The sequence below is a fragment of the Dipodomys spectabilis genome, unplaced genomic scaffold (assembly GCF_019054845.1).
Source record: "Dipodomys spectabilis isolate Male_0828 unplaced genomic scaffold, ASM1905484v1 ptg000051l, whole genome shotgun sequence".
NCBI lineage: Eukaryota > Metazoa > Chordata > Mammalia > Rodentia > Heteromyidae > Dipodomys > Dipodomys spectabilis.
In genome coordinates, this window is record NW_024870728.1 from 2,658,478 (window position 1) to 2,780,373 (window position 121,896).

The window sequence follows — 121,896 nt, forward strand, 5'->3', positions numbered from 1 at the left end:
TCTAACTAAATCCATGAAACTGACACAAAATCCCCTCAAAATAGCGTGAGAATAGAAAGCTCGCTGTCAGCACCAGTCATAGATGATAAGTAGCAGCCAGCCATGAGCCATGGGAAAAGCAAAGGAACCTAAAGTGGAGGATGAGATCACACAGTCTCCAAGACAAAATACTGTGATTAAGTCGTCCCAGCTCAAGGTGACCTTGGCCCGGTAGACCCGACCTGGGACATAAGTTCCTCACAGGTAATCTCAATACATAGTCAAGTCCCAAAGGTGAATGGTGCTCTGCTCACCCTAGAGACGGGCGGCTCTTGTCTATTGAAAGTGTATCTGTAGCAGGTGCTGGAACTGTATGTGCTGCCACGACTGAAGTCAAAGCAGGAGAAAAGCTGCCAGCTCTGCCTCTGTGTATCCGTCATCGTTCCAGGCCATTCTCGCCAGTCGCTTTGCAGTCGCCTCCAGTTCCAGGAATGATAGAAGTGACCCATACCTTTGTGACATGGGACTGAAAGGACCCCTCAGAACAGCAGAGCCTTGCAGGACAGGACACCTCCAAATGCGACAATGACCTACATGATCAGTCTGCACCTTGAGCTAGAAACCAATTAGTGGTGACCAGATGATGATAGTGATCATCAGATCAGATGATGATAGTGATAACAACTTCTCTAGAGACTCCGAACTAACAACCAGCCAAGCCACACTATAACTGCGACTCAAACTAGTCATGCCTTTGTCTCCTGCCCCTAATTCTTTTTACTAAGCCTAACACTCAGGTCTGTGCCCCAAAGACGGCTGGAGATTAAAAGATAAAGTGCCATCTTCCTGTGGCTTCATGCCACATAATGATCTTTCTTAGCTGGGTGCTGGTGGTTCATGCCCATAATCTCAGGAGGCTGAGATCTGAGGATCACAGTTCGAAGCCAGCTCAGGCAGGAAAGTCTGAGAGACTCTTATCTCCAATTAGCCAGAAAAAGAAGGAAAGTAGAGATGTGGTTCCAGTGGAGAGTACCAGCCTTGAGTGGTAAAAGCTAAGGATTAGCCCCAACGCCCTGAGTTCAAGCCCCAGTACACAGCAGTGCACGCCTGCGTGTGTGCACCCCCCCAAATCTCTGCCATTTCCCCCGTTTCCCTTTCCTCATGTATGTTTCCTATACCGGGATTCTTTTCTCACTGGACAGCAGCTCTAACTCTCGGGTGATAATAGATACATCCCTAAGACTAAGAAAACATTGGCAAATGGAATCAGTGCAGAAATAAGAGAAATATATAATAGCCCAAGTCAGGTATAAGTATCATTTGTCACATTAATAGATTAAGTCGCATGAAGCTCACTTTGTGAGACTCTCCTATTTGTGAGACAACTCGAAATGCTTCGTGTGAGTGGATCTCAGGGACCTGTGTGGGAGCTGAGGGAAGTCCTCATCTACCCTCTGGTGACACTGCCATGTCCAGCTTATTGATTGAGCTGGGTCTCACAATCTGCCCAAGCTGTCCTCAAACTGCAGTGCTTCAGATTTCTGTCTGCCGAGTAGCTGAGATTGCAGGCATGAGTCACATGCCTGGCCGCACACAACCTTTTTAGAATAAGACAGCTTTGTAAATTTTCCAGGTTAATACTCATGACACAAATTAATTTTTACCCACTAGCAACAAAGAGTTATGTGCTAATTGTGTGTGTGTGTGTGTATGTGTGTGGTGGTTGTGGGGCTTGAACTCTGGGCCTGGGTGCTGTCCCTCAGCTCTTTGGCTCAAGGCTAGCGCTCTACCACTTGAGCCACAGTGCCACTTTCAGTTTTCTGGTTAAGAGTCTCACGGACTTTCCTGAATGGGCTGGCTTTGAACTGCGATCCTCAGATTTCAGCTTCTTGAGGAGCTAGGATTACAGGCATGAGCCACCAGCGCCTAGCATGTGCTAATTTTTGATAGTAATAAATGTAAGGAACTTAGGAATCCATTTAATGAGAAAAAAAGGATAAAACTATTAGAAAATATTGGAGGTCCAAATAAAAATGTAGCTAGGAATGTGGCTTAGTGGTAGAGTGCTTGCCTAGCATGCATGAAGCCCTGGGTCCGATTCCTCAGTACCACATAAACGGAAAAGGCCAGAAGTTGCACTGTGGCTCAAATGGTAGAGTGCTAGCCTTGAGCAAAAGCAGCTCAGAGTGCCCTGGCTTTGAGTTCAAGTCCCAGGACTGGCAAAGCAAAAACCAAAAGCACCATGTTTATCAGACTGGAGTACACAGTATCATGATACTGATTTTTCTCAGGTAGAATTATAGATTTAATCAAAACTAGTAAAAACCTTGACAGACTTTAATGAAACTTGATAATCACTTCTAAAATGTATACAGAGCATAAAAGCATGAAGCAGGCATGGCACTGCTAGAGAAATCAAGGGAGAACACTTGCGCTAGCAGGTGGCCAGGCTTATTTTCAGTGTGGTTGTAACTCAGTGATAGACACTTTAGGACAGAGTGGAGCGTCAAGAAACGGACTTTCCAGTGTAGTTTCCCTCCCTCCCTTCCTCCTTCCTCAATACAGGGTCTCACTTACTATGTAGTTCATGATCCTCCTACCTCTACAGCCTTCTCTGTGCTGGGATTACAAGTTTGCACCACCATGCCCAGCTTAGTGTTTTTCTTTTCTTTTCTTGGTGCCAGTACTGGGGCTTGAACTTAGGGCCTTGCATCCTCCCTCGGCCTTTCTGCTCAATGCTGGCATCCTATCACTTGTGGCACAGCTTCAGCTTTTTTCCTGGTTAACTGGAGATAAGAGTCTTTTAGATTTGTTTGCCTGAGCTGGCTTTGAACCTTGATCTTCAAAGCTGAGCCTCCTGAGTAGCCAGACTCTCAGGGGTTAGCCATCAGCCTCCACTGTCATCATTTTCTCACTCGGAAGCGTTAATCCATGCACATGTCTCACTGGGTAAATTGCCTGTTTAAATTCTTTGGTCTTCTTTATCATGCATTCTTCATGATTTATAACTTTGCGTATTTAGGGAAATTACCCTTTTTATGTCCTATGGGCCAGTGGTAGTCGTTCAATTTTTGTTAATAAATTCTCAATTGGGGGCTATCAGGCCTAGAGGGCTTTCCCTCTTCTAAGACTGATTATGTAAATCCTCTTCAAATACTTTAATCATTTTATTTCATGTTTACAAGTTGATTTGTTCAGAATCCCTATCACCCAAGGAAGCAGGATTCAGCTTATCCAAGTGGCCACCCAAGGATTTCATTAAGAACAGGCCACAAGTCGCCGCTAACCTGGACTGCCACTGTAACTGTATTACCTTTCTCTGTAATTTGTCACCTGCTGGGCTCCCCACGGTAGTTTTAAGGCTGGGTCTGTGAAGGCAGCTCCTCATGCTTTGCTGGAGTTACCTGCTCTTCTCTACAGAACTCATTGTCAAGTTCAAAAACAAACTTGATTGGCATTTTTCTTTGGGTGCCAGTACAAGGGCTGAAACTCAGGGCATGGGCACTATTCCTTAAGCCTTTTCTGCTCAAGGCTGGTGTTCTACTACGTGAGCCACCGTTCCACTTCCAACTTTTTGCTGATTAATCGGGGATTAGAGTCTCATACTCTCCAGGCTGGCTTGGAACCACAATCCTCAGATCTCAGCCTCGTGAGTGGGCAGGGTCACCGGTGTGGGCATGGGGGCTGGCGTGGCTGGCGTTGGAACCGACTGCATTTAGATGCAGGAGTGAGCAGGACCTCTCTTGGCAAGCTGCCTTTGGGCCCCACTCAAAGGCTCACTGGAGTCTTTGTGGCCCCAGAAAGGTGGCGAGATGGTGAGCAACACCAGGTATGGGTTCCCACCGGCTTCACCGCGGGGCAGGACAGAGGCCGGCTCCCGGGGCCACCTAACCAAGGCTCTGGCCAGCTCCCCACACTCCGCTGAGAATGCGACCTTCTGGCTATTATAGATGCAGCAGAATGGTGGATGTAATTGGCCGGACATGGTGGGGAATATGATCGCGTCCTTGTGCTTAGCGTAAGGACATGCAATGACATCACCAGCACAAGAACATGCAATGACATCATCAGTGTAAGGACGAACATGCAATGACATCATCGGCTGCGCAGAACAGGGCGGGGGTTTGGCAGCGTGACCTTGAGTGGTCCTCCCCCTGGCTCCACAGCGGCGCTGGAGGTCAGGGGAGGGAAGGAGGGGAGAGTCTTCACGGAACCAGGGAGCCAGTCTCACCCCAGGGCCACCAGCCACGGTGTGCGGCTGCCCCCTGCCCTGTCCCCCAACATCCGCCCTGCCGCGGCCTCCAGAGCCCCCCAGCCCTACCTGGCACCCAGTCCATCTACCACGCTAGACCCCACGTCAGAAGTAGGTTTTTTTTTTAATTTTCTGTAGACACTTCTGAAAAGAGATCTATTAGAGAAAATATACAAAGCATTTAAGAGTCTCCTCTCCAGAGAGCAACCCAGTCTAACTGGGGGCGTCGGAGCCTCTCCAAGGCTTGGGGTTCAGGACAGTTAGCATATCAGACATCAATAAAACCATGCAAAAAGTGAGAAGGTAAAGGAAAAGCATCACCCCAGAACGAGGGGGCAGGAGGCACAAGTACCAGGCACCCCCATGGCTTCCACCGGCACCGCGCACTGCCCAGGCCCTCAGCTGACACCTCCGCCCCCCCCTCTGCACCCCCTGCTGCTCCCGGCTCAGTGGTAGGGTCCCACATGTGCTCCCGTGCCAGGTCGGGGCCCGGGCTCAACTCTTTGGTTCCACTCAGAGAACAATTGTGCTTGGCCACCTCTCCCAGCCTGTGCCCCAGGCTCCTGCCAGGGGCCCTGGTCGGCCACCCCCCTTTGTGCTGTGGCAGGCCCGTTCCTGGCCACACCCCTCTGTCCCCACAACTCTGGACAGTGGGGGACGTGTGCTTGCAAGGTCTAAGCATTTCTGGGCCTTCCCAACCGTACAGAACCGACCCCTGGCGACCCCCGCCATCCCCCCTGCCCTGCCCAGGCCTCCCGTGCCTGCTCCTCCCTCTAGCTCCTCCCCTCGGCCCAGATACTGGGGAGCTGACTTTAAGATGACAGGCCACAGAAAACCATTCTGGATGTCCCCTCTGACCCCGCCCTCTGGGAGGCCAGCTAAGGCTCGGCCTCGGAGGTCCTGGTCCTGGCACAGGGAGACGGGCAGGGCCGGGAGAAAGGGCGGGACTTGTCAGTCTATGCAGAGGTGCCCACGGTGCAAGCTAAGCGAAGGGAGGGAGGGGGACCAGAGAGAGTTGGGGGGGAGAAAGGACGGGGCAGGGGCGGGCCCGGAAGGAGGTGGCCTCACACCACCCCACAGATGAGCGTCTCCACCACGAAGGTGTTCTCAAAATGGCGGATGGCGTTGCAGTTCTTGGCTCCACGCTTGTTGATCCCTAGGAGGAAAAAGAAAGTTTCTAAGAAGTCCAGTGAGGTCTGTGTCCAGGCGCAGGGGGTGGCCAGCCTCTAAGCCACCAGAGACTGTAGGCCCCGGGCGATGGACTGGGGGGGAGGGGGGGAAGGGGGACCCAAGATGCAACAGTGATTCACCCAAAGCAGCACCATGAAGCCATCTCCCAGCTGTGTGACCTTTGGGTGTTACCTAACCTCTCTGCTTCACTTGCCTTGTGTTTGAAAGGGATAATCAGAATAAAATGATGGTGGCAGGCGTGAGTGCAGAGCAACACCTGGCACATGGCAAGTGCTTCATGGTGTTCCCTCGCAGCTGTTCTTGGAGCCCTGGCACAGCTGCGTTAGGCACAGCCAGAGACTGTCTGGGGTGCTGGAGGCGGGGCTGGGGTCGGGGGCGGGGTCGGGGGCGGAGCCGGGGCGGGGCCGGGGCACTCACGCCTGCGTGTGACCCGGCGGCGCAGCCGGTAGGTGTCCTTCCCATTGCACAGGTGGAAGATGAAGGAGCCCAGGGCCTCCTTGTCGCTGACGTGCTCCGTCACCACCATCTCCTCCTGGATGATGTATGTCTGCGGGAGATAGGTCCCTCTCTGCAGAGGGACACAGCTGGGGTCAGCGGCCAGGACGAACCCTCCACCCCCCAGGGTCCCACACAGGCCTTGCTGCCATGCACGAGAAGCCAATGTGCACACGTGCGCATGTACACACACACACACACACACGCACGCACGTGTGCGCGCGCGCGCACACACACACACACATACACACGCACGTGCATGCGCGCGCGCACACATACATACACACGCACGTGCATGCGCGCGCGCGCACACACACACACACACACACACAAACACTGTCGGCCAGAGGCCTCGTGCTGGCCCTGATGTTTGTGGTCAGTCCCTGTCCTCCATCGTGGGACTGAAACACACGACGGGCTCTCGGGCAGCCTGTCCTCTCTGGAACTGCCGGCCGGGACATGAACCGTCCGACTGTGGGGAGGAGGGGGAGGGGAGAGGTGGCTCTGATGAGTGGGGGGGAGGGGGAGGGGAGAGGTGGCTGATGAGTGGGGAGGAGGGGGAGGGGAGAGGTGGCTCTGATGAGTGGGGGGGAGGGGGAGGGGAGAGGTGGCTGATGAGTGGGGGGGAGGGGAGGGGAGAGGTGGCTCTGATGAGTGGGGGGAGGGGAGGGGAGAGGTGGCTGATGAGTGGGGGGGAGGGGGAGGGGAGAAGTGGCTCTGATGAGTGGGGGGGAGGGGGAGGGGAGAGGTGGCTCTGATGAGGGGGGGAGGGGAGGGGAGAGGTGGCTCTGATGAGTGGGGGGGGAGGGGAGGGGAGAGGTGGCTGATGAGTGGGGGGGAGGGGAGAGGTGGCTCTGATGAGTGGGGGGGAGGGGAGGGGAGAGGTGGCTGATGAGTGGGGGGGAGGGGAGAGGTGGCTCTGATGAGTGGGGGGGCAGGACCAGGGTGTGAGGGAGGCGCGAGCAGCCTCCCTGGGCCCAGCCTCCCTGGGCCGCCCACCCTCACAGCAGCCTTCCTTCCCCTGGGCCTGGCCTCCGCACAGGGGTGTGGAGGCGGGAGGAGAGGCTGTAGGGGCCGCTCACCTTCACGTTCATGAGGAGCTCCCAGAAGTTCCGGGGGGGCAGCACGATGGTGGTGTTGAGCTCAATGACGTAGCACTTGTCCAGGGAGATGTCGTGGTAGGCGGTGAGGCCCTGTGCCAGGGAAGGGGTGGGGACACGTCAAGTCTGGGTGCGAGGAGAGGCCTCAGCCCCCCAGGGCCACCGAGCCCTTGGCCTCCAGGGGTGCAGGCTTGAACGCGGGCCGGGCACCGCCTCCTCCTGATCCTCTACGATGATGGGGGGCGACGGGGGAGCCGCTTCCCAGACAGAACAGCACTGGTCTGTGCAATGAGCGCCTGGCTTCTGAGGAAGGCTCCTCCTGGGGCGTGCAAGCGGGAAGGGACAGGGCGGCACTGCTTCCCACCCCTCATCTCACGCACTGGCGAGGCGGGCCAGCCCCAGCACAGCGGGGTTTCAGTGAGCGAGCCAGCAGCGGCGCTCTACCCAGGCTCGCAGGCCTCCACGGCAGAGGGCGAGGGTCGACAGAAACCCTGCAAGGCACTGCACTGGCCGTGACTCACGCCTGCCTGCCATCCCAGCTACCCGGGACAGACTGAGATCTGAGGATGGAGGTTTGACGCAGCCCAGGCAGCCACCTCCATGACTCTTATCTCTCAATAATCACCAAAAAAGTAGGAAGCAGTGCTGTGGTTCAAGTGCCAACCTTGAGCGGAAAAAAGCAGATGGAGAGAGAGGGAGGAAGGGAGGGAGAGAGGGAGGGAGGGAGGGAGGGAGGGAGGGAGGGAGGGAGGGAGAGAGAGAGAAAAGGGATGGGGAAGCCTGGACCTCACTGGCTGACTTCAAAAACAGCCACAGAAGATGCTTATTTAACTAACTAGGAAGGGTATGAGGGAACTTTCTAGAATGCTAGCACATGCCAGTGGAAACCAGTCAGGTGCACATCAGCCGTGGTGATATGCATGTGGGAGCGGGCAGGAGGACCGCAGCGTCGGTGACAGCCAGTGTCCACACGTGTCAGTGGCCAGCACAGGTCCCCAGGGGACCACACTAAGCGAGAAGGGGCAGCAGGGCCCTGGTGCTGTGGTCAGCAAATGCTCCAAGGATTCCTCTTGCTCTGGGTCCTGGGGATGCTCCTCTACTAGGCACCCCAGTTCCCCCGCCAAGAGCTAGCCTCACCCGCTGGAAGTCGTGGATGATGTCTGCAGGGTCCCCCCCGCCGAACTGGGGCACAGGGACATTGATGCGCTCATAGTTCTCCTCGAGGTAGATCTTCACGTCCTCCTCCAGCTCCCTGCGCGTCCGGATCTGGGCGGACAGCGAGTCCTCATACAGCACGCCGCAGTGGAAGAAGTTGTCTCGGGCCAGCTGCACAGGCAGGGAGAGGCGGGCGGTCATGGGTGACGGGTTTGACCACCACTGCCTACTTGTCCCCATCAGGTGTGGGGAGGAGGGAAGGGTGGGTCCCAGGAGCCCAGTTCACTCCCAGGGGATGTGAGATTGTGAGGAAGCCAGCAACCATGGCTCATGCCTGTAATCCTAGCTCCTCAGGAGGCTAAGATTTGAGGACTGCAATTCCAAGTCAGCCTGGGTGGGAAAGTCTGAGACACTTATCTCCAATAAATGGCCAAAAAAGCCTGAAGTGGCGCTTTGGCACAAGTGGTAGAGTGCTAGCCTTGAGCAAAAGAAGCTCAGGGACAGTGCCCAGGCCCTAAGTTCAAGCCCCAGGACTGACAAAATTAAAAAAGAATTGTGAGGACTCAGGTCAAGTGTGGGGCTGGGCGCTGGAGGGGAGGTGTCTAGGCTGTCTAGGTGGAAGACCTCAGTGCCTTGTGTCCCAGTCTGTGAAATATGATGTCTCTCTGGCCTCAAAGTAACAGGGAGGGGAGGGGATGACGTCAGGTGCTTGGGTGGTGGGTGGGTGCTCTGGACAAACCAGAGTTGGACAGGCTGGGGCTGGGTTGGGGAGAGAGACCTGCAGGGAGGGCTGAGGAACTTCTAGGCTATTCCAATGCCTCCTCCATGTCTCCAAGACCTTTCCTAGCCCAGAGACCCTGAGATCCTCAATCACAATGTCTGCCACCCCCATTAAGTGGGTGGAAAGACCACGCTGTCAGTGGGGGGAGGGGGTGTGTGCCATGATTTCTCAGGGAAGCCCCTGATCATAATTCTCTGTCTTGGTGCAAGCTCTCCCTTGGCCATGCAGGGGCCCTGGGGAGCTGTGTGAAGAGCCAGGGGAGGTGGGGGACAGGGCTGGGCCCCACTGTGCTTGCCAGGGGCTGCTCTGAGATGCCGTGCTGCCTTGGAATTGGAGTGGGGAACCCCAGGACTGTGTGAGTGAGGACGGGGTCACCGTGGGCAAAGGCTGGAGAGGAGGGGAGGAGCTGCTAGTCAGGACGGGAGGCTGGAAGGTTTGGGAAGCCGGCTTTCTAGGGACACCCCAAGGTGAAAGTAGTATGGGAACTGAGCTTTCTGGGAGAGTGCCCCAGGACACAAACTCTCCAGTAATTTCCACTGGAAAAACCCGAGTGACAAGAAAATCACAGGCCTAGGGGCGAGAGGTCACCTGAAGCCCTTGCAATACTCGTTTACACGTTTGAGCAACTTTGGATTTCACTACTTGCCGGTCCCACAGGTGGTGACACCCCTTCCTCCTCAGATTGGGGTGACACTGCTTTATGGGTGCAGGGCCCTAGGGGTATGGCTGAGGGTCAGGGCCCAACACTGGCCATGATAAATCTTCTCCTACCCTACCCTCCTATCTAGAGCCCAAATCTTCCCTCCCAGGGTAGAATGAGGCCATCCATACTGCACAACCCCCTCCTTGCATGTGGAGGCTGAGCTGGGGGGAGAGCTCTGACTTCCTTTTCTGCTGGCCTCAAGCTTCTGTTGCTAGTGCCGCAGGTGACACTGCCGGATGAACGCTGCTGCAGTGTTTGGCTCCCAGGACAAAGAGCTCTGGCTGGGGCTGGCATAGGCACCATGGAAGAAGAGCCAGGCAGGAGGGAGGACCCTGTCCTCTGGGTGTACCTGGGCACTGCCCCTCTTCCTGAGCCCTCAGTACTTGGCTCTCCCCTGCTTTTCCCCCTCCCCGTACCCTGCCCGGCTCTCCCTCCCATCCTGGGGCTGCCTCTCTCTACCACCGCCTGCTCCTCACCTGGGCAAGGAAGAAGTATCTGTAGATGTAGACGGAGGCGAAGATGAGGCCCATGAGCAGCACGACCATGCCCATGGACAGGTAGCACACTCCACCCACCGAGCCCCCTTTCTTGGGACGGTGGTGAGAAGGCCGCTCCTCCTGTGAAAAGCAGTGCCGGGTCAGAGGTCAGTCAGGTGTCTAGACTGTCCCTCTGGCCAGGCCCAGAGACCTGGGGGACATGAGAGGATGGCACATGTCTGCCCTGGGGTTGCTGGGTCTCCCCCCAGCTAGAGATACTGAGACCTACCAGGAAGCCAGCTTGAATCACCTCAGCGCTGAGCTCCCCTGTTGTACTGTGTGTATATGTGTGTGTGTGTGTGTGTGTGTGTGTGTGTGTGTGTGTGACCACCACCCAGTTTTTCAACCATAAATCAGGGATGCACCAATATTACCTTCATGATTGAGGAATTTACAGGAATGAGGTGCATCTGGCTGGTTGTGAACCATTGCGCTGGGCAATGGAGTCACGGAAAGCTTTAGAACCAGGGGTGTCAAAACCCCCCTAGAACCGGACCACACAGGGTGCCTGGGAGAGAGCAGCGGGAGATGGGGAGATGGGGAGACGTGGAGTGGGTTCTGATTGCTGGGAGCAGTCGGGCTCAGCGTTGTGGGCAGCGATGGGCACTTGTCCTTGGCTTGGCAGTCATGGACCTGCAGTCTACTGTGCTCAACTCCTCCTCCCTGCTATCCAGCAGTGTCAGGCCAGCTGTCAGAAGCAGCATCTACCAGGGGATGTTTGGAAGCATCTGGAAGCCAGGGAGCTCCCGCCAAGAGGGAACTATGGCTATCAGGATAGGCCAGGCCAGGAGGCTCCAGGAAAAATCCTGTTCTGGGAGCCATATACTTGGGCTCAAAATGGCAGCTGCAGCGTTACCCAACACCAGGCCACGTTATTTCTGGGCTGGAGCACTGAGTGTATGAATAGAAAACTCAAGAAAACTGCTCCACCTGGAGCACTGGACTGCAAGCCAGCTGGATCCAGCTTGGTCATGCCTTCCTGTCCTCTGTCCCTCCCCCGCTAACCGGGCATGGTCCTCACACGTCCTGGGAGACCCCCACAAAGACCCCAAACCTGCCTCTGTCTCCCGCGACTACGGCCAGCCCCTCCCCCACGGGCACAGACACCGCCCCGCGTGAGGCTAGAGGTCAGTCAAGACGAGGCAGGCTGCGAGGAACCCAAGGGGGTCCAGCCAGAAGCCTGGAGCCCATCACTCTGGCTCTGTCAATAGGGGCTGCTCAGTGCTCTCCTGGCCTCAGTTTCCCCATCTGCAAAATGAGCAAGGCAGACTCCACCTGTTTCTTCCGCCCCTTAGCATGGGGAAGGTTGTGTTGGGGACATGGTTCGTGCTGGAAGTTACTCAGGACGAGTGCTTATCTCTCAGGGGAGCACAGGGGGGTCCTGGGCCTGAACTTGAGGGTATAGATGGAGTACCCCAAGGGGTCTGATTCCTTGCTGCTCCGTACCCTCTCTGTTCCCATCTCTAGGCAAAAGCCGGGAGGCATCTGAGAGTCCTGCAAGGTGCATTCCTCAGCGGGCAGCCAGCTCCCAGGCATTGCCCCAGCCCCTGCCCTGCCAGCCCCTTCCCATCTGGCACCTGGCCACACTTAGCTCCGCCCCCTGGAGTGGGGCGGGGACTGCGATGGCTTTGAGTTTCCAGGGGGCAAGCATGAGCGTCTCCAGCCACCCAGGGGCTGCTGCAAATGAGGTGGCAGACTTCTCAGCCTTCTGTTGGTTTTTTTTTTTTGGTGTCCATACTAGGGCTTGAACTTAGGACCTGGGTGCTGCCCCTTAGCTTCTTCACTCAAGGCTGGCGCTCTATTCCTTGAGCCACAGCTCCACTTCCCTTCTGCTTCCAATGGTCGGCAGCGGATCTAGGAAAGGAGTCTGAGCAGGAAACAGGCCAGGCTGCCGGTGCCATCTGTGACTCTTGCCTGGGGCACAATGCACAGCAAAGCCAGATTGTCTCTAGGGGACTGGTGGGTTTGGGGCTGGTGGGGACCAGTGTCAGGAAGGGTTCCGAGCCCCAGCAAGATGCCACAACCTCCCCTAGTCAGGTCTGCCGTGTAAACTGTGACATAGGTTTTGCTGGGATTAAAAGAGACAAAGAGCCCCAGAGCCCTTTGTAGAAGATAAAGCACTCGATAAAAATAGCAGATCTATGGGGCCAGCCCTTCCTTTTTGGTACTGGGCCGCAGACAGCTGTTGAGGCTGCACCATGGCCGCGCTTTTTGCTTCCGAGTTCTGATCATTCAGAGGCACTAGTTTAGGAGAATTGCCCTAAAAAGATAAAATATCCTCACTGGATGGCAAGCTGGAACCTGGGGGCCTGCTCTATGAATCAGGTCACCTGCCCGTGAGGCTAGACCTTCCAGTGAGCCTAGACCTTCCAGTCTCTCTCTGCCTTTCTGCTGCATTGGGCTGGCCCAGCGTCCAGATATGAGGTGAAGGGCTGCGCCCCACACAGGAAGCGGGGCGGGAGATGAGGGAGCACAGGGCAGGGAGCAGGTCAGTGGCCCAGGCTGCGGGAGAATGACCCGATGTGGTCCAGAAGGAGAGAATTCCAGCCGGGACCAGTCACTGGGGATCCTTCACCTAGCTGGGTTGGTGACCAAATCCATTTTGTAGCTAAGGACGATAAAGCAGATCTAAGCCCAGCACCAGTGGCTCACTCCTGCAATCAAGCTACTCAGGAGGCTGAGATCTGAGGATCAAGGTTCAAAACCAGCCTGACCAGGAAAGTGTGTGACTCGTATGTCCAATTAACCAGAAAAAAAAAAAAAAAAAAAGCTGGAAATGAAGCTCTGACTCAAGTGGTTAAGTGTGTCAGCCTTGAGCAAGACAGCCAAGTGAGACCACGCAGGCCCAGAGTTCAAGCCCCAGTAAGTACCTGCACACACAGAAAAAGACCAAGCTTTTTCTATTCTCAATACATTTGGGGGGCATACTTCCTGGAGCTCACCACAGGTCAGGGGTAGGGGAGACTGTCTCTGCAGGAGAAGAAAACCTTTGTGCTCCATGGCCCCTACACCCTCTGCAGCTTTTGTGGGTGCCCCCCCTCTTCAGATCCTCAGCCCAGCAGCCTGGAGCCCCTATTTCTTTCTATAGCTCATAATACTTGGTAAGCATCCACCATCTGGCTCTTCTTTCCAATCTTTTTGTTTTGTTTTTTTTTTCTGGTCCTGGAATTTGAACTCAGGGCCAGGGCGCTGTTCTTGAGCTGCTTTTGCTCAAGGCTAGTGCTCTACAACTTGAGCCACAGCACCACTCTGGCATTTTCTGTATATGTGGTGCTGAGGAATTGAACCCAGGGCCTCATCTGTTCGAGGCAAGCAATCTACCACTGAGCCACATTCCCAGCCCCTCTTCTTTCCAGTCTTATACTTTGTATGTGGTTCCCAGGTCTGTGCATGGAGTAAGTTTTGTTTTTCTATCTACTGTCAGTTCATTTCTTTTTTTGGGGGGGCCCGGTCGTGGGGCCTGAACTCTGGGCCTGGGCACTGTCCCTCAGCTCTTCAGCTCAAGGCTAGCGCTCTACCACTTGAGCCACAGTGCCACTTCCGGCTTTGTTTTTCTTTTTGCTTATGTGGTGCTGAGGAATCGAACCCAGGGCCTCAGGCATGCAAGGCAAGCGCTGTACCACTGAGCCACTTTCCCAGCCCTGTCAGTTCATTTCATAGACTAAAATGATCAGATCCTTCAGCGGGAAGAAAGAAAATGGAACACTTCCCTCCCTCTCCCCTCCCCCCCCCGCCCTGCTCCTGCTCCCCCACACTGAAATGATGGCTCCCTTGTTTGCCTCTACTGACATCTCCTATATACACATGGGTCTCAGCCACTCTGCCACCTTCCTGATGCCATTCCTACCTGCAGAAGCAGGACCCCTCAGCCATGTCAGGACTGGAGGGCTGCGGTGAGCAGGCCAGACTGGAATTCTACCATGTTCCTGCTTATGGACAAAAGTACCAGAGCTGCCTTTGCTAGCAGGACACAACCAAGGCCAAGGTCAAAACCCCAAAGCCTGGAACCCTGCCGGCCCCACGCCCTGGCAGGTGTGATCTCCGGGTCTGAGGATGATGAGGCAGCAGGGAAGGTGCTGGAGTGACCAGTCTTCCTGATGTCTCCACAGCTGCTTCACTGTCAGGCTGGGGACGCAGACCCTGGCAGGTGGGGGGGCTTCTGTTTATAAGTGGGAAAACACTGCATATGGTTCCCAGGCAACGGGCTCTGCGAGCAAAGTATACACAGGCACTTGTGTGGGGCACGTGAGGGGCCTGCAGCCGGGTCTGCGGGCTTCACGGGGCTGTGGCGCTGCTCGTGCGACGCCAGGCACCACTGGCTCACGCCTGTAATGTTAGCTACTCAGGCGGCTGAGATCCCAGGATCACAGAATCAAAGCCAGCCTGGGTAGCAAAGTACGTGGAACTCTTGTTTCCAATTAACCACCAGAAAGCTGCAAGTGGAGCTGCGGCTCAGATGGTAGAGTTCCGGGCTTGAGTGAAAAAGACAGTACCCAGGCCCTGAGTTCAAGCCCCAGGACAGACAGACAGACAGACAGACACACAGACACACAGACACACACAGACACACAGACACACACACACACACACACACACACACACACACGAAATGATTTGACAAAGTCAGGGGCAAATGGGACCCTAAACCCTGCATGTGCCAGCTCCCAGGGAGGGGTCTCCACCATGGTCCCTCAGAGTGTGCCCACATTAACTACAAGCTGATGAATTTACAATCTGTTCTGCTGGGGGAGAGGGGGGCGGAGCAGCCAGACCCACAGACCTCGGCCAGCACAGGCGGAAGGCTGGGGGGCTGGGGTGGCCTCCTCTCACAGCGACTCTATTCCCATCCTTAGCTTTTTATTTCTTCTCCCTGGGCTGCAGACTCGCAGAGGCAAATATGCCACAGGGTTTGTGTGTGGGGAGGGAAGGGGGAGCCTAACTGGGAGCAGGAGGAGGGCTCCTGACCACGGCACAGTGGGCCCAAAGCCTCCTGGGTACACGCCATGTGCTGTGAGGCTCAGGGCCCGCCGCTGGTGGTCTCGCGCCCCTGCTCCGCTCCGGCCTCTGTGCACATCAGGCTCTGCTTGGCTGGCCAGCACATCCTTTCCTGGCCTCTTCCCTGACAGTCTCGGCATCTTCAGAGAACAAAGGCTCAGGAAGGCTGCTGAGCAGCTGGGGAGAAACCTGGGGAGACTGGAGGGAGAAGGGGCGGGGGGAGCCAGGATGTACAATTGGGACTTTTATCAGATCCATTCTTTTTTCTCATTGGAAGTTGACTGACAGCCTGGAATTGTGCAAGGACGGAGGAGAGAACAGATAAGAGAGGGAAGTGGGAAGAGAGGCAAAGCAGAAAAGCCAGTGCATCCGCCCAAACGCGAACATTCCCTGGGTCGGCCAGGAAACCTGAAAGTCCCGGGGATGGACAGGGTTCCTGCTGCCCTTTCTCCAAGGACCTTCTAGACTGGCCCAACCAGCCAACAGGCCTCAGGAGCCCAAAGTGGGCCTCCATGCTGGCCAGATCTGCCCTCCAAGAGTCAGGGGACCCTCCCCCTACCTCTTCTCCTGCCAAGAGCCAGCAGCCAGCCAGCAGCCCAGGGAAAGAATAATCAGGTCCTCAGGTATGCAGGCTGGGGGAGGGGCGACACAAGGGCCTTGAATCCAAGGCAAAAGTCAAGGGGAAAATGACAGAGCTGAGAAGATGGCTGAATCGGGCATAGTTTGACATTCATCTCCCTTTGAAGTTCTCCTGCCTGTGAGCCTGTCTATGTGTGTCCATTCAAGGGGGCATGCATGCCAATGTGTACACACAGCAGTCAAAGGGAAGAGCAAGCCAGCTGCGTGGGGCGTGCAACCAGTGGGCCTCCAGTCTTCCCATTATCTCGGGGTAAATACCTCCTGGGGAAGCTGGGCAGCTGCAGGCCAGTGGGCCTGCCTTGACCCTTCCTCGGCTCACCCAGGCACTTCCTTCCAGCCTCAGGTCTGGGGACAAAATCCTCCTTGTTTCAGTGTTTGCTCAGAAGCCAGGGCGGTCCTTCCTGGGACAGGGCAGTGCTGTAGCCGTCCCTGATTGCTGTCCCCACCCTCTCTGTCCAGCCCAGGCTAGACACAGGTCAAGCAGAGCCCAAAGACCCTGGGTCTCAAATCTGTTCCTTGTATGGTCCTTCCACGTGATTGCCTGTTGATCCTTCTTCCTTTTGAGACCAACTCAGACACCAAGGAGGGTTCTAGGATCACCTCCAGCCCCAGAGACACCGTCTAATAAGCTGCTCTGTGCACTGGCATAAGTACAGGACAAAATCCAGGTGTCCTGTCCTGATAAAGCAGCTTCCGGTCTTCTCACCCTCCTTTTAGCTTCTTGGCCCATCTCTCAGTGCCCTGACAATGGCTGATGGTTTGTCCTGAGCTACAGCTTGGAAATGGGCCTCTGGCCTGCTCTCTCTGCCAGGCCAGGCAGTGGGCAAGGGGAGATGTGCCTGTTGGCCAGCTGGAGCAAGAAGGGGCCTGCAGGAGTGGACTGTCTTGCAAAGTTCCCTATCAAGCCATGACAGGCATAGCCAACACACAGCCCCCAAAGGCTCACTGCACCAGCTCACCGCCTGGACAAAACCCTGTAAGATCACCAATAGACAGCTCTGTCCTCCAAGTGGCAGGATTTGAATTCCTCCCCTGATTTCTAGTGTCTCAAACTTCGCCCTGCCAGGGGAGCGGGGGAGGGGGCATTCAATTCAGCAGGCTCTGAGCCATGACTAACAGCCAGCAGGACAGGACAAGGCTGATATTTCCATCTCATGCTGGGAACAGCGTGAAGAGGGACCATTCAACCTCAAGGGCCTGGTAAAAACCAGAAGCTAGATGTCAGTTACTACCCAAGCCCTGCTGATAGGGGAGATCAAAATAAGCTACCCCAAAATGTGCTGCTTGAGCTTATTTGGAAACGGCTATTCGGAGGGGCTGCAGACAGGGGACCAGCTATGAAAAGCTGTTCTTTTGTCAGAGAGATTTGAGCCCATAGAGAAAATGAAATGAACAGCTGATGCATGATGCGCACAGGCTTTCTCTGAGGTCCCCTTCTTATCTGTCTAGGTAAGATCTTTTCACAGCAGGAAGAGACACCAGGTCTAAGGCCTAGCCCACACTAATGACCACAGGTGGTCTTCAGAAGGCTGTCACCTGGGAAGCTCAAGACCAATTTTAGGTTCTCTCTGTCCCCTATCCCCAAGTATCTGTTCCTGTACACTAGATAGTGTGTGTATGGTGTTTCATAGACAGAAAATTACCAAGTCTCCCCAGGTTCTCAAGAGAATCTGAAACTTCCCACATGGCCATCCTGTCCCACACCATCCGCAGCAGGCTGCCACTCCAGAATGTGCCACTCCTGCCACCCTCAGGGGACCTCTTGGTGGAGGTGGAATCCTATCCTCCCACCTCTGGCTTGATCCATTTCCCCCATTTCCCCTCCCCCCAATCCTGTGGCTCCCCGCTGCGCGGTTCTGGTTCCAGGTTTTAGGCTGCCTGTTCCTGGGAGAAGCAGCTGGGAAGATAAGAAGCCGCTGAGGGGAGGGGAGGAGGCTCGGCCCCTGGCACGCTTTTCAAACGGCAGACCAAAGTCAAGTATGAGATGCTCTGGTCCCTCTGAACTTCAGATACAGGCGGGGCTCCTCTCACGGTGGTACCGGGTGTCAGGAATTCGTGTCATCGCGGCCCCCCACCCCCATGCTGGAGCCCCGGCACCCCTCACTCTGGGTCTCTAATCAGGCTGACACCCACCTCTGAAGTCCCTCTCCAGACACCCCTGGGGGGGGCATCCTTCTCCCCCGACCCCGTAATCCCACAAACTTGCCTTGGGGAGGAGGGTGTGGCCTGGCACTTCCGATGGGAGGGTTGGGGCTTTGGTGCGCCCCCAAATCGCTGGTGTGTGTATGGGGGGGGGGTGTGCGGGGAAGAGCGGCAGCCAAGACACCGCTGCCCAGGCACAAGGGCGCCGGTCGGGCCAGCGCCCCCGGGGACCCGGACTCTGCCCCGACTCACTCCGCGCAGCGCCGACAGGTCTCCTGGGTGGGGAGGGACGCCCACCCCCAGGCCGGGGCTGGGGGGGGGGGGGGACAGCGCCAGCGCCCAGGGCGGCGGGGGGAGTGGAGGGAGGCAGACCGGAGGGGAGGGCGCAGGGGCGGGGAGGAGAGGGGGGCCCGGGCCCCGCGGGGTGCGGGGGGGGGCGGCCCGCACCCCAGGGCCCCGGCTCAGCGGTTCGGTTTATTTCCATTTAATCCCTAAAGTCCACGGCGCGGACGGGCGGCGGGGCTCCGCGGCATCTCCGAGGCGCGAGACCCAGGCCCGCTACCCCGCACCGGCCGGGTCCCGCAGCCCGCCCAGCGCCGGGGAGAACGCCCTCCGGCCGCCCGCCCCGGCCCGCGCTGGGGACCCGACGCCCCCGGCACCCCCACACACTTCGGGACGAGCTTGAGCGCGTCCCACCGGAGGACCCGCCCTCGCGGCGGACCCGGCCTCGCGCCTCGTCCCGGAGCGCTCGGGGCGCCGGAGCGGGGTCCGCGGGGCGCGCCGCGGCTCCTCGCCCGCCTCGCTTACCCGGGCCGGCGTCAGCAGGATCTCGGCGGCCGAAGCCGGCGCCGCGGCCGCGGCCGCCGCCTTGTCGGCCTTGTCGGCCTTGACACCGGCCACCGCCGGCTGGAAGCTGATCTTCACCATGGCTGCGCGAGCCGCGGTCCGCCCGCAGCCTCTGCCCTCGCCGCGGTCCGCGCCGCGGATCCCGGAGCTGCACGCACCGGAAGTCTGGCTCCCGGCCCCGCCCCGCCCTCGGCCCCGCCCCTCCAGACCCCGCCCCGACCCGTCGGCGGCCCCGCCCTCCGCGGGAGGACCGCGTCGCGCCTGCGCCCCGAGGGCAGCCGCGGGTTCGCGCCACACTCAGCTCTTTCAGTCATTGTCATCGCGCGTGGACACATCCCTCTCCCTCGCCGATCGAGCGTCCCTTGGAGCACCCATGTCCTGCCCCATCCCCTTCACTCTGCACCTCGCTTCTGCCCCCCCCCCCCCAGCACCCTTGGGGTGTGCGCCGAAGCCTCCGAGAGAAGCAGGGGCCGCCCTGGTTCTTTCGCTCCCAGTTAGCAGCCACCGGTGGCGGTGAGCGGCTCTGCCCCGCCCGCTGGAGGAGGAGGGGGAGGGGGAGGGGAGGGGGAGGGGAGGGGGAGGGGAGGGGGAGGGGCACCTAGGTGAGGGTGGGATCAGAGGCTTGGGTTCCCATCAGGGGCCCCGCAAAGCCTCGGGGGTGCTGGGAGACCAGGGCTCACGCACCTGGGCAGCGATGGCCACAGGGCCCTGCTCTTTCCCCAGTCCCGGCCAGGCAGTACACAGCACCCAGCAACCCACAGGCGGCCTTGGCTCTGCTGTTGGGTGGGCGGTGGGAGGAAGGAGTCTGCCAGCAGGCTGAGGCCGGGCCACTGCCCTCTCCCTATCGGTCGGGTCCTGGGCAGCTGCCTCGGCCCTAGATCTGGACACACTGGCTCAGATCTTGAACGTGGCCAGCAGCTTTGCCGACAAACAGGTCGAGGAGGAAGACAAATCTCATTGCTCCTAAAGCCACCACTGTCTGGTAGGACCTGGAGGGATGGGAGGGGGAAGGGCAGGGTTTGAGGAAGATGACTGAATTTGGAGAGGAAGGTGGCGGGACTGAAAAACCCCCGACTTCGGGTATCTCCCAAATCAGGACCTCCCTGCCCCAAGCACCAGTCAGACGGCACCAGATGCAAAGGCAAGAGGATTTTATTTGGGCATGCCCAGGCTCCCAGGTGCACGTGACCTCGAGATCCGCAAGGTTCGGGTCAGTGGCTGGGAGCCCCGAGCAGTCTCGGGGCTGGTCCTTTTATAGGACCCCTCAGTCCGTTACAGTAGAGCCCGCGCTTTTTCAGCCAGTAAATTTAAAGTATTACAACCAGGTCTGCACGCAGGCAGCCAGTCCTTTTAAAAATAAATCTTACACCTTGACCAATTATTGTTTAGGTGGGGTTCAACAGGGCGAACGTGCCGAGTTGCATACCTCCGGCCCTTGGTATGAGGAAATGACCTCCATCCGAGTCAGCACCTGGGGTTTGTTTCTGCCAGCTGCAGGGTCGGCTAGCAGGATGTGAGCTTATCGATTAACTTGGGTGGTTACTACTTAATTTACCAAAGGGAGAGTATGGGGTAATATAATTTTCTTAGCAAAGCATGTTACAGAAGCCAGAAATTGCTTGGTTAGACATAAAACTCTGTTCCCTTACAAAGGGACTCAGGGCCTGGTTGGTTGGGGAGGGGGTCTTTCAGACTACCACGAATCAGGAGCTCAAGACCCAAGGGAACCTGGGGATCTGGAAAACCCCAGCTCCCAGGCCCTGTTCAGCTCAGCAACAGCATCCCTCAACGCTCACTCCTCCACCCAGTGTTTTCCCAACCACCCTGCTTTAGGAGCATCGTTTTAAATTCTGCAACAGAAGAACAGAAATGCCCAAGATACAACCAGCAGTTGAGAGCTGATTCTGTGAAACCTTCTGTCTGCTCAATTCGGTCAGGTCTGCAGTCACATGATCTTCATCACCTAGCTAGACCTTCACTTCATGTGACAGGAACTAAATGGACTAAAGGTAGGGTCCCTGAGCTAGTGTAGGGGCAGACCGCTAGTCAGCCGGTCAGGAACATCTGGCTACATCCCCTGTGGCCTAAGGATGTTCAAGTATGCACCCCACTTCCTCTAAAAGACTTTGCTGACCCACCTGGATAAATCCCTTTGCCTGTGAGCTCTCAGCTTTGTATTCCTCCCCCTCCTGCCTCTCCTTATCTTTAACATTCTAATATACCACTGCTCAGTTGTAGATTTCTGGTCAAACAGTTTTCCAGGTAAAGAATGAGTTCAGGGCTGGGAAGGTGGCTCAGTGGTAGAGCGCTTGCCTTGTATGCATGAGGCCCTGAGTTCGATTCCTCAGCACCACATAAGCAAAAGGAAAAAAGCACTGTGGCTCAAGTGCTAGAGTGCTAGCCTTGAGCTGAAGAATGAGTTCAAATCCATGAACATGGTCTATATCTCATTCCTTTAATTCCTCTTGTAGTTTTCCATCTGGAGATGTTATACATCTCTGCAAGGTCCGCTCCTGGATGGCAAGCAGACTCCACCCTCCTCGCAGCAAAGGGTCTGCCCAGTACCTGCGTTACCTAGGCAACTGGCACACCTGGAAGAGGTCACATCTGCATCTGGACTCGATGTGGCCACACCTTTCCCCACAACTACCCTAGATAAGGCCTAGCCCAGGGCCAGATGCTTTCTTTCCCAGCCATGTAGAGGACCAACATGGCCTGGTGCCAGGTGGAACGATGCATAAATCTACCCCTTACCTGAATACCGCATGCGCGGTGTGCTTCTTACTCAACCTCCTCTTTACAAACCTAACATAAATGGTTCCGTTTGAACCAGGGAAGGCCTTAAAGTCAGGATAGATGGGATTCCTCTCTGTTGTTTTTTTTCCCCCCGCTTTTTTTGCTCTGAGGAATACCCACAGTTCTGTCAGCCTTTTTGTGAACTGGTCTGTCTTCTGCGGACACAGCGCATCTACCATTTTTCTTAAGTGTGTGCTTAAATGTATCATTTTTTTTAACATTCTCATTCTTCTCACTTTTCACCTCTTTTCTGGTACCATATGGCCTCACTATGGAGTCTAGACAATTGACCTTGGGCGTTAGTTCACTGAACATTGCCGTATCCTAACTCCCTGAGTCAGGTAAGCTCCACCAGCCAGGACCCAAAGCAGGCAACATCTGGGTCTGTTGCCTGTCACCTGGTGAGAACATGACATGTTCTTCCTTGGCTTCCACTCTCGTATTCTCTCAATGGCTTCATCACAAACCACAAGATCAGGCCACAAGGCCAGATGATTACGGAGTAGGAGCCCCTAGGTCAAGAGCAGCTAAAACTGCTGGGGTTCAAGATGGCCATAAAAATGGTTTCTATTAAACCCAAGTCCCTCAAGACGAAGACACAAACAAAACCAAGGGGTACAGTATAAGGAGAAGAAGGCATGAGGCTATCAGGGTAAAGAAAGGGCAGAAAGTGAACTTAACAGACCAACAGACTCCCCCCGCCCCCCCCCCCCCCCCCCCAGGGAACAGCCTGAGAGGGACGCCAGAATCCTCCAGACAGACTGGGAGACAGTGACATGCTCTCTTACAATAAGTCGCAGAAGCAAGTCAGATGTCCAAAGTCTGTCAGAATCGTGTACTTGAGCTGACTTACAACTCATTAATTTTGGAGGTTACAGCTAGCCATACGTTGCTGCTGTAGATGACACTCTGACAATCAGCATTGAGTTTCTCTACAGAAACTTGAGGGCTTCTTTTTCTAAAACACTGACTCTTCACTGAGGCCTGTTGTGTGCACATGAGCATGTGCGTGCGTGCACGCGTGCTCACCCCCACCCCCATATTGTATTATCTCGGTTGTGGTAACCTTTGGCTCAGATTTTATTCAACTGCAAGACACGTTGAGTGTTTGCAAACCCGTTTGTCCAAAACTATATACTACAGGGTTCACCTGGCCGCTGGCCCAAGGCAGCGGGCATGTGTTTCTTCTACCACTCCCTTGTGCTTTTGGTCAGCAGCTCTAGCACTGGAAGTCCCTCAGCCTTATCATAAAGCCGGGCCACTTATCAAGACCGTGACGTCAGCCGCAGAAGGAATTCAGCGGTTTCTGGATTAAGTTGGTTACCACATTAGCCTGCAGACCTCAAGACCAAGGTCAAGATGTTAAAAAAAAAAAAAAAAAAAACCTTTTGAAACCGGTCCATGACCAATGAACGGACAATTACAGGTCACCCAGCCCAGCACATCAATAAAAGTTGTCCTCTGTCGTGGAGAGGGCGGCCTGGCTACCTCTGGTGGGAGCTAGCTCCTTTGTGCCCTCACTCTGACATCTCAAGAAAGCCTGGCTCGCCTCCTTCTCAATGTGTGGCCCAATCTCCTTTCTTCTGTGTCTATGCCACAAGGTCCCATCTGGACAGGGACGGTAGGAAGGAGTGAGTCTGTTCACCTCTGGGTTCGGTGTTGTAGGGCAGGGTGTGGACAGGGCTCAGCTCTGAGGCGGGCTGTGTGCTGCGCAGCGTCCTGCTGGGGGAAGAGATTGTGTGAGGCACAAACGAGACACGGAGCGTCCAGGCTGGATCTTTGAAGGCAACCTGCCTCCTACTAGTCCCCCTTCTGTTTCTGGAAGGTTCTATCATATTGGCATGGGAACAAACCGCATCTAACTCAGAACACCTGGTATCCTAATCATGTTTTAAAAAACAGATTTCCTTGGGTTTTCTGCATACCTTCTCTTGTCATTTGAGAGTAAAGACTCTGTGTGTGTGTGTGTGTGTGTGTGTGTGTGTGTGTGTGTGTGTGTGTGCGTGTATTGGGGCTTGGACTCAGGGCCTGTTGCTCTTGCTTGGGCTTTTTCACTCAACTCAAAGCTGAGACGATATCACTTGAACCACAACTCCATTTCTGGTGTCGGGGGGTGGTTGCTTGGAGATAAGAGTCTCATGGGGACTTTTCTGCATGAGTTGGCTTCAAACCACAATCCTCTGTTCTCTGGCTCCCGAGTAGCTAGCATCACAGGCGTGAGCCACCTGTGCCCAGCTTCTTAGTCTTTATGCCTTTTACTTCAATATTCTCGCTCACAACAGGGGCTCCAGTGCGATGCTGACCAGGGGCCTATCATGCTGACATCCTCACCTTGTTCGCGCTCTAAAAGAAAGAGTGTAATCACTGTCCTAATGCACATAATTTAGCTATCGGCTTTTTTGCAGACGCTATTTACATGGTCATGTACCATGTGATGCCACTTCAGTCAATGACAGGCCAAAGCTGATATTACCTAGCAATGTTATAACTGCCCAGGTTTGCTCCAGAACACACGCTGATGATTACTCACAGGTGAAACTTCCACATGATGTGTTTTACAGACTGTAAAACATGATTGTATATCTTTTCTACAGTTGACATGACAAAGCTCATGGATCAAAAGAAAGAACAGCTGGGCACAGTGTCTCAAGCCTGTAATCCAAGCTACTCAGGAGGCTGAGGATTGTGGTTCAAAGCCAGCCCAGGCAGGAAAGTCTGTAAGATTCTTAGCTCCAATTAACACCAGAAAACCAGAAATAGCACTGTGGTTAAAGTGGTAGAGTGCTAGCCTTGAGCAAAAGAGCTCAGGGACTGTACCCAGGTCTTGAGTTTGAGCCTTGTGATCTATTTAAAAAAAAAAAAAAAGATAAATGGTGGCCTTCATTTCCCTTCCAGTCATCAGTTCTGCCCCAGAGTAACTACTGTGCTCATTCCTTCCATGTTGACGGGTATTTTTATATACATGGACGAACTCAGGGCTCAAAGATTGCAAGGCAGGTGCTCTACCACCTGAGCCACACCACTTCATGCTTTGTGCTGCCTTTTCTCTGGAGTCACCCACGTGGTGTGATTGGTAGTTGGTCCGTTCCCGGGGTCGTGTTCCATTCTCTTGAGCACCATTGAACCACTGATAGGTAGTTGATTGTTCTCAGTTTGAGTCAGTCCCAGATGATTCTACCACACACATTCTCGCCAATGTCTTCAGCCTGGCCCAGCTGGGTTCATCCTCTACCTAGGAATGGAGTCTGATTTTGCACCATGTCCATGGTGTGGCAGGAGGTGGTTCTCAGAGGAGTCGTCCTGGGTGGTAAGGTGTGGGCTGGTGGGAAGGGGTGAGGAACAGAGCCTGGCATTAACTCAGAATCTTCTGCCAGACTTTCTCCTGATTGCCTTGTGCGGTATCAGGTGTGCTCCACAGAGCTGGACTGGTGGTTGAACTACTTGGTGAGGTGCCTCGTGGGACCATGTGGGATGGTAACTGGTGGTGATTGGCTCTGGAGCTGTGCCCCCTAGGGATTAAAACTGCACCCCTTATCTGGGCGCCAGTGGCTCAGGCCTGTCATCCTAGCTACTCAGGAAGCTGAGATCTGAGGATCTCGGTTCAAAGCCAGCCCGTGCAGAAAAGTCCGTGAGACTCTTATCTCCAATAAGCCACCAGAAAACTGGAAGTGGCGCTGTGGCTCGAGTGGTAGAGTGCTCACCTTGAGCTGAAGAGCTCAGGGACAGCCCCAGGTCCAAAGTTCAAGCCCCATGACTGACAAAAACAAAACTGCACCCCTTTCCACTTCCTAACTCAGGGGTCTCTTCAAACAAGCTTCTCGCTATCCCCACGTACTACACTGCAGGAGAAGGAGGCTGGTCCGCAGCCTGGCTACCAAGAAATCTCCTGGGGGCCATCACCCCAACCCCAGCTGCTTGACAAATGCCATCATCACACGGAACTGGCAATCGCCCCACGCCAGGCACAAAGTAACATTCCTAGGAATTCATTTTATAACCTAAGGACAGAAAGGCACGAAAGTCCTCTGAGAGTTTCAAGCATCTGCGGATGGAGAGACAAATTGCATTCCTGGAAGGGAAGGCTGTGTAAATGTCAATTCTCTCCCAAATTAAAGCACATCCAATTAAAACCCAAATTGGGGTTTTGTAGATTAGAAGGGAAAAAAAATTGTAAAATTTGTCTTGAAATGCCAACATTGTGATTGCCAAGAACTGTGAAAGCAAAGGCACGGGAGTGACAGAGCCTGGAGGAGATGTGCGTTAGCACAGAGAGGCCTCAGGATGGAAAATGCCATGAGAGAAGAAAGGGGCCCTGGCCAAGTGGGAGAAAGTGCTGGCAATTTCTGCAGGGCAGGCTACGAGATGCAGTGTTTTAAACTTGGCACCGATGGCTCAGTTGAAAGGACTTCTATCACTACAGCAGAGAAAGAAAATGGATGAGGGGCCAGGTGGTCTTACAGCATGGTCAGACTGGCCTCGATTCACTCTCCTCCTGCCTCTGCCTCCCCACGGCTGGAATGAAAGGCATGTACAACCAGACCTGCAAGAACCTGTAATTATTTTTTTAATAAGAATTTTTAGTTTTTTGTTTTTTTTTTGTCAGTCATGGGGTTTGAACTCTGGACCTGGGCACTGTCCCTGAGCCCTTCAGCTCAAGGCTAGCACTCTACCACTTGAGCCACAGAACCACTTCCGGTTTTCTGGTGGTTTATTGAAGAGTCTCACGTACTTTCCTGCCTGGGCTGGCTTTGAACCGCGATCCTCAGATCTCAGCCTCCTGAGAAGCAAGGATGACAGGCATGAGCTACTGATGCCCAGCAAACTTTTAGTTTTTTAACTTATATTTTTGTTATCTTTAAGGACCTGCAAAAAGGAGTTACCACTCAACAAGGCAGTTTATAAGTACAGTGCCTCTTGATCAATGTTATCCCTTTTTTCATTCAGGAATTAAAGTTTTTCATAAATGCTATTTATTTCTGTTTTGTTTTATATATGTTTATATTTTAGATCTAAGTTCCATAGGGGAGAGAAAATATGCCCCCTATGTCTCTCTGAGCCTGACTTATTTTCACTTGATATGATTTTTCCTACCCAGGTGCTTACATTTATTACAAATGACATAATAGTATTCTTCCTGATGAATGAGTACCCAGATGCGAAGGCAGCCTGGGCAGACAAATCCAAAACACTCTTACCTCCAATGAACCAGCAAAAATCCAAAAGTGGAGCTATGGCTCAAGTGGGAGAGCGCCAAGAAAGCTGACTTTGGTTTCCATCATGGAGCGAGATGAGCTTTGTAAAAGTCACCGCGTGGACAGCATCTCCTCATTGTTTGGTAGTCCTTAGTCAGAGCACTATATAAGTTCTTGGGTTCAGAACCAGGAAATGTTTCCAGATTAAAGCTTCTGCTTCACCACTTCCTGAATATTTACCTTAAGAAAACCCACTTCTCTTTTGCATTTTCTCACACTTCTGGGTATTTCAACTCGTGGTCCCTTGACTCCATTCTTCTGGGCCTGTAAATGGTGAGGCAGAGCACCATGGCGGTGAGGACGTGGTGGAGGAGGCAGAGACAAGAACTGGCAATTTTTTTAAATGAATAATTCTGACATCAAGAATAGGTCGACAGAACCCCAGAACAAATCTAAAGAAAACAGAAGAAAGGAAAGTAATGAGAAAATGGATCTGATTGCTTGGACATGGCTTAAGTGTCTGCCCCAACCCCCAAATTTTCATGTATTGGAGATCTGGTTCCCAGTATGGAACATTGGGAGGTGTGTCCTTTAAGAGGTGGGGCCTAAGAGGAGGTCTTTAGGTCATTGGGACTCTGTCCTCAGAAGTCATTAAGGTATTACTCACGAGATCCTGGTCAGTTGGCATAAGAAAAATGTTATAAAGCCTCTACCCAGCCTCTCTAGTTTCTGGTTGGTTGGTTTGTTTTACTAATTTATTTGGCAGTGAAAGTCTCACAGACTTTCCTGCCCAGGCTGGCTTCAAACCATGATGTTCAGATCTTAGCCTCCTAAGTAGCTAAGATTACAGCCAGGAGTCACTGGCAGCTGGCTGGCTTCTGGTTTTGCAAGGTGATGATGTGAGCTGGGCCAAGTCAGTGCCAAACCCTTAAACTTCCAAACCTGTGAGATGAATCGGCCTCCTTTGTTTTCAAAGTTAGCCTGCCTCAGAGATTTCATGATCATAATTTAAAACGCCAGACTAGGCGGGTGCTCATGGCCCACACCAGTAATCCTAACTACTCAGGAGGCTGAGATCTGAAGGGTCATGGGTCAAAGCCAGTTCAGGCAAGAAATTCTGTGAGACTCTTATTTCCAATTAACCACCAGGAAACCAGAAGTGGCGCTGTGGCTCCAAATGGAAAAGCCTTGAGTGGAAAAGCTCAGGGGCAGCACCCAGGCCCTGAGTTCAAACCCCATGACTGGGGAAAAAAAAAAACCTCAGACTAACACAACCAAAAATCAGAAAAACGGACAAGTGTATTGAAGACATAAAAAGAGACAATCTCTGCTCTGCAAAATACAATTCCTGAATAAGGTGGGAAATATTAATATAATATAAGACACAGTATAAGACACAATGGATAAAACAGATTATAAACTTTTTACCCATAATCCTATCTAGTAAAGGTAAGTATTTTGCCGTAGATGATTTTCAGAGATGGATCAGAGAGAAACGAGAAAAATCATAATGGCCTACAGTCAAGGAAACTATTGAAGAAAGTTCTCAGGCAATTATCTCCACAAAATGGCTATGAGCAGCCCGGTCACTTCACTGGTTGGTGTTGTGAGATCAAAGACACAGCTAACTGTGTTGATGCTTCAATTAATGCTAGGTGAAGATAACACATTCTGACACCAGAGTGTGACAAATAAAAGAGGAAAAACATCATTTTAGCTATGAATAGAGAGGCGCAGAAATTCAACAGCCCCTCTGAAGAGCAATGAAGTCCTTCCAGCACAAGTCTCAGAAAGCAGACATTTCATGCCTGAACATCTATTTGGGGAGAAACGCCTTTAATGTGAAAAAATGCTTAAAAAATAATAGCTGTTCAACTTGAAAGGCACAAGAGTATAAAGAAAAAAAAACAGAGCCAAAAGGAAGTAAGAACCCCTTTGTAGATCACCTTTAGAATAACAATAAAAAATTAAATCAAAATAATTAAAAAATGAACAAAAGAAAAAGCCACTAGAACCTGAATTCACTAGATCTTTAATGCTGTATTATTTTTCTTCCAGTGTTGCTGTGTATTTTGCACAATTGGAACTACCACAATGTGTGTGTGTGTGTGTGTACTGGGACTTGAACCCAGGGCCTGAGCATTGTCTCTTAGCTTTTTTGCTCAAGGCTTAACCACTTGAGCCACAACTCAGCTTCTTGCTTTGATGGGTGGTTAATTAGTGATAAGAATCTCCTGGGCTTTCCTGCCCAGACTGTTTTTGAACCACAAGCCTCAGGTTTCAATAACTAGGATTTTAGGAGTGGGCCATGGACACCTGACTGGGGATAATTCTGCTCTCTTCTAGTGGGGCATCTGACAACTTGCCTCTGCACTTCCAGTTGTCACAATGTGCCCGAGGACACATGTGTGTGTGTGTGTGTGTGTGTGTGTGTGTGTGTGTGTGTGTGTGTGTGTGTGTGTGTGTGGTGCATCACTGGCCTCTCTAGAGTAGAGGCCAAGGGTAATGCTGAACACTGAGCGATGCCCAGGACAGTCCTCACAGCAAAGAATTCTGAATACATAGTGGTATATGCTGCCATTTCCAGCTACTCCGGAGACAGAAGGAGGAGGATCAAGGTTTGAGGCAGTCCTGGGCAAGGACCCTATCTGAAAATAAATCAAAGCGAAAAGACTAGGGCATGATTCAAGTGGTGGAACGCTGACAGGAGGAAGAGAAGGAAGGGGAGGAGGGAAAAAGGAAAGAAGGAAGGAGGGAAGGAAGGAAGGAGGGAAGGAAGGAAGGAAGGAAAGAAGGACTATAGGTCAAAGCTGCGAGGCCCTGATCAATACCCAGCCTCCTTCCCCTGTGTGGGGTGGGCAGAGGCTCCTGCCTCTCTGGAGGATGTCCATCCGGGTCTCTGGTCCCTTACATGGCGAAGGCCTGGAGAGGTTTCAGCAGGAGAGCTGGTCTCTCAGATCCGCTGTAGATCGCACACCCCCTGGAGGTGCAGGAGGAAAAACCAGTGCCGGGAGTTAAGAGGCCAGCAGGGAAGGTCACCTGAGGTTACTGGCTTGAGGAGCAAGCCCACAAGGAAAGAAGGATCACAGGTGTCCTTCAGGACCCGGCTGAGACTCCTAGCTGACAACCTGAATGAGACCAGGGCAGATTTTGCCCCACAGACAACACACAGGAGACTGGCCAACACATTTATTTATTTATTTATTGTTGGTCGTGGGGTCTGAACTCTGGGCCTGGGCGCTGTCCCTGAGTTCTTCCATTTGAGCCACAGCACCACTTCTGGTTTTCTAGTGGTTAATGGGAGATTAGAGTCTCATGGACTTTTCTGCTTGGACTAGCTCTGAACCGTGATCCTCAGATATCAGCCTCCTGAGTAGCTAGGATTAGAGGCGTGAGCCACCAGGTGCCTAGCCTAGATTCCTTTTTATACATTCATGCCCAAGAACTCTGCATCATAGTTACTGATGTGAAAGCAGCGCTTCTTCTTGGGGCACCAGAGTAAGCTGGCCTTCTCTGGGGGATGTGGACTTCGAGTGACAGGGGCAGCAGGAGGCCCCTCCAGCCTTGGTGCAGGCCTTGGGTCTCTGGACTGCGGCCAGTGGGAGGATTTGATGGTGCGCCCCTGGTGGCGTCATTGGGTAGCGCCTCTGCTAAAGTCCATCTCTCTGCTCTGAGTTCTTTCCTTGCTAGACGTTTGAGTCACCTTCTATGAACAATTTGCAGCATTTTAGATTCAGAACAAGGCAAATCCAGCAGCTGGCATTCTACCACTTGATCCACGCCTCCAGTTGAAGAAAGATGAATATTTAAAAGAGTCACTTTCAAGCCAAATCTATTCTTAAAAAGGTAGCCACTTTTGGTTCATTCATTTCACACCCATCAGCTGGGGGTGGGCGGGGCTGTGGGATTCAGGACTGAGACCGAGAGGAAGGGCCTTCAGTGCTCCCAGGATATGAACCAGTACATATCTCCCCTGTGGTCAAACCATGAAACAGAGGCACTGGGCGGGGGGAGGGGGAGATCTGAGCCAGAAGCCAGCCATGGAAGAGAGTTCCACGCATGTCCTGAGCTTGTCAAACACAGGCACAACACCCCACAGCAGTGGCACTCAGCGGGGCCGGATCCAGGCCCCGTCTATTCTTTTAGATGGCGCTTTCACAACACAGATTTTGCCCACAAGTGAAGGCCAGAGCTTGGATTCGTCCTCAGAGAGGAGGGTCTGCCGGCCCACCCAGCAATCACACTTGTTCATCTGGCTGTGGGAGGCCAGATGTTATTTACTTGGTGCTGATACAAGGGCTTGAATTCTGGGCCTGGTCGCTGTCTCTTAGCTGTTCTGCTCAAGGCTAGTACTCTACCACTTGAACCACAGCTCCACTTCTGGCTTTTGGGTAGTTCATTGGAGATAAAAGTCTCACAGGCTTTTCCTGCCTAGGTTAGCTCCCAAACTGCGATCCTCAGATCTCAACCTCCTGAGTAGCTGGGATGACAGGTGTGAGCCATGGGTGCCTGGCTTCCTCTAGTTCCATCAAGGTTTCCACAGAGCTCTCAGCCCTTTGCACACAGCGAGCAAGCAGACTCCATAGCGGCTGGTTCTTTTGCCTTTTCCTGACAGAATGTTGGTCTGCATGATTTAAGTGCCCAGCGCAGCTCATCTTGCCATCTGCTTTGGGAATGTCTCCTCTTCTCTTGAAAGAGTAAATTCCCTCTAGATTGGTCGTTTGGCGAACATTCTTGTCCTTTTCTTGCTGTTATTCTGGAAGGACGCGAAGTTCTCGGTGGAGTGCTCACCCACCTCCAGCCCCCTTTCTGGGCTTGACTGACTCCTGCGTGGGAAGACACAAGTTATTTCTTCTCCCTCAGCTAATTCTTCTGCATTTGGTTTCTTGTAAATGGCTTCAGAGGCTCTCTTTAAGTTGCATGTTACGTCAAAACTCCCTTTGAGCTGCCCTTTGATGGTTCACACCTGTAACCCTCGTGACTCAGGGGGCTGAGATTTGGGGATTGTGGTTCAAAAACCAGGCTGGGCAGACAAATCTGAGAGACTCTTGTCGCTAATGAATCACCAAAAAGTAGAAGTATGACTCAAGTGATAGAACACCAACCTTGAGTGAAAAAGCTAAGGGACAGTGCCCAGACCCTGAGTTTAAGTCCCAGTACAAAAATCAACAAAAATCAACCAAACCAAAACTAAAGCTCTCTTTGATTTCTCCCTGGAGACACGGGGTTTGGAATTCTATTCATCCGGAGCACCAGCATCACGCAACTACTCCCAAGAAAGCCACCTGGCCCTCCTCTTCCTGCCAGCCTCCCCCAGGATCCCCCTTCCCCCCTGGCTTTCCAGAGCTTTCTTCTGGTGCTGTCCCAGGCTCTGGCCTGTGGTTGCTCTGAATGCTGCATGTGTTTAGATACATCTTCTAAAGATGACTTCTAAATGCCAGCCACAGCCCAACTTATTCCAAATGCCATTTATTTAATTGATTCTATCTATCTATCTATCATTGTGCTGGTACTGAGGCTTGAACTCAGGGCCTAGAGATGCTGTCCCTCAGCTTTTCAGCTCAAGGCTAGCACTCTACTACTTGAGCCACTACTTGCCGGCTTTGAGGTGGTTAATTAGAGATAAGACTCTAGCTGACTTTCCTGTCTGGGCTGGCTTTGGACCGTGATCCTCAGATCTCAGCCTCCTAAGATGACAGGTGTGAGCCACTGGCTTCCAGCTTCCATTTTTTAAAATGTGTTTTCCTAAAGCTTCTATCTGATTCCCCCCACCCCCACCCCCACCCAGCCCATGCCAAATAAAGAGCTGGTGATTTCCAGCTTTCTATTAATGATCTCCCGTTTTCACATTTCCAGTTGTTTTCCTGCCCAAGCATGCGCAGTTGAGCAGCATCCCGGCCCTCAATCATTTGCTGTGGAGTCTGGTTTTCATTAATGTCCACGCAAGGGGTCTTAGTCATTTTTCCATGAGGTTGAATTTTCCAAATCTTTATGTCTTTTTCCCTAACAGGGCTGAAATTCGAGTGGCCGGTTTGCCTGTGCAAGGACTGGTTCCCCTCACCCCCCACTCCTACACACCCCTATCCCTCCCCATCCTCCCCTCCCCCCCCCCAGGAAGAAGAAGAGCTGGGCAGGAAGACCAGAGGTTCTGCCCCGCCTTGCTTCTGGCTCCCTTGGCTCCATTGGCGCTGATTTGATTCCATCTGCTTGCTTCTATCCCGTTTGCATTTAGTCTTTTCATTGTACCTTGCTCATATTTTAAAAGTGATTCCTCTGTAAACAGAATATAGTGTGTTTCCCCTCCCTTCCCCTCCCCTACTTCCCTCCCACCTTCCCTTCCTTTTCTTCCTGCCTCCCTCCCTCCCTCTAGGATTTGAACTCAAGGCCTTGAGCTCTCTAGGCATTCTGCCATTCGTACCACACTCCTATCCCTTTTTTGCTTCTTATTTTTTTCCTGGAATCTTTTTTTCCTCTTGAATCTTTACTCTCCGCCCCCTCCTCCATGCTAGGATCTTGTGTTGTTGCCCTGGGGCTGACTTTGGACTATGATCCTCCTATCCAAGTAGCTTAGGTGTGCAGGGTCACAGCTTGCTGGTTGAGATGAGGTCTTGCTAACTTTTCGCTCAGAATGGTCTCAAATTGAAATCCTCCCACTCTCTGTCTCCCAAGTAGCTGGGATTCAAGTATATACCACCATGCCCGGCTCTCCTTTTGCTTTTTCGGTGGAGTCTTCACCCCGTTGACATATGATGTAAATGTTGGCACGGTGGAGCGAGGGCAAGCCCAGCCTGTCATTTTTTTGGTTATGTTTTCTATTTCTCCCATGTGTTCTTTAGCTATGGTCACTCTTTTCTTTCTTGGGATTAATCGTGTATGTTGCAGTCTCCTATTTTATATTCTCTGATGTTTTTTTCAGCTATACATTACATCTTTGTCTTCTTGTATTTGCTTTTTTTCCCTCTCCTTTTTGAGTAATTCTTTTGGTAGTTCAATAAAGCAAGCATTCTCTTTTGAAAGTGTCACAGCAAGGAAAGAGGAAAGAAGGGAGGGAAGAAGGGAAGGAGAAAGAGGCGGGTGGGGGGGAGATCGATCTGTTCCGCATTAAGGAAACGAGTTGAAGAGTGGAAAGCAGGTGTGGGTAATTTGCTGGTATTAAACACTTCTGAGCAGCACAGGCCCTGCGCAGTGTGGGCGTGGTGCCGTTCTTTCTTGTCTTTGCTCTGACCCTTGTAAACTTTGTTTCCTCTTGGCTTAGACCCCTGCCATCTGCTGATTAGCTTTGCTCTGAACAGTCCATGGCCTTCTGAAGAAAAGAGTGAGACTCGCAGCTCTGGATTTTCTCAGCAGTAATGGGTGCAGAGCGACGGCTCTCATCTTCATTAAGAAAATTGCTATGATGGAAATTAAAGTCTTCTTTCCATATTGCAATATTTTATCACCACTCTGGACTGGAAAAAAACCCCCACATGCTCAAGTATTACTTGACTTCTCTATGGATTCTATTTCCTCAAGGAGGGAAAAGCCTTCTTTTTTTTTTTTTAACATTAAAGTGTTCCCACACTTTACAACCCATGGATAGAAGCGAATGGTTTTTGTCAAAGTCCATTCATGTTCGATGAAAGGGACTCTTTTCAAGTCAGTGCGTTTAGCTAATGTGTGGAAATGAACCACCGTTTTCACCATTTGGCCTTAGAACTTTTCCATCGCCCCAAATGTCCCCGCAGGACGTCATTCCTCACGGCTCCCCAGCCTCACCTGCTCCTCCGAGCTCCTCCGGCTGTGGCCCTGGGGCCCAAGGCACCCTGGGAGCTCAGGACTCCCGCTGGGCCCAGGGCAGGCACTGGGCCATTTCCCCTTGAGCTCTGCAGAGCAGGTGCTAGCTGGCCAGGGCTGCTCTGAGCCCCGCCTCCTAGGGGCTCAGCTCTCACCCCTGGCATTTATTAAATCCCAGCGTGGGATTCGAGCCATCGATGTCTTTGTTCACTGGGCCTTGGAAGAGGGCAGAGCATGCCGGATTCAAGCAAAATGAAGCCACGTAGCTCTATCTATGGGTCTGCTCCCTACTGCTGTGTGGCCTTGGTTGAGTGGGTGAGCCTCTCTGTGCCTATGTTTCCTCATCTGTGCATCTGAATGGCGTGAAGGCTGAGCAAGTGGTCCTGTATTCAGTACTTGGCAATGAATCAGCATGCATCAACGGAGATTGTTGGGCACGAGTGAGATGCGCAGGCTCTGTGCTCTGGACAATATGGGGGCCTTCTGAGTCACACTCAGCCTCTTCTGGGGTGTGTGCTAAGCCCCTTGGTCATTTCCATCATTTATGTATTTATGTTTGATCTTTCTCTTGCTCTCTTCTCTCTCCTTCTCTTTCTCTCCCCCTTCCTCCCTTCTTCTCCCTTCCTCCCTTCCTTCATCTTCCTTCCTTATCTTCCTTCCTTTTCTTTTCTTTTCTTTCTTTCCTTCCTTCCTTCCTTTCATTCATTCTTTCTCTTCCTTTTCTCTCTCTCTTTCCTTCCTTTCAACATCTTTTTATTGTCATTATAAAGGTGTTGTACAGGGGGATTATATTACATAGGCCAGGTAAAGAGTGCATTTCTCTTTGGCCAATGCCACTCCATCCCTCGCTCTTTCCTGCCCCTTCTGTCCCCACCCACACGTTGTATAATTTTCTTTTTCCTTTTCCTTGTCCTGGTACTTGGGCTTGAACTCAGGGCCTGGGCATTCATTATCTCTTAGCTTTTTCATTCAGAGCTGGAACTCTACCACTTGAGCCACAGCTCCACTTCCAGTTTTTTGGTGGTTAGTTGGAAATAGGAGTCTCTGGATTTTCCTGACTGGGCTGGCTTTGAACCGTGACACTCAGATCTCAGCCTCCTGAGATCGGCTAGGATAGCAGGATCCTATCATCAGTCATGATTACAGCCACCTGAGCCATGGACTTTTCTTCTGGATTTGACCAACTGCCTGACAGAATTTGGTGAGGAGGCTTTAGTTTGGCTCACAGTTTTAGGGTTCTGTCTGTGGTCACGTGGCCCTGTATCAGGCTTGACAGAGCATGCTGGTGGTGGGAATGTGTGTGGGGGAGGCTGCTCACCTCTCATGGACACGGAGTGGGGAGGGCAAACGCGGGAGCCAGGGTGCTCCCCTCCCACACAGTGGCTACTTCCTCTAACTGGACCCCACCTTCTAAAGCTTCTACCACCTCCCAAAGGGTACTACCAGTATTCCACACACCAGCCTGTGAGGAACATTCCACAATTACACCATCATGGCTTATTTAGTTTCTTCATCATGAGACATTTCAAGGCTACAGAAAATTGATCGCTGAGCACATGCACCTGTCATCCGGCTACTTAGGATGCATACTTGGGAGGATCACTGTCCAGGCCAATCTAGGCCACAGCAAGACTCGATTTAAAAAATGAAAGTGAATAGGGCTGGTGACATGGCTCAGATGATAGCGAGTCTGCCTGGCAAACACAAGGCCCTGATTCAAAATCCCAGTAGTGTCAAGTAAAAGAGAGACAAAAGAAGAGCTAGAGGCACACACGGTAGCACATCAGCCCCGTGTGAAAGGAAGAAAATCATCATTTTACAGGGAAAACCCACAGAGTGGGTGACTAGACAGTTGGGCAGTGGCTCCATTTTCCTGACTCGCTGCGGTGCGAGTTGTGCACAGGGGTGCTGTCAGCAGAACCCCGTGTGGGCACCGTGCACCTGGCTGGGCTGTGAGGGTAAAGGCGCCAGGATTGCCCGGCCTTCCGCACCTGCCATCCTCATCCTCATCGTGAGAAAACCAGTCAGATCTCCGGCGAGGGAGAACGCCCAACTATCCTGGTCAAATCTGCCATGAAGAATCAGGGAAGGGCAGGCCAGCTCGAGGTGCCTCGGGAGGCAGATCCGAAGAGAATGGACCAGTTAGTGCCTGTGTGGTGACATCGGTCCACCAGCTGCACTGCGCGAAGCACCAAGGTACGACGACGCCAAGGGAACATTCTAGAGGAAGCCGAGTGGGAAGTCCAGGGATTGCTCTCTACCAGCTGCCCCCTCAACTCTTCCCAAGTTTATTCACAAGCCAGTCTCGCGCCCCCCACCACAATTCTCTTCACATTTTGTCTTCTGTCTCGATCTCGTTTTATAACCTTGCTATCCCACGCCCTGCTCTTGGCTGCAAACGTCTCTCAAAGCTGGCTGACAGCACAGGACAAGACACCACTCAGGCCCTGGGGCCCCTTTCTGTTTCTCCTGCCTGATGCCCCAGAGTGCTGGAGCCTCACAGGTCGGAACCGGGGCCGCACTGCCCCCTCGTGGAGAAGCAGGGGAGGTGCAGGGAGGCTGGTGGATGGACTGGGCCTCTCACCTCTCTACTTGGACCTTAATCACGTGGGCTTCAACCTGTCGTGGTGAATTCGTGGGGCTCAGCCTGTTCTTTTAAAAAGGCCCCATTTTTGCGAGGGGGCAGTGGGAGGATCGGGAGTTTGTTTTGCCTGGGCCCTGCGCGGGTCTCAGCTGCGACTCGGGCTTGGGAACGGCCAGGCGCTCCAGGCGAGGCATGGTTTGGTCCTTGATCCGAGGATGCGCTGGCGCTAATGCATCAGTGCTCGTCAGAGCTCAGCCCGGGAGCACTGCGGGTCTCCAGAAGGTCCCGGGTCCAGGGAAGGGCATGGAGGCAGTAGCAGACACTCAGGACAGGCACACCTGCCTGGCGGAGGCTGGCATCAATCCCACGCCCGTGCCCACCTCCCTGGGTGGCGTGGACTGCTTGACCCTCAGCACGCTTTCTACACGTGGCTGAGGACTTTATAAGACGGGGTGCTAGATCTCCGTGCGGGGATGGAGGAGAGCGCACTGCTGCTCGGGGTGGTTCAGGCCCGGCAGGGCCAGGCCTTTAAGCTCCAGCCCATGTGAGAGACACCGCGGGGCAACTCCTAGAGGCTTCTCTAGGCCTCCCCAGCTGGCCTACCCGTCCCCCTGTGCATTCCAGCCAAGTGGGGGCCCGAGCCGCTGCATTCTAGAGCCAGCCTGAGTTATTTCCTTGGAACAGTGAGATCTGCATGAGAAACATTACTTAGGATCATAGATTCTGTAAAACCACCGGTGAACCTTGTGTAAAACCCAGGAAAAAACATGCACAGCTTCCCTAGATTGCTCTTCGGCAGATTGCAGGAAAAAGCATTTACCACACAGACGCGGGCTTTGCATCCCTGAGCCCAATGAGCCCAATCTCCAGTACAACGGGGGGAAAAAACTGCCACAAAACCGAATAAATTGCAGAGGATGAAATTTCTTGCACAGAACCCTGCTGGTCATTGTCTTTGGAGATTTACCTCCCGGATTGGGTCTCCAGGCCTGGGGGCGGGGCAGGCCACACAGCTCACTGTAGGCTCACATACTTAACATCATTCACAATTGCAGAATGGCATGGTCTTGTGCAAGCATTGGGCAGCATGCATGCTGGGAGGCCAGCTCCCTGGAGGAGCCATACTTCGGTGCTTAGGGCATTTCTGGGCCCCAGGTGCTTGGGTAAGCAGGCTGGCTTAGCAGGAGCAAACAAGGAAAGGTGAAAAGTGGGACTGACCCCGCTGGCTTTTGAGTTCTTTCCGTAAGGTTGATTCTGGGGGCTGGCAGGCTTCTCATGTCTTGTGGGGAGAATCTTCTTGCTGCCTTCTGACCTTCTGGGACACTAGGTGGTTAGAGACGGCATGAGGCTCAGAAAGATGCTATAGGCAGACACAGAAACAGTGCAAAACACATCTTGAGTGCAAGAACCCAGGGCCGTGTCCAGGCTGGCCTCTTCTTCTAAGGCACCTCGCTGGCACTTGTGAGATTTCCCATGCCCTGAACACAGCACATGGAGCAGCCCGTGCGCTCGGTCATGTGTGGTCCTTACAAGCTAGGATGGCAGGGAACGAATCACACAATCCCTGTGCAGCCTGAGGCTCAAGGTGCGGGACTTTGTAGCAAGAGGGCACATCAAGCTGATGTGAACCTTACCCGAATTCCTGTGGGCATGGCCACCCTTAGAATCAGCCCTGGCAGAAGTCCCACCTCAGTGGCTGGAACCACCAAGGAGACATGAAAGCCACAGGAGGAGGCTGTTACTCAGACGCAGTCTCTGGGCAGAGCCTGCCCTCCCTGCCTGCGCTGCAGGGAAACGAGCGTCTCACTTGCTGCGCAGGTGAGGGGTGAGGAGGGCTGTGCTCAGGTGAGGTGTCTTGCCGAATCCCGAGACCAGCTCAGCTTCTCAGGTGCCGCCTACTGCCTGGTGTCCACACCCGCCTCTTCTGCATGGTCTTGGCATTGCAGCGGCTCATCATCTTCCTGTGTTAATCGTAAAGGACCAAGGAGCCAAAGAGAGGGCCTACTCCCTGAAGCCCTGGGTCTGCGGAATATGAGACATGAAACCACACAGGCCCCGGGGCAGGGGAGAACAAGTAACCTAGCAGCACACGTCATCTTGACCAGGGGAGGTGATGGCAGGGTGTTTGTTTTACAGCAAAACGTGTGCCCGCGCCACCTGCCCAGGCCCTTCACAATGGCAGAAATGCAGCTGTCTACGTGACATCAGAAAAATGGACAAGGCTGTTTCTCCAAAATTTTATTTTAATTTAAATTACAGGGCCAGCCAGATATTCTGGTAAGAAAGTCACTTTTCCTCAGGAGAAGGGAAATGCTTCCATGGCATAGTTAACAACTGTATACATCTCCACTTTTTGTTTTTCAAGGAAGGGTTAAAAAAAAATCACATTAAGTAACTGACGTAAGTAAAATTAAACCTTTATAACACAAAAAGAAACCACTCCCAGTATAATTATACTTTTTGGTAATATGAATATATTAAATGATCCTAACTTCAAATGCAACTTTTCAACGTTTTAAGAACAAAAAGCACAAAAGTCCTAAGTGTGGTCAGCTTCTGACATGTTAGAAACACAAGGATGTTTTCTTGGGCTCCCTGCGCCCCACTATCTCCCACGAAGAGCCCAGAGGTGCTCAAGTGGAAGCAGGTTTGGGCGCACTTCCTCCTTTTGATCTGCTGGGGAACTCCTGAATCACATGGCCCTTGCCCAGAACTGGAACTCTCATCACGGCCGAGTCTGCCTTCCGATGCAGCTCAGAGATTCTCTTTCTGGGAGACCAGTAGAGAATGTGAGTTATTTCACATCATTTCTTATACAGACAGTCTTGAGAAAGCCTATGACTATAGACTGCCATTTAAACTTAATAGAATCAGATATATGTGTATTTTCTGGGGTGGCTTTTCTAACTTGTGTTTCTCGAAGGAGACCTTTAAAACCTGCTTTAAAACAACTGGGAGGCTCATTTTACTGGCTGATAAATAATGCAATTAGTAAGAGACACTAGCAAAGAGTGATTACAGAAATTTTTCACCCAGCTATAGCCATGCTGAATTGGACCTGGTAAACTCTGATTGTTAAGTTGTTAATTGTGACCAGCTTGTCACTGAGATGAACAGGTACCATTCTAAGAGACAGAATGATAGTGTCTAGGGAACATTGTTCTGCTGTGGTTACAGTCACAAAAATGTGGTGCAAAATCAGTTACTTTATAAATACTGATAATTTGCAGCATTAAGGAATAGGACATTAAAAAAAATAAATTTCCCCATAGGACACCTATGACAAGGAACTCTTCTTTTCCTAAGAGAAGCCAAAGGTTTAATGATTCAGTTTCACAACTATTGTACTGTATTACTTACTCTAAGAAAGAAAGGGTGCTCTGTAGAGATCCCGCCCCCCGCCCCAGCCCCACACAAATAATCAGCATTAATTTAGCATAATTGGTATCATTCATAGATCTGGCAAACTTATGACTCATTTTAAACAAATAAGGCCAGTATTAGGCAGGAAAGTGGAGCAAACTGAGTTTCAGGTCTGTCATTCCAGCCTGCCGATGGAACCCCATTGGTAACTGAATACAAACGATTGATTTACTTTTTTCTTTTAATGCGGTTGATCCTTAAATGTTAAATCAGCATTTTCATGTGATCTGAAGTATTTCAATTACATATGAGCATTCATTTTTTTTTTTTTTTTGCAAAACCCCAGTATTAGGTATAGTTACATACTGCTACAATAACATTCCTCTGCTGTACAAATTAAACCATTTTAAAAGAAGAAATGAGCACTCTAGGAATTATATACAAAAGAAACCTGTAAGCAGTGTTGAAATGAAATGCAGGGTGTCGTTGCTAGTTCTACTGTTTTAAAATACCTTCAAAAAAGTAAAATGAACAAATACCCTTCAACATATCCAGGTTTACAAGTCTCAAGAAAATCAAATGTCAGAAAGTTCTAGAAAGCTGTGAAAAGCATATATACATTTTTTTTTCCTTATGACCTTATGAAGCTTCACACTCTGGAGAAGTTGCTGTTTCAGTATCAATTTATTTGCACGTCAACTTTATCCTCCCCCAAGCTCACATCGTGGACACAGATCCCTCTGATCTCCAAAACGCTCTGCACGTGCCAGCTCCCTTAGCGAAGGCGGATGGTGGGCGGCAAGGGTGCCAGGCGAACGCCACCCCATGTGCCCATCTTCACCGAGGAGCAATGCAAACACACGGGGTTGGCTGGTAATAGCGATGCCCTCTTCCCTACGCCATTCTCATCCATACATCTGCCCTCATGAACACAGCCATGTTCACATCTCCTGTAGCAAACAGAGTCTTTGAATTCTGAATGACACAAAGATCAAGGGAAAAAGCCCACGTGTGCGCTAGCGTGCAGGCAGCAGCAGCTACGTTCTCCAACCTGGACTGAAAAACAAAAAGGTAAAATGAAAACCGTTCACTTAACAGCAGATTAGCAGTAATGTTCCTCATGAATCGATAAGAGTGCCTGATGCTGAATAGCTAACAGCAAATGCTGAATTTGGGTTTAATATTGTAGGTGTTTATTGGAAATTAGGCTTCTTGCTGTGCTGGTCTCTTCAAATCCCTGATCTGTTTAACTAAATAGGTCTTCTCATCGTTGAACTGCTCATCCTCGGTCCGGTCGTTCTGGAACTTGCTGAGGAACTCGATGAGCTTGGTCTGGTTCTTGAGCAGGATGTCCAGGATGGGCTGTGTCTTGTTGGGATTGGCCACAAACACCTGTGCGAGAGGAACCCGCATCAGACAGAGCAGACGCCCGTCCAGCACTGCGGGGCAGGCGGGGAAGGACAGACGCCTGTCCCACTGCGGGGCAGGCAGGGAAGGCAGGTAAGCAGTTTTTGCTTTAGAAGCTCTTATTTATACAAAATGGAGGGAAAAGAATTAACAATTTGATGTTGTAATATGAAGAAAATTGCCAAATACATTCTGTCAGCCCTGATACACAGAGTTGGATGTCAGAATAAAATGAGCAGAATTTTTCTCTGGACTTAGGAGGTAGTTTGTTTTTGAAGAATAAAAACTTCCTGGGAGAGAGCAAAAGAAGGGGTGACACTGTCCAAAAAGCATTGTACTCTTCACCTAACTTATATAACTACAACCCCTCTGTATATCACCTTTATAAGAACAATTTTTAAAAATTTAAAATAAAATATTTAGGGGCTGGGAAGGTGGCTCAGTGGGAGAGTGCTTGCCTTGCATGCATGAGGCCCTGAGTTCGATTCCTCAGCACCACATAAGCAGAAAAAGCCGGAAGTGGTGCTGTGGCTCAAGTGGTAGGGCGCTAGCCTTGAGCTGACGAGCTGAGGGACAGCGCCCAGGCCTAGAGTTCAGGCCCCACAATGGACAAAAAATAAATAATAAATAAAATAAAAAAATTAAAAAATCAAAAATTTACTGAAAAAATAAAAAAAACCTTCCATGCAGGTACTGGTGGCTCACACATGTAATTCTAGATACTCACAAAGCTGAGATCTGAGGATTGTGGTTTGAAGTCAGCCCAGGCAGGAAAGTCCATGAGACTCCCATGTCTAATTAACTACCATGCAGCTGAAAGGGGATCTGTGGCTCAAGTAATAAGAGTGTTTGCCTCCGGCCAAAAAGCTCCCAGGCCCTGAGTTCAAGCCCCAGGGCCAAAACAACACCACCGACACCAACAACAAAAGAATAAAAGCTTCCATGGGAAGCAATAACACATGTCTCTTAGCCAGGAATGGCTGCACACGTCTATAATCTAGCCCTCAGGAGGCTCACGGCAGGAGGATTACGCATTGAAGGTTAGTCTGAGCTATATAGTCAGACCCTTTTTGCTGTGATGAGTAACCATTTATGCTACAGACAGATAACATCTACTCTGCCTGCACATTCTTCTTTCCAAATAGCATGCTTCAGTTCTAGGCCTGTCTGGAATGTTCCACACAAGGAAACTGAATTATGTCGTTTAGCTTTCAAAATAAGGCTGACAAGTATTCAATAATTTGTAGTTGAGAAGAGATGAGAACAGTTCTGGAGATAAACATCATTCACAGTGTGCATACTCTACCTTGAAAACGTGAAAGGCCTCAAATTGGATGTTACGACTTTTGTCTCGGAGGAGGTTCATCATTAATTTGAGGTTCTCAGGTTTACTGATGTACTTTGTCATAATTGTGAAGTTATGTCTATCTAACAGTAGTTCACCAAGAAGCTGAGAAAACATTTCAATGGTTACAATTACATTACTATTAAGATTTGAAGCAGATCTGAAAATTTCAAAATAACTATCTGTGGGCACCGTAAACAGATGAACCGACGACTAAGGGGTGACATACGGGCAGTGGGGTGCCACCTCCCCCAATGACCATGCGTGCACGCCACACAATGGCCGTGGGAAGGAGATGCTGTTCTCGAAGCACACAAGGCACCCCTGGCCAGGATGGAGGCGGGCAGAGCCGCCTCTTTAAATGCCCGTCCATGTGTTCAGTGCAGCTGAGGCAACTTAAATCCTGTCTCAAAACAACAAAAAAAGAAACTACCTAAGAAAACAAAAGAAAAGTTACTAGTCATTTCTGTCCACTAGTGTCAGCTTGAATTAAAGAACTGGAGCAGCCACGGTTGTCAGTATAGTGACCTATAACTGGTATTGATTCCTGCCTACTGAACCCTAAGGGAAAAGGAGGAGCTGGACAGATGGGAAGGGCTGGAAACTTGCATGTCGCAGCATTCTTACTAACACATTACCTAGCCTCCTAGGGTCTTTAGTGTCTTTCTACAGAAAGAGATGTCTTCAAGGGAGATTTCCCCTGTGGTTGGGAGGAAAGAAGGCTGGGAGTCTTGACCAGTATGAGTTCAGGCATTTCTGAGGGCAGAACTCTGGGCAGAGCAGTATTTAAAGTGGATCTGTCAAAGCTCTTAAATGGAGTTATAGTATTTCTCCTAAATCCCTGTCATCCATCTATGGTTCCTCTCAGGACAGCTTGGGAGAATAGAGTGATGGTGGTAGTTATGGATTTAAAAACCACCACACGAGTTTTCTGATCAGAGGTCAGCAAACCTTTTCTGCAAAGGGCAACAGGAAATATTTTAGACTTTGCAGGCCATGTGGTTTTTAGCAGAACCATTCCAATATGCTCCTGTAGTCTGAAACAGCCAAGATGATATGTAAATGAACAAACACGTCTGTGTTCTATGAAATTTTATTTCCAAAAAATGGGCAGTTGGCTGAATTTGACCCAAGAAGTTTGTCAACTTCTGTTCTAGAGTAGCTTCAATCGTACATTTAGCATTTGGAAGTTTCAGTGGGAACTATGCGCAGCATGACCTGATACACAGCGGCACACATCCGGGATGTATTCATGTAGTTGGCACGATTCTAGTTTTTAAAGTATACCTCAAAACCCACACCACTGTATTGCTGGAGATGTCCTTTTCCAGCTTCTGTGTGCTTGCTCCTTTGGGAACAGGTTACCCCCCCTGCCCCCGCAACAGACCACGTCAAAGCCTGTTCTTTTCTGCAAGAGTACTGACCATGGACAAAATGCATTTCCCCCCAAAAGTCTAAAGCCACACCAGCACACCTTCCTTTCCCCAAGCCCAATGAAGAGAAATAGATGAAGGAAGGAAATAACCTGTCATACCTTCAGTGACTGTCTTTTTGTCACATAATTTTCTGAATGAAGTAGCTTCTCATATTCACTGAAAAACTAAGAGACAAGAAAACATATGTCAGGGTCACCCACAAAGAAAGATGTGCTTGTAACACTTAAGACACTCGAGGATGGCTCCAAGCACTCGGCAGCTGCTCAAGCTCTCCTGCCGCTAGGCTCCACACCTTCCTCTAGTGCTCTGAGAGGGCCGGGGAGGGGTGCTGATCCCTCTATCCAGAGGCCTTCCGGGGTGAATCCCGCCACGCCCAGAGACGGCTGTGATCACTTTTTCTGTCACCCCTAACTCCATGCCCGTAAAACACAATCCCCTTTCCACAATGTTTCTCCACAGTCAGGGCACAGCTCATTTCTTGGTGTTAAGATTACAAAATTCTTCCTCTTTTTTTTGAATGGCCAAAGAATTGATCTGTTCAAAGCATCACTACAAAGACAAAGGTTAGCCTGTTTTTTTTTCAAAGTACCTAGCAGGGAAAGAATATAATCAGCGATGCAATCCAGCGATGGGATAGCAGGCAGAGGTCCTAGAGAAGGTGAGAATTGGAGAAGTGGTCCCTTCAGGACAGGGGGAGAAGCAGCAGGCACAGGCTGAGAGGAGACTTGTGCTGAGATCTGAGGAGCACCCACCCAGGTCTTTGAAATAGCAGCACCGACAACAATCTGTTGGAATGCTGATGCTGAGTGGGTGCAGGCATGAATCAGGGAAGTAGGGATGGAAATGGTGGTCCCGTAGGGGCCGCAGCGGTCCTAGCTCTTAGAGAAGATTAGTGGGCTTTAAGGTTTGGTGTGTGTTATTTTTTGCTTGTCCTTGTTTAATGCTGAATAGCTCACAGAATCAGATGGCTATTGGATTCTGGTACTCACGGAGACTGAACTGGCTGTGGTGCCCTCTGCCCCTGGGAAAGCCATCTGTGCCTATGCTTTAGGACGAGTCCCCACTAGCCACTCACTAGGTTAGAGCAGGGGTTGGGCCAAATCCATCCAGCCTGTATTTTTTTTTTTTGCCAGTCCTGGGACTTGAACTCAGGGCTTGGGCACTGTCTCTGAGCCTCTCTGCTCAAGGCTAGTGCTCTACCACTTGAGCCACAGCACTACTTTCGGCTTTTTCTGTTTATGTGGTACTGAGGAATCAAACCCAGGACTTCATGCATGCCATGCAAGCACTCTACCACTAAGCCAAATTCCCAGTCCCAGCCTGCTGTTTTTATAAACAGTCATACTGGAAACTGCCATTGTCATGTTTATTGTAAACGTTCATCTATGTACTGTTTATGTAGTGTTTTGCACCTGCGCGTCCACAAATATTCATCTATATGCCCTTATGTAGTGTTTACGGGGACTTTCACAGTATGATGCAGGAGTCTGCATAAGCCCAAAAGGCCTCAGATGTTGACTATCTCTATCTGCCTTGCTTTCTAATAGACATTTCAGATAGAATTTTACTGTCTGGGGGCTGGGAAGGTGGCTCAATGGTAGAGTGCTTGCCTTGCATGCATGAGGCCCTGGGTTCGATTCCTCAGCACCACATAAGCAGGAAAAAAAAGCCGGAAGTGGCACTATGGCTCAAGTGATAGAGTGCTAGCCTTGAGCTGAAGAGCCGAGGGACAGCGCTCAGGCCCAGAGTTCAGGCCCCATGATAGGACCACCCCCCCCCCCAACCAAAAAAAAAGAATTTTACTGTCTGCCTACTTCTTTTACTTACTTTAAAGGCAGAGCCGGGGCTGGCCATCTAACAAGTTAGAACTGCTTTTTTCAGAAAGGGCTATTGACCCTCCTTTCTCTTTAAGTAATCATCAAGCTGATGATCAAAGCGGCTGGACCTGCCTTTAATCAGTAACATACAACATGTACTTAAAATTCTCAACAGAAACTTGGGTTTTCTGTAATTTTTTAGGATAAACTTGCTCCAAGAAATGATTTTCACAAGGAACTGCTTAAGAGAATGTGTTTGGTCATGTTTTGCCCCAGCTAGGCCAGGCGTGCTCTGCGCAAGGACAGAGGGCAGGTAACAGAGCAGGGCATCCTCTCCGCAATCGGGGCCCTTCTCAGCCACCCTCAAGATGGTTGTAGTCTGACTCCTCCTAAAGTGTCAACAGGAGAAGCATGGTTCAGGTCCCTGTGCTAAAAATGCTACGCTACTTCTGAGCAACAGTATATATTTTAATTTACAAATCTTTTCATCTTTTAATTATATCCATCCATCCATCCATCCATCCATCCATCCATCCATCCATCCATCCATCCATCCATCCAGTGTGCTGGTAGTAGAGCTTGAACTCAGGGCCTTGCACTTTTTTACTTGAAGCTAGTACTCTCCACCACTTGAACTCCATGTTCTGGCTTTTTGGTGGTTAGCTGGAGATAAACTCTTACGGACTTTCATGCTTAAGCTGGCTTCAATCCGGTATCTGCAGATCTCAGCCTCTTAAGTAGTTAGGATTACAGGTGTGAGCCATTGGCATCTGGCTTTCCCTTTGTATTTTATTGGGAAACTCAGGATGCTAGAGCAAGCACTTTTGGTCTTTGTTTTTACACATTCCCCCTTTCCTTTTCCCTCAGCTCTGAGTGCATTATATGTATTTTTCTAAAGAACTCATTTCATCCTAATATGTAGGAAACTATTTTTACTGCAACATTCAACTGATTTCACTGCCTATAGTAAACTTAGAAAGGAGCTAGCTAGCCTATATCTTTGGCAGGTGTTAAATGAAGACATACCAGTGTGTTAAAAAATGTTTTGAGACCACATGGCAATAACTAAGCCTCGCTACATTCAGCTCCATCTCATAGGCTTTACCACTCACCCCCACCCCCCCTCCCCTCTGTTATCTAATGGCTTCTTTGAAGAAGGCAGCTGTTAACTCAGCACTGACTATCTTTGAGGCCCTAGTGCACACTCAGCACTATCTATGAGGATGTAGTATGCACTCAGCACTGACGGTCCATGAGGACCTAGTGCACACTCAGCACCGTCTATGAGGGCCTAGTGCACACTCAGCACCATCTATGAGGATGTAGTATGCACTCAGCACTGACGGTCCTTGAGGACCTAGTGTTCACTCAGCACCGTCTATGAGGCCCTAGTGCACACTCAGCACCATCTATGAGGATGTAGTATGCACTCAGCACTGACGGTCCTTGAGGACCTAGTGTTCACTCAGCACCGTCTATGAGGCCCTAGTGCACACTCAGCACCATCTATGAGGATGTAGTATGCACTCAGCACTGACGGTCCATGAGGCCCTAGTGCAACACTCAGCACTGTCTATGAGGATGTAGTATGCACTCAGCACTGATGGTCCATGAGGACCTAGTGCACACTCAGCACCATCTATGAGGATGTAGTATGCACTCAGCACTGACGGTCCATGAGGCCCTAGTGCACACTCAGCACTGGCAGTCCATGAGGACATAGTGCTCACTCAGCACTGAAGATACAGTGTGCACTCAGTCCTGTCTATGAGGATGTAGTGTGCACTCAGCACTGACAGTCTGAGGAGGTAGTGTGCACTCAGCCCTGTCTGACAATGCAGTGTACACTCACCCCTGACTGAGGATGCAGTGTGCATTCATCTCTGTCTATGAGGATGTAGTGTGCACTCGGCACTGACGGTCTGAGGATGTAGTGTGCACTCGGCACTGACCGTCTGAGGATGTAGTGTGCACTCAGCACTGACTATGAGGATGTAGTGTGCACTCAGCACTGTCAGTCTATGAGGGTGTAGTATGCACTCAGCACTGACTATGAGGATCCAGTGTGTATGTACTCAGCAATGTGTTACGATGCTGCTGGGAGCAGAATCCAGAACAGACCAGGAGGAAGAACACACAAGAACAAAGAAACAGAGATGTGTGCCTCCAAGAATCTTACAATTTAGTTGAACAGGAAAGCAAACAATGAAGTATTAACAGCACTTAAGATTTCAAACTACTGGTAGCAGTAGGTGAGTGGAAGAGTAAAGCTTAAGCCCTATCTGGTGGGATATTTAGGAATTTGAGCAGAGTGTTACTGTTCTCATGTCTCTAAGAGCAGCTACTGGATCCTAGACTCAGATGAAAAAGTACTGTGAGTGCTGTGGGTACTGAAGGAAGCCTCGGGAGGGAGAAAAGCTGAGTGGGAGTGTGGAAAGAGAACCACGCCGAGACACTGCAGCCCAGGTGTGTGGCTCACCAGGCACCAAGGCATCAGAGCACTCATTCTCTGGGGTCTCTAAGGGTCACCATTACATCTGACACCGACTCAGAGCTCAAAGGGACCTTACCGATGGGCTAGTCCAATGTCCTCATTTTACAAATAGGGGAGGACTTCTAAGTCCCCAGTAGTGGCCACAAAGGAGTTAGCAGTGCTGCAGGAGCAGAGCTGGGGCGGGTCCTGCCCCCCAGGCCAGCGCTCACATTCTATCAGGAGCAGAGCCGGGTCCTCCCCCCAGGCCCAGGCTTGCATTCTATCTGTTGCTGCTTCCCTTTCTCTCTATTTGAATGCAGCAACTGATGGAAAAGGAAGGAAAAGTTAAAAAGTCAGATAATAGTTATTTTATCTTAACTGTATTATCATTCAGCAGCAAAATGCCCACTTTCCTCTTCTAAAGTAAGACAAGAGGCAAAGGACAGTGTCAGACAAAAAGATCAAATTCTGCTTCTGACCAAGTCATACTACAGAGTTTCTGTAGGCAAGTGGTTACAGTACCACCTACAAACTTTCAGTCAGGATCAATATTCTGTACAAAATCTATGTTATGACTTTCATTTCTGGTGTGAATAGTTACAATCTGTTATTTAAAAGTATTGTTTCATATACTTACTCTATCATAATGCTGTTCCAAAAATTCTGCACTGAGCAATTTATGTCTTGTAAGTAAATCCTAGAAAAAAAAATTTATTTTTATAGTTGTTTATCAATATTTAGAAAATAGAATCCTAAACCATCCCATGCCCTGTGACCTGATAAAAAGACTGTTAAACTTCAGTACTCAGTGCCTGACATAGTACTACAATGTATTCTAGTAATGATTACATTGAACAGTTACTCATTTAGTGTTTATTGTTAGTATGCCTCATTTCCCAGCCGTGTATTTAGACAGGTGATTCTTCAGGTGGGAAGACCTCAGGCTTCTGCATTTATGCTTATCCTCTAGACATTCTCTGGGCCATCTTAATTTTAGGGCCCACTGTTAACACCCATCTTTCCCTTCATATTAGGGCCTATATCTTATCTTTGTTAAGTATGCCTTGTCACTCTCTACTTATTAATTAAAATATTCAGCTGGACTAGGTGAACCCTGTGGAGATTGCTAGAAAATTCTCTCCAGGGCAATGGAAATCCATGTGCCAACAATGCGTGGGTTAATTCAACTAGTTGTGAATCACTCTGCTGAAACTTCATCTAGTTTATCATTTACTCTTTCCAAGAGAACAGACTTGTGGAGAATTAACTATTCACGGCCTGGGGTCCTCAACTGTCATGAAGGAATCATCAACAGCAACTTGTTTACTGCATGAGACTGTGAAATGTATAAAACCCTTCACATTTTAACAGATGGAGACGCAAGTTAAATCCATAGTGGAGCTTGTCCTTCAGCCCATGACATACTGGCGTGTATGAGATGAGGATGACTGAACTCACTCTCAATGAATTCATGTGTCTGTGGGCACATGGGCTCTTTTCCAAAATGCTCACAAGTCATCTCTGGAGAGATGCTTTCTAGACTTTCACATGGGTATAACATCACGCTCCAAATTCGACCAGCCTTCCTGGGGAAATCTATCATTCTTTATTTTGGAAAACTTCTCCACTTTCTAATTCTTCAAAAGAAAACCAGGATTCATTAGCAAGTTTTTGACTGTCTGGTTTACTACTCCAGTATCACCCATTCAAGTTGGGGAGTGGGGGGGCCGGGCAGTTCTTGCTCATTCTCAGAGGAGAATATGGGACAGATTTGTTCTCCTGTTTCATTAGAAAAGCACCAGCAAGGCAGGAGGACTGGCTCTCCCTTCCCTCTTCACTATGTCTTTGCTGTGTGGCAGTGCTGAGCCTGATGGGAATTCTCCCTGCAATTAGCTTATTGGTGGGGAGGGAGCTCTGTCTGGTATTTAGGCACCTGAGATTAGGTGGTAGGCCTGTGCCTCCTCTTACACACTGTCTTGCATTCTATTTCTTGGGGAGGTCTCTGATCAAGGGCCTCTCACGAGCTCTTGCTGTCTTCACAATCAGAGAAGCACCTGAGATACAGAAGCCAGGTCAGCCTCCCCAGCTCTCTTCCAGAGCTTCCTTGGACCATCTGCCTGGCTCTACCCAGTCCTTTACTTTACAAAGATTTGCCAGGACTGTGTAACCCACAGTGAATTCATCATGTTCTCCTTGGTGAGAAAGAACTGAAAGAAGTAATCCCACTTGAGAAGAAAACATCAGCAAAACCGGTCAAGACTGTCAGATATCACATTTCCGGCATGTAGCCAGCACATTTCTCTCACCTTGGAGCCAATGAGAGCATCTGTGCCAAGAGCATGCCATCCATGTCCTCCACAGGGCCAGGGGTCTGGCTGCATGCTCCCACACCACTGCTGCTCCTCAATCCTCTTCCCTCACCCTCATCATCCAGAGTGCTGCCACTCTCGGGATCCTGGCTGTCCTTCCACACTGGGCACTTTCTCCTTGACACAAGGCACCACACTACACCTCCCTCATGCTGGGCTGCTGCTCCCGAATGGGGCACTCCCTTCCACCAATGCATTCTAATCATCAGTCCTAGCCCAACACTGCAGGGGTCTAAGACATCACAGTGAGCACTCTAGGTTATAATCGCAAATTCTTTTCACTTTGCTTTGCACATTGACATCTATAAGTAAGTGTCTGAGGTCTTACCTAAGGCTTCTGACATCTTCTTTTAATGGTTTTGGAGAACATATCCCTGGCAGCCCTTACATTATGACCTTATTCTCATTCAAGATGAAACCCTGATGAGCAGTCTCTAATCCTTCATCTTAATCTCAGTGTTCAGTCACTGCGGTGTGTAGATGTGTGTGTGTGTGTATACACACACACACACACACATATATATATATGTATATTTTTTACCAGAGCCCAAACTTATTATTTTGTGGGCTCTGTATAACCATAACAATGAACTCTTGCAAGAAAAGTGGCCATTTCAGGTTGTATATAAGGGGTGGGGGTGGGGCACTCGTTCAGGCAGGGCGGGATGTGGGCTCCCCTGGCCTGTCAACACTGTGGCTATCTCTGTCATAAATATGCTTCTGGTATTTAATGACATGTATATTCCAGATTAACATGGCTCCTAAACAAAAGAAATCTGCTACCCAATCCCGACATGAAAAATATCTGGTTGTTGGGTGACTGTGTACCTGTACATAGTACTTAGCAGGTAGTTTAACAGAAAACTCTAGCTTTACCCATTCAGGACTCTTTCTCTTTTTTGGACAGACTTTAAAATCTAATTTTTCCATATTTTTAAAGCTATAGTGTCACTAAAAATACCTAATCATACCAACACATATGAAATACAGCTTCTTTCTTCCCACTAGAGGGCAGTTGTGTCTAGGAAGACATAGGAGATTAGGAAACCTCACACTGGTTGCTCTGACTTGCAATACATTTATAATCCTAGTCTCTATGTTACCTTGAATGTAGCAAATGCATCTGAAGCTATGTCAAATGTCGACATTTCCACATATCTGAAGAAATCATAAAACTGTTCCGACCACAAAATGATTTTCGCAAGTGGTTCATGTCTGATGCATTCTCTTAACATTATTCCACAATTTAGAGCTATTTCTGGAGACTCATACCTGTAAAAACAAAACAAAAACAAAAATGCCAAACATGATTGCTCTCTCAGAAACTCTACAGGTGAATGTTTCAAACTTTTTCCACAGGAGTTTCAGATGTGCCTAAACCAAGTGACCACCCAATGTAAGGTTACAAAAGTTGTTTCTCTGAGTACAGTCTGGGCTCAAAGGAATTTTCTTTAGAGACTGCACACAGTGGGTGTGGGTGGTGCCTTCAACAAGGAAAAACAGCCACAAGAGTGCCTGTGTGAAATGAAGTTCACTGCTCAAGCTACAATATTCTTCCAACTCAGAAATTCATTATAACAATAGGTTTATCAAAAATTAGGTATATCCAATTTACACTTTGTTATTTCAAGTCAATAGTCCAAACAGTTCTTCAAGGCTCTTGGCAAATTGAAAGTGAAATTGAAAGTCTTGTCCTGGGGGCTTCACAAAGCACCTCCATCGTAGAGAATCCAGGGAACACTGGACCCCAGCTCCTCGCCAGCTCTGCAATACAACCTCCCTATGCTGCCAGCTTGGCATCTCAGCTCTTCTTCCCCGAGATCAGAACGACAGCCTCCATGAAGTGGGGCCTCTCTTCTGTTGTGCGCCAAGTCCTCTCACTGAACTCAGCCGCTGCTCACACAGGTCGCTTGCTTTCCACTCACTTTCTTTCATGCTGCACATGTTGCCTTAATTCCTTTCCCAACTCACTCCTGTAGTCTCTTGCAATCAAATTCCATTTCCCCATACTCTAGTGAAATAGCTATTTGGCCAGCAAAGACTTCCTCTTAGCTAAGACAAGTGATCTTTTCTCATAACAAAGATCCTTCTACTTTGTGTTCCAACAGGGCAAATGTGTCCCCCTCCTTCTTTGCCCTCCCAGGGATGAGTACTGAGTCCAGGCCTCATGAATGCTAGACAAGCATTCTACCATTGGGCCACATTCCCAGCCCTGCACCTATGCCCCATTCCTCATTCTGGTACTGGGATTTGACCTCAGGATTTATACTTGTTAGGCATGTACTCTATGGCTTGAGCTATGCCTCCAGCTCCCCTTGCACATCCCTCTTAAGAGAAGTAAAAATGTCTCCCGGTTATCCTTTCTGTCCCTCCTGTGGTTCCTATTACTTGCCTTGTTAAGGTCTTTATGGATGCCTCTCTCTGACCTGCTATGGAAAGACCCTATGACTTAAGATTCCCACCAGGACTTCCAAATTTCCCTTTGTCCAGTCTACTCCTGACTGTAGGTGGGCTTTTTCTGCTGTCTCTGGACATCTTCAGTTAGAAGTCATCAAGTCTAACCTGAAATTTCAATCCTCCACAAAGTAAGCCCCAGATTCCCCGCATCCTCATTTCTGCGAGTTGGCATCATGACTGTGTTTCAGATACTGAGGTCTAAACCTGGTCTGATAGCACTTGCTGTGACAGTAGCAACGCCCTGCACCTTTGATATTCACTTTGGTAGTCAGTAGGAACACGAGGCTACTGAGTGCTGGAATTCTGGCTAGCGAGACCGAAGGGCTGAACTGTCGATGTTATTTAATAAAGTCACTATATATTGTTGCAACTTTATGGGACAGCATAGTTCTAAACCTCCCCTTCTTCACTCCATTCTTCTGTCTGCAGCGTCAGCAGGCCTCTTCTACATTTCTTTGAAGTATCTTAGTTTCATTTCCTTCTCTTCCAGCCCCACTGCTGCATTAACTCAAACCTTGTTCACAAGGACTGCGAATCTTCCTAACCAGTGTCTTTGCTCAAATTCTGTCTTAGCCAGTCAACCTAACACACATGCTCACCAGAACTTATCATTTCCTGCCAGGCAAATAAACAGACTTCTGGGCCTGATCTCCAGTCTTCCCTTTACTAGGTATACATACTACTTTAGTACAACGTCATCTCATACCGTTCCATAAAGTGTTCACATTTTGCTGCAAGCACGTGGTGTCCACGCTTGCCCTTGGATCTCTGTTCCCAGTCACATGCCATTAAAATACTTCCTTTCCTTCCAGCTTACACAAATTCTAAATCCTCCGTAACTCTGAGTTTAAGTCTTCACCCCCCCTCACCACCCTCGCCCCGCCTTTTTTTTCTTTTTATTTTCTTTTCTTTTTTAACCAACTCTGGCCTTCTAACTCAAGCCCACATTTATCCTCTGAAATTTTGTAGCACTAATTATCAAACTATCTTACCCTTTTGTCCTACCTATGATCACCACAGATCCTCTACAAGGGTGAAACTATGTCCACTGGCAGTTAGCATGCCGACTGGCTCTTATTAAATGTAATTAAAATATCTGTTCACAAAATGTCTGCTCATCTCATTCATCTTTGCTTATCTTTAATGAGCAGGGACAAGGGTAAGATAGTTTAGTACAACAAGTTGGGCAGGTTTTGGTGGCAGTTTGTCAAGTCTGTCTAAATGATTAAACCATAAGCCAATAAGTACAAGGCAAACAGTTATGCCACACAACCTGCTAGCGCTAGACCAGAGAGCACATTAACATTTAAATTGCCGGGAAAAAACCCCACCCAGTTTTCTCTAAATGCAGTACAATGCTAGCAGTAAGACCTCAAATAAACATTGCTATAAGCACCAAAATATCTAACACCAAAGAGGGTCTTATAGCCTAAGAAGGCAATCAACATTGTACATCATCTTAAAAGGTAGTTCATAGGAATCCTTAAAGAAATGGCTATTTACAGATCTGGCAGAAACCATACAAATGAGTTAAGTGATCATCTATGCCAGAAAGCAAGAAAGCTATCACAGACTGATGAGGCTTTGCCAAAAAGAATACAGGAGGCAACCTGAAGGAATTTTCAACAGCCTAAATTGGGACAATGTGGGCATAAAACAGCAATGCCTGAAACACATCTAGTATGTGTGTAGATATATTTTTCCCTGTGTCAATACTAAGGTTTGAACTCAGGGCCTTGAACTTTTTGTTTAGCTTTTTTTTTTTTTTGTTTAGCTTCAAGGCTGGTGTTCTACTACTTCAGCCATACCACCACTTCTACCTTTTTGCTGGTTAACTGGAGATAAGTGTCTCATGGACTTTCTGCCCATCCTGACTGAACCTGACTGAACCAGATCTCAGCCTCCTGAGTAACTAGGATTACAGGTGTGACCCACCAGCGCCTGGATTCAGTATATTTTTTAAATAACAAAAGTTATTTAGTAACAATGTTTCAATATTTCAATGGCATACATACTCAATGATTACTAAGGAAGTAGTTAGTATATCAACTAATACAACTGAAACCAGGACATCAATCTTTCCCATACAAATTGTATTTTGGGGCTAAGTCATCAAAAGGAAGTTCTTTACAGAACAAACATATTTAATTATAGAAGAAGTAATAGAATAGTAATGGTAGCCAACTGTCATTTTGAAGTAGACAAAGATCCTCAGTGGATATTAAAAGCATTAGGTGGATAAGAGAAGGTCATATGAACAGATTACAGTCTAATGACACCTGTATACAATGGGCAATCTAAATTTTACCAAGTGGGACAACCAGTGTCGCCCAGAAGGAAGCACACTGGCACCCCCTCTAGGCAAATCTGTGTCTAACCATCAACTTCAAGAATAGGGGCTAGCGAAAAATGTTGACTGAAACTATAGGAATCTAAGTCCAAATTGCAGGCTTTCTGTTTTATTTCTTTGGTTGCTGTTCTGTGTGTTGAACTCTGGGCATTATGCGAAGACTCTATCACTGAGCTATATCCCTACCCCTTGGTGTTTTAAGACTGTGTCTCACCATGCTGCCTACGCTGGCCTGGAACTTGTGGTCTTCCTGTCACTGCTTCCTGAGAGTATATAGGTGTGTGCCACCACACCTGGCTGAACTATGTAATTTTTCTATTAAACAAATGATTCAGTTGCTTCAACAGATGGCATAGGCTAAAAGGGTAAGGGATGCAGCAACTATTACAGACTAGCAGAGAGCCAAAGCTGTATCAATCAAACCCCGTTTGTAGATCTTGTTTAGTATCTGGTTTACATATTGTTTTAGTGAAAGTCATGGAAATATGACATGGACTAGGTGTTAGATACTGTTAGGTGACTATAATGTGACACTGCTCTGTCTGAGGCACTGTACTGTACATTCTGGATTAGGGATGCACTTTGAAATCAAGTCCTCTGTGAGGAGGAAATGAAGGAATCAACTAGAATGAGCACAAGTGGCAGTATACTAATGAATGGGGTTGTGGGCAGGGAAGGGTTTGTTGTGTTCCTCCCTGCAGCTGCACAACAGTGACCGTGGTGACGCTGAGAGGTGGAAGGCAGGGGTGAGGTCTAAGCCTGGCTCTATTCTTCATGCTTTTCATCTTCTATATCTGGATGAGGCTGCAGCTCTGGCCAGCAGATGCAAGGTTTAAAGTTTAAACTCTATCTCAAAATCCTAACAGTATTTATACCAAAGCTTGGTCTATGGTAAAGTGAAATCATAGGAAGGGTTAACTAATGTGTGTGTGTGTGTGTGTGTGTGTGTGTGTGTGTGTGTGTATATGTATGTATGTATATATATGTATCTCCCCGCCCCAGTCGTGGGGCCTGAACTCTGGGCTTGGGCGCTGTCCCTCAGCTCTTCAGCTCAAGGCTAGTACTCTACCACTTAAGCCACAGTGCCACTTCCAGCTTTTTCTGCTTATGTGGTGCTGAAGAATCGAACCCAGGGCCTCATGCATGCAAGGTAAGCACCCTACCACTGAGCCACCTTCCCAGCCCCTAATTTATATATTTTAATATAAATCATTAGTTTCTATGCAAAGGAAAAATAATGGCTTAAAAAATACATAAAGAGGCTAGAAGCTGTGGCTTATACTTGTAATCTGACCTACTTGGAAGACTGGGAGGATCAGAGTTTGTGGTCAGGGCAGAAAAGTTAATGAGGCACAAACCTGTTATTCTAGCTATGACCGGAGGGCCTAAAATAGGTGGGATGTGGCCCAAGCAGGAAGACCCTATTTTATAAATAACTAGGGCAAATAAAGGCTGGAAGCATGGCTCACCAGTAGAGCATTTTTCTACCAAGCACAAGACCTTGAGTTCAAACCCCAGAACTGCCCAAACCAAAAACCAAAGCTGGAAGCTAGTGTATGGCCACCAAAATTTCATGCTCACTGCAGGTTTACACAGCAACACTGAATTGAGGAAACAAAAAATCAGATGCCCAAAATTCTGTTTGGCCCCATCTGAAGGAGCACTGATTGGATGGTAAGTAGAAGAAAGAAGGAAACAGAATGCTGGCATGCACACTCATGCTTTGTCTAAACAAGTTTGAACTTGGGGGAAGTGTTATTAAACCACAGAGATAGGAATCAGAATGAGGCAAGCTGCAAAGCCAGGGCTGGGGGAGCAAGCTGATTCACGCCACCATTCATGCCAGTAACATACTTGCCCACCAGTTATTTAATACAACACTGCCAGTGTCTGGACAGACAGAAGCACAGCACAGCCACAGCTGGCAGACAACTGGCAGAGACCAACAAGAGGTGAACGGTCAGGGAGGCTTAGTGAGGAGGGAGAGGGCTTGTTTTCTATTGTTAAGTTTCTGGTCTTAGGGTTTTGTTTTTAAAGTAGACAGACTACCCAGTCACAAATGCCTGACTAGTCCAGTAGTAATTCTGAGAAGACTCAGTATGAACGGCAAAACAAAGTGGGCTAGTGACAGCTCATACAGGAGAAACTCACACATAACCATACTGATTGAAATGAAGCTGTGCACAACTACAGGTGCTGTCTCTGTGTGTGTGCATGCGCGTGCACCAGTAATGAAACTTGAACTTAAGAACCTGAGCTTTCTTTGCTCAACACTGGCACTAATTTGAAACAAAGCTCCACTTCTAGGTTTTTGGTGGAGGACTGGGTGTAAGAATCTTGGATTTGTCTGCCTGTGCTTTGTTCAAATCATGATCCTCAGATCTCAGCCTCCTGACCAGCTAGGATTATAGATGCAAGCCATCTATAATAGGAGGTTTATAGGAGGTTTTTGCTTGCAGAGTGCAGACAGGGTGCAAAGAAGATGTCTTAAAATAAATATTCTGATAAAACTCAACCTTTTGAATCCTAGAAAACAAGAAACAGGCCTTGAAAGACCTTTTCCTTTCCTTTAGCTATATTTGATTTGTGATTATAAAGGCGCACAATTCACCAAATTTTAAACTTAGGGCATTTTAACCTTAATGTAGCCCGCCCGTAGGTTGAACTTTAAGGAGAGAAATGCATTCGTGATCTATGGAAAAAGGATGTCTCTATATCACAGAGAAGATGCCTCCCACCTTCACCATCCTGTTTTTACCCAAGGCAATCTTTCCTTTTTGTTTTCAACTAAGAACATAAATTTTATTACATTGTACATACCCTTTCAATAACATGAACAAAATATTCTGTTGGGTGCAGATGTATTCAACAGTAGGAGTTCTTGTACCAATTTGTCTTCTGAGAATATTGTTGAAAATTTGAGCCACGTCTTTTTTGCCCTATTAGGAATACAATCATTAAAATATTTACCTGACTAAACATGAAAATGCCCAATCACCCTCCAAAATAAAGTCCAAGACAGCCATTGTATACTTATAGTTAAAATTGAATATTGTCTTTACAACATTCATAGACATTTACATTTCAATTTATAATTCCAAAGTTTTAAAATAAAGTGTCCTATTTTTAGCACAAAGTGTAGACAAAGTAAAATCTTACTATATCCTACAAGTAATTTCAACCATTTCTAACTCTCAGAATCATGCTGACCCAGATATGAAAACCAAATGTTGCTCTATGCTTACAATCTACATAGATGTGAGTCCCACCGTGTGGAATCTACAGCATCAAATGGGATGTTCATACTATGAATGATGCGTAAGCTTTTTTTCAGGGTGATGGAAGTAGGGGATACACATTGTACTCTGCCATAACAAAGTGAGAAAATTCCGTAAGAAATAGAGCTTTAATGGCAAGCAGGCAAATCTCCCTCTTAAACTAAGTCACTTAAGAAAAGTTGAAATAGATTAATAAACAAAGGCACTAGAGTATCACATGATGCAGTAGATAAGAACTTTCTAACACCTCTGTATCAGACAGATACCATTTAGAGAGCCTTGCAACCGGAAAACTGAGTAAGAAATTAACAAGTGGACAACCAGATCCCAAGTGATGATTCAGAATGCACCCTTCCCCCCCGGCCCCAATTTTTGTGCCAGTATTGGGACTTGAGCTCAGGGCTTGCCCTGTCCCTTAGCTTTTTTGCTTAAGGCTAGTGCTTTACCACTTGAGCCATACCTCAACTCCTGCTTTTTGGTGGATAACTGAAGGTAAGAGTCTTATGGACTTTCCTGCCTGGGGTAGCTTCAAATTGATCCTCAGATCTCCGCCTCCTGAATAGCTAGGATAACAGGTGTGAGCCACCAGTGCCTAGGCTACTGACAAACCCATAAAAAAGTCTGTGAAAAGGAAGCTTTTCAGCACTCAACCTAAAACAACAGAGAGATCATTCTGGGGCCCATGTTAACTCAAATACAGTAATGGTATCTCTATGAAACAGTGTCAAGGGCACATACACTCTTCTTTAAATTGACGTTTCTGATGCCAAATGAACAATAAATTCGGAGTTCAGCTTAGGGGGTGAGACAGGTGGATGTAGACCAAGGACAGGCTCTTATTAGAGAAAATAGAAATTGTTGCTAGAATTGGATAAACTATTAAAAATACATGAGATCAGCTATATACACAGAAGTATCTTTGTTCTATCTGCTCTTCAGTAGGACAAATGTAAATTTCTATTTTATTTTACTGTCAGTATTATTCAAGCAAACTATAAACCACACCCTCTCCTCCATCCTCTCCATTTAATCTGAGTCCTGTCATGTTTCCCCATGGAACGCACATCTATCTTTTAAGCACCTGCAGAGACGTCTAATCACTGAGGTTGATAACAAGGCACACTTGTGACAACTGGAGGAAACTTTCTGAGATGAGGAAGCTGCCAGAGGGCTTTATTACCATGCATATTTCTTTATTCAAACTGGTATTGAGGACTGCTAAATTCACTGAATATCCAACATGACATAATCCAGCTGTGTAAGCTGGTTAACTCACTCAAATGCCTACCAGGTCTGGGCAGGAGATGCAAATAAGTGGACCCAGACATAAAGAGCAGGCAAGCTGCCTACAGCAAAACCCAAGTGTGAAAGCTCTGGGTTATAGTTCTATTCTAGTTAAGAGGCCTAACAATACCAGAGTCAAATTTTCCAAGAAGACAGAAATCCAGACTTATGAGTAAAATCTACTAAACATTACCCTAATTTAAAGTTTGAAAGCAGTGCCAAATAAAAACACATATGATCTCTGTTGTAATGGACTTTCTCTCAGATTTCTAGCTCTAAAATTCTAATATTCTATCATCTTTAAACTGCTTATACTTGAAGAGCAGAAGACATTAGTAAATGATGTGATCTCACTCCAAAGAGCAAGTACTAAGGAAATGTAGCCTAACTGAAAGGCCACAGTGAACATCTTAAGAACTCTACATTCAATGTGAGGAAAGAGAGGGAAAACCCTGGTTAGGCTTGAGACACTTGTGAATATCTGCCCTGGTTACGCCAATGAAGTAGACAGCCCTATGCTTAGAGGTCAGGAAGCCCTGAGCCAACAGGAATCTTAAGATTTTCTGAGAGAATATATAGAAAAGTACCATGTTCTGTTTTTGAAAATTAAGAAACTGATTTCTTACCTCAAAGTCAATGAGCTGTAAATCAGCTATCAGGGTGCTAAGGAGCCCGCTATTGTATAATTCTTGAGCAAGTTGAGCTACTGCTTCTGTCTGTGGCTCCTTCTCGTTTGTGCCATAGAGAATTTCTTTCATGGCAACCAGATTTTTGGAAACTTCTTCCGTGGCCTGATTTGTAGGAAAGGTTGGGGAAGAGGAGAAAAACAATTCATTTTAACAGACATATATTATTGTATGCCTTGTCTCCATATCATCTTCCCTCAGACCTATGTACAATGCTCCACCTCTGCCTCTCAGAGCTGAACACTACTGGTGGTATGGGTGTGTGTGTGTGTGTGTGTGTGTGTGTGTGTGTGTAGGAACGACAGACGGACACGAACGGATGGCAACAACAAAAGCATGCACACTCCACAGGAAGGCCAGAATGTGATATACAATTCAACACTAAAAACCTGGTTCAGCCAGGTGCTGGTGGCTCACTCCTGTAACCCTAGCTACTCAGAAGGCTGAGATCTGAGGATCATGGTTCAAAGCCAGCCCAGGCAGAAAAGTCCATGAGACTCTTATCTCCAATAAACACCAGAAAACCAGAATTAGCATTGTGGTTCACGTGGTACAGTGCTTGCCTTAAGCTGAAGAGCTGAGGGACAGCGCCCAGGCCCAGAGTTCAAGCCCCAGAACCAACAAAAACAAACAAACAAAACAAAACAAAACAAAAAACCCTGTTTTAGGTATGACAGAAACATAATAGGGAGAAAAGGAAAGCTTCAGTTCCTCCTTTAAAAGGGGGGCAGGAACAGCAGGGAAAAGACACCAGAGCTGACCAGGAGAAAAAAAAGAGACTCTGACAAGCATCAGGAACAGGAGTTAGGGATGAGGAGGGAGAAGTGCAGATCTGGGTTATGGTTGGCTGAACTATCTCCAAAAACGTTCGTGTGCTCAAGGCCCAATGGCCAGTTGATGGATGTTTAGGAAGTGATTGGATGGCTCTAATCCCATCAATAGATTAATTCATTAGTAGACTCAAAATCTGAGGGCATTTAGGAAGAATGAAATTATGTCATTTTCTGGGAAATAGATAATGAATCTGGGAAATAAAATCATACTGAGTGAAGTAAGCCAAGCCCAGAAAGACAAAGAGCACATTTTTTTCTCTCCACAAAACATCCCATGTAAGCACACACAGGGGCACATGCTTATGCACACAATTAAGCTGACTAAAGTATAGTATATGCAGGAGTAAAACTCCATGGAGGGAGCTGAACAATTAGCAGTTTAACAAAATGAGTACAGGAAGCAGAACAATATTGAAGAGAGGTGGAGTTGCTGTCAGGAAACAGGAGGATAAATACAGTCGTAACACTCAGTGTACATAGTGAAAAAGGAAACCTGATGAGACGGAGGGAAGAGTAAAAGGGATGCAGAAGAATGATGGAAGGAATAACTGATCAAGATGTAGCGGACAAATAAACAGACAATGATAATCCCTTTGTACAAGTATTTGAAGATTTAAAAAATTAATCACCAAGAAAAAATAAATCATCATCATCATCATCTGACGGCATCAGTGGGAGCAGAAGCAGGGCCTACTTGTAGAAGAAGTAAGGCCATTGGGGCTGTGCCTTTGAGGGATACAGATAGTCCTCAGAGCCTTCCTGGCCCTCTCTCTCTCTGCTTTCTGACTGCCAGGAGATGAGCAGCTTTCCTCCAGCCTGTCCTTCCACCATGATGTTTCTACACTGCCATAGCCTTAAGAGTCTTGGAGCCATGGTCTGAAACCTCAGAAACTGAGCCAAGAAAACCTCTTTCCTTCTTTAAGTAGTTTATCTTGCACAGTGACAAAAATCTAATGAATGTAGTCTATCAGAGAAAAGGTATGGAGAATCCTCAGGCACTGCAGAGAAAACCCAAAATAAAGCTAATACATGTTCCAAATGTGAAGCTAAGTGTTAGGGGCAAAAGGTGACTAAAGAGCCAGGCACTGGTGACTCACACCTGTCATCCTAGCTACTTAGGAGGCTGAGATCTGAGGATCACAGATCAACACAAACCTGGGTAGGAAACCCTTGAGATGCTTATCTCCAATTAAATACCAAAAAGCAAGAAGTGTAATAGTGACTCAAATGGCTGAGTACTAGCCTTGAGCACAAAACTTCAGCGAAGTACCCAGGCCCTAAGCTGAAGCCCTAATACTGGCACCAAAAACAACACAAAATAAACTCCACAAAGTGGTTTATTTCTGGCCCTGACAGAGATTGGAGATACAGGGTCAGATTTACCTTTGCCTATGAAAAAGACTAGCAAATATCCTAAGACATATGAAACGATGACTTTCAAACACTAAACGTAAGTAGCAAGGGATAGTGATCCTTGAGAATGCAGGAGAACCCTAGTTTATTTAGTTGTCCTCACTTATTGACAGGCCACAGCACCGGGAGGAGAAGAAGCCACAGAACAGGTAGTCTCCATGAGTTGAGGCAAGGCTGGGAAAAGCAGAAACCAAGGAGTCCAGAAGGTTGGGCAGCGCACTGCGCAGAACGAGTGCATCAGATGCCACTGAGAGATCTCAGTGACCTGAGAGCACGTCACCTGAGAACTGCTGAGCACAGGTGCGTGAGGACAGGTGTCAAGGCCAGGGGACAAAATCAGCGAGCTCACACAGAGCTGGAAGGAGACTCTTGTTCCCTAGCTCACCAACCTGAAAGGAAAACTTCATAGTTACAAGGAATAGGGCAGAACACTCAGATGATTTAAAAAAAAATAAGCAGCCATACAAAATTATCTCTAGACTCTACACTGGCTTCACCCAACAAAGCTTAAGTGCAAGCCTCAAGGACATGAGAAGACAACCTAAAAAAAAATAGCCCCAGAAATGTCACAGATGGCAGAATATACAAGAACATTAAGGCAGTCACTACAGCTATCTTCATTATATTCAAGGAAAAAATCAGGCACTTTAAGTAGTTAGAAGACATAGAAAGACTTAAAATAATGAAGAGGGGCTGGGAAGGTGGCTCAGTGGTAGAGTGTTTGCCTTGCACGTATGAGGCCCTGGGTTCGATTCCTCAGCACCACATAAGCAGAAAATACTGGAAGTGGCACTGTGGCTCACGTGGTAGAGTGCTAGCCTTGAGCTGAAGAGCTGAGGGACAGCACCCAAGCTCAGAGTTCAGGCCCCATGACCAGCAAAGAAAAAAAAAATAATGTGAGATAAAAATTACAGTAGATGAGATACTATAGTAGAAAGGGTTAAAGGAATAACAGTTACCTCAAAATGAAACACTGAGGTGGGGGCTGCACTAGGAAGTATCTAAAATCCCCAAAGCAGAGCTAAAGACATGATGATTGAAAGAATTCTAAATTTGACTTAAAACTGCTAAAATATTGAAAACCTCCCTAGCACAAGAAACAGGAAGACTACCAAAGTACAGAGTAATCAAATTCAGTGAAAATGAGAAAATCTTAAAAGCAACCAGAGGAAGGAAAACATTATGGAAAAAGTCAAAGAATGGCATCATTTCTGGACAGAAATAATGAAAGTCAAAACAATGTGGCAGAACACTGTTAAAAATGACTAAAAATAAAACATACAACTAATGCAACCAAAGCTATAATCAAGGAATTCTAAGTGAAATATGTTTCAAAAACAAAGGTGAAGGGCTGGGAAGGTGGCTCAGTGGTAGAGCGCTTGCCTTGCATGCTCGAGGCCCTGGGTTCGATTCCTTAGCACCACATAAGCAAAAAGAAAAAAGCCGGAAGTGGCACTGTGGCTCAAGTGGTAGAGCGCTAGCCTTGAGCTGAAGAGCTGAGGGACAGCGCCCAGGCCCAGAGTTCAGGCCCCACTACCGGACCCAAAAAAAAAAAAAAAAAAACAAAGGTGAAATAAAGTATGTACAAATGAAAAATGAACACTGGTGATAGCAATGTAAGTAAATACAAGATTCCCCTAATCATTATATTTAAAAAATATCTTTAAAGTAGTATATTTCCTGAAGATAGGCTATGGGATGTTAAAGGTATATATTATAAATCCTAAGGCAACCATTAACAGAAAACAAGATAATAAGCCCTCTATAGCCAAATGTGGTGGGAAGCTGAGGTAGGAGGACTTTGAGTTTGAGGCCAGCTACATAATAAAATAGTGTCTCATAAAACTTGAAAAAACAAACATAAAAACCTATAAAAGTTATGGCTAATAAACCAACAAAAACTTGAGTGGAGTATTAAAAACATCCAAAATAAAATAAAAGCTGTAAAAAGCTATGTGAAATGAGGCATTTCCAATAAGAAATACACTTCAGGGAGATGACAGTACAGATTTACAAAATATAAGCCTATGATAGAGCTAAAAGAACCTTGTTTTATGACACTCCCTTTTCTAACTGTCCAGCCTTCTACCAAATGATCACATTGCTTCACCTTGAATATTTCCAGTGTGAAGTAAGGCAGTCTCAGCAGATGGCAGCATCAGACAGCTTTGTAAGGAGACAAACATTGCCTCACCACACTGCTTGCTGGCCCTGGGTCTGCCCTGCAGCTCAGGCCGTATTCTAACTTCTCTTCCACACAAACACTCTTATTTGAAGGTAGCTTACCCATCCTCTTAAATTCTCAGAAAATCTCTTAGCTTCTTAAATTATCCTTCCAAGAAAGGGAGGGCTAATGTCCCAATCCCATCCCAAACAGAAGAAGATGACAGAGGAGATACCAGACCACACTTCCTATTGCAATGTTAATGTAGCCCAAGGGTACCCTTAAGAATTTTGGCTACTGTAACATATAATTGACTTAGAGAGAACTTGGAGTAAACTAAATATTTTCTGCCTTCATAGGCATTACTGTCAAAGCCAAATCTTTTTAAATGTTGTTCTTAAACTGAGTGACCCTAAAATGCAGGCTTTATTCGATATAATCTCATCAGACTATTGCTCAAGATTGGGGGAAGGGGATATTTCTTTATTCAGAAAGATACTCAAATATATCAGCTACTCCTCATATCTGTATTATCTGAGTTTCAGCTGTGACAGGCATTGACTTAAAATACTAAACAAGAAGAAAACAAAAGCACAAAAGAAGCCCACCACAATGCCTTTAAATCATCACTTTTTTTTTTTTTTTTTTTTTTTTTATCAGTTGTGGGGCTTAAACTCGGCCTGGGCTCTGTCCCTGAGCTCTTCAGCTCAAGGCAATCACTCTTACCACTTGAGCCACAGCACCACTTCTGGTTTTCTGGTGGATAATTAGAGGTAAGAGTCTCACAGAATTTCCTGCCCAGGCTGGCTTTGAACCGATCCTCAGATCTCGGCCTCCTGAGTAGCTAGGATTACAGGCGTGAGCCATGGGTGCCCGGGTCTGGTCACACCTTTTAAAACCATTCCTCCCAAATCAACTGTGACCACAACTTCAATTTTTACTCTTGCTACTCTCAGTCTGCTTTTTCTTTTTCTTTCTTTTCTTTTTTTTTGTTGGTAGTGGGGCCTGAACTCTGGGCCTGGGCGCTGTCCCTCAGCTCTTCAGCTCAAGGCTAGTGCCCTATCACTTGAGCCACATACTACTTTCGGCTTTTTTCTGCTTATGTGGTGCTGAGGAATCAAACCCAGGGCCTCATGAATGTGAGGTAAGCACTCTACCACTGAGCCACCTTCCCAGCCCTCAGTCTGCTTTTTCTTGATCTCCTTCGGTTTATCCTTGTCAAGGCCATTCAGATATACAGCATTTCTCAAGGCAGGGTGCTAGTGCTAGGCCCTCTTTCTCTCACTTGCATTCTGTAGTTTTTCTTTTAAGTGATCTCATTTACACCCACTGCTTAATTAACTCCTAAAGGCAGCTGCCTCACAGATTCTTATCTCTTCCAGTCTTTACCATTCAACAGTCTACCAAAAAAGTTTCCACTTAGATGTTTCTTGGTGGGTCAAATCTAACCCATCTAAAAAAGAACTATCACCCCAGCAGAAGAATTCTTGCATTCCTCCCTCCTTACCATTATTGATGCTGAAACAGAGGTCATCCTCAACTCTTATCTATCTTCAACAATTAAGTCACTACCAATTTTCCTCTACTTAGCCATTTATGCTCCCCTTCGAAATAAAAATCTATCCCATAAATCTTGCCTAAACTAGTTAATACCTACTGACTGGCACCTGCGAGTCCTCCCCAAGCCCCCAATCCCTTTCCCATATTGTATCTACAGTGTAGTGATCTTTTCATAACACAAATGATTAAGACATTGTCTCTGTTTAAAGTACTTGAAAGAACAGAACAATGGTGGCTCCAGCTTGTAATCCTAGCTACTCCAGAGGCTGAGGTCTAAGGATAGTGGTTTGAAGCCAGCCAGGGAAGAAAAGTCTGCAAGACTCTTATCTCCAATTAGTCAGCAAAAACCAGATGTGGAGGTTTGGCCAAGTGGTAGAGCACGGCCTTGAGAAAAAAAAAACCAAGGGACACAATAAAGGGACACAATCTCCAGGTTTTGAGTTCAAGTCCCACTAGTGGCACAAAAAAAATAAAATGAACAAATGGAGTGCTCCAATGATTACCTGTTTCTCTTGCTAGTGGAGCAAATTCTTTTTTAACACAGCTTATTAAACCCTGCAAGGGGGGAGGGAGGATGGGAAGGGATGGGAAGGGTAAACAAAGGAGGAGGCTACAATGCTTGATAAGAAATGTACTTACTATCTTGCCCATGTAATTGTAACCCCTCTGTACAGTATTTTCACAATAAAAAAAAAAACAAAAAACAAAAAAACAACAAAAAAAACCCCTGCACGGTCTGGCCCTATTGTGTAGCCTACCTGTATCTACTTGCCAATGCATGGTCACATTGATCTTTTCAGAATCTTGGCACTTGTGGATCCCCCTGCCTGAAGTGTCCTTTATTGTTCTTCCTTCATTGCTCAGCTCAATGATCACTTTCATTAGGAAGTCTTTCTAGGTAAATTCTAACACACACACTTCTACCACATACTTCACATTGTTTCTCACTCATAGTTGTAGGTAATTCCATTTTTCCTTGTGATTTCTAAATTACTGTCCCTTCTCTGTTCCACTGGCAGCCACTCAGTGACTGCAGGTGCTCTATATATGTGGTTCTGGGCAGGAACTTGAAGAACGAACAACCTTGCAGCACCACACCAAGAAAGCAAAGGAAAAAGTTCTTAAGAGAACCTAGACACCAAGAAGAGACTGTGTAAGCAGTTTATTTTATCCAGAAAGAGAATAAAACACAGCTCACATGATTTATTCCTAGAAATCACACACGGGAAATGCACATCATGTGTAGATGCCTGTCTCTTAACTTGCCCCAGGGCTGCTGCATCATTGAAGAAGCCAAGCAAGACAACAACTGAGTTATTTTTTTTTAGCCTATTGAAAAAGAGGGCAATAGAATTAGGAATCAAAAAGCTCTGTCCAGGCAGAGTTCATGCTTGTAATCCTAGCTATTCAGGAAGCTGAGATCTAAGGATCACAGTTGAAAACTGGCCTGGGTAGAACTAGCCTGTAACACTCATCTCCAACCAACCAGCACAACAAAACAAAAACCGGAATGGATCTGTGGCTTAAGTTGTAAAGAGCCAGGCTTGGGCGAAAAAGCTAAAGGACAGCACCCCAAGAACCTGAGTTTAAGCTCCAATACTAGCATTAAAAAAAGCTTTGTCCAATACTGAACAAGAATAGACTTTAGGTACAACCAGTTTCTGGGTCCAGCTGCTCACTCTTCTGAGCAGCCTTTACCTCCTCTTTGTTAAAAAAATTTTTTTTAACCTAAAAAAATGAAAAAAGAAAACAGAATAGACAATACTCTAAGGATGAGAAGAGAACCAAATTACCTCAGATGTAAGGAAGAGAAGCAATGAATGAGAAACAGCAGCATCTACCTGCTGCCCGATTTCCTTAAAAACCAAACCCCTGAGTTTGGGCCTCTGTGCACGTACACTGAACTGTGTGGACATCTCCAGCAGCTAGGCTTAATAAAAGCCAATTCCTGTATCTGGATCTCCGCTGAAGAAAGAGGAGTCTGTTTCAGTGCAGGAGGACATCCTGAGTCACAGCACTCCCACTCTGTATATTGTCCTATGTGGGCAACTGGTAAGCTCAAAGGTAAGTTGTACAGCCTAATGACTGTGATCTCACAGGCAAAAGTCTGGAAGAACAAAACAATCTGGGTACAGTTTACCTATGGGAGAGTGTGGTAAAAACACTTTCACTTTTTACTTGCTCTCCTTCAGACTTGCTTGACTACTTTACAAGTCACATGATATTTATCTTTTTAAGAGCACAAGATAAAGGAGATAAGTTAAAGATCAAAATGTTCATAGCCAGGTGCTGGTCCATACCTGTAATCCTAGCCACCAGGAGACTGAGATCTGAGGATAGAGGTCGAAGACAGCCCAGGCAGAATAGTCCATGAGACTTTTATCCCCAAAAAGGCAAGTACAAATGTGGTCCAAGTGGTAGAGCTCCGGTCTGAGTGGAATGGAAAAGGCTAAGGGATATTGCCTGAGGCCTGAGTTCAAGGCCCAGTACAGGCTAAAAAAAAAGTTTACAACTTTGGTACTAATTGGTTTATTTTTCTAATTCTTCTATTTTTTTTTTCCCCCTTTGGTCAGGTATGGGGCTTAAACTCAAGGCAAGTGCTCTACCACTTGAGCCACAGCACCACTTCCGGTTTTCTGGTGGTTAATTAGAGATAAGAGTTTCCTGAACTCTTCTTGCCTGGGCTGGCTTTGAACCGTGATCCTCAGATCTCAGCTTTCTGAGAAGCTAGGATTACAGACAGGAGCGAGTCATCAGTGCCCTGCTCTATTTCTTTATTTTCATCCTTCCTCACAAGGTTATTTCCCTCCAATTTTTAAAAAATTATCTTTAAGTAGCTATATAAAGGAGTTGCCATTTCACAAAGGAGTATATAAATACAATGCAGGACATCAGAGGAACAGTACAGTCTTGAGCAAAGTAACCAAGCAAGAGCACAAGGCCCTGAGGAGTTCAGTACTGGCGCTCAGTAACCATGTTGAAAGGGGTAATGTATTTCCCCAAATTTTAATAATTCATTAAAAAAAAAAAAAAAAAAAGAGGGCAAAGCTGGGTGCTGGTGGCTCACGCCTGTAATCGTAACTACTCAGGAGGCTGAGATCTGAGGATCATGGTTCAAAGCCAGCCCGGGGAAGGAAAGACCTTGGGACTCTTATCTCCAATAAACCACTAGAGAACCGGAAGTGGCACTATGGCTCAAGGAGTAGAGCGCTTGCCTTGACCTGAAGAGCTGAGGGACAGCTCCCAAGCCCAGAGTTCAAACCTCATAACTGACAAAAAAAAAAAGCCAAGTATGGAGACTAGCAGCCATTCAAATATGCATATATGTATAGGTCTATTTTGAAAAATAGGTGAAAATGACAAATAAGAACTTGAAGACTGGGATGGGACTTAACAGACAGAAAGTGTTTAACTCCTATTGCATGTAGGACTTACCAGGTTTAATCTGGTTAGAAATAACGTCTAATATTACAAAAAAATGAGAAAAGTTTAACAAGTTATTTCCCAAGAAAAGACACAAAGATGCCACACAAAGAACAAACTGGTCCTTCCTGTTCAGAATTAACTTGGTTCCCTCCCTTCAAGCCCAGCCCCCAACTTTGGGCCTGTCTGCATTACGTCAATATGTTCTCTGCTTCTCTGACCACATCCTCCTTATCTGCACCTCCCTGTCTGTCTCCTCACACCTACTGAGTAAGCTATTCACACAGCTTCTACAAACATCTGCATCCTTTGCAAGCTACTGAAATGACCAAATGACCAAATGTCTCGAACAGCTTTACTGAAAATCTCTTACTCCAGAGCCCAAAGTTCTGAGCACTACAGAAAAGTGATGGAATCCATGTATACTTGGTTCGCATGTTGTCAATCTAGCTCAGTTGGATCCAATGGGTTGACTTCCAACCAGTAAGTCCTAGCAGCATGTATCTTAATGGTTCTACTTTCACCCAGTTTTTTTTCAGATTATCTCTGAGTTCCACATCTGTATATCTTCACTTCTTTTCTATGATTAAGACTTCCTATCTAAAACATACATTTTCCTAGGGCATCGTGGCGTGTGCTTGTGATTTCAGCACTCAGGAGGCAAGAGGCAGGAGGCTGAGGCAGGAGACTGCCAGATCGAGGCCAACCTGGTGTTTATAATGAGACTCTACTTCAAGCCCCCCCCCCATCCCCCTCAACTACCTTGCTCTACACCTTGACTTATTTCTATCGTTCTTTGTCTCAATAATCCCCAAAAGAACTTTTAGATGCTTAGTCCTCCAAGACACTTATATCATAATGAAAAGTAGTCATTTTACAGCAAAGCTATCACCTTAACCAAATGACATTACTAGAAATGAGACTGTTGCCGGGTGCCGGTGGCTCACTCCTGTAATCCTAGCTACCCAGGAGGCTGAGATCTGAGGATCATGGTTCAAAGCCAGCCCGGAAAGGAATGTCCATGAGACTCTTATCTCAGATAAACCACTAGAAAACCAGAAGTGGCGCTATGGCTCATGTGGTAGAATGCTTGCCTTGAGCTGAAGAGCTGAGGGACTGACAAAAAAAAAAAAAAAAAGAAAAGAAAGAAAAAGAAAAAAAGAAAGAAATGAGACTGCTGATGAAGTGTCTCCAGGAGGATGTCCCCAAGATACTGCACCACTTCTGTGGACCCTTCGTCTAACACACACAACGTACACTCAGACATGAAGAGATAGCAACCAAATCCCCATCAGAGGAAGATTCTACAAAACTTTCAAGTGCCCAGGCCATGAAAGTTAAACTGAAGCAAGCTTGAGAAATTGTTCTAGATTTAAAGAGACTATGGAACACACCTAAAGCCAATGTGCCATCATAAATTGCACAGTGGTCCAGAAAAGGTAGTATGAAAAAATGTCTATATATCAGTTAGTATATACTACACAGTTATATACACGCACACATGCGCACACCACCAATACACTATTAATGTTGCTTTCCTGATTTTGCACTGTGCTGTGGTCATGAAAGATGTTAACATTTGGGAGGCCGGGTGAAGGCACTCTTTTGGCAACCATTTTGTAAGTCTACAGGTTGTGGGGCTTGAACTCTGGGCCTGGGTGCTGTCCCTCAGCTCTTCAGCTCAAGGAGAGTACTCTACCACTTGAGCTACAGCGCCACTTCCAAGTCTACAGGTTTATCAACCCCTTATTTTGCCTTTTTTTCACAGGTAAGAAACATCTCACATCAATTCCAAGGCTGACAGTGCTTTCTGGTTTGGAAAAGCCTACAACCAAGAAGGAGGCTAGCCTTTATTCATATCCTTCATGTGTAATTTCCCAGGTGTGTTGCTTCACGAACACCTCTTCGGTCTTTCTAGATCAACTGATAACTAAGTGGGCGGGGCCAGAAGACCTCTGGAGTACTTTCATTTCTGATAATCTCAAATTCCAAATGAAAATCTTCAGTTCTTTGACCTTGTCATCATCATTTTTACTCTCTCATTTTGGGCACCTTTGTTTCCGATCCAAGCTAAAAGCTTGAATGCTTACAGTCTATCCCTAGTCCAGCCCCCAAACCCTTTCCTCCCTCATAGGGTTCTATCTCCTCTAATACCTAATGGTGGCTGGCTCCTTCTTCCAGTTGCAGCCTTGACATGCTGTATATCTCAGCTGTACCTCTCAGTTCTCTTATAGTTAGGACCTTTGAAAGGGTTTGCTTACAATCCCGTAACACTCCATCTTCACTCCAAGGCCTAAGACAGAGATTTACACATGGAATGAGCACATGACTGACTTGCATGGACTGAACTGTCTAAGTATTCGTCAGCTGGACATGGTGTTCTGAGACACAAATGCTACTCTCCTAGGGCCAGGAAGCCTCATGTTACGTCCACAGGCACACTGCTTTATTAACAGCAGCGAGTGTTTTATAAATACACAATCAGAAGAGAAACATGTGAGAACAGCCCCTGTGACAAGCCCACTCGCCTGACTGGAAAATGATGTGGATCGTCCTTCACCACTTACTCTTCTAGGTGAGAGGGATGGAATTTTATTTAAGGCCTTGTTTTCCTAGGGCCTTTAAGTGATATACAAAAGCAGCCACACATAGAGGAGTCTGGAGATGGCCCAGCCAAGCAGAGCCACAGTCTGGGGCTTGGCAGACTTGATCAAAAACAAGGCTCCAATTTTTGAAGTGTCATGCTTTTAAGTTCCCTGGGGACAAGACATGTGAATCCTCAACTAGGAAGGCTCCCTAGCTCCACAGATAGCCAACTAACAACTTCATTTCCTTTACTTTTGGAAATATTTCAAAATTAAATCATCTAAGTTTTAGGTTCAACTTTAGTATTAGTGATTATCTCAAAGTTCATATCAATTGCTCACCACAAACACCCACCCAAGTCACATAAGATAGGTAATAACTTAGGGTAGTGTCTGTCATAACTTCCCCAAGTAGCACTGTAGCGTGGGGCTTTACACTGACAGCTTTCTCATTAAAAAAAAAAAAAAAAGGGTGGGAAAAGTTATGGCACATGTAGTCCTAGTTACAAAGGAGGCCGAGGAAGAACAATCACAAGTCCAGGAGTTCAAGGCCAGCCTGTGCAACACAGGGAGACCTCCCTTGCAACCAAAGAAAAATACATGAGGGGCTGGGGGGAAGCAATCCAAGGTGGGTACCAGTGGCTCAAACCTGTTATCCTAGCTACGCAGGTGGCTGATATCTGAGGACTATAGTTTTAAGCCCAGGGACAGTGCCCAGGCCCAGGCCCAGGCCCAGGCCAGGAGTTCAAGCCTCAGGACTCACCAAAAAAAAAGCAATCCAAATACTGGTACAACTGTTCTGTCTCAAGATCTTCAAAACCTCAGAAAGCTTTGTATTAAATTTCTTGCTTTAAGTCCATCTCTGGTAGTACCCCAGAGACACCCACATCTGGGCTATTTTCCCTGAGATGCTACTGCTACTACTGAAGCAATGCAGGAAGGCAAAATACATTTTTCAAAGATTGGGAAGACAACTCATTTACCTGTCAGTTCCTCCAGACCATGGCCCTGAGGTCCTTAGAGCTCTTACAATCCTCTCTTCTACACCCAACTACCTGGTAAACCCAAACTGACCTCATGTCAGGAGGTCAGCTGTGATAAGATGGCTACTCACCGTTGAAGGGACAATGTGGTGAGATGTGAGACTGGGGCTGCCCTCCCTTTTGCCTCCAACTCTCAGTAAATAATTACTAAACAAGTACACAAAAATATAAATACAAGTAGTAGTATTTACAACAGCAAGGGATTAGAAATAAAAGTTATCCTAACTGAACCAGTTAGGTTTTAATATATCCACAGAATGGAAAACATGATAAGCTTTAAAAGTAACTGAAGTCGGGCTGGGAAGGTAGCTCAGGGGTAGAGTGCTTGCCTTGCATGCATGAGGCCCTGGGTTCCATTCCTCAGCATCACATAAACAGAAAAAGCCAGAAGTGGCACTGTGGCTCAAGAAGTAGAGTGCTAGCCTTGAGCTGAGGAACTCGGGGCAGCGCCCAGGCCAAGTGCATGTCCTACAACCACCACCAACAACAACAAATTGGAAGTCCATGCTGGGCGCTGGCTGGCTCACACCTGTAATCTTAGCTACTCAGGAGGCTGAGATCTGAGGATCACGTTCAAAGCTAGCCTGGGCAGGAAAGTCCGTTAGACTCTTATCTCCAATTAACTATCAGAAAACCGGAAGTGGTAGAGAGCTGGCCATGAGCTGAAAAGCTCTGGGACAGCACTCAGGCCCAGAGTTCAAATCCCACAACTGACCAAAAAATAAAAATAAAAGTAAAAATAATTGAAGTCTAAAGCTGACATGAAAGATAGATATCAATATTAAAATTAAGGAATAAACCAGGTTATAGAAAAGCATGACTTCCCAGAGAGAGAAAGGGTGGAGGGAAAAGGGAATACTATAATATAAATAAGAATTGGGGGGCTGGGAAGGCGGCTCAGTGGTAGAGCGCTTGCCTTGCATGCCCGAGGCCCTGGGTTCGATTCCTCAGCACCACATAAGCAAAAAAGAAAAAAAAAAAAGAATTGGTTTACAAAGGAGGAGGCAAAAATGCTTGGTAAGAAATGTACTCATTACCTTGCTCATGTAATTGTAACCCCCCTGTATGGTATTTTCACAATAAAAAATTTATTAATAGTATAGACAGATAACATAGACATAAATTAAATTGAAATGTAGGTTTAATAAAGGGAACAGATCCTTTTTCTCGTGTACATTTACATGTAATACTTAGGAAAATAAAAATAGTTTAACGATTTTTAAATGAGTAAAACTTTGGCAAGCAGAGTTTGAGTAAGGAGAAAGGACCTGGTATCTGCAAAGTTTTGGGTCTGGGATGCAGAGGCGTTAATCAGGAAGCCAGCCCCTTGAACTTCCCACAGGGAAGCAACAAGTTCAAGAAAGCAGATGGTACAGTGAGAAATGGTAGCATTTATGTGTTTAGAGATGTCACAAGTCATCTCAATTGGCAAGTTTCAGATCTTTTCAGGACAACTGATAACCTAACTCTTCTGCCTACTGCCATTTTTCTAAATAACCTTAATAGGATCCCAATATACAAAACAGAAGACAGTTAAAGGAAGACAGCATAGGAAGCCGTAGCTGACCCACTTCTGGAGTTTAAAAGCAAAGCACATGAAACACAAATTCCCCTTGCCTCCTCCCACAATTGTAACCAAAATAAGATTCCTTGCTATAATCTAGCTCATCAGAAGTATGCATTAACTTTTTCTAGATAAGTATGTGGCAACCATTTTTCAGGTCTTGTGGTTTCTGTCACAACTACTCAAGTCTGCCATAGCAGGACAGTAGCCACAGACCACACGTAGATGAATGGCCCCAGCTGGCTGTCAACACAGCTTGACTTAGCAATCCAGGCAAAAAGGATTACAGCTTGTTGATGTGAATTCTGGAAAATATTTGGTGAGAAGATGAGCATAGGATACATAAACCTGGAATGTATATAACCATTAATTTATGGGTATATAAACCAGGAATGTATATAACCATTAAATTATCTCTTAAAAATACAGTTTTAGCTGGGTGCAGTTACTCATGCCTTTAATTCCAGCTACTTGGATGTAGAGATTGGGAAGAATCATGGATCCAGGCTAGTCTGGGCAGAAAGTTAGTAAAAACTCATCTCAACCAATAAGTTTGTCATGTGCCTGTGATTCTAGTTATTCAGGAGGCCAAAGGTAGAAGAATCATGGTCTAAGGCCAGCCCAGAGAAAATGTGAGATTTCCCCATCTGAAAAATAACCAGCACAGAAAGGGTTAGGGTTGTGGCTCAAGTGGTAGAACACTTTCCTAGCAAACATAAGAGCCTTAGTTCAAACTCCAGTACTGCCAAAAAAAAAAAAAAAGTTATATCTAACTTTCCTTCTTATCAGAAATCTCTTATCAGTTCATCTGCAATTATATCTACCTTCCCAAGCACATATCAATTTCATTCCATCTCTGATTTTGAAAACCTGCTCAGGGAAATGTAAGATGGCACAGCAGCTCTGGAAGAAGCTTTGGTAGATTCTTAGAAAACTAAGTAGGTACTTAACACATAATTCAAGAATTGTACTCTTGAGTGTTTATCTCAGAGGAATAAAAATATATGTTCACATAAAGAACCTGTAGAGAAATTTGTACAGTAGCTTTACTTTTAATAGCTAAAAGCTGGAAGTAGCCCAGATGTCCTCTAACAGGCTAATGGTTAAATGAAGTGTGCCACAGAATGGGATATCACGCACATTCAAAAGCAAAGAGCATCTGATACAGTTGATAGAGTTATTGACATGGGTCTCATGTGAATAATAACACTGAAATTTAAAAAAAAAAGCCAATCTCAGGGAGGTGCTGGTGGTTCACACCTATAATCCTAGCTACTTAGGAGGCGAAGATCTGAGATTTGTGATTTGAAGCCAGTTGGGGTAGGAAAGTTGTTAAGATCCTTATCTCCAATCAACTACCAAAAAGCCATAAGTAGAGCTATGGCTCAAGAGGAAGAACACTAGCCTTGAGCAAAAAAAGCTCAGGGACAGTTTCCAAGCCCTGAATTCAAGTCTTAGGACCAAGACAAATTGACACAGACCAACACACACACACACACACACACACACACACACTCACACACACAAAACCAATCTCAAAAGGCAATATAAGTTACTAATCCTTCTCTTTGCCTCCTCCCCCTTTCTCACCTCATCTTCTTTTGGAGGTACTGGGGACTGAACTCAGGCCACTGTCCTTTTGCTTTGTTTTTCAGATAGGGTCTTGCATTTTTCCCTGTGTCCACTTTTGGCCTCAGTTCTCCTATCTCCATCTCCTGCTATTTATATAACATTCTTTAAGTTAAAAAATCATATAGATTCAAAGAGGTGACTATTGATTGCTGGAAGGGATTAGGGATGGGGCAATAGATGTGTGTGGCTGTATTAGGATAGTAGCCGAGGGTTGTGATGATGGACAGGTCTATATTATAAAAATAATCACATGGCTGCACATGAGCTACACCTACACCCACACAAACTGTAAAACTGAAGGAGTCCGAGTAAGGCTCTCAGTACCAATGTTAATTTTCTGGTTTGGACAATGCATGTGTTACATGGTATTTTCTAAAGGAGGGGTGGGGGAGTGATGACAGGGTTTATGGGATCTCTCCAGATTCATTTTTTAACTTTATGTGAATAATTTCAGAATAAATATTTTAAATAAAGCAAAATGACACAATAGCACCCTCAGAATACCCTTTTCAATCTACCACAATTTATACCAACATTATCTCCTACCTGTTCTCGATTCCCATTCCTATAAAGTGACACTGAACATACTGTTGCTTTTGTCTCACATTTTTCTTTAAATCTACTCTTTAAAAAAAATTTTTTTTTTTGCCGGGCACCAGTGGTAATTTTTTTTCTTTTCTTTTTTTGCTGGGCACCAGTGGCTACTCAGGAGGCTGAGATGTGAGGATCGCAGTTCAAAGCTGGCCCAAGCAGGAAAGTCTGTGAGACTCTTATCTCCAATTAATAACTAGAAAACTGGAAGTGGCACTGCACTGTGGCTCAAGTGGTAGAGTGCTAGCCTTGAGCTGAAGAGCTGAGGGACAGTGCCCAGGCCCAGAGTTGAAGCCCTATGGCTGACCAAAAAAAAAAAAAAAATCCAGGCATTGGTGGCAAACTCCTTTAATCCTGGCTACTTAGAAGGCTGAGATCTGAGGTTCTCAGTTCAAAGCCAGCCAGGGCAGGAAAGTCCATGAGTCTTTTATCTCCAATTAACCACTATAAAACCTCAGAGATAGTGCCCAGGCCTGGAGTTACACACACACACACACACACACACACACACACACACACACTTAAATATCAATTCATTTTCAAAACTGGAAGATACTGTTGGTGCAAATATGAGAAAAATTCTATTATCATATTAATTCCTATGCAAATACTTTTTGAAATCCTGCTTTCCCAGCCTTGAGAATTCTAAGCCAAAAGATCAGGGACTAAGAAAAACCTATTAATAACCTTCTGGTATCAAAGATTATTCTAAACAAGTTTAGTAACCATGAGTCACTGTTAAACGGCCAAGCTATGAAAAGGCCACTCCCTTCCCCCTCCTATATGCCAGCCAGCCTACTTCTCTCATGGAGTGAATACAGCTATTCAAGCCAGTGAACACATGTATTCATGGTGATGAGGGAAACCAAGTATAGACTGAGCAAGGAAGCCATACCTTCTTTATATAGCGCATAGTGGGTCAAGAGTGTAAATAGTCATCACATACATCACATCTATTTGACTCTTAGTTTGGAAGAACAAGTTCCCTCCCCTCAACTGCCAGTTACCTAAAATAAGGATGGTAAGATTAATAACTGATTTTTTTTAATTCTAAGAAAATTAATTTTGTACAGATTCTTTAAAAAGCTGTAACAAGGTTCCTGAGGAACAAATTACAACCTACAATTCTTAATATGGTAACTATGCGCATGAAACACTAAAAATGTCAGTATGTTATAAATAAAAAAATAAACACTCAAATATTGTAATTATCATTTCTGTCTAAGGTATCACATGAGACAAACAGGGAACTGTCCATGTACTTAGTGAATCAAGTAGAAATGGGTGTAACTTCAGCACTGGTTTGGAAGACCTAGGTGTGAATTCCAATTATAACTCTAATGAGTTGCCTAGGAAACAATAGTTTTTTCTTCATCTGGATCATGAAAATAGTAACAGGAAGCCACTGTGCCTCAAAATAAGACAGGGTGTCTCTATAAAGCACCTTGCCAAAGATGGCACTATGTCCATGACCAAGCGAGCCAAGGACACAAAGCTAGAATCCCCTCTACAGCACTAAACTAGATGGTCACACCCAGCACTGTGCCAGTGTTATCTCCAGAAATAAGGAAGCCAGCTTCCACCTCTCACTTTTCTTGGGATCAAGACAAAATTGGGTTTACTGTTATCCTTCTATTTGCTCAGGCATCACTCAGGAGGCCCTCAGGTCTCAGTTCTATCTCCTGCCACAGTCCATAACAGGTTTAACCTTTGCCTTGTAATAGACAATCCCCTAAAAACATTTCCCAGGGAGCTACAGTGATTCCCTCCATCCCTCAAAGGCACTCTGCCGAGACAGAAGAGGTTCTGTCCCAAGAACTCTCATCTCCAGCTCATTCAACTGCTCCACAGAGCAGTTATGAATTTCCTCACCAGCCTGGTTACTCCTCTCTCTACATCCTCAACTGAGGACTTGCCCACACAAAGCAGAATTTAAACAATGTATTTCTATTTTTTGAAACCTAGGTTTTAATAACCTTTTGGGACTAAACAACTACTTTTTCCCTACAGAACTCCTTTGTCCCAATTAACTTTCCATACCTATGTAGGTTTATTTCTGGACTCCTTCAACTGCCCCACCAATCTATCTTTCCACTGAGACCAGCGCTTTAATTATGATAGTTTCATAATTCTTCAAATCAGACACTGTGAGCCCTGGCTATTTTTCTTCAGTTATTTTGATTATTATAGGTTTTCTGCATTTCCATACCAATTTCAGAACAAGTCTTACTATTTTACAAAGCCTGCTTGAATTGCACTGACTCTATTGGTAAGTGTGGGGATAAATGCCATTTTCACAATTCTGATGTATGCCTTCACCCATTTGGTTCTTTGCTCTCTCTTAGAAATATTTTGTAATATTAAGTCTCACATCCTTTGTCAGATTTATCCCTATTTCAAGGTTTTTGAAGCTATTCTAAACGGTATTTAAAAATTTTAACCTCATATATTGAGCACTGCTACTATATAGAAATACAACTTATTTGTGTAATATTGACCCTGTTACCGGTGACCTTGACTAAACTCATTAGTTCAATTAGTTTTTTTTTTTGGTTGTTGTTGGTTGTGGGGGCTTGAACTCTGGGTCTGGGCATTGTCCCTTAGCTCTTCAACTCAAGGTGTAGAGTGCTAGCCTATCTCAAGGCCAACTACCTCAAGAGCTAGCCTAGCTCAAGGCTAGAGCTCTACCATTTGAACCACAGTGTCACTTCCTGTTTTCTGAGTGGTTTATTGGAGATAAGAGTCTCATGGCCTTTTCCTGCCCAGGCTGGCTTTGAACCATGATCCTCAGATCTCAGCTTCCTGAGTAGCTAGGATAACAGGCGTGAGCCGATGCCTGGCTAATTCAATTAGTTTCTGTAGATACCTTCAGATCATATCCCCTACAAATAAAAGACTTTACTTCTTTACAATCTGGATGCCTTCCATTTCTTTTTCTTGTCAGATTGCACAGGCAATCTTCTAGGAATCCCACATGGATCACAATGTCTTTCAGATTCAATCTGCTAAAAGATAGTTTTAATTTTTAGATCCATCTTTATGACTGATGTTACTTTGTTGTTTCCTTTTCCTATACTATCTTTGTTTTGTTTTGTTATCGGTCCTGGGGCATGAATTCAGAAGCCTGGATGCTGTCCTGACCCTCAAGGCTGGTGTTCTACCACTTGAGCCACATATCTACTTATGGCTTTTTGGTGGTTAACTGGAAATAAGAGGCTCATAGACTTTCCTGCCCAGGTTGGCTTTGAACTGTGATCCTCATATCTCAGCCTCCTGAATAGTTATGACAGGTGTGAGCCACTGACACCTAGTTCTGTCTGATCTTAGTATCTGGATAATGCTGACTTGGTAGACTGAAGAACTACTCCTCCCTCTTGCATTTTCTGGAAGAGTTTGCCTAGCAACTATACTGTTTTGTCCTTTGGTAGAAGCCTGACATTTGCACATCTGTAGAAGCCTAGTGTGGTGGTACACATCTATAATCCTAGTACTTGGGAGGTTGAGGCAGGAGTTTGAGGCCAGCCAGGGATATAGAAAGCTTAATATCAGCCTGGGCTACTTAGTAAGACTGTCTTCAGTTAAAAAAAGAAAAAGGAGTGGACAACATTTGGTAGGAATCTCTAGCAAAGTCCTCTAGACTCAGTCTTTGATGGTATGGGTTAGTGGCTAAATCATCCATCACTTTAACATTAGGGTTACTCAAATTCAAATTATCTACTTTTTCTTGAGTGATTTTGGGTAGTTGATGTCTTTGAAGGAATCTGTCCTTTTAAACTCAAGGTATCAAATTTATTGGTATGAAATTGTTCATACTACCCTTTCAGTATTTACAGTAATAGCACTTCTCCTTTTATGTTAGTAATTTCTCTCTTTTCCTCCTGACTATTCTAAGCCAGAGTTTATCAGTTTGATATATCTTTTCAATTTTTTGTTGTTTTATAATTAATTGATTTTTTTGGGTAAATAGTGATTTCTTGTTTTTAGTTTTTTTGTTTGTTGCCAGTAGTGGGGCTTGAAATCAGAGCCTTGCCCTCTCATTTTTGTTTGTTCATGGCTGGTGCTCTACCATTTGAGCTATACCTCCCAGCCCAGCTTCTTTGCTGGTTAACTAAAAATAGAGTTTCTTAAACTTTTCTGCCTGTGCTGGCTTCAGATTGTGTTTTCCAACTTTCAGCCTCCCAAATAGATAGGATTACGGTATGAACCACTAGCACCCAGATTCTTTCATTTTTTTTTTCTTAAAGTGAATGCTCACTTTATGGATACTGAATACTTTAAGTTTCTTAATGTTTTATATAGCAGTATCCCATTATTTGTGAAATAAGTGGAGTGTTCTACAACTGCTAATCAGGTCAGGTTAGGTATAGGTTGGTGTAGAACAAAATCTTGCTGAGCTAAGGCTAGCACTCTACCACCTGAGCCACAGTGCCACTTCCTACTTTTTCTGTTTATGTGGTACTAAGGAATTGAACCCAGGGCTTCATGCATGCTAGGCAAGCACCCTCCACTAAGCCACATTCTCAGCTCTCCATTGGTTTTTGGTTACTCTATTTTGCTTTATTTTGAAGTTCTGTTTTTAAGTTTTAATGTTTAAGATTGTAATGTTCAATTAATTAATCCCTAACTTTACCATGAAATGGTTTTATATCTGGCAAGATTCTTGGTTCTGAAACCTCTTTTAATAGAGCGACTTCACTTCCTTTTGACAAATGTCAAATGTATATTTCTTCATTCTCTTACTTAAACCCATTTGTTATGTACAAATGTACCTGTTAAGTACCTTTCTTACAGGCAGCATACAGTTGGGACTTTCATCTAATTACATAATCTCTGCCTTTTAAGTAAGGTGCTCAGGACATTTATATTAAATGTGGTTACTGATACAAACTGGAATCTAGCATCCTATAATTTGTTTTCTTTTGGTTGCCTCTGTTATTTAGCCCTTTTCTCCTGCATTTTTTTGGCTTTATCAAGTACTCCAATGATTCTATTTTCTTCACTGACATTCAACTCATTTTTTTCTAGATCAAGTACAGAGTCATACTTTTATGTATATTGTATTTACAGTTAAGCTTATATATCCCCTTCAATTTGAGCTCCCAGGTCCTCCAGCTACTGATTCTTCTTTGGTGTCTGATTCAGTCATCCATATTTTTGTCCTTTCCTTTTACACACTAGCTTTCTCCTTACCAATCAGGTGTTAATTAAAACTTTTAACTCTCTCCAGATAAACAAATCACAATAAAAGTAATAATAGAACCAAGGACTATATCTTGCACAGATTAACAGAACCCCATCACCAAACTCTATTGATTCAATCATTAGATTCATTAGGCACAATTATTTATCTAATTACTAAAAATGCCCTGTGACCCTTCTTATCCATAAGGAAAGATAATGAATAAACACTACTTGATGACCAACTAGGACAGAGCTCTTGAGAAAAGTCATTTACCTTAATCCTTCCATAGGCAGAAACATGAAAAAAGGAACATGATATATGGATACCATTGTAGAATTTAGAAAAAATATTCTGGTGTCAGTTAATAGCTCTTAGATCAACCTACAAGTTGTTCCAATATGGCTATTTCATTAAGCAGTAATTAAGAGTTTAGAAGAGAAGGTCACAGTGCTTTATGTTAACTCTGCTTTCTACTCCATTTTTTAATAAATACAAGTATTTGGCAGGCTGATAGTCCAATGGGGAAGAAAATGGTTTGTCTCATGTATTTTTTATATCATTCTCATGAGCTTTATGAAAACAGGCCTAGACAGACTTAGCTGCAGAATGTACTTTAGGCCTCTGCAAGGACTTTCAACGTTTTTGTTTTTATTATTATTATTTTGTCAGTAGTGGGTCTTGAACTCTGGGTTTGGGCACATTTTTGTTTTTTAAGGAAAAAAGTTTTGAAAGGATTTCAATGGTTGTAAGGAGAAAAAGAAAACCAGTAGAGAAGACACTGCAGCAATCTAAAGCAGATACAAGACCATCATGGTAAAAAGGAATGCTTAGCTTCCGGGCTGAGTTAAATTTTTTTTCTAATTAAGTAGATGGCTTTGGGAAGTAGGAAAGCAATCAAAGCTGTCTTTTTAGTCTGTAAAACTAGAAGTCTGGAAACCATGGTTGTGAAGATGGTCAATGAAACAGATTTTGGAGTGTGTTTTAAACCAAAATAAAGTGAAATTTTTGTCAAGTTCCAAAAAGGGCTTGCTATGATCTGAATGGAACTGCTTTAGTTTACTGATTCAAGAAGAAATAGAATGTTGACTAACTGGAAACATGAATCAAATATTCTTTTGTGCCTCTGAATAAGGTTACATAGTTTTGGTCTCTTTTTTCCAAACAGGTTCAACATACTTTCTGAAAATATTCCTGGATATTTTACTTTTTTGGTTGTTGTTGTTATAGTCAAAAGACTTTATTTCATTCTTTGGCAGTCTTAAGACTTGAAGTCAGGGCCTGGGCAATGTCCCTGAGCTTTTTTGCTCAAGGCTGGTGCCCTACCATTTGAGCCATCACTACACTTCCAGCTTTTTTGTTAGTTAAGTGGAGATAACAGTCTCATTGACTTTCCTGCTTGGACTGCTATCAACCTTCTTCTAAAAAGTTAAGGATTACAGGCTTGAGCTACTGGCACCCAGCTCTAGCTTACAATTAAAAAAAAAATTTTTTTTTCTAGGTAGTTACAGCTGGAATTTAGGGAATATTTACAAATAGTCCATCTACTTACCTGCCTATTTAATAAGCTCTCATTTACCCATGGGCTTGCTTACATTTTATAAACATTTATGAATACCTCAACATGTAATTTTCCATCTTTGTTTGAAATAGCTGCTTTTTGGATCCGGTTGTGGGGCCTGAACTCTGGGCCTGGGCACTGTCCCTCAGCTCTTCAGCTCAAGGCTAGCACTCTACCACTTGAGCCACAGCGCCACTTCCGGCTTTTTAAAAAATTTTTTTCTTCTTATGTGGTGCTGAGGAATCGAACCCAGGGCCTCATGCATGCAAGGCAAGAGCTCTACCACTGACCCACCTTCCCAGCCCGAAATAGCTGCTTTTAATCTTTTTCTTTCTCTCCTTCCTCTTTTCCATCCTTCTCTATTTTCTCTCACTTTTTCTCCCCTCCCTCCCTTCCTCCCTCCTTCTTTCCTTCCAGCACATGACAATGAATTCATTAACTGCTAATACAGCTTGTGATCTTTGTCCTGGTTTGTGCCAAAGTATTGGTTCTATCAGTGCAAAATAAACTGCAGAGCTGTTAAAAGACAGATGATATATTCCTTTTCCTTTTTTTTTTTTTTGCCATAATTACAACATTCCACCAAAAAATAAAGGTAAACTATGTAGCTAAGAAGCCTAGCTCCATCCCAATACAGAAAACAATCTCTTAAAAATGGGATAGAAGATCATCGTAAGTATCAACTCATTCATAAACAGCAGTCATCTAGCTCTTGGGAGTTAGGTACCTTGAGAGTATAGAGAGGCCAGAAATGACAAAATGCTCAAAGAGCTCCAGTTAGTAAGGGAGGCAAAGTATAACAAAAACAGCCAGAATGAAGATGATGGTATGGTGGTTCTGACATTTCCAAAAGAGGTGTCTAAATGACGGAGATTTATTAGACTGGGCATGGATAGGAGAGGAGAGGAAGTATGCTAGGAAGCCATCTAGGAAATGTATGTGGTAGCTTTGAAAGATGAATGAGGCTTTGGTGGACATGGGATGAGAGAACAAAACTCCAGAAAGAAGAGTTCAGAACAGTGCATTTGATTATGTGATTTAGTGTAGTTTGCCAGAGCAACTGCTAAGGTGCATGAGAAAAACTGAGAGTTCTTAAGAAGGAATAGAATTCGGGTCTATTCATAAGCCCTTTTAGGAGCAGAATACACAGTAGTGGAAATGGTGTTTCAGGGGATAGTGGGCCCAGCTGGATGAGAGCCAGGTTTTGAACTGCAATGACTAGATATAAGGAAAGAACAGAGATGGATGGAGAATGTAGGAAGAAAATCAGCAGTGAAGGACAAGTTGTGGCTAGACACTTTTCTAGCATGCACAAAGCCCTGTGTTTTATTCCCAGGGTACACAAAAAATGATAGTTGGCAGAGACACTAATTTCAAGAACCAGATAAATACGGATGAAATAAACAGACTTAAGACTTACAAACTACAACTGAACAACAGAGAAATGTGTTTATGAGGACAAAGTAAAGGAGCAGCAAATACCACTTGATGATTAGATTTTTTTAAAATCCAAGTGGCAACTGACTGATTAAAAAACAATTACCTTGTAATTTATCGTATATTTGCTCCTAATTCCAAGAATTGAACTGCTGCTAAAGCTAAATGTGTACCTTTTCTGCCTTTTTGTCAGAAATGTCCTGCTTTTCCAGAACAGCCATGCTCTCCTTCAGGTTCTTCACGATGTCTGCTGGAGATTTGTGAGACTTGCCAAATGGGAACGGCATGACGGCAGTGACAGAGGCCTCTGCCGCGCTCTGCCTGCTTGACCTGCAATGCAGAACAGACTGATGTGAGAGTGGGCCAAGAGAACACACTTTTTCAATCCTAATCTGGGAAGAAAAACAGCACTAAAGATAGCCACTGTACATCATTCATGTACTTTCTTCATCAGCAGTAACTGGGATGCTCACTGATACTTGTAATTTTCTTATTTTTTTCAGTGCCAGTACTGGGACTTGAACTCAGGGCCTAGGTACTGTCCTTTTAACTTTTTTGCTCAAGGCTAGCACTCTACCACTTGAGCCACAGCTCCACTTCCAGGTTTTGGTTAATTAGTGGTAAAGAGTCATATAGGCTTTCCTGCCTGGGTTGGCTTTGAACCATGATCCTCAGATCTCAGCCTCCTGAGTAGCTAGAATTATAGGCATGAGCCACTGGCACCCAATTTTACTTTTCAAAATGTTATTTTCTTTTCAAAGCCTCAGCTCTCCTGACCACTATTTGAGGAGAAATGTGCGATGCTGCTGGTGCAGGTAGCAGTAGCCACCACACACAGGGCAAGAATTCATGTCACAGAGTGATTTCCAACAAGCCCCTGAGGGACAGTGCTGCTCCCATTTCAGGTGAAGGTTGAGAATCAGGCTCAAATGCTGCAGGGTAAAACAAGCTCAGGTCTGTCTCAATCTTAATCCTAAATGTCCTTAATCACCATGCTGTACCTCCAATTAAAAGGTGCCTCTTTCTACTGTTCAGAGTAAGGCAGACAGCCAGGGAAGGAGCCCAGCCAAACAGCACCAGGAGCCAGGGGGTGGCACTGAGCATACCCACCCTCCTCTTCACACACCAGTGTCCCAGAGCTGCAAAGGACCAGGACCCCATGAGGGTACCTTGGACAAGTCTCTCAGCAGATCCTCAAGGCTGTTTTGTCAGCTTGGATATGACCACTTCCTATGAAGAATTCACTGGATAAATCTCTAGTACCAGAAACTTCCAAAAACTTAATTTTTTTTTTTCTGGGGGTAGAAACCACCACTTCTACAACAACGTTAATTATCCAAAGGAGAACCTACAGCTATTCTGAGAAGCCACAATGAACAACTGAAATTAACAGGACAAATGATGGAAAAATGCCTTGGGAACATGATGGAAACTACAATTTCTTTTAATAAACAAAGTAAAAGAAGTTAGTCAAGAGACAAAAAACTTTGTACCAAATACAAAAAGAGCCAGGTGCTGGTGGCTCATGCCTAGCTACTCAGGAGGCTGAGATCTGAGGATGGCTGCCCAAAGCCAGCCCTGGCAGGAATGTCTGTGAGATTGTTATCTCCAATTACCGTGCGTGCACGCACGCGCGCGCAAACACACACACACAGCCAGAAGTGGAGCTTGTGGCTCAAGTGGTAGAGCACAAAAGCACAGGAACAGTGCCCAGACCCTGAGTTAAAGCCCCAGGTCTGACGAGAGAGAGAGAGAGGAAGGGGGTGGGGAACATTTGCAGAAGAACCTTACAGATCACTACATGGTTTCAAGCCAAATTCCAAGTGCATTTCTACTGTACCAGGTGCCTCCTACCTCCCACCCCTGCACCAAAGTAGGGAGGGAAGGTGTCAGCTACTCCAATCCTACTTTTGACTTTCCCCCAGTATAGACATAAATATCTCCATTGCATATCATTTTTACTTTGCCTAAAATTTCATGTGGAGAAAAAACTTGTTTTTTCTCCCCGAAGTTTGAAATAGAGGAAAATTTATGTTTATAAAGAACCAATGCTTAAGGGAAAAGAACATGAAAATACAATGTTGAGCTTATACTAAAATCTTAAGTATGCTATTTTCAACATGTTTTAATATAATGTGTTATGATCAGTGTGTCTATTCCCAAACATCACCTACCTCAGCTCTGTCAACTTATAAATCCTTTTCTCCTCAAACTAAAACCGTGTCTCCATTGGCCAAAAAGAAACAGCTTAGCACATGTCCTTCTCGAAGTTCAAAGATGCTTTAAGTCCACAGACAAATGTATTTCCATGACAAGAAATTTGGCTAGCAGAGTCTCCCCAAGTAGCTGTTATATTACCTAATTATGTGGCTTGCTGGCATGTTAAGTCCTGAATCATTCTTTTTCATCTTTTTTTTTTTAAACCCTTTTTTGGGAGGAGGAGGAACACGTAACTCTCACATAAGTATCACAGGCCACATTCACAGTAAGTTCTCTGAAGACATTATCTTTCCTATCTGTAACTCTACAAATAGGAGCAGTGACACTGTGTATGTCAGTGTTGGGTGGAGGGCTGGAATGTTTAATGGTATTTTGCAGGATGTGTTATGGTGCTATGCAACAGAGATATTTTCAGCTCTGGCTCCATGGTGGAAGAGGTGACTTTCCAGGAGAAAGGAGGTTTAAAATGCCCTACCACTCATCAAACATTGGCCACAACAGAAAGCAGTGGCCAAAGAGAACATGTACATAAAAGGCTTCTGTGAGGGAAAGGGAAGGTATGACAGTTATTCCCCTTAATATATAAACTAATAACATGAATCCCAAACAAGAAGTAGACCGTCCTCAGCAGGATCTCATCACATCATGATCCACTCTATACTTTGTATATCCTTTAATAATCTAGTGTTTTAAAAGAGTAAGTAAAGGCATATAGCTCTTGTTTATTCATTTATTTTATTTATTTATTGTCAGTCTTGGGGCTTGAACTCTGGGCCTGGGTGCTATCCCTCAGCTCATCAGCTCAAAGCTAGTGCTCTACCACTTGAGCCACAGCACCACTTCCGGTTTTCTGGTGGTGAATTAGAGATGAGTCTCACAGACTTTCCTGCCTGGGCTGGCTTCAAACCTTGATCCTCAGATCTCAGCCTCCTGAGTAGCTAGGATTAGTAGCCACTGATGCCCGGCTAGCTCTTATTTTTAAAGTATAGTGATTCTCCACAAATTCTTTTATTTCATTTATATCCTCAGATTCACCCTTAAACACAAGGAAACTACTCAAGATTTGGAAGGCAGGGGGGTTGAGATAGGGTCTCACAAACTGTTTTGCCCAGGCTGGTCTCCACCTGTGATCCTCCTGCTCTTGGCCTCCTGAGTAGCTAGGATTATGACTGTTAGCCACAAGTATGTACCATCAAGAAATAAAGTTCCTAAACATGTTAGAATAGTGTGCAAAGAACCATTAAGCACCGATTCTATGTTGCTAAATTTCCAGAACACAAGAAAACTAGAGCAGCTGAGGCAGAAACTATTGTGCCAATGTACTTTATCTCACAAGCACTATTGTGAAATCATGTGTCATCTGAGCATATTCATTAAAGATGGGGGGAGGGGGATACATGCTGAAACATGAGTTAGCCAAATGAGTTTGCTGTACACTGGTGGCTCACACCTGTAATCCCACCTACCCAGGAGGCTGAGACCTTAGGATCAAGGTTCGAGCCAGCCCAGGCAGGAAAAAGTCCGTGAGACACTTATCTCCAATAAACCACCAGAAAATCAGAATTAGCACTGTGGCTCCAAGTAGTAGAGTACTAGCCTTGAGCAAAAGAGGGCTAACTTAATGTATCACTTTTATATTCAAATAAACACTTGCAGCCCAGCTGAGTCTGTGAGAGGAACCCCTTAGACGTAGCCTTTACCCAGTACTCATGCATGGCTTGACTTTCCACTAGTTGCTTTCTTCTCTCAACAAATTTTCTTTCTGTATCTATTTATCTTTCTGTTTTTCATTTCAACAACTCAGGGTTAGTCCAATATGGACAAGCTTCAAGACTCCACCTGTGAGGCGCAGTGCCTCTCATCATACAAAATCGTATTTATCAAAATGAATTCTGGGAAACAAACAAGTTTTCTTTTTTTTCTTTTTGTATTGTTTGCTCAGTATCTGTGGTTGGGAAGGTAAGGGGGAACACAGAAATGGAGGGACAAGGGGTGAACAAATGCAGCAGTGGTACTTACTAGACACTATGTTGAAAATGAACTATACAACTTGTGAGTGGGGACAGGAGGGAAAAACTGGGAGGTGAGGGAAGGGGTGACACTGTCCACAAAGAAATGTACTCTTTACCCAACTTATGTAACCGCAACCCTTCTGTATATCACCTTTATAATAGCAATGTTAGGAAACTAAGTCATGAGTGTTAAGAGAAATCAAGCAGATGAAAGGTGAGAAAGAAGGCAGGGACCTCAACAGACCAGAACAGGCTTTAAATAGTGCTGCAGAGGGACTTCATGTAACACAGAGCAGGATAGAGAAAGAGCAGGAATAAGGATGGGGTAGGGGGTTAGGTTTTTATACATTCAAGGGTGAGATCTTCTTTGGAATTTCTTTGTCCTGTCCTGTTGGGGACTGACTTATGATGCAAACTGTCTGTACTGAAGTTTTACGGTAGGGCTAACCTTCTTCTGCCAACAGTCCTATACTTTCAGATCAGGTCAGGGTAAAGTTTACCTGAGAACCAGGAGGGGGTCTCCAGAGAAGGGTGGTCAGTGGGCCGCGGGAGCACCACAGAGTTATGAAGACAAAGCAGATTCCCATCAGACAATATAAAAGAATAACTTCCATCCTGTCTCCTTGCCTTCTATTAGCTCTAGTTGGTCTCATCTATGGCTTCAACAATCTAAACTCCAGCTTAGCCCTAACTGATTAGTCTACTTTCTATAGATGGCAACCTGGAAATCTCTCATCCATGTCCTGTTTCTATTTTTAAGGTTCCCCTTCACACTGAATGGATCCACTGTTCACTTAGGCACAAAACTAGACTGTGACAACAGACTCCATTTGGATTAAGTGTCTCTTATATAATTAGTCCATCATTTTAGCAAATTCTATTTTGTAATTATCTGTCTCTGCAGACATCAAGATGTAAACTCACAGTTCTCTACCTAGGCCAGATGTTGTTAATGGAGTCACCTCCACAGACTGCTACAATCTGAATACCCGCCCAAATTCACACACTAGAACTTAATCCCAATGTGTATGTGGGGGGAGGGGGCTTAACAGGAGGTGTGTGGATCATGAGTATGAAGCGCTCAATAACTGATTAATGTGGCTCATTCAACTCTCTTCTCCCACATGAGGGTTCAGAGTTCATTTCTTTTTGGTCTTCCATTTCCCATCATGTGAGAATATAGACCTCACCAGATACAAGCACCCTAATTTTGGATGTAACTTTCAGAACAGTAACAAATAAATTTGTATTCTTTATATGCTACCCAGTCTCAGGTAGTCTGTTACAGTAGAATAAATAAGTCATGTTCTGGAAAACATGGGGCATTTGACGACCACTGAAACCATCATAATCATCATTGGGACAAGAAAAAAAAAGAAGCATTACTTTTCATGCTGGTGATCCCATTAAGTGACTCTTTCTGGTAGTTTCCATATCCTTGGGGTGGAGTGGGGTAAGTCAAAATGAGTCTATCTGTTCCTGCATCCAAGTCCATTACTGAGAGGAAAACTTGTAGCTAAAAAAAGTTATACTGTTCACTCTGAAAAATTCAAGCATTAAAGCATTATATAAGATAGAAACTGAAGTATTATCTGCCAAGCCTATAGAGATACTATTAATGGACTGGCACATTCTCCATTTTATTTTATATTTGTAGGTTTTACACAGGAATGTACTCTCTTCTCCCACACAGATGGAGAGCAGATGATGTTAGAACTGGTCAACTCTATCTTACAAAAAACAAAGGTTTGAAATCATTGTTCTGTTCCATTAATATTCCTAAGGGCAGAAAGTTCCACCCCAAGAAGTATAGAGAACATACAGAAGAGACATGGGAAACCACAAGGCCACAGCACTGAAGTTAAAGCTGCTAGGTACTGCCCATCTTGGACCATCTGACTGCTTCTGGCATACCCTTTCACTTATGTACACATATGGACAAGTAGCAAATGGCTCATAAACCAGTCATCAGAACACATTCAATCACTGAATACTGTGTATATACTATATGCCATAATTGAAGGCATCAAGAGTGCCTGCTTTTGAGACAACATTCTGGTGTGTATGTATGTGGGCGTGTGTTTAGAAACAAGAATGAAAAACTGCCGAATGACAACACATTCCTAGACAGCTGAGTTCATAAGTCTACACTAACATATGTGTTAGATCTGACTCATAAATTTGGTGGTCAAGAGCAAAAAAGTACACAGAAAGAACCTACACACATATGACTGTTGTACAAAGGAGCTATGAAAGCACTTAATTATGAAGTCATGGAAAATGTGAAATCTAGTAATATAATATGAATGCTTTTTTTAAGAGCACTGGCTCTAAAACCTACCTGATTCCAGGCTTCGTGACTTAATTCACAAAATTACTGAATACATACAGATACTATGTTAAGTTCTAGATTATCAGTTTGGTAATACAGGGCAATTACAGAAAGCACAGTAGTTAATTACATGGGGTTTAAAGACAGCCTGAGTTCAAATCTGACTTTATCAAGCCTTAACTAACTTAGATTTCTAAGCCCCTTTCCTCATTTCTGAAATGAGAAAACAGCTACCGCACAATGTGAATCAACTAAAATACTAAAATATGTGTTTGAAGTATTAGCACAGCACCTGAACATGGGAAAATCTGAACAGCAGGAGATAGTTTTTGTTCCCCTTGGACTCTCAAGTCTGATTGGCAGCCTCAGAGGTAAGATCATGTGCACCTATTAGTAAGACCCTGTCTCAAAAAAAAAAAAAATCAAAGCAATATGACTCATGACTACTACTTACAGAACCAAAATATGGAGATAAGGTATTTACTTATACAGACTGGATAGCAATATAAAATGGAATAATATGAATGGCCTATCCTGTAAGCCTGCATCTAAAGGCCTTGGCTCAGTTTTTGGATGGGAGGCAAACCCTTCTTAGCTGCAAATAAGATGTGATGACTCAGCACTGTTATAATAAACCATGAGTAGCTTTAAGCAGCAGTCGAATCCTTGGCTAATTACAATGCCACCAAATACATAGCTCTAAATCAATTAGGTCAAAACCAAGGGCTCAAAAGCATATAAAACACTGGATGGAGCTTTTTGTTTTTTGGTACTGACATTGGGACTTGAACTCAGAGCCTGTGTGCCCTCCTCAGGCTTTTTTGCTCAGGGCTAGTATTCCACCCTTGAGTTACAGCTCCACATTTGGCTTTTTGGTGGTTAAGTGGAGATAATAAAAGTCTCGTGGGGGACTGGGAAAGTGGCTCAGTGGTAAAGCACTTGCCTTGCATGCCTGAGGTCCTGGGTTCGATTACTCAGCACCACATAAGCAAAAAGAAACAAGTCGGAAGTGGCGCTGTGGCTCAAGTGGTAGAGCATTAGCCTTGAGCTGAAGAGCTGAGGGACAGCATTCAGGCCCCACGACTGGACTCCCCTCCCCCACCCCCCCAAAAAAAGAGTCTCATGGATGGGGTTGGAGGCATGGCTCAGCTGGAAGAGTGCTAGCCACTAAGCAGAAGATCAGATGCCCAGTTTGAGTTTTGGATTCTCATGGACTGACTGGGCTGGCTTAGAAACCACAATCCTCAGATCTCAGCCTCTTGAGTAACTAGAATTACAGGTGTGAGCTACAAGTGCCTGGCTTGGAGTGTACTTTGACTTTCAAGGGCCAATGCTATTCAAAAGGAGAATACAGAAATTCTCTTGTCGCCACCCAGATGGTAGACAAGATGGCTGCAGTGGCAGTAGTACCAGCAGATCTCTTGGGTGTAGCTTAAAAATCACTGTCACTGCCGGGCGCTGGTGGCTCACGCCTGTAATCCTAGCTACTCAGGAGGCTGAGATCTGAGGATCTCGGTTCAAAGCCAGCCCGGGCAGGAGAGACCTTGAGACTCCTATCTCCAATAAACCACCAGAAAACCGGAAGTGGCGCTGTAGCTCAAGTGGTAGAGCGCTCGCCTTGAGCTGAAGAGCTGAGGGATAGCTCCCAGGCCCAGAGTTCAAGCCCCACGACCGACAAAAAAAAAAAAAAAAAAATCACTGTCACTTCTCTATTCAATCTCCATCCCTACCCCAAACGTCCCCAGTTCATAAGCAGAACCTGAATTCCTGACAAAGCCTACATAGCTCTTGTGATCTATTACTGTGTCTCATCTTACTCACTCTGGACCAGGCCTAAGTATATTCCCCATACAGTAAGTACAAGGGAGAGCTCTTAGCCCAACCCACTCTCCTTACTTTACTGATACTTTTGCTAAAATGATACCCAATATACAAGTCCTAGAGCTGAGAGTGGTGGGACAGGCTTGTAACCCCAGCTCTTGCGAAGAGGAAGACAGGAGGATCAAAAGTCCAAGGCTAGCCTGATTAACAGCAAAGCCCTGCCTCAAAAACAAACAATCCAAGAGTATGAGTAGCTTGCTCTCTCTCTTTCTCTCTCTCTCTCTCTCTCTCTCTCACACACACACACACACACACACACACACACGCACGCACGCCTTCCCTGACCACTGTCTCCAACTCTCGTTTTCTTTTCCTGCTTCAATCTCTCCCAGCACAAACAACCTGACCTATATTGAGTGGTTTCCCTTCCCTATTCATGTAAGCCTCAAGAAAATAAAAACTTTGCTGGCATCATTCCTTTGCTATCGTATTCCTAAAGAGTATAAGAATGTGTGACAAACATACACCATTTTTAAAAATTTATTTTGACCCTCAGAGAAATAGATGGGTATTCTTTTGACTCTCTTCATTGCTAAGAGTTATTTTTGTTTATTGATAAGTAAAAAATGGCTCAAAAGTATTAGATGATATGTTCAAATAGCACAAAGTTAGTAAAATGCAAGATAAATTTGAAGAAATTTCAAACCAGATGTTTAACAGCTTTAATGTAGTGTTTAATGTAGTTTTTCAGTGTCGTTTACATTACAGCAAATATATTCACTATGTATGAGTAACCATAAATATATTCCTTACTTGCAATCCCAACTCTACTAATGTATGCTAACAGATGTTTCTTTAAGATGGATATACAAAGATGGCTACAGAATAATTCTTTAAAGGAAAACGACCAGAATCTTTAGATAATATAGCCAAACACTGCAAAGTCTGCCATTAATGACAACCTTTCTATGCAGTATGAATATCAGTATGAACATCCTACATGGCTGGGATGGGTATAGACGCCTCCCTCAGACCCTGTTACGTCTCTGGACTATGCACAGGTCTCACCAAGCACACAGCCCTTTGAGAGAATGGTATTTTCACTAAAGTTCCTTTAAGTATGTGCCTATTTTCTCAAAATGTTTTAAAAGAAAGATGAAAAGATTTCAAACTTTTTTTTCATATTTTAGAGGACAAATGAGACCATTGTTAGTGAAACATTTTCCATGATCTGAAAGTTAAACATGGACCTGTTACTATGTCATGAACATGATTCCATTTTTGTATTCTAAAGCAATAAATAATTCTGTTAACCTATCTTTAATAGTACTCTCAGAAGTTTAAGTGTTTAAAAATATTTTAAGTTAATAAGTCTTTGCTCTGAATAAATTAGCACAATGAGAACAACTTAATGAAAAGGGCTCACTAATCATAATGTTTAGATGTGTCTGTGATCCTCTAAAAAGGTTTCTGTTACTCATTAAAAAGTTCCAGAATGAGGAATGTCAAATTATGAATAGTTAAGGAATATTGTAATGGTAAAGTAAATTCCTTACAAACAACAAAACAGCATATATATGCTTATAGCATATATATATTTATAGGAGAGAAGGCTTTGCTTTAGTAGGTAATTTCTTTTTAGAAGTTATTTTACAACGATACATATTTGGGGGGGGGGGGTTTGGTTGTGGGGCTTGAACTCAAGGCCTGGATGCTGTCCTGAGTCTCTTTGTGCTCAAGCCACAGCACCACTTCTGGTTTCTGAGTGGTTAATTGGAGGTTAAGAGTCTCACAGGGACTTTTCTGCTTGGGCTGACTTCCAATCATGATTCTCAGATCTCAGATTCCGGAGTAGCTAGGATTACAGGCATGAGCCACTGGTGCCAGCTTTACAAAGATTTTTTTAAAAATAGAAAGCTGTGTGTTAACTTTATAAACAGAAACCTCTCAAATCCTGAGAATCATACTACTGTCATATTACTGTCAAGTTTTGCTTTAGTCAAGTCTGGGTAACATGCAGTCACGGATTTCAAAGGCAAAAGTTACAGTAAATACAATAAAATCTTTCAAGCTGCCTTAAATCCTTTTCTAGAACAAGGTAAGGCATGTATAAACATCCACTGAAACAGTTCTTGATTTACTTAAAGGTGTGGTTGGAAGTACTTAACCAAACTTAGCATAATTAACTCTCAGCAAAATTGTAATGTGTTGGTAGGGGTGACACTGATCCAGATGCACTGTACTCATAAACTGATGTGCTGATTAAACTCCTTTGTACAACTAGTTAAAGACAGTAAAAAATTAAAAACAAAAACAAGTGCTCCCTCCAAAATGTGACTTCATTCCAATAGTCTCATAGACATACAGGCATGCACATGTATAAGCATGTGCACATGTGCGTGCGTGTGCATGCGCGTGTATACATGCGCGTGCGTGCACACACACACACAATTTCTGACTTCTGCTCACTGTATAGTATGTTTTTTATGTCCCAGATGGATAATGCTCCTACTGTACTTTACTTTTGTTGTTGGGTATACTTTTTCTGTTTTTGGTGCTTGTTTAGGCAAGTACACTACCCACCTGAGCCACTCTTCTTAGCCTCTTTCTGCTTTAGTTTTTTTTTTTCAAGTAGTGTCTCAGGTTTTTGCTGAAGAACTGTGATCTTTCTATGAATGACCTTCTACATAATTAGGGCCACATTCATGTGCCTTCATACTTGGCATATTGTTTGAGATGGGGTTTCATTCATTTTTTGTGTGTGTGGTCTAGCTTAAATCCTTTGGATCTCCACCTCCCAGGTAACTGGGATTACAGGCATGAACCACTGTCATTATACCCAGCCCAGGAATATACTTCTTAATGAGTTTCTTCTAGTCGTAACTAGATGAATATCCATTTCTAATCAGCTTAAAATATTGAGTAAAAAATATTAAAGTATATGTTCATGTTTCAATTATCTGAATATAGTTTACCAAAACTTGGCAATATTTTAAATCAGTAACAACACAAAATACCTTTACTACTATACTTTTTTTTTTTTTGGTCAGTCATGGGGCTGAACTCTGGGCCTGGGCAATGTCCCTCAGCGCTATGCTAGCATCCTACCACTTGAGCCACAGCACCACTTCTGGCTTTTTTCTACATATGTGGTACTGAGGAATTGAACCCAGGGCCTCATGCATGTGAGGCAAGCACTCTACCACTGAGCCGACAACCCAGATCCATTTTTTTTCTTTCAGTATTAAAAAAAAAATTTTGTTTAATAAAGGTGATGGGGGGTGGTTTACAGTTTCTTAAATACGGTAATGAGCAATTCTGTTTTTAAACACTATTACCCCCCTCTCTCATTTTCTCCTGCTTACTACTATCTTTTAAATGAACTACAAAATTAATTATACTTTTTTCAGAGTTGAAACTGTTAGATTAATGCAGTTTTTTTCTGAGTCAACATAGGGTCATCTCATTACTTTTACAAAGCACAGACTTAAAAAAAAAAAACGATTTCAGCAGAAAGCTTATGAGGTCACAGGCTCTGAGTCCCCCCACCCCCCCACCCCCCACTTCCTTTCCTTTTTGGTGTTTTTGTTTTCTGGTTTTGACCAGGGTCTTACTTTGTATCACAGGCAGGCTTGAAATTTTCTGTCTTTCAGCTTTTGCCTCCCAAGTTCTGGGATTACAGTGGTACACCACTACACTCAGCTTTGGGTCTTATTTCTAATGAATTAGTATATCCTTTCCTTTTCCTGTAGGTCTACCTACTCAGCTTTACTTAGTCTTGTGATAGCAACGCAGTTATCCTTTGAAGTCAAATAAAGTAAGGGAAAAGAATTTGCAATTCCTTGTCTTCCATTTACTAACCAGGCCCTCTGACTCAGAAGTCACAAAGTCAGCTTCCTCATTTTATAGAAGCTGAGGAAATGAGGGCAGGGTGTGGTGGTCCAGCTACCCACAAGGCTGTGAGACCGGTAGATCTGGTTCAAAGCCACTCCAGGCAAAAATTATCAAGACCCCATTTGAGAAACAAACTAAGAAATGGCAAAAGGACTCAGTGTGTGACTCCAGAGGCAGAGTGCTGGTAGCAAACACAAGGCCCTAAGGCCAATCCCTCCTACTGGAAAAAACATTTTTTTGAGGAAGATTCCTGACAGGACCACTTTAGAAATCCAGTTAGTCCTAGGGAATGGCTAAGCAAAGGGTCCTTTTGGTCTCTGAAAGACCACACAATGTTATTTGCAAATATCAGATACCAGAGTAAATGAAGCTAAAGATGGTCTGGGACTCAGACAAGGCAACAATCTAAGCAGAGATTCCCTCCACATCTATCATCTAACAAAATGTGAGGGTCAAAACATCCTGAAGAATCACACCTCAGAGCAAAAGCTTACGCCAATTTGCATGTGGTAGCCATTTACTTGGCGACTAATCAATACCAGATTACTAATCCTTGATTTTTGTCAATATGACCAATTTAAAAATGCTATCTTAAAAAAAAATTTCCCTCCTTTTTATCCCTCTGATCAATTCTTTTGGTTTTATCGCTAGCATTCACTGGATAATAATGATTGCATTTTCAATTTTATCTTCTTACTAAGATTGTTTGTAAAACTCTACTAACTATTAGTCTACTGAATTTGGAGCCTCATGAATCTGTGGGATCTTAAACATGCTATTCTTAATCTGTGTGCATGGAGTTGAACTCCGGGCCTCAAGCTTGTGTGGCTTTTTCACTCACAGCTGGTACTCTACCACTTGAGCCATACTTGTAGTTCTGATTTGTGGGATACTGTACAATCACATTATCCCTCTGGCTTTCCTTCCTTCCTTTTTTTTTTTTTTTTTTTTAATGTTTTCCTAGTTTACCATTTGTATTTCAACAATTGGCATGTAATGTACAGATTTTTAGTTTTTTAGAGCTTTATCAATCTTTTAAAATAATTTTGAACTTCGTACTAGGCTTACAACAGTACCTTGAATATAAATGCAATATTTTATCTTTACAGATATCAAGCATCTATAATTAGTGTTATCTTTTTCAAAATGTCTCATCAGAGGGGCTGGGAATGTGGCTTAGTGGTAGAGTACTTGTCTAGCATTCGTGAAGCCCTGGGTTTGATTCCTTCAAATTGAAAATAAACAGAAAAAGCCAAAGTGGCACTGTGGCTCAAATGGTAGAGTGCTAGCCTTGAAAAAAGCAGCTCAGTGACAGTGCTCAGGCCCTGAGTTCAAGCCCCAGGACTGACAAAAAAAAATCATCTCATTATACTATCTAGTTTCAGGAGTTGTTGCTTTCACTACAGCACTGCTTAGCTGTGGGCAGAAAAAAACCAACAAGAAACCCACTGTGATACATTCAGGAGTCTATTTCCCCAGTTAATCACCATCTCATTAACCTGGTGTTGAGATGCAGAAACGCACAGTATAATCACTGCATATGGCAACTCCCCTGAATACATATTAAGCAACTTTATTTAAATTTTATTTTATTTTTAAAAATCATAGGCCTGGGATTTAAGGACATTTAAAAACTGGAAGAGGCATTCCTTTTAGAAATGGACCCAATAATGTGAAACAGAATTCCCATTCCTTACATCATCTTAGTCTCAGCCAAAGGAAAATGCTAGAACTTGAAGTTGACAAAATGTGCCATCAAAGTTTGGGCAACCATTTTAGTTAGGAATATTCTGAACTTTCAACCCTAAGCATGGAGGCAGGCAAGACTGGGTAAACACAGTGAAGAAGGAAATCAGAGCACTCCGCTGAACAGTTTGATCAGACATGTTGCTATCTACAGTAAGTATATCCCCACAGCAGCTTGTGAGGTGTCTGAAGCAAAAATCATTCAGTTAGACTTAATCAGCAACTACATTTAGCAGAGCAGGCAATCAAATGCCTATAGTTAGTTCATCGGCTGAAGTTCTGTTACAGAGCTGATGAACACAGAGGGAAACTCAATCAGAAGATCCCTTCGTTTAACTCCAGGCATCCCAGTTTGTCACTGCCCTTCAGAGTGTGATGCTCCAAACTGGATCCCAAAGTACATCTATGATGGGCAGCCAAGATTAGCTATAAATGTACTCTTAAGCAACATTAATAGGTTCAACAGTCACACTACACAGCTAATATACTTTCTGGTGAGTAGTTTAGTGGAACCCAGTCTTTCCTACGTGTTTACTTATTTACTACTGCATTTTGAGACACACCTACAGGACTGAACAATTATTTCTATTAAATTCCTTCTGACCTGCATTCACTATACGGTGCATTATTAGCTTCCCCTACCAGAGTCCTGTCAATTATAAACTTGATTGGCAAATCATACAGGTCTTCCTTTACTCCCTGTTAAAAGCACAAATAGGTCAGAGAGGACACAATATTGGGTCTTTCCAATGAAAGCCTACCATCAATCTCTTTTATGTACAGCCACTCAAATTCCCTAAAGCTACCAGGACTCTTACTTGAATACTAATAGTGGCTTACAGATTCATCCAGTAAAAAGCAAGTAAGTGATCACTAGGCAGCACTACTTTCCTACCCCCCCTAAATTGATATCTTAACCCCAACAGGACAGGACCTGAAGTTAGTAAGATTTAAAATCAATCAGCTTTTCATTAATGACAGATAACTCCTTCACTAATGACAGATAGACAGATATTATGTATGTGTGTGTATGTATGCATGTGTGTGTGCATGTGTACATTTGTGCCAATTCTGGAGCTTGAACACAACATGGCCTGGGCACTGTCCTTCAGCTTTTATGCTTAAGGCTAGTACTCTATCACTTGAGCCACAGATCCACCTCCAGCTTTTTGGATTAACTGGAGATAAAAGTCTCATGGACTTTCCAGCCCCAGCTGGCTTCAAACTTCAATCCTTAGATCACAACCTCCTGAGTTACTAGGATTACAGGTCTGAGCTACCAGTGCTATCTTACTCATAATTCATAAACTCTTTAATTGTTACAAAATAAAAAGATAGTGCCACTATTTAAGTATAGTTATATATTACAAAGCATTACTTATAAACATCTGTAATACATGACAAACTGGTTCCTCTGCTCTCATCAATACTGACCTGACATTTTTAGTTCTATCTATAATGATTTATTCACTGTTATACTAAGGAATTAAGTTGTATTATCATATTTTTAAAATTACTTTCAGAAAATGAAAACTCCAAATATTTCTAGGCAAAGCAGGAAAGGTTAACGAATGTCCATATTTTAAAACTGAGAAACCATAAATCTTCAGTGAAGTTATAAGCTACTTTTCTTTTGGTTAAATTTATTACTCATTTAGCCACAAGATGTGCAAATAAAGTCCATATAATCAAACATCATGGCTCACCCACACTTTTGTAAATAAGAAAAGCAAACAGCCAATCCTGTTCTTAAAAAGAATGTCTAGTTCAAGACCTGAGCTGTAAATAGATGAGAAAATTGTAAACCAAGTTCAAATATGGTAAAACAAAACCACTTTTTAGAAAATTACTTTTGGATCAAAGAATTAACAAGGTATTAAAAATCACCTTTGGTGATTCTGAAAAGTTATACCTGAAAATGGTAAAATGACTTTTAGGTTTCTCTGCTTTTAGTCACTGTAATAAAGAGCTCTTGGGTGGGCGGGAGGGGGAATTCCTTTTAAAATTTATAACATTGAACTCACTTCTACAGATCAGATATAAACCTGGAAAATCATTCTCCTCAAGGCCTGAATACTACTATTTCTGTTCCTGGCCAAAAGCCCACAAAAGCAAAATCATGCCACAAACCTAGCCTAAGCTGAACCACCATAGTTGGAGATTTGAAGGTCTGTTCTCTTTTTAAACTGCTCAAAGGCTGCTGTATAGTGGGATTTAGTGTAAATAGATCTTTTCCAGCAGAAGTATTTGGAGTCACAGAATGCACAATTACATGGCCCTTTAGAGGACTATGTAGAACATTCTACCAATGTTATTCCTGAGAATTCTCCCAGCCAGTCAACAGACCCTCTCCAGCCTCCACATCAGCACAGCGACTGGACTATGAGGGGTTGACCCTGGCTTAATGAACATTGCTCAATGAAATAATATGGCTGAAAAACATTTAACTTGAGAGTTAATTATTGAACCTCAGTCATCAGAATGGTAAAATTTCTGATAAAAGCTAAAAAAAGGTCTCCATCACACTGCCAAAACTCAGCTCATGAACCAAGAGATAAGACCTTAATGAAACCAAGTGTAAGAAGACAGGACTCCACATGACTTATAAGCATACTACCAGACACTGAATGAAAAAAAACTCCAACAGGTTAACATTAACAAGTTTAGATCCACAGGCAGCCTGAACAACTTGAGCAACAGACACAGAGCTTCTTGAACTGTTTAGAGACTGAAAATGGCTCAAAGCCAGAAAAGCCAGAAAATGTATCATAACTAGCTGTATAGCTTTATGTAACAGACTGAAGGTGAGGAAACACAATTACTTTGTAATTTCTTCAAGCTCTCATAGGTAACAAAGTATCCAATGCAAAAGAAGGCAAACTAAGAAAAACTCCCTGTAAACCCAAGTGCTATTTTCAAAATAACCACAAGCCCTCTGTCCCTGCTCTAAGAGCATTCCTCTCTATGGAGTGGTACTTTTCAGGTAAGTGTTGACATGACAAAGTTAGACTGGGAAATTTACTAGTCAATCTGAAAGCAGTATCTAAAATACACAACAAAAGCATTTTTACATCCAAGGGAGTATTCAGAGTTCTAGTGAGAGGCCTCCATACAGGAAAAGCCACAAAAGATATGCATAACTTAGTTCCCTTTACAAATTTTGCACACACATTTGCATTTTTTTCCTTTACTAGCTAAGCAGAGGAATGTTACCGCAAGTGATGACTGAGAAAGTCCTCTGCTATCTCCAAAACCCAAACAACTCATACAAATGGAAGATGATCATACCTCAAAAATCAACCTTCTTGATTTTTAACTCTCTCACACGTAGTGGGGCTGCTGTGAACCATGGCAACCTATGAGAATCTTACTAATCTAATTAAAATTAGATTGCTACAGGTGTTCTAGGAGGGGGCAGATAAATTTGTTCCACCATGGTGGTAGATTGGTGACCTAGGCTCTGAAGCTTTTTCAGACTGAAATAACATTAGCTATGGCACTGACAGAAGCTTTGAAACCCAGGAGCAGGAGAGGGTCCACTTCTCTAAAATACATTGCTCTTATCTAAAAATTCCTATTGAGAAAGGATCTTGCTAATAGCCCAGACTGGCCTCAAACTCAAGATGCTCATGTCTCAGAAGTTCTGAGATTTTAAGGCATGCATTACTATGCCCAGCTAGCAAGTGTTTTTATACGACTTATGACAAAGTCATTGAACACATCTGCATATTGTACATAAACTATTTTCAGACAGTGGGACAGAAAGGAAAACGCATTGCTCATCTTCTCCATTCCCCTATGTGGTAGATATGCAACTGTACTGTCAGCTTTATGACAGTGCAACAAAATACTTGGGACAAGCTAACTTAAGGAGAAGTTTCTTTTGCTCATTTTAGGTGTTCAAGGGCATGACACATGTTACCAGTTCAGTTCTGGTAAGGTCCCTCTTGGCTGTTACATTATGACTGATAGCAATGGCAGGAGCCAGTGCAGTAGGTAATGATTACATCACAAACAGAAATCCAGAGAGAAATGAGGTGTGACCCTCTAAGGAGAATCAGAGGTCCCTAGAGAACCATCTTAATATCTGTGGAGGGCACAATTACGACCTAGAACCTCCCACTAGACCCCACCTCTCATAGGTCTCAGTACCTCACCACCACACTAACAACCAAGCCCTTAAGCACACAAACACTTGGGGGAATAAACTGATCACTGAGCATACAAGTAAGGAATATGGAAAAAATCTAAGATTAGCGTAAGGGTGTAACTTGAACCTCAGCACTGTAATAAATCTGTTAAATATTGCAAAATCTAGTGTGTCTATTTTCTTGCTGAGATAGAAATAGGAGACAGGGCCAAGGGCACATCCTATCTGGAGATTTCAAATTTAAGCACATTAAGTAAGCAGCACGTACCGTATACATAAAAATAAGGGACTTCAATTACTTTTCCTGAGCGTCAAATAATTCCTATCTGTCATAGTGGTCTGGCCTCCTTTGTAGTGGGAAATGGCTGCCTGGGTTCATTCCTCTAAAGACCCTCTAGTATGCAATGCTTGCCTGTTACTCTTCCTTCTGAGAAGAAAAAATTAAAAATTATTTCCAGGCTAATTTAATGTGTAAGGTAATGTGGGAGGTACCATAGACATTAAGAATTTAAATATCAATCTTAAAAGTTATTCTTACCAAGCATACAAAAAGTTTTCAATTCAATTAGTTTAAAAAAATCCTGTTCATAAAGGGATGGGTGAGTTTCATTTGCAAACCCTATGCTATAACTCTACTCCCGTCTCTGCAGGGAAAGCAACAATAGAAGCGAGGAGGTAACCGCAAAAAGCACAACAGAGCCGGGCGCTGGGCGCTGGTGGCTCACGCCTGTAATCCTAGCTACTCAGGAGGCTGAGATCTGAGGATTGTGGTTCAAAGCCAGCCCGGGCAGGAGAGAATGTGAGACTCTTATCTCCAATAAACCACCAGAAAACCAGAAGTGGCACTGTAGCTCAAGTGGTAGAGCGCTCGCCTTGAGCTGAAGAGCTGAGGGACAGCACCCAGGCCCAGAGTTCAGGCCCCACGACCGACAAAAAAAAAAAAAAGCACAACAGAAATGGAAATGATGAGATAAACTAAAATGCTACCCAATCAACAAACACTGGTGGGTTTAGACTACAAGATTAACAATGAATAGCCCAGGTTGCATCTATTCCTTGTCCCTCCTTCCACATTCTGGGAGGGCTGATTTTTTTTTTTTTTGATCACTGTACTTAAGAGAGTTTGAGAATGTATAATCCAGTCTTCTATGGCTTCTCCAGGGTCCTTGAGGATATGTGACCAGAGGTGTTAAAACACGGCCATCTTTTTCACTGTTGAATCTTTTATCTATATGAAATTGTACAAAGGGGTTTCAATTCAACGTCAGTTTATGAGAACAATGCAACCTAATCTATGTTGCCCCTTCCTTCATGCTCCCCCATTCTTCAACCCTGTCTATCCTCTGAAGGTAAAACAGGGCCTACTTTTATTTTTGTGCTCGTCCTGGGGCTTGAACTCGGGACCTAGGCACTGTCCCTGAGTTTTTTTGCTAAAGGCTAGCAGTCTTGGGCCACAGCTCCACTTCCTACTTTTTTGGTGCTTAAAGATAAGAATTGCAGATTTTCCTGCCTGGGCTGGCTTTGAACTGCAATCCTCAGATCTCAGTCTCCCAAGTAGCTAGGATTACAGGAATAAGCCGGGAACCCCGCCATTTAAGCTAAAATTTGAGATAAAGGACAAAATAAGAATAGGAACAAATATGCCTGGGGAAAATAACCAAGAACTTTTTCTTAAACTTTTGTCAAAGATATCTAAGGAAATTGGATTTGGGCTGGGAAGGTGGCTCAGTGGTAGAATGCTTGCTTGCATGCATGCATGAGGCCCTGGGTTTGATTCCTCAGCACCATATAAGCAGAAAAAGCCAGAAGTGGCACTGTGGCTCAAGTGGTAGAGTGCTAGCCTTGAGCTGAAGAGCTGAGGGACATCGCCCAGGCCCAGAGTTCAGGCCCCGTGACCAACAACAAGAAAAAAAAATGGATTAAGATACCTTATGGAAGGGTCACTCTGTGACCTCCACCCAAGATCCCCTTCTACGCCTCCTTTCCCCTCTCCTCACCTCACACACCACTCAGAGTGCCAGTGGAATGTGTAGTCTATGAATCACTAAAGAGGCAAGCTAAACTTTTAACCTGTGAGGGAATCAGTATCCAGACTACATTCCTAAAATGGAACACTCAGGAAGTGCAAGCAGCCAGGTTTTGAACAGGTAGAACAACCTAGTCTGCAAATAATAGATCTCCTTAATGGTGCTCCTGATTCCAGCCGTTCATGCAACACAGGTGCACCTCTGCCTTTACCCATACCTTGACTCTTCCCCAAATTCTATTAGCCTCCCACTTTGTTAATAAAGGGGCCACCTCCTAGGTTTCATGGCTCTAGGTCCTCTTCCCTAAGAGTAGCTCTGATCACAGGGCTCAACATTTCTGGTCTTAACTCTATGAAGGGGGTCCAAGTAGCTTGATGGAGACTTGACCCTTAACCCTTCCCCATATCAACTTTTGCGGGTAGAGATCTGAAATGTGTCACTAGAGGACAGGAAAAACAGATGATCTCACTATCAACCACTTAAAGACTGGAATTCTGTGAGGCACAGTGGCATACTTCCATACCTAACGCTCAGAAGCTGAGGCGGGGGATAGGAGTCCAAGGCCGGACTGGGCTACTACACAGAAGTACTTGTCCCAAGAACAAAACAACAAAAACAAAAACACGGAAGTCTCCAATTTCTCTGTCAGTAGTTCCTAGGAAGTTACATATGTGAGAAGGGAACAAGAAGCAATTGGGGCATAAAGTGCTTACATTTAGAATCTCTCAGATTTGTGGCTTGCGGAAAAGTAAGTGTTTTAGAGCTTTAACATCACAGTTCTCATTCAGAGGAAAGGAAAATCAAAGGAATCTTCTAAAAGGGCTAGCTCTGGGTTCCAAAGGACCAGTGTATGCTTTGGCTCCAGAAGGAACCTCAGAATCAAGCTACCCCAGGAAACAGCTATCTTTGCAAAGCAGAATGTAAGATGACAATGCTTATTCCATGGGCGATTACAGGAACCTAAGAGAAGCAATATGTATGAGGATGACAGAGAATGTGTATTTTCCCTAACAGATCATGATATCTGTTTACCCCTAACTAAACTGTGACTACCGTGGTATAGCTAAGGTTCTGTTCATTAGCCCACCTAGCAAGGACAAAGAATTCTTCACTAGTAGGACCTAGCAGGGTCAACTACACATAAATATTTGTTGCTAATGACAGTCTTTCAGCAATATTTGATACTTCAAATCAGTAAGTACCTAGTAAATATTCACTAGGTTTATGAAAAGATATGCTTTTTTTTTTTTTTTGTCGGACATGGGGTTTGAACTCTGGGCCTGGGAGCTGTCCCTCAGCTCTTCAGCTTAAGGCGAGTGCTCTACCACTTGAGCCACAGCACCACCTCTGGCTTTTTCTGTGTACATGGTGCTGAGGAATCGAACCCAGGGCCTCATGCATGCAAGGCAAGCACTTTACCACTGAGCCACCTTCCCAGTCCAAAATATGCCCATTTTTTAACTCTTCAACCTCCCACCAGCCATGCTGATCCAGACCAGGGGGTAAACTAGTTGCATCTCCTCCTTTAGGCAGACAATTCATTATTTTGATTCCTCTCATCTGCTCTCACCGTCGAAGGATCAGAAAAGGCTGACTTAATTTTCTCAGCAGTCAAGGACCTTTCTTTATATGATCCTTTCCCCCGTCCAATCTTTGAGCTATTTGCCCTTGCAAATACCTTTGTATTTGAAATTTTTTAAAAACTACATTTCCATAGGGCATCCTTAGGGCAATCTCAGGTACTCTTCAAAGGCTGGGCTACTGGGGGAAAACCAACAGTGAGAGATTGTGCTTGTGTTCTGAATCAAGATGAGGTAGAAAGTGTCTTCTTAAACCCCAGCATGTAGTCTTCTGACTGACTTTGAAATGACAAGTTATGAGTCCTCTTGCTCAAAGAGTAATATCACTGGTCTATCAGCTCTTTCTCCTTTGATCAGCACGAACTTGACTTTCTACAGGTTTGTAACACTGCTTCAAATGGAGTGGTATACCAGTTAAATATGTGTAGCATTAATGGAAAAGCTCTAATTTCTCAAGTATCTTTAATAATCCAAAGCAAACTATTTTCTTCTACTTAACATCTAAAAATAGATATTTTGAAGTAACAGCTTTATTAGAAATAATTCACATACAATTTACCTATATAAGGCATACAATTCAATGGTTCTCGGGATATTCAGAAATCAATAACCACCACTACAATCAATGAAAGGTCTAGATTATTTTTTTTAGACACTGGCAATTGCTTTAATAAGCACAAAATAATTTTTATTTCTTCCTAGATTACATGAAATGAACATCTTTACAACATAGATATATACTGGACCAAACTATTTTCCAGAACAGCCTTATCAGCAGTATATGAAATTATCTTAGGACTCAACATATCCCTAGCATTAGTTTAATTAAACTAGCATTAAACTCTAGTTTAAGGTTCCCACTGTTTATTTACATTTATTGCATTTAGCTACTACCTGAACTGACCGTTCATCTACCCAGTGTTTTAGAACTTCAGACACATTAACAGCACAAGCTCTCATCAGAGCCAAGGTGAAAGACCACCAGGCTGTTTGGTAGAGGTGTGCATCAAACTCCTCAGCAAAACACCACCTTTGGAGTCTCCATTATTTAGAAATGACTTCACATTTACTGTGAAAGGAGTGTCCAGGGCAACGTTCAAGACTGTAGGAGTAGCTTACTAATAAATAGTAATCCATTTTTTCTGGGTTTTTACCACACTGAGTAAATATCAACTCTCTGTTCATCATCATGCAAAACTTTTCCTCATTTCTTTCCTTTTAATCACTTGACAGCAATGGAAAGTTGCTTGTAAAGTCCGATAAATACTCAATTTTCTTGTATTTTCTGTATTCTTCTTTCATCAGATATACTTTCAAGGGTAGCTTAATTATCAGAAAAGATTTTCCTGAGATGGGGGCGTAGTTTAGTGACAAAGCCAAGTACAAAGTCCTCAGTTTGAACTCTAGTCTGACAAACAAAAACAAAAACAAAACAACAACCCAGAAAACAAACGAACAAAAGAACATCTGAAGAAGGACCAATGTCCAAAACTATTTTTTGTTAAATAATAGTTTTTCCTTCCCTACTCATATTCCTATGTATCTTCAACTGAGTTCTGTAAGTTGAGTTTTAAAAAGTCTAACAGTATTCTCTGGCCAATAAGACACTGTCTTAGCTGATTTAACATCAATACACTTGATTTTAACTTTAAATTTTTCTTGCTAAACCTTTCCATTCAAGAATATAGGAGTTCTTTATCCTTAAGTCCTTTCGCTTAAAACTTTATAGCTTCTTAGGAGATTTGGTCAGTTGTGGGGCCTGGGCGTTGCACTTGAGCTCTTTTGCTCAAGGCTACCATCCTACCACTTTGAGCCACAGTGCTACTTCTGGGTTTTGAGTGGTTAGTTGGAGAGTCTCACAGGGATTTTTTTCTGCCTGGGATGGTTTTGAACTGCAATCCTCAGATCTCAGATTTCTGAGTAGCGAGGATTACAAGCATGAGCCACCGGTGCCCGGCTGAGAATACTCTTCTTGATAGAGATCCCAACTATTTCATGTAAAATTCCCTCATTTTAGACATTTTCATTGCTATAATATTCTCCCAATATAAGAATATTGCTAACAAGAAAAATGCTATCAATTACTTAATATCTTTATGTAGTACACAGCCACAGTACCGAACTCTAGCTCTTCATTTGACTGTCTTGATTTCCTAGTTTAATATTGTGACTACCTGTAAATATTGGTATTTTTCTACCAGTTTTCAATAGTTTTCTTTTATTTGATGTATTCTTGTACTGGACAGAATTGTAGCAAACATCAGCAGGTTTTCTGATCTTAAAAGTTCATAAACCAGGAAGAACTATTAATTAACACTTATCTTGGCACAAATTAAGATGATATAGCCCAACAATTAAACATACAACAGTGCCATACCCCTAGGGCTCAAAACCAGATTCTGTGTCCTACTTGTAATAAATTTGGGGGAGGTAGATGCTTATCCTGAACCTCTTCTATCTGTAAAATGAGAGTAACAGTAACAACCTCTTAGGTTTTTTGGATTCGCTAAGATAATAGAGGTAAAGTGATTAGAACAACACCGGGTACACAGTGGTACCTTCTTCAATAATTTTGCTCTTCCTTTCCTCTCCGCCTCTGGCAGTACTGAGAACTGAACGAACTTAAGACCTTACACACACTTAGCAAGTACTCTATCTTATGCCACACTCTCAGCCCTTGTAATATTCTTGTCCCTAAGATTGTGTCTTGCACTGTTTGCCCGAGCTGGCTTCAATCTCAGCTCTTCAAGCTCCTTCTGCCTACCACTAACATGGACTGACTGACAGTCCCATTTTACCTAGTAATAATTTCCTATTTAATATAACTTCTAGTGTTTTACTCAGGACATTAATGGCAATCTTGGTGAGTGAAATGGGACTTAATGCTAACTGTCTATTTTTCTAGGGTATTTTTCTAGGACTTAGAATATAGGGGTGCTTTTGACCCTCAGTGCTGGGATAGAACCCAGCATGCTAAGCAAGTGCCCTACCACCGTCGAAGCTGCGTCTCCAGCTTCCTCTATCTTCTATAAAGATGTTCAAATCCTAGACAGTTTCCCAACTAACACTGTGAAGCTGAATAATTTTGAGCTAATCTCACTATTAGAATCTTACCAACAGAAGAACTAATATATGTATGGGAACTTCTGGAAATCAACCCTTGGTTAAGGACTATTAGCAATCAACATCAAGTTGAGTCTCTAGGATTTGTGAATTCTACTTTTTCCTTGTTTAGAAAAACAGTACTTAAACTTCTCTAATTTTTCTCTAAGGCTCCAATGACTCCTCAAAGAAAGTTCTCTCCATGTTCTGGGAAAACAGACATCCTGATTGGGAGATTCGATCTGCTTTCACATTAGACATTTTCTGTTCCAGGATGATTCTACAATCCATTGTCTGTGGTAGATTAGCAAAGCATGGTAGGTTATAGGTCAAGCTCTGCAGTCAGGGTTTCCAGTCTAGGGTCTTTCTTTAGTTATATAACTTCAGTTATTTAGCTTCTTTTCATTCATTACACATCTAAAAATATGAACATGAAAATAGGGTTCTTACAGAATTAAATGAGCTAAATACCAGGGCTGGGAAGGTGGCTCAGTGGTAGAGCGCTTGCCTTGCATGCATGAGGCCCAGGGTTTGATTCCTCAGCATCACATAAGAAAAAAGCTGGAAGTGGCGCTGTGGCTCAAGTGGTAGAGCACTAGCCTTGAGCTGAAGAGCTGAGGAACAGCGCCCAGGCCCAGAGTTCAGGCCCCATGACCGGACCCACCCCCCCAAAAAATGAGCTAAATACTGATAGAAACCTCAAACAATGCACCAGCACTTGGCAAGTATGTATATGGCAGCAATCATTTACTCTTTTTTGTTTTTTGGTGCTAGGCTAGGGCTTGAATTCAGGGCCTGGGCATTGACACTCTACCACAAGCACTACAGTTCCATTTCCAGCTTTTTACTGGTTATTTGGAAAAAAGAGTCTCATGGACTTTCCAGTCTGGGCTGGAATAAGACAGAATAAGGGTAGTGGGGGAGGGACTTGGGCATGTGGACCAAACTAAGTCTGAATGTTTACTCTGGGAACTATGAATCCATGATTCCTCATGGTGGTACCACTCTCATCTCTTCTAGGGCAGGCAAGGACCCCACATCTAAGCTGGCATACCTACGACCATCACACAAGTAGAGGATCAACTTGATTATGGCCAGGGAATACTGCCCTTAGGACTGTTCTTTGTTTTTCTATATGAGTCTGGATTTTGGTCTCCTTTTCCACTCCCATTGTCTTTGGTTAATGTTTTCTTTTCCCTAAAACTAACAGCTCATAGATCTTACAACATAATTGTGACAATAAACTCACAATTGTGAGTGTGACAATAAACTCACATGAGGATTGAGGATTTGTTAATCATTACCTGATTTACTAAGGTTGTACTTTACAATCATTTAACAGTTACTTATTAATTTTTTACAGGTATAAGGATAGGAAATTAGAAAAAACACATTATAATGTTCACATTTACCCTATGCACAAAACTTCAGTACTATGAAATAACTCCAGGCATCTGAACAACTAAGTGGGAGACAAAAAATGGTTTTTGAAAACCACAGTTCATACCATAAACAGTTCATACCATAATAAAGAAACAGACTTCAAGACCACAAGCAAAAGTGGAACTACCTACTACAAGAGGAAAGAGCTAAAGCACACGTGTGCACATATACACCCACACAAGATCAGGAGACATAAGACAAAGACTTCGGGGTACTCAATCTGGGCCACTTGGTTTAATAACAGAGTGACTGAAGCCCAGGGAATGACTTGCCTCAAGTGACAGCATGATTAGTCAACCAGTCAGGAGCTAGCCAGGCCAATTCCCAGGCCAATTCCCTTTCCCACTGTAACACAGGCTTCCCATCCTTACTCCTAAGACTGACATGAAAAACAAGTACTACCTATACTGGCCTAGCTAAACTATAAACCACTAATCAAATCATGCTCGATACAACTCAACTATTTAGAACAAACCATCTCATTCTGGATTATAACATGTAGTTACTGTAAAAATATATTAAAATTCTTAATAGCCTCTGTTCATAAAATTTCAATCTAAAATACTAAATCAAAAGTACTCAGCAAGTAACCAAGACCCAATGGAAGAAAATAAAATTTTCAGATGATGAAACCATGTCCTATTCCAAGAATACTGATTTTGAACTGAAGCTGACCTGTGTTTCAATCCTACCTCAACTGTGCAGTATCTGTATGACATCTGCCTACCTCAGAGGTTTGCCTGAGTGAGAACATACTTTCAAATTTATCAGTAATGTTTGTTCATCTGCCCTGATTACTTTGTCCATTTCAACTTTTAATTTACAACCAACAAACTTGCCAACTACATCACAATTATAACATTAGGATATTACACCAAACAGGGCTATATGCCCAAAGGCACTTACTAAATTGTGACTACAATCTTAATGAAAAGGTTTTAAAGAAGACCTGATTGCATAAAATATAGACATTTCACTTGAGTAAAGTAGATGAAGAATGAAGAGAATCCAGTAATGCAGCTGATAACTTAGAACAGTAACTCTAGGTAAGTGACCTCACTCTGCAGAAAGCTCAATCTACAAAGGTAACCAAACATGCTCCGGTTACAGTGGGCCTCAGTGTTCCCGCCTATAGAAAGTTCTGAACTACTAACTAGCTTGAAATTCTAAAGTTTAGTCCACTCAGAATAGTTTATTATTAGTATCACAAAACTTAGGATGTTTGGCCTTTTGATTTGCCAGGATCTGTTCTGGGTATGTAATAGAGTAACTCATTTAACCCTATAACCTTCTCAGAAAAAGAAGTCATGAAATTTTTTGTCTAAGGTTATAGAACCCATAGGAGGAGAGATGCAGTCCAAATCTAGGTGGTCTGTCAGATCCTCTGACAGATCCTCTGAATCCAAGAGTGGGCCCTACAGCTATGTATACAAAAAATGTATTATAAATGATTATGGTTAAATACACCTAATATTTAATCTGCAGGGCTGAGAATGTGGCTTAGTGGTAGAGTGCTTGCCTAGCATGCATAAATCCCAGAGTTCGATTCCACAGCACCACATAAGCAGAAAAAGCCGGAAGTGGCTCTGTGGCTCAAATGGTAGAGCTCTAGACTTGAGCTAAAGAGCTGAGGGACAGTGCCCAGGCCCAGAGTTCAGGCCCCACGACCGACAAAAAAAAAAAAAAAAAAAAAAAAGCAGCTCAGGGACAGTACCCACCCAGGTACTGAGTTCAAGCCCCAGGACTCCCCCAGGCCCCAAAACTTAAATCTCTAGAAGAAGAGAACAGACATATTAACTGTACACACACATTTTAAAGTGAACCCTATAAAACTGCAAGCTACAGGCCATTAGATAAGGCTACAAAGTAGCAACTGAAGACTAAGCTACAAAATGTCTATTTTGTTTCCAATGTTCTATCAAAATTAAAGTGTTGTGATGTTTTAACATGATCCTACTTCTTAGACCTCAACAGTTTCTTCACTGTATAATACTAATGCTCCAAAGGATAATAACCATACAAAACCAGGTTGCTACTAAATACTGGTTAACTAGACTAGGTTTTGTCTTTTTAACATGCATATAAAAATGCATATATAAAACTGGGTATGGTGGTTCATATCTGTAAGCCCCAAACACAGGAAGCTGAGGTGGGAGGATCACAAGTTCAAAGTCACTCTGGATTGCAGTGTCTCAAAAAGGAAAAAGGTAAACACATTCACACACACAACCATGCACAGAGCTCCAACTTAAAATACTATATTCTGAGTCTGAGCAGCAAAATCTCAAGTTAGAAATATTCTATTAAGGAATAGGTATGCCATGAACACTGCCAACATAATGTCCAGAGCAGGTTTTAGCTCTCTCCTCTGGGGCCACTTCACACCTGACTGACTTCTTGCAATTCTTTGCATGCCATTCTCCTTCCCTCTGCTGGTTTAGCTTCACAGCTGCTACAAACCACCATTCTGTCCTTCCCTGTCCCACTTCAAAAGGTAAAAGCAGTGATACTAGGAAACTTCAGGAGTAAAAATGACACAATGGAGGGCTACACATACATGAAATGCTGTTCTGCCACCATGCCCCTACTGGAACACTTTTCTCCTAATCCCTGGAAAGCCAGAGAAACACAAGCAAAACTTTCATCATTTTATTCCCAGACTACTGTACTCTACAAATGGTGATGGTAGAAATAGTTGTCTCACTTTCCTCTTCCCCAGTATTACAAACTGATTAAAATGGTTAAAGTCCAGTTCCACAGTTATTACGAGTACATAGGCAAGGGGCTGGGAAGGTGGTTTAGTGCTTGCTTTGCATGCATGAGGTCCTGGGTTGGATTCCTCAGCACCACATAAGCAGAAAAGGCTGGAAGTGGTGCTGTGGCTCAAGTGGTAGAGCGCTAGCCTTGAGCTGAAGAGGTGAGGGACAGAACCCAAGCTCAGAGTTCAGGCCCCACGACCGACCCCCCCCCCCCAAAAAAAAGGGTACATAGGCATAGTGCATCTGTAACCCCAGCATTCAAGAAGAGGCTGAAGCAGGAGGATCAGGAGTTTGAAACCAGTTGGGGATACATATTAAGACCCTCTCTCAAACAAGCAAGCCCACAAAAAGAAATTTCATATTGCTCATTTCCTCCTTTAATTACAGACAGCTCCAACACTAGTCTTCTTTCCAATAAAAGTCAAAAGTATGATGACTTAATCCTTGTGCAATTTTTAAGCTTCTTGGCTTTATCTACATTCATACAAATTCAGGCTCTTTATACATAAATAAAATACCAAGTCAAAATTAATGTAGCCCAGAAGCTGACATAAATTTCACCTTTATTCCCATACTTTTTTTCACACCACAAAATTTTGCCTGTAAAAACTAGCTGAGAATGGGGCTCACACCTGTATTCAGGAGGCTGAGAGCTGAGGATCATAGTTCAAAGCCAGCCCAGGCAAGAGACCCTTACCTCCAACTAACCACCAAAAAAATCCTAAGTAGAGCAGTGGCTCAAGTGGTAGAGTGCTAGCCTTGTATGAAAAAACCCCATACCAATATTACCTAGGACATTCCTATTTCTCTAACACCCTAGGACATCCATAAAGTCAAACTTCCAATTTAATAAACCATGGAAATGGGCCGTGTGGACTTTTAAAAGCAGTAAAACAGAAATATCAACAAAGGTAACCAAATATCTGAAATAAAATTGTCAAGTACTGTTTTTTCCTGTGTGGGGGTGTATGTGTGTATATATTTCTATAACAGAAAGCAAATGTGACTAGTAAGTGATCCTGGGAAGGAAAGCTCTTGGAGAGAAGGTACGGCAGTAGCCACATGAATCTATAATCTCACAAAAGAAAAGCCTTTCATAAATATTCCAAAGTAATAAATAATAAAAGATGCTGTGTGGTACACACATTTGCAATATACAAATAAAAATTCAAATGAAACCAAATTATAAACCAAGCCCCATTCTTAACCTGGTCTTTCTTAACTATTCTTTTACTTTATATAAATTTTCTAACTCAACATCTCATTTTATATACCAACAGAAACAAAGGCTACTGCATTTCAGAATGCAAAGCACAAGGTAAGATTTAGTACAAGGACTTGTCTTTAAAATGCTAATGAATTGAAGTGAGTTTCCTAGAAATTTTTAAAAAGCTCCCTTTGTAATTATAACAAATCATTTCATAACAAATTACATATTTGGTTTTAAAAATGCTAATTAAAAGAACCTAAGCATACAGTCTGAGTCTTTATGATGTCATGTTCAAAACGCAGTTGACCTATGTGGATAACTCTGGAATAAAGACTATTTTTAGGAGTGGAATGGGGGTGGTAGGAAGGGGGAATGCATTGAACAGTGTATAAGACACAGGGTGCCAACAATGAAAGTAATCTTTTCACAGCACCCTTCTGAAAGTATATCTGCTCACATAGCAGAGATCTGTGGTACTCTCTTCCATACCTCCTGATCACAGACCAATGAGAACATTATTTAATAAGCATGTGAATCCAAACCTTGCAGGAGCTGATGGCTCATGCCTGCAATCCTAGCTACTTAGGAGGTTGAGATCTGAGGACTGAGATTCGAAGCCAGCCTGAGCAGAAAAGTTCATCAGACTGTTATCTCCAACAAACCACTCAAAAAGAAAAAGCTGGAAGTGGAGCTCTGGGTTCAAGTGGTAGAACGCCAGTCTTGAGCACAAAAGGAACAGAGCTCAGTCCCTGAGTTCAAGCCCCAGGACTGGCATTCAAAGTTTTGGTTTTTTTCCCCAAAAGCTTATAGAGAAATTAATATATTTCAAACAAGTCTTTCAAAAAAAAGTTTTTGGAAAAGCTCTGTTCATACAGCAATTAAACAGGACTACTGAATTCCATTTGAGTAGCAATGCAACCTTGCTCACAAATATTATTACTATTATTAATAATCTAAGACCTCCTTTGCTTGGGTAAAAAAGTTTTAAATGATTAACAAAAGATATCAGTGTATACAAATGTACATATTCAAGAAAATATACATAGAAGACTGAAAGGGAAATATACAGAATGTTAATAGTGATTTAAATGGTAAGATTAAAAATATAATTTTTAAAAAATTCCAGTACTGAGCCAGTATGGTGGTATATGTCTGTAATCTCAGCACTCAGGAAGCTAAAACAGGAGAATCCCTCCAAGATTCAGGTCAGCTTGGGCTACACAGACCTGGACTTGTAGAAAAAAGGGGGGGGGGGAGGGAAATCCAGTACTATCTGAATTTTACACAGATTATGTTATGTCTTAATCTGTGTATTAATCTGGCATTCACTTGTTAAGATACAACAAAAAGTGCTTACAAAACCAACACAGATTCTGAGTTACTTAGAACAGGTCAGAGTTTTTGACTTTAAACACAAGTACTAATTACTTGCTAGCAATTCCAAAAACTGTGAAGACCTAAAAACTTTCACTTCTGGCTCTCCCATTATTTTTCACAACTAAAAATAAATTACCTTCCTAGGGGAAAAAAGATCTGGGCCCAACTTCTTCTAGAACATAAGCAATACTTTCGAGTTTTATAAAAATCATTGATTTAGATTGCTTTACACAAATGTCATTCCAAAAACAACAACAACAACAAACAATTCAGGTTTACTTCAGTAATTCGGGTTAGCCCAGGTAATAGGTGTGTAGACACCTAACAAAATAACCGAAGTCCTGATGCGTTTGAAGGAAGTCACTAACAAAAACGCCTGACCGGTGCAGACGAGCTTATAGAACCTCTTAAGCGCCTAATGAATTTCTGCAAAAGGTCCTCGGCCTGGCTTGGCTACGGATATACTTAAACATCCGGGAAACTGTCAAAATCGATCTCAAACTGCATTCAGTTCAAGGGACAGAATGTCAAATCCTGGCTGGGGCCTCCTCCTCCTCTCCTTTCTTTCTGAAGAGCGCCTTTAATATGCCCTAGCATACATTTCCGGGCTCATGAGTCACTGAGAGAGGAGCTCTAAGTTTCTTGCAGAAGGTCGTTCAAACGGCTCCTCTAACTGCATTCAAGGATGTGGCCCCAAAATACCTCTCGAGGCGCGTCCCACCTCACCACGGCCCAGGCTGGCGACCTCCCTGAGCAAGGCTTCCTAAGTCCTGCCTTTGTCCTCTAGATCCGCTACCTACCCCCTCTTCTCCCAACCCCGCCGGGGCCTCCAGGGTCCACCAAGCTACCGCCTCGCCCAGGAAGCCTCCCAGGCTGGTGCTAAGGCAGAAGCGATCCAACGGCCGGTCCCGTCTTCCCCGGGCACCTTTCGAAGCGCTTGGTAGTTGTTCCTTCGCCGGACTTTTCACCTGGGTCCCGGGATCGCGGCTATTTGTGTGCTGGTCTTATCTCCAAGACCAGAGCCTTGGCTCGTCCGGGGAGGGGACCTCCGCGCCCGGTCCTCCTCGGAACTCCTCCGGCGCGGACCCACTGGGGTTCAATGGCTGCAAACGAGCCGATCGCACCATTCCTAAACCAGAAACCAGTTACGCTTCCCCCGCTCCGCTCCTGGCTCCCCCGACACGACCCGCCACGGTCTCCGAAACCCGGAAGCCGACGCGGGGCCCGGGAGCCGGCCGCCCGCAGCCCCCCGGGCGGGGGGAGTGACAGTTGGCCCGGCCCGCACTTCCCGACCCCGGCCGGGGCCGCGCAGCCCCGCCGCGGAGCCGCCCAGCGGCGCCCGCACGGGAGGCGCCGGGACCAGCCCGGCCAGCCCGGAACCCGGACGCCGCCACCCGAGAAAATGGAGGGGGCCGGGGGCCGGGGACCGGGGGCCGGGGGCCGGGACCGGGGCCGGACGGAAGCCGGAGGGCGTCCGCGCCGCGAGAAGGGCCAGGCCGGGGGGTCACTCACGGGGCTGGGCCGGGCCGGGCGGCTCCCTCTCGGCCTCCGCGTCGTCGCCGTCCCCGTCCTCGGCCGCCGCCGCCGCCGCCTCGGGCTGCTCGCTCGGTCCCCGCGGCGCGGCGCGGGCGCTCGGCCCCTCCGTTGTCTTCCGCCGCGGCTGCTCCCGGCGACGGGCTCCCGCGGCGGCGGCGGCGGCGGCGGCTGCGCGGGCGGACGGTGGCTCCGAGGTTCCCGCCGGTGGCCTCCGCACGGCTGCGCTCGCTCGGGTGGCGGCTGCTGTCTGTGAGGCTCGGCGCCGCCTCGGCCTCCGCCTTCGCTCGACTCCTGAAACCTTAGAGTCCTCTCAGGCCGCGCCGCTCCCGGCGCCCCGCGCCCCGCTCCGGCCCGAGCCCGGCTTTGACGTGCGCAGTGCGCAGGCGCCGAAGACGCGACGTCGGCCGGCGCAGCAACGCCTCCTCTGGCTTCGGACGCCCCCCGGCGGCCGGGAGGACTCAGTGCGCCGCAGTCACGCGAGGCAGGCCTTCGGTGGGGGGATGCCTAGAAAGGCAGAAACCAGCTTCTCATCTACTCGCTGATGCTCAGCTCCTCCTGGGCATCCGACTGCTGTCCTTGGAGGACCCTCCCGCACATTCACTTCAAGCATTGATCTCTGCGATGGCCTGGAACCAACTTGTGCACTCCAGTCCGTCCATACATGCAGTGAACATGTAACTTCATTTTACCAACCCCTGCCATCAAAGAAAGTGATGTAATGTTCCAAAGTAGTAGAATCCAGCCTGGATTGAAACCCCAGCTCCACCATTTACTATCCATGGGCTATTTCATGTCATTGCCTGGGATTCTTACATTTAAAAACAAGTAACAATAACAACCAAAAAAAAGCCTGGCACCAATGCCTCACATCTGTAATCCTCACTACTTCAGGAGTTGAGTTCTGAGGATCACTGTTCAAAAACCACCCAGGCAGGAAAGTCTAGAGACTGTCATCTCCAATAAAGCACACTCACAAAACTGAAAGTGGAGCTTTGGCTTAAGTGGTAGAGTGCTATTCCTTAAGCACAAAATCTCAGAACAATACTCAGGCTTATCTGAGTTCAAGGCCCAGGACACCCCCCCCCCCCCCCCCACACACACACACACATGGTATAATAGTATGTGGATGAACAAAGGCCTTCAAGAGTTGGATCCATCCATTACCATATATATTATATATATATATATGCTTATTTCTTTTTGATTCATAATTGAACAAGATAGTTGAGTTCCTACCATGTTCTGGGCAGTATTCTAGGTGGTAGAGCAGTGAGTTAAACAGTCCTTGTTCTTGTAACAATCAGCAAACCAAGCAATACATATACCAGAGAACAGTTTGAAATGCTTTGGAGAAAAACAGGGAAGAGAGTGCATATGTTACGGTAAAAGTCTATGAAGGAGCAGATGGACAAGGAGATGGAAGGAGAGTGCCAGTGAGCTGGAGGATAGGATAGAGGCTGGAAGAGCAGAGACTGGGCCTACACACCCCCTTGATGACTTTGGTGCTTAAACTGTAAGTGATGAGAAGTTATTTAGAGGCTCTGGGGCAGAGAAGGGATGTGATCTGACATTTTAAAAGGCGTGATGTGGCTGTGGTGTGAAGAACAGACTGAGGACCCAAGTTTTTCAGCAAGGAGGCTAGTTAGAGACTGTTGAAATGATCTAGTTGGATAGTTGGGGGGGGGGGAGCTCAGATGTAGGGTGCTTGTCTTGTATGTAGGAAGTCTGGGGTGGGGAGGTGAGAGAAAGACAGACAGACAGGAAAACACATGGAAAGGAGGGAGGAAGTGGTAATCTGGGAAAGGGAGAAAGAAGCAAGAATTCAGTGGTCAGCTCTAGATACATTTACAGGTACAACTGTGGGGATTTTACTAAAATCAAATTTCTTATTTTCTCAAGAAACTTTATGATATGATTTAGTGATGTGGGGAAGACTTCCAGAGAGGAAGCTATGAGGGAAGGCTTCATTTTGGAGCCTTGTGTGGACACAAGGCTGCTGGACACACAAGTAGGAACAGGAAGTGTGGGGTTGGGAGCAGATGTCTGGTCTAGAGATGGACTTGAGATTCTTCAGAGTTGGTGAAACCTCAGCACTCTGAGAACCTTTAGGGAACAAGTATTAACTAAGAGCAAGGCCAAGCCAGCCTCCAGTGGCTCATGCTTTTAATCCTAGTTACTTAGGAGGCTGAGATCTGAAGATTTGAGTTTTGAAGCCAGCCCAGGTAGGAAAGGTCATGAGACTCTCATCTCCAGTAAACTACTCAGAAAAAGCTGGAAG

At 45.4% G+C, this 121,896-nt stretch overlaps 2 protein-coding genes across 2 annotated transcripts; both read right to left on the reverse strand.

Annotated features, from left to right (window-relative positions):
* Positions 1–4,336: 4,336 nt before the first annotated feature.
* Positions 4,337–18,978, reverse strand: Itm2c (integral membrane protein 2C). Its single transcript, XM_042679216.1, has 6 exons — positions 18,776–18,978; positions 10,133–10,273; positions 8,155–8,343; positions 7,000–7,110; positions 5,840–5,990; positions 4,337–5,387 (listed from the first exon to the last, which is right to left on the reverse strand). The coding sequence occupies exons 1-6, from the start codon at positions 18,893–18,895 to the stop codon at positions 5,296–5,298; spliced, it is 804 nt and encodes a 267-aa protein (XP_042535150.1). The 5' UTR covers positions 18,896–18,978; the 3' UTR covers positions 4,337–5,295.
* A 20,547-nt stretch (positions 18,979–39,525) lies between these two features.
* Cab39 (calcium binding protein 39) lies at positions 39,526–119,980 on the reverse strand. The gene is made up of 9 exons (XM_042678986.1): positions 119,595–119,980; positions 86,583–86,739; positions 61,365–61,529; positions 58,997–59,115; positions 52,473–52,641; positions 49,638–49,697; positions 44,809–44,874; positions 43,236–43,379; positions 39,526–41,914 (listed from the first exon to the last, which is right to left on the reverse strand). The coding sequence occupies exons 2-9, from the start codon at positions 86,694–86,696 to the stop codon at positions 41,726–41,728; spliced, it is 1,026 nt and encodes a 341-aa protein (XP_042534920.1). The 5' UTR covers positions 86,697–86,739; positions 119,595–119,980; the 3' UTR covers positions 39,526–41,725.
* Between the last annotated feature and the right edge of the window lie 1,916 nt (positions 119,981–121,896).

Excerpts from the sequence above, each read along its gene's own strand:
- Itm2c (XM_042679216.1), bottom strand. The coding sequence starts at position 18,895 with ATGGTGAAGATCAGCTTCCAGCCGGCGGTGGCCGGTGTCAAGGCCGAC. Across the intron at positions 8,344-10,132 it reads GATACTTCTTCCTTGCCCAG|CTGGCCCGAGACAACTTCTT; the intron begins GTGAGGAGCAGG and ends CTGCCTGTGCAG. Across the intron at positions 5,388-5,839 it reads CCGCCGGGTCACACGCAGGC|GGATCAACAAGCGTGGAGCC; the intron begins GTGAGTGCCCCG and ends TTTTCCTCCTAG.
- Cab39 (XM_042678986.1), bottom strand. The coding sequence starts at position 86,696 with ATGCCGTTCCCATTTGGCAAGTCTCACAAATCTCCAGCAGACATCGTG. Across the intron at positions 44,875-49,637 it reads TGGAACAGCATTATGATAGA|TTTTTCAGTGAATATGAGAA; the intron begins GTAAGTATATGA and ends CTTGTCTCTTAG. Across the intron at positions 41,915-43,235 it reads AGGCCTTTCACGTTTTCAAG|GTGTTTGTGGCCAATCCCAA; the intron begins GTAGAGTATGCA and ends CCTCTCGCACAG.